General features: G+C 47.2%; 5 protein-coding genes across 6 annotated transcripts in view; 2 read left to right on the top strand and 3 right to left on the bottom strand.

The window, feature by feature from the left end:
- The window catches only part of LOC142245802 (C-X-C chemokine receptor type 2-like), a 24226-nt gene extending 2153 nt beyond the window's left edge, over positions 1-22073 (bottom strand). The window contains exon 1 of the mRNA XM_075318769.1: positions 22039-22073. The gene's annotated coding sequence lies outside the window, so the exon portion shown is untranslated. The remainder of the gene's footprint in view (positions 1-22038) is intronic.
- A 32155-nt stretch (positions 22074-54228) lies between these two features.
- Positions 54229-72352, top strand: ARPC2 (actin related protein 2/3 complex subunit 2). Its single transcript, XM_075317063.1, has 10 exons — positions 54229-54403; positions 57852-57886; positions 58679-58791; positions 62996-63041; positions 63319-63505; positions 65668-65761; positions 65943-66069; positions 66178-66278; positions 66496-66596; positions 72018-72352. Exons 1-10 carry the CDS (start codon positions 54330-54332, stop codon positions 72040-72042), a joined length of 903 nt encoding a protein of 300 aa, XP_075173178.1. The 5' UTR covers positions 54229-54329; the 3' UTR covers positions 72043-72352.
- A 1692-nt stretch (positions 72353-74044) lies between these two features.
- On the bottom strand, positions 74045-89682 carry LOC142244936 (keratin, type I cytoskeletal 18-like). 2 transcript variants are annotated; one of them, XM_075317061.1, is made up of 8 exons: positions 89305-89682; positions 87607-87689; positions 87114-87270; positions 80895-81059; positions 79332-79457; positions 76959-77179; positions 76603-76631; positions 74045-74385 (listed from the first exon to the last, which is right to left on the bottom strand). In XM_075317061.1, the coding sequence occupies exons 1-8, from the start codon at positions 89680-89682 to the stop codon at positions 74294-74296; spliced, it is 1251 nt and encodes a 416-aa protein (XP_075173176.1). In that variant the 3' UTR covers positions 74045-74293. The 2 variants fall into 2 exon arrangements, with proteins under 2 accessions (XP_075173176.1, XP_075173177.1); XM_075317062.1 differs by having other exon boundaries at positions 74300-74385; positions 76588-76631.
- A 3627-nt stretch (positions 89683-93309) lies between these two features.
- LOC142244938 (keratin, type II cytoskeletal 8-like) lies at positions 93310-115175 on the top strand. Its single transcript, XM_075317064.1, has 9 exons — positions 93310-93799; positions 107299-107507; positions 109010-109070; positions 109481-109576; positions 109731-109895; positions 110002-110127; positions 110484-110704; positions 111736-111785; positions 112346-115175. Exons 1-9 carry the CDS (start codon positions 93509-93511, stop codon positions 112486-112488), a joined length of 1362 nt encoding a protein of 453 aa, XP_075173179.1. The 5' UTR covers positions 93310-93508; the 3' UTR covers positions 112489-115175.
- A 24658-nt stretch (positions 115176-139833) lies between these two features.
- Positions 139834-144179, bottom strand: part of GPBAR1 (G protein-coupled bile acid receptor 1) — a 24790-nt gene continuing 20444 nt past the window's right edge. Inside the window, exon 2 of the mRNA XM_075318770.1 lies at positions 139834-143211. Within this exon, the coding sequence (XP_075174885.1) occupies positions 142094-143104 (1011 nt within the window). The 5' untranslated portion in view covers positions 143105-143211 and the 3' untranslated portion in view covers positions 139834-142093. The remainder of the gene's footprint in view (positions 143212-144179) is intronic.

The raw sequence follows: 144179 nt of genomic DNA on the forward strand, positions 1-144179 counted from the left end.
GACCATAGACTTGCATTGGATTGACTCGCATGAGAAACTCTAAAAATCGCAGCATGCTGCGATTTTTTTTCTCAGTCCGATTTGAGCTGAGAAAAAAAAAGCAGATGGGAGCCGCCTCATTGCTTAACATTGGTTCAAGTGCAATGCGAGATTTTCTCGCATTGCTCTCATGCGAGTCAATCGCAAGTGTGACGCCGGCCTCAGATCAGTTTAAGCCTAAATATTTAAAATTTCCTTGGACTTTGTTCACACACAGGTTTTTGAAGCTGATTGTCTCCAAAATCCTCATCAAAAACATTTAATGATGGAAAAATGGAATGAACTTCTATGAGAAATCCACTTTACTGTTGAGGCTTTCTTTAATTATTTTTTTCTAGAGAGATTTTGAAAAATGCCTGGAGGAAAAAGCAAATGCAGTGGATTCTGAAGGAGACCTTTCCAAACTCGGCACTGTCGTCCAATCATAAGGCTGCAAAAGAGCCCTTCAGAATAAAATCTTCCAAAACTCTTCAAACCTTTTCAGATCGAGCTTCACAAAAAAAAAAACTCTCTCAACAACTCCCTAAAGAAGAAGTGTTTCCAATAGAAAACTTGTGTAATGCGCCAAAAAACTGTTTGTGAGCAGATGACGATCAGTGACCGGGGAGCCTAAAGGCCGCTTTACACACTGCGATATCGGTACCCGCCCCCCATCTGTTGTGCGACACGGACAAATCGCTGCCCGTGCCGCACAACATCGCCCAGACCTGTCACACATACTTACCTGCCCGGCGACGTCGCTGTGACCGGCGAACCGCCTCCTTTCTAAGCGGGCGGTTCGTTCAGCGTCACAGCGACGTCACAGCAGCGTCACTGAACCGCCGCCCAATAGAAGCAGAGGGGCGGAGATGAGCGGGACGTAACATCCCGCCCACCTCCTTCCTTCCGCATAGTGGCCAGGATGCAGGTAAGGAGAGGTTCCTTGTTCCTGCGGTGTCACACGGAGCGATGTGTACTGCTGCAGTAACGATATTTGAGAATGGACCCCCATGTCACCGATGAGCGATTTTGCACGTTTTTGCAACGATGCAAAATCGTTCATAGGTGTCACACGCAACGGCATCGCTAATGCGGCCGGATGTGCGACACCAATTCCGTGACCCCAACGAGATCGCATTAGCGATGTCGTAGCGTGGAAAGCCCCCTTAAGGCTAAGTGCAGAGTTTCCACAAATATTTGTAGGCAGAAAATCTGCGGCGTAATACAGTAATAACTAAGATGAGATTTCTGCAGGCCTTATCTCTGCCCGGTGTGCCCCGGTACACTGCTGTGCTATAGGGCTGGGCCGGCAAGGTGGCGGCTCATACATCGGTCAGAACACTAAACGCCCGCCTATGTGCCGCTAGCTTGCTGGTTGAGTTCACACGTCCAGTAATCATCCGTTGGCAAAAAAGTTGTGCAAACATTTTTTTTTCTCTGTTTTTAAATAACTGATTTCAGCAGATCTGGGTTTTTTTTTTTGTTTTTTTTAACATTGGAGTCTATGGAGGCCAGATCCGTTAGCTGATTTCTATTTATCTTCCATTTGAAACTGATCCAGTAATCAAAAAACAAATAATTTACAAATAAAAGAAAAACGTATGGCTAATTAACGCATCCGTGTATTATAGACTTCAGTATTTAAAAAAAAAAATGGATCCAGCTGAAATCAGTTTGTTAAAAACAGATAAAAAAGTTTTTTCTCCACAACTTTTTTGCCAAAGTATTACTGCAGGATCCATTCTACACTCTGCAAATGACTTTCGACTAACATCCACACTAATCCGAACCTCCCACTCCCGGATCCAAGACTTCTCCCGAGCTGCACCAAACCTCTGGAACGCTCTACCCCAAGAAGCTAGGACGAATCACAACTTACTCAGCTTCAGACGCTCCCTAAAAACGCATCTTTTTAGGGCGGCCTATCACACTCCCTAGCCAAACTAATTTCACATAATCCCTCCACACCTTCTCACAATATAACCCCACGTCAAACTCCCTGGCACCCAAATACATCTCAAGGTTCTGGCCAACTGGTCCAGGAAGCCATTATCTACTGTATCCCCCATTACCTTGAGATAGCTGGATTGCCATTGTAAATAAGCACTTTTACCTTGTCCCCCCCCAAATGAAACCATAAGTTTTACCATATGGTGTACTGGAAAGCAGCAAAAAAATTCCAAGTGTGGAAAAATTGCAAAAAAAGTGTGATGGCACAATAGTTTTTGGGATGTTTTATTCACCGTGTTCACTATATGATAAAACTGATGTATCTATGTGATGCCTGAGGTCGGTGCGAGTTTGTAGACACCAAACATGTATAGATTTACTTGTATATAAGAGGTTAAAAAAAAAATCACAAGTTTGTCCAATAAAAGTGGCGCACGTTTTGCGCCATTTTCCGAAACACGTAGCATTCTTATTTTTTGGGATCTATGGCTCAGTGAAGGCTTATTTTTTGCGTCTCGAGCTGATGTTTCTAATGGTAGCATTTTTGCGCAGATGCTACGTTTTGATCGCCTGTTATTGCATTTTGCGTAAAACTTGCGGCGACCAAAAAACGTAATTTTGGCGTTTGGAATTTTTTTGCTGCTACGCCGTTTACCAATCAGAATAATTGATTTTATATTTTGATAGATCGGGCATTTCTGAACGCGGCGATACCAAATATGTGTATATTTATTTATTTTTTAACCCTTTAATTTTCAATGGGGGGAAAGGGGGTGATTTGAACTTTTAGGTTTTTTGGTTTTTTTTTAATTTTTTAAAACTTTTTTTTTACTTTTTTTATTTTATTTTACTAGTCCCCCTAGGGGGCTATAGCGATCAGCAATCCGATTGCTGATCGCTATCTGCTGATCACAGCTATACCGCTGTAAACAGCAGAAATAGTCACTTTCTTTTTTCCTCTGCTCCGTGCCGAGGAAGAATGAAAGTGAAACTTCGTACCAGCAGGCGTCCTCACATGACCCTGTGCTACGATGGCAACCACCGAACGTCACGTGATCACTCACGTGACGTCCGGAGGGGGCGGCGGTAAGTAAAAAACATGGCCGCGCGCATATAGATCTCGCTGCCAGACTTTGGCAGCCAGATCTAAGGGGTTAATGTTCCAGGTGGAATGCGATTCCACTCGGAACATGTAGGCACACATGTCAGCTGTTGAAAACAGCTGATATGTGTGCCGATCCACGCCGCCTGCCCGCGGCAGGGGGCGGGGCTTACCGGGACACGATCCATGACGGAAAGATCCGTCCATGGTCATGAAGGGGTTAATAGCATCGTGCGCACAAGAAATCCCAATTTCCCATAGACTTTGCTTGAAAATCAAAACGCATGCATTTTGCCATTAAAACGCTGCAGTTGAAAACGCTGTGGAAACGCAAAGTGCGGACATAGCCTAAAGGCCCTGTCACACACAGAGATAAATCTTTGGCAGATCTGTGGTTGCAGTGAAATCATGGACATTTGTTCCATTTGTACACAGCCACAAACCTGCCACTGATTGTCCACAATTTCACTGCAATCACAGATCTGCCACAGATTTATCTCTGTGTGTGACATAGCCTTAGACTTTGAGCTTGTTCACTGTTCATATACAAAGTCAAGGCTGAAAACGTAATTTAGGCTAGCGCCACACATCCGTGCTGCCGGCACGTGTTTGTCATTTTTTACACGTACCGGCGGCACGGAGACACTTTAACCAATGCTACCCTATTGTAGCAGGCACACACACGTAAAACCACATGGAACGTGTGTCCGTGTGCGTTTGTACGTGTGTGCTTTTTTGAAAGCGCTGACATGTCAGTGTTTTCTCCCGCAGCACGGGTGTCACACGGCCCGCACCCGCACCACACGGGTGTAGTGTGGATGCGGTCCCGTGTGACACGCACCGGAGAAACCACACATGTCAGTGAAAAATAAAAAAACATTAACTCACCTTCTCCAGCCCTCCTGTCTCTGCCGCTGCTGCCTCTTGCTGCCGACCGCCGCTCATTATTCTCATTGAATATTCACTTCACTGCCTGGCAGCAGCAGCAGCGGGGAGACGGGAGGGCTGGAGACCGAGGATCAGCACCACGGACAGCAGGAAGGACCAGGGGAGTATAATAATTACCGGTTCTACGTGTGCTATCGCGGATAGCACACGTAGAACACACGTGTCCCGCACGTACCAGAGACACGTACTTACCTGCACGCAACACGCAGGGAAAATACGTGTCTCTCGGCACGTGCGTGAATTTCACGTGAGTGTGGCAGAAGCCTTAGGGAGCATGAAAGAAGGAGGGAGAGGGCAGCTCGGAGATGTCAATCACACCTTTATGGACATGATATCAGCTTGCCGGGCTGGACTAGTCCACACTAAAGGGTGCTTTACACACTGCAACATCGTTAGTGATCTCATTAGCGATGTGACACACCAGATCGTGACACACCAGATCACAGATGCGATCTGCCGAGATCGCACATAGGTCGTTTTATAGCGCTGGTCACATGTGCGATCTCGGCAGATCGCATCAGTGATCTGGCATGTCACATCGCTAACGAGACCGCTAGCGATGTCGCAGCGTGTAAATAGTCAAGATAATTATAATATATTGTCTGCAATATAAAACGATGACTTTGCCTAAACATAATGGCTGCTAGAAATCATTATTAAATCCTTCTGTTGGGTTCCCTTTCAAGTGAACTTGTCAGGTGCAATATGCAGCCGGGACCACGAGCAGTTCTGTGCATATTGCTAATCCCTGCCTAACCGTCCCTGTATACACTAGAATAGATAAAGTATTTCTAAACATCTTTTATCTTACGCTAATGAGCGCGGGGACTAATCCCAAGGTTGTTATATCCCCCACCCTCTTAGCATAGCAGCATACTCACAGGGGTGTACTAACATGCTATTCAATTCAGCATCACCAGCGGTGCCGCGCGTACCTGTGTTCATTGTAACCGCGCTTCTGAATGCCCGACACTTCCGGAAGTTCCCGGTATTCAGAAGAGCGTTGACAGCGAGCACAGGTACGGTGTGCTGCCATGCTAAGACGGCGGCTAGTCGGGGGATATAACACCATTGGGACTAGTCCCTGTGCTAATTAGCATAAGATAAAAGATCTTTAGAAATACTTTTTGTAAAAATCTCTTTATCTATGCTAGATTATACAGGGAAGGTTAGGCAGGAATTAGCAATATGTACCCAAAACTGCTCATGGTCCGGGGTGCATATTGCACCTGACAGGTTCCGTTTAAATCCATATCATGTAACATTTTATTGCAAGCTTCACCTTTTGCAATGGAAAAGATTAAGGCTATGTGTGCACGTGTGCGTATTGCATGCAGTTACGCTGCGTTCTGTACCGCAGCGTAACTGCATGCGTCCTGCGTCCCCTGCACAGTCTATGGAGATTGTGCAGGGGCCGTGCGCACGTGGCATATTAGAACGCAGCGATTCGGCTGCTGCCCGAATCGCTGCGTTCTAAGAAGTGACATGTCACTTCTTCCGTGCGCTTTACATGCTGTCTATAGGGAGAGGCAGCATGCAGAGCGCACGAATCTGCCGGCACCATGTGCTTCAGAACGGAGCTTTTCAGCTGCGCTCTGAAGCGCATCTTTTAGGTGCGGTGCAGAGCGCACACGTGCGCACATAGCCTTAATGTGCACCAAATCCACAACACAATCTGCAGACAAAACCAGATGATAGGCTAAGACCCCACTTTGCGTTCTCCTACTTGCAGTTCTAAATGCACGTTTTGGGCTTAATTGATTTGACCAAAGTTGCCTTTTTCTGAACTTTAGCGCTGAAAACGCATGCGTATTTACCGCGTTTTAGATGCGTTTTCAGCGCTTTTTCAATGCTTTTTCACCTGCGTTTTGACAGATGCATTTTGAACATCAAGACACTGCTAAATAAAGTTTAATCTGTCAAACACAATGAAAAAAGAGAAAAAAAAGGAACACAGATTTTTAGAAATAATAAAGAAAATTGAAATATTGAATACAATTATAGTGGTAATATACTATTTATTGCAAAAATAGCAATAAATTATAATTTTTTTTGTAATTTAATTGTCGGATTATGTGTGTGTGTGTGTAAAGGGACATATGAAATCATTATTTTAATGTCCAAAAAGCATGTTTTCTGCACATAAAAAGCAGGTAAAACGCAGGAATTTGCTGGAATCTTGGTTTTTGCCATTTCTCATTGACTTCAATGTTAGTAAAACGCACCCAAAATGGCAAAAATAACTGACATGCTGCTTCTTTAAACGCATGGTTTTTGCCACAAAATATGCAAATTAAATGCAGTGTTTAGAAACGCAAAGTGCGATCTGAAAATCACCATTTTCCATTGACTTTGCTGTAAAATCAAAATGCATGCCTTTTGGCATGAAAAAGGCGCTTCTCAAAACGGACCTAAAATGCACCTAAAACGCAGGTGGAAACGCAAAGTGGGGTCCCAGCCTTACACCATGGATTTTGCTGCAGAAAAAATGCACATCGTATATGTGACATGGGAATTTGGTCTCAAAGCTCCATAAAATTGGGAGATGCAATGTTTCTCTTATTGAGGGCCTAAAAAAGGTGACATACCGTATATAATTAGTGGAGTTTTTTTGCACAAGATTTTGTTGGACTCCTGTCGGTATTACTTGACTTTTTTACCAGTGAGGTTATGTGGTCAGATTTGTATAGTTAAAAGCCGACCATGTGGCCTTCAGAAACAGTGAAAGCTGACTTTACCAGTGATAATTGTGATCACAGCATTCCTCTGCTATTACTCCTGGAAATGTATACATAAACTGACACTGGTTGTCCCCATTCTCTAGTGTGTCCCTTCTGACTGACACTGTCACAATGTGAAAAGATACACCTACTGACAAGGGGAATGGGTATATGCAGTTGGGAAATTTTTCATATATTTCCAGGAAACAGATTTTCTAATTTAAAAAAAAAAGAGACAGTGATTGCTCATGTAAAACAAAAAGTTCAGTTTTGCTATTAATATGATATCCTATAAACCCACATAACACTAATAAATGATGGTACGTGTGAATCTGGAGCAGACATTAGAGTGTCAGCACATTGTGTAAGTCACTAATACACAAATGTGAAGACTTCGTTACAACATGTTGGGTAAAACTGTTTCTTTTGTGCAATGTTTTTGCTTAAGGGAATTTCACAAATGCTAAAACACGGAGCATTGTTTCCATCCACCTCTGCTGCAGAATATGCATCTACACAATCAATAAGTGAATATCCACGTGGATCAGTGTTTATTTCTCCTTGGGGGTTTTTTTTTGCAACCAAAATCTTTGTGCACAGAGTTTTTTGAGGCGTTCATAAAAGACGCTTTGTGACGCTCGCCTTCTTTGTGGAGTTTCTTTTTTTAAAGTTTCCTGAAGTCGTTTTAAAAAGGTTTTCAAATGTTTTTGCTGAGTTTTTATGTCTTGGAGCCTCTTTTTACACTTTTTATCGGACAGTGCCTAGTTTGGAGCAGATTACATCGGGAGGCACTTTATACTGACATGCAATTTCTTTTCCCTGCCAGATGTTTTTTAAAACATTTAGGCTATGTGCGCACGTTGCGTCGGTGTACCTGCAGTTTATTCTGCACGTTTTCCTTCCCTTGGTTTTTGACCAAATGGCTTTTGACCATTTTTTAGCGCTAAAAACGCATGCGTTTTTACCGCGTTTTTAGTGCGTTTTTAGCGCTTTTTACCTGCGTTTTCACCTGCGTTTCTGCAGATGCGTTTTTGAGATCAAGACACTGAGAAATAAAGTTGAATTAGTCAAAAAGAATGAAAAAAGAGAAAAAAAGTATAAAATTAACTTTTAATAAAATTATATGGGAAATTATCAATTTTAATGTAATAATAGTGGTTATGCACATTTTAACAGAAAAATAGCTAAAGTTTATTATTTTTTTATATTTATATTTTCGGTTATTGTGTGTGTGTAAAGGAACATTAGAACCCATTTATTTTTGCCCAGAAAAGCATGCATTTTTGGAGCCAAAAACGCAGTTGAAAAGCAGGTAAAAAGCATGAAAAACGCAGGAATTGTGATTTTGGTTGCTTTTTGCCATTTCTCATTGACTCCAATGTTAAGGAAACGCTGCAGAAATGGCAAAAACAACTGACATGCTGCTTCTTTTTCAGCATGGTTTTTGACCACAAATATGCAAATTAAACGCTGCTGAACAAAAAGCAAAGTGCAGACAGGATTTCTGCTTTTCCCATAGACTTTGCTGGAAATCAAAAATGCATGCATTTTTGCCCAAAAACGCTGCTGCCAAAAACGCTGCAGAAACGCGGTAAAAAACGCAACGTGCGAACATAGCCTTAGGTCAAAAACCATGCTGAAAAAGAAGCAGCATGTCAGTTGTTTTTGCCATTTCTGCAGCGTTTCCTTAACATTGGAGTCAATGAGAAATGGCAAAAAGCAACCAAAATCACAATTCCTGCGTTTTTCATGCTTTTTACCTGCTTTTCAACTGCGTTTTTGGCTCCAAAAACGCATGCTTTTCTGGGCAAAAATAAATGGGTTCTAATGTTCCATTACACACACACAATAACCGAAAATGTAAATGTAAAAAAATAATAAACTTTAGCTATTTTTCTGTTAAAATGTGCATAACCACTATTATTACATTAAAATTGATAATTTCCCATATAATTTTATTAAAAGTTAATTTTATACTTTTTTTCTCTTTTTTCATTCTTTTTGACTAATTCAACTTTATTTCTCAGTGTCTTGATCTCAAAAACGCATCTGCAGAAACGCAGGTGAAAACGCAGGTAAAAAGCGCTAAAAACGCACTAAAAACGCGGTAAAAACGCATGCGTTTTTAGCGCTAAAAAATGGTCAAAAGCCATTTGGTCAAAAACCAAGGGAAGGAAAACGTGCAGAATAAACTGCAGGTACTCCGACGCAACGTGCGCACATAGCCTTAGGCTATGTGCCCACGGTGCGTTTTTTCATGCTTTTCTGCAGCATTTTCAGCTGCACCTGTTTAGTGCCCAAATGGCTGCATTTTGATTTCCCAGCAAAGTCTATGGAAAATAGGGTTTTCCTGAGCCCACCATGCAGTTCAAAATGCTGCGTTTAATTTGCATATTTTGTGGCAAAAACCATGCGTTTAAAAAAGCAGCATGTCAATTGTTTTTGCCATTTGAGGTGCGTTTAGATAACATAGAAGTCAATGAGAAGCAGGGAGTAACCAAGAAACATCAAAATTCCAGCGTTTTACCTGCTTTTTAGGTGCAGAAAACATGCGTTTTGGACTACTAAAACGCATGCTTTTTGCACATCAAAATAATGATTTCATATGTCCCTTTACACACACACATAATCCGACAATTTATTTAAAGAAAATTATCATTTTATTGCTATATTTCCGTTTTTTATTAAATAACCGCTATAATTCTATTAAATCTTGCTATTCTCTTTTTTTTCATACAAATATTTATGTGCCCCTTTTTTTTCTCTTTTTTCATTTGGTTTGACTGTTGTAACTTTATTTATCAGTGTCTTGATGTTCAAAACGCATGTGTCAAAAAGCATTTGAAAAAGCATCTAAAAAGCGCTAAAAACGCATCAAATACGCGGCAAATACGCATGCGTTTTCAGCGCTAAAGTTCAGCAAAAGGCAACTTTGGCTAATTCAATTAAGGACAAAACGTGCATTTAGAACTGCAAGTAGGGAAAAGCAACGTGGACACATAGCCTTAACATTATATGAACGGCAAAGTGTTGTAACAATAGAAATTAATAGGGAAAGTCTTTAAAGCATTTTTTGTGCATTTTTTTTTCTCCAATCTAAACAATACCAGAAAAATTGTTTGAAAAGCGCTTGAAAAATTCTTCCTACTAATTTGTATTGAAAAATTGAAAAAAACACTTTGCTGTTCTTATATAGATCACCACAGTATTAAGGCATTCTGTAATTACACCTTCCAGGTTCTAGGGAGGTTTCATCTTTTTTTAAACTGTGAAATGAAAACTGAATAGGACGCGTTGCCCCATAGATGCAGACGTTGCACAGAGCAGATGATTCCTGACACTTATGAGGAAACTGGCTGTTGCAAAATATAAGGGGTTAATTTCCTCGGAGGTGTTTTTGTCCAGAATTGTTTGCAATTTGCTTTGCTCATTTATAAAGTAAATTGTGACATAAATAATTTCACGTAAACGGTAAACTAAATATAGTGATTGCAAAAAAATGCTAAAATCTGCAAATGCATGATGTGATTCATTATGGCAACAGCAGATTAATACACATTTAAAACAAACAAACAAAATATATCGAGTTGGAAAAAAGCATTATATAAAATGTACCGTTTTGTGTATACAGCTCCTATGAAAACTGAAGTGTCACCATGGCTACAGACTACAATCAAATCCTGTGTGGTCAGATCCGGCAGTCATATAGGAATAGACCAGACAGGTGGTTTCTCATGCTGCTTACTGCACAACCCAAATCTCTGCCCCCCGTAGCTGTCAATGGGGGCACAATTTTGATTAACTATTGCATATATGGCCATTAACCCATGCATCTTGATTCTTTTATTGTGTATAGTTTATCAAGGAAAGAAGGGAGAGAGTTAGTTAGAGAGTTAGAGCAAGATGGAAAAATGAGTCCAAGTTCACACGTTCAGCATTTGGTGAGTTTTTTACATCAGTATTTGTAGCCAAAACCAGGAGTGGAGCAATCAGAGGAAAAGTATAATAGAAACACGGGCACCACTGCTGGATTTCTTACCCACCCTGGTTTTGGCTACAAATACTGCAGTAAAAAAAAATCATCAAATACTGAATGTGTGCACATGGCCTAAGGGTATGTGCGCACTTTGCGTCGTCCTAGTTGCAGTTCTAAACGCATGTTTTGGCAGAAATTGCTTTTGCCAAAGTTGCTTTTGACCATCAAAACGCGTTAAATACGCGTACGTATTTACCGCGTTTTAGCCGCGTTTTTAGTGCTTTTTACATGCTTTTTCCATTGCTTAAACTTAGATGCGTTTTGATTACAAAGACACTACTAAATAAAGTTTTAACATACAAACTATGAAAAAAAGGGGAAAAAAAGAATACACATATAATTTATTAAATCATAACGAAAAGAGCGAAATTTAATATAATTATAGAGGTTTTATACTATATATGGCTAAAATATCAATAAATTTTATAATTTTCATTAATTTAATTGTCGGACTATGTGTGTGTGTAAAGGGACATATAATTACATTATTTTGATGTCAGAAAAGCATGCATTTTGTTAGTCCAAAACGCATAGTTTCTGCAGCAAAAAAGCAGGTAAAACGCTGGAATTTTGATGTTTGTTGCTTTTTGCTACTTCTCATTGACTTCAATGTTAGCAAAACGCAGCCTAAGGGTATGTGCGCACGTTGCTTTTTACCTGCTTTTTACCTGCTTTTTTGCTGCTTTTTCTTCTGCGCTGTTTAATGCCAAAATGGATGTGTTCTTCTATTCAAGCAAAGTCTATGGGAATTTGGGTTTCTTGTTCACACTATGTTGTTGAAAATGCTGCCTTTTTGAGGCAGAACTTTGGTCAAAAACTCAGCTTTTCAAAGAAGCAACATGTCAATTGTTTTTGCCATTTGGGTTTTGCACTGCAAAGCTGAGTTTTTGACCAAAGTTCTGCCACAAAAAGGCAGCATTTTCAACAACATAGTGTGAACAAGAAACCCAAATTCCCATAGACTTTGCTTGAATAGAAGAACACATCCATTTTGGCATTAAACAGCGCAGAAGAAAAAGCAGCAAAAAAGCAGGTAAAAAGCAGGTAAAAAGCAACGTGCGCACATACCCTTAATGACAAAAACAATTGACATGCTGCTTCTTTGAACGCAGAGTTTTTGCCCAAAATTATGCAAATTAAACGGTGTTTAGAACTGCAAAGTGCGGACAAGAAATCCCCATTTTACATAGACTTTGCTGGAAAATCAAAACGCATGCATTTTGACATGAAAACGGTCCAGTTCAAAACGGACCTAAAAAGCAGCTGAAACGCAGGTGAAAACGCAAAGTGCGGACATAGCCTTAGACTACGCAGGATTTATGTATTAGTAGTCTGTATCCAAGTAAACTCATAAGTTCGCATAGTAGCTGTATACACAAAATGCTAAATTGATTCCTTTGTGTTATTATTGATATATTGTAGCAACAGAAATTTTGCTTGTAAAAGTTTCCAGAAGTATAAAGGTATGTGCACACACTACAGAAAATATCTGCACCTAAAAACTGCACCTTGTGAGAGAAAAATGCATTTTGTGGCCAAAAAAAATATTTGGCATTTTGGTGTGTTTTTGGTGCAGTTTTTGGTGCAGTTTTTGATGTGTATTCCATGGCTCGAAGGGCTAAAAATCGCAGAATAAAAAGACAGAAAGGCTATGTGCAGTTTTGTTTCTTCAGCAAAAAACGCACCCTCTGGCAGAAACGCGCACCCTTGGTCGAAAAACGCATCAAAAGAAGCATGCGTTTTTGGTGTGTTTCGGTGCGTTTTTGAGTACATTTTTGCTCATGCGTTTTTTCACTATATTAAATGGAAAAACGCAGATTTACACAGAAGATTCTCCATAAATCTAAATGTGGTTGTTTCTGCCATATGTGCGGGGATTTATGCAAGTGAGGACATTATGTTATGAATCCGCCATATCAAACTTTAAAATCAGGGGTTGAGAGTTTCTTAATTCTTAAAGGTAATTTTCACATCTGTAGAAACCGAGAACATTTCTAGACCAGAAGCCAATTGCTCCGTGCTTGAGGCGCTCTGTGCTGCTGAAATACTCCCCAGTGATGGAGAAAGCTCCTCTTCTCTTTTACAGAACTTGTTTATGACTTTTATATCCCAATGTACAAAAATCCCCTCATAACAAAGTGGGTGTTGGCCGTGTGATTCCTCGGAAAGTGAAAATTCCTCCTTCCTCCCCGTGGTGGGACATAAGCAAGTGGTAGATTGGGGTTCCCATGCGTCTTTACTAGATACTACATAGATCCCAGTAGCGAGACCCCCCCCCTGCCCCGTGACCAGCCAGTGTCAGGACCACCCATAAATCCCCTGATTACCATCAGTGATAAGGGTAGTTTGTGCGTTTTTTACTCCCCCCGTTCCACCAAATTGAACACAAAGTCAAAAAATGTTAAACCAGAATTGGGTCATGTGATCACTGACATCTTTATAAGCTTTGTCTTGGCCTTATGTCCTAAGATGTGATGGACCGGGGTATCCCCTACTCGGGACTACTACATCGCTCGACCTGTAATTTGCCATGGGCGACAGAAGCCAGACCTATGGCGATTAGATGACATCCATGGTGGCTCCAAACCAGTTAGGGTTCCCTTTAACCACCATACGGACACCTCAAAGACGCGCCTCATTACATCCACATATATACTTATGATTTTCACCACAGTTCTGCCCGGGGCACCCATATAATCCCCACTGCCCACCCACTTAGCGACTTATTCATTGGTCATTCCCACAAAACACCCCAGGACAATTGAGATTAAGACCAAAAGAGGAAGCAGAAACTAGTATTTAAGCTTTTTTGCCCTCTCGGTTACTACGGTATACATAATTGGTTGCTATGGGCAACAGGGCCTAGTCTAGACTAGAGATGGCGGAATGAGCCACAATTGGCTTCATGGATATTTTAGCATATAGAAATCTGTCACCAAGTCTTGTTTTCGCACAATATAAAGCTTGTGTTACACATTTGGCCCATATCAGCACCCATAGCTGAATGTAAACAGTGCATATATGGCAATATAACAGTATGGAGGTGACTTGTACAAGCGATTGCAGGTTCACGTTCTCTAGGGGCACAAAAAAAAAATGTAAAAAAAAGGAAAATATTTGAAGAAAATCTTTTTGCAGGAAGGTAAAAAGAATCTACAAATTATATATTTGTCATCGCCATGTGCGTAACTGTCTGCACTAATAATTTATCAGAATATTTATACGGTGAGCGCCGAAATTGAAAAAAAATATATATTACAGAATCGCTGCTTTTTGTTCACTTTGCCTCTCAAAAATGTTATAAAAATAAGATCGAAAAGTCGTGCGAACCCCAAAATGGTGATGATAAAAAAAAAATACTGTTTGCAATCCAAAAAGCAAGCCTTCTTCTACCTACCCAAAAATAAGTTCTAGTCATGAGTTACAGCTTTTGGAAAGTGAAAAGTATAAAATTGAAGGCTCAGTTCCACTTGTGCAGAGCTTGTGATGCGAGATCATGGGAAGTGATATGCTAATGACCCTCTGCTGCGAGAGTCATGGGACTGTGATGAGATCTTGTGATCAGATCACAGCTGCGGAGAAGAGGGAGGGAGCACTTTCTCCCCATCTCCTCCGTTGTTTGTCTCTGCGTATATCGCACTGCGGTTGGATGACATATTTGTGCAGTGCGATGTTTCACACGCTCCCATAGACTTGTATGGGTGTGAGTGAGCCAAGACTCACTGCCAAACACAGCATGCTGCAATTCATTGCTCAGGCCGATATGGCAGGAGAAATCATTCACAGATGGACACTGTCCCATAGTTTTACACTGGTGCAAGAGCAATCTGATGTTTTATCGGATTGTACTCATCCCTGCAAAACGCAAGTGGAACCGAGGCCTAAAGCTGCAAAAGTCCAGAGTGAATAAACTCGGAGCCGGCAATGTAAATATGGATCTGAGATATTAGTATATCTCTAGCGATAGCTTTTCTACTTGTTTTTTTTTTTTTGGAAGGTGACATCCTGAGTGGAACTTAAAATTTATCACAATTTGTTTTTCAAATGTTGGCATTGACGTGACGGGCGCCGTGGATGGAAAGTGTAATGGCGGATAGGAAATAGATAGAAATCAGAAGAAGCTAGAGATTGATCACGTGCAAGGCAGAATTATCAAGCTCTGCAAGCAAAACCCATATTTGTTGCTATGGTCCAGATTTACCCATAGCAACCAATCACATCGCAGCTTTCATTCTTCAAAAGTAGAATTCAAACTGAAAGCTGCGCTGTGATTGGTTGCTATGGGTAACACCAAACATGGTTCATAAATCTACCCCATAGTGCTGTCTGCAGATTTCCCTCATCACTAACAGTGGCATATACGTGTAAATGGTGCAATCCTGGTGGCTCACAGTCACACGCAATACCATTGCAGAATGTGAATTGATTGCCATGGCAGCCTGCTAAAGGCATCATTTGCCACCATCTTGATCTGGCAATGAAAGACGCTTGGGCTTCATAGGAGGCCATCATTGTTCCTACATCCTGAAATACCGAAGTCTGTCAAATTTATGAAAATCTAAACTTAATGAAACAAAAATAAATTAAAACATCAAAATCATAGTTATATCTCTACAAAAAAAATGGAACAGGAAGCGTCAAAATGTCATATAAAACCCAAAATGGCAGCAATAAAAACTACAGCCCTCAGACCGCTCCATCAGCGGAAGAATGGAGGAGCCAGGGCTCTCGAGAGACACGAACCACATCTGTTTGTCTAAATTTATTTCCACCAGTTAAATAAAAAACACCTCACAATTAATCACCGCAGTCACGCTGACCTGAGGAATCTTGTGCCCCAAGACATTATTACCGAAAATAATTGTCATAAAAACAATAGCAGAAGTGCGTTCAGATTTGCACATTTTTATTCAATTTTCATTTTATTATATAGTAAAGAGAATATTGTGACTCCAAACTACAGCTCATCCTGCAAAAAAATACTTCCTATGGGGACAGGAAAATAAAAAGGTTATGGCTCTTGGGAGAAGAGGAGTAAAAAATAGAAGAGAAAAATTGAAAATTGGCCACGGCAGAAAAGGGTTAATCCCGGCCATAACCCTTAGGGTGAGAACGCACTTTGCGTTCACCTACTTGCAGTTCAAAACGCACCTTTTGAGCTTAATTGATTTGACCAAAGTTGCCTATTTCTGAACTTTAGCGCTGAAAACGCATGCGTATTTACCGCGTTTTTGATGCATTTTCAGCGCTTTTTACCTGCTTTTTCATCTGAGTTTTGACAGATGCGTTTTGAACATCAAGACACTGCTAAATAAAGATTAAACAGTTAAAAAGAATGAAAAAAGAGAAAAAAAAAGGAAAAAATCTATATTAATGGGAAAAATAATGAAAATAGATATAATTCATAAAATTATAGCAGTAATATACAATTTATCGGAAATATAGCAATAAATGCATATTTTTCATAAATTTAATTGTCGGATTATGTGTGTGTGCAAAGGGACATATCAAATCAATATTTTGAAGTCCAAAACGCATGTTTTCTGCACAGAAAAAGCAGGTAAAGCGCAGAAATTTGCAGGAATCTTGGTTTTTGCCATTTCTCATTGACTTCAATGTTAGCAAAATGCACCCAAAATGGCAAAAACAATTGACATGCTGCTTGTTTGAACGCATGGTTTTTGCCACAAAATATGCAAATGAAACGCAGCGTTTAGAAACGCAAAGTGCGGTCTGAAAATCACCATTTTCCATTGACTTTGCTGGAAAATCAAAACGCATGCCTTTTGGCATGAAAAAGGTGCTTCTCAAAACGGACCAAAAAAGCACCTGAAACGCAGGTGGAAACGCAATGTGCGGTCTCACCCTTATCCTCTAAACTAGTCACCTCCAATTTATGGTATGCCAGCTGTTACAGAACTACAACTCCCAGCATGCCTTGACAGCTGCAGCATGGGGGACTAAATTAAAGAACATGAAATACACAAAAAAGCGTGTGAATGTTCTTTAGAGGTTTGTGTGGCGATGTGTAAGGGGAAATTGCTGCAGTCACTAATAATATACAAAGCAGAGGGTTCACCAAGGATAACCCTGCAGTCTGATAACTCCACCCCAGGAACATGTGTTAAGGCCGCTTTACACGCTACGATTTATCTGACTATATGTCGTCAGGGTCACGGTTTTCATGACGCAGTTCCGTCATTGTTAACGACGTCGTTGCATGTGACACCTACGTGTGACTCCGAATAATCGCGAATAGGGTGAAAATCGTTGATCGCTGACACGTCGTTCAGTTTCAAAATATTGTTCGTCGTTTTGGAACGCAGCAGACATATTGCTACGTTTGACACCTGCCAACGACGAACAACATCCAATATATATATATAACAATATATCGCTGAACGATGTAGCGTCGTTTGTGAGATGTGTACGTGTGACCGCTACAAAACGACCTATGAGCCTTTAAGGCTTTGCATTACAAACAATTTTGGTAAGTTTTGCAAAATTAATTGCGATAGTGATTGGCTGCAGCGGTCACATAGATGATGTATGGCACGTGATGCAGGATTGGGAGGACCGGCTAGCTGAGCAGTGGCGTTGGAGGTGGGTTCATTGGGTACATTAAAAAGTTATTTCTTTTATTTTCAAACAATAATTACAATTGGAAAAAAATGTTAAAATCCCAGGACACGCTTGAAGTGGCTTCGGGGTCGGACGAGCCCACCGAAATGTAAGAGGATAGTGGGCATAGGTCCTGCTACAAGAATGGGACTGAGACACTGAAGGACCGATCAATGTAACAGTTTACAGTGCAATTAACTGAGTTTTCATCATGGGGTCAAACGTTTTCGGCTATCCATTGGATAGAGGATAATTTACTGATTGCTGGGGTATTCCTCACCAAATTTATGAAAAGGGGTCTTTTGCACCAAGTGCAGCGGCGGTGCAATGTGTGACCTATGTTTATTCTTTCTGGAACAGCATGAGAGGGATAAGCGTAATGTTCCCTATTTTCACCCGTTTAATACACAATGAATGGAGCGGAGGTAGCGCATGTTACCGGGATCACTCCGGACAGACCTCCAATGACCAGTAAAATATAAGCTATCCAATAGATAGGGCATAAACTGTGATTCAGGGGTTACGTCTTAAGGCCATGTGCACTAGAAATTGACTTTTTCTCAAGGAAAATCTAGAACCTCTTAAAGAATCCTGCATCCGTGGTAAAAAAAACGCACCAAAACCGCAATGAAATCCGCATGCAGTTTTTTCCGCAGTTTGGTGCGGATTTGCCGCGGTTTTTCCGCAGGTTGGTCCCTGCGGATTTTTACCATTATCTATGGCAAAAAACGCAGGTACCTGCGGAAAAGAAGTGACTGCTCATTAATTCCGCAGCGGAAAATCTGCAGGTATAAAAAAAAAACCACAGTGTGCGCACAGCATTTTTTTATACCCATAGGTTTTGCTGGGGAATGACTGCAGAAATGTTAGACACATTTTCTGCAGCAAATCCGCAGTAAAATCCGTGGTAAATCCGCAGCGTGCGCATATAGCCTAAAAGATGAATTGCTTCTTTTCTGTGTAGGTGAGTGGTAGACCCTTAAGGGTACTTTAGACGCTGCGACATCGCTAGCGATATCACCCGCCCCCGTCGTGCGATATGTGGTGATCACTGCCGTAGCGAACATTATTGCTATGGCAGTGTCACACGCACATACCTTGTCAGCGACGTCGCTGTGACCGCCGAACAATCCCTCCTTGAAGGGGGAGGTGCGTTTGGCGTCATAGCGACGTCACTGCGGCTTCACTAAGCGGCCGGCCAATCAAAGTGGAGGGGCGGAGATCAGCGGGACATAACATCCCGCCCTCCTGCTTCCTTCCTCATTGGCGGTTGACGCATGTTCGTCGCTCCTGCGGTGTCACACGTAGCGATGTATGCTGCCGCAGGAACGAGGAATAACATCGCTACGCACGAGACAACGATTTTTGGTTTTAGGACGACGTCTCCAAAACCAACGATTTTTGTCTTTTTTTGCGATCGTTTAAGGTCGCTCGTACGCGTTACAAGCTGCGATGTCGCTACCGGCGCCGGATGTGCAGCACTAACACCGTGACCCCAACGATAAATTGTTAGCGATATCGCAGCATGTAAAGTACCCTATAGTATTGTTCCTTGGTTCACTCCTATCCCGTCCCTTATAAATGGGAATACAAAAAAATTCCAATTGTTTTTCATGTAATTTATCTGGCAAATGCGTATACACGTATATATAAGAATGCAACCAATGCTCTAAAAAAGCAGATACAAAATATCTAAAAAATTCTTCCTTTCTTAATGTTTCCTGCGATGTCTGTATTGCTCATCTTTCCTTCCCCCATTATATAATATAATGTAATAAATGGTGAGCGAGCACTACGATGCACGGGTGTTCTGTACTCGTAACGGGCAGCTGGATGCTCGGATGGGTGCAACTTGAATACCCGAATATAATGGAAGTCAAGGGAAAACTTGAGCATTTTCCCTAAAAATCTTCTGGAAAAATGCTCAAGTTCCCCATTGGTTTCCATAGTGTTCACTGATCACTAGTTACCAGTACTGAGCACCCAAGCATGGTAGTGCCCGCTCATCACTAGTTACCAGTACTGAGCACCTGAGCATGGTAGTGCCGCTCATCACTAGTTACCAGTACTGAACACCCGAGCATGGTAGTGCCCGCTCATCACTAGTTACCAGTACTGAGCACCCGAGCATGGTAGTGCCCGCTCATCACTAGTTACCAGTACTGAGCACCCAAGCATGGTAGTGCCCGCTCATCACTAGTTACCAGTACTGAGCACCCGAGCATGGTAGTGCCCGCTCATCACTAGTTACCAGTACTGAGCACCCGAGCATGGTAGTGCCCGCTCATCACTAGTTACCAGTACTGAGCCCCCGAGCATGGTAGTGCCTGCTCATCACTAGTTACCAGTACTGAGCACCCAAGCATGGTAGTGCCCGCTCATCACTAGTTACCAGTACTGAGCACCCGAGCATGGTAGTGCCCGCTCATCACTAGTTACCAGTACTGAGCACCCGGGCATGGTAGTGCCCGCTCATCACTAGTTACTAGTACTGAGCACCAGAGCATGGTAGTGCCCGCTCATCACTGGTTACCAGTACTGAGCACCTGAGCATGGTAGTGCCCGCTCATCACTAGTTACCAGTACTGAGCACCCGAGCATGGTAGTGTCCACTCATCACTAGTTACCAGTACTGAGCACCTGAGCATGGTAGTACCCGCTCATCACTAGTTACCAGTACTGAGCACCTGAGCATGGTAGTACCCGCTCATCACTAGTTACCAGTACTGAGCACCCGAGCATGGTAGTGCCCGCTCATCACTAGTTACCAGTACTGAGCACCTGAGCATGGTAGTACCCGCTCATCACTAGTTACCAGTACTGAGCACATGAGCATGGTAGTGCCCACTCATCACTAGTTACCAGTACTGAGCACCCGAGCATGGTAGTGCCCGCTCATCACTAGTTACCAGTACTGAGCACCTGAGCATGGTAGTGCCCACTTATCACTAGATATGAGTACTGAGCACCTGAGCATGGTAGTGCCTGCTCATCACTAGTTACCAGTACTGAGCACCCGAGCATGGTAGTGCCCGCTCATCACTAGATACCAGTACAGAGCACCCGAGCATGGTAGTGCCCGCTCATCACTAGATACCAGTACTGAGCACCCGAGCATGGTAGTGCCCGCTCATCACTAGTTGCCAGTACTGAACACCTGAGCATGGTAGTGCCTGCTCATCACTAGTTACCAGTACTGAGCATCCGAGCATGGTAGTGCCCGCTCATCACTAGTTACCAGTACTGAGCACCTGAGCATGGTAGTGCCTGCTCATCACTAGTTACCAGTACTGAGCACCTGAGCATGGTAGTGCCCGCTCATCACTAGATACCAGTACTGAGCACCCGAGCATGGTAGTGCCCGCTCATCACTAGTTGCCAGTACTGAACACCTGAGCATGGTAGTGTCCGCTCATCACTAGATACCAGTACTGAGCACCCGAGCATGGTAGTGCCCGCTCATCACTAGTTGCCAGTACTGAACACCTGAGCATGGTAGTGCCTGCTCATCACTAGTTACCAGTACTGAGCATCCGAGCATGGTAGTGCCCGCTCATCACTAGTTACCAGTACTGAGCACCCGAGCATGGTAGTGCCCGCTCATCACTAGATACCAGTACAGAGCACCCGAGCATGGTAGTGCCCGCTCATCACTAGATACCAGTACTGAGCACCCGAGCATGGTAGTGCCCGCTCATCACTAGTTGCCAGTACTGAACACCTGAGCATGGTAGTGCCTGCTCATCACTAGTTACCAGTACTGAGCATCCGAGTATGGTAGTGCCCGCTCATCACTAGTTACCAGTACTGAGCACCTGAGCATGGTAGTGCCTGCTCATCACTAGTTACCAGTACTGAGCACCTGAGCATGGTAGTGCCCGCTCATCACTAGTTACCAGTACTGAGCACCCGAGCATGGTAGTGCCCGCTCATCACTAGTTACCAGTACTGAGCACCCGAGCATGGTAGTGCCCGCTCATCACTAGTTACCAGTACTGAGCACCCGAGCATGGTAGTGCCCGCTCATCACTAGTTACCAGTACTGAGCACCCGAGCATGGTAGTGCCCGCTCATCACTAGATACCAGTACTGAGCACCCGAGCATGGTAGTGCCCGCTCATCACTAGATACCAGTACTGAGCACCCGAGCATGGTAGTGCCCGCTCATCACTAGTTACCAGTACTGAGCACCTGAGCATGGTAGTGCCCGCTCATCACTAGTTACCAGTACTGAGCACCCGAGCATGGTAGTGCCCGCTCATCACTAGTTACCAGTACAGAGCACCCGAGCATGGTAGTGCCTGCTCATCACTAGTTACCAGTACTGAGCATCCGAGCATGGTAGTGCCCGCTCATCACTAGTTACCAGTACTGAGCACCTGAGCATGGTAGTGCCCGCTCATTACTAGTTACCAGTACTGAGCACCCGAGCATGGTAGTGCCTGCTCATCACTAGTTACCAGTACTGAGCACCTGAGCATGGTAGTGCCCGCTCATCACTAGTTACCAGTACTGAGCACCCGAGCATGGTAGTGCCCGCTCATCACTAGTTACCAGTACTGAGCACCCGAGCATGGTAGTGCCCGCTCATCACTAAATATAATTAATACATAACAGTAATATAATATTTTGGTCCAAGTTACCTGATCGTTCCTCAACCTACAGATGCTGCTGATTCCACATGAGGCTCCGTAGAAGAAATGCGAAGAGGAACTGTCATTTCATCATATGGTGCTTATAAGGTGTGGGGGTGGAAGACGGAAACTTCCCAAATCGTGAGAGCAAGGTGCCATCTCTAAAATCTCGGTCTCTGTTTCCAGTGAAGTGGACCAAGGAGGGGGCTTATCACATCACATACAGAATGGAGCTTGCGTAACTGGTCACATCTGATATCTGGAGGTGCCGCAGGTTGTCACAATGTATCGGGAGATGTCAGATCTCTGACGGCGTCTAGACAGATTTCCTGTAAATTGCCCAATGCAGCCTAATAGTAAAGCAGCCATAGACTCCGGCACCAGGGCTCCTCTCATGCGAATAAACCATAGCTCTGTTCAGGATTTATTAATTATCTGGGAATAATAATATAATTATGTGATGTTTGGGGGGGACCAATATAAATCTTATTACAGCACACGTGAAATATTGGACCGGCCACTTCTGCAAATTTCTGATGTGACTGTGTCTGTGTGCTTGTCCCGTCATGGACTTTTTATTATGTGTAAGTCGGCAGATATGAAACTAATAATAAATGCAGAGACTTGTCCTTGCTGCAAATTCTTCACACGGATCAATGGGGTACGGTGCTGCTACAGAGAGCCAGGGCACGACGGGGTACGCGGACCCTAGGCTGTGAAGAAGCTTCATTCAGCCCAGTAATTCACCCAACGGGAACGGAATCTTCGGGAACCGTTCCCCACCTGCTCCAGAATCAGGGTACTAGCGCAACGAGGGGGATAGGACTTCCCACAACCGTCCAGAAAATCCCAAGCATGAACCCTGAGAGCAGGCTCACCTTGCTAGCCACGCAGGTGAGCGGGACCCGAGTAGTCTTAGGTCAGGGGTGGGGAACCTCCGGCCCGCGGGCCGTATGCGGCCCGCGACGACTTTTTCTGCGGCTCCCGGGCTGATTCCCGGGAACTGTAGTGCTGGAGCAGCAGCCGCATCTTACTGGCTGCTGGCCCTTTAAAACCCCACACAGCGCTTCAATGCTGAACGCTGCATTTCCTATACCTGAAAGAATACGTCCCCACGCTGGCACTGCCTACGTGAGGACGTACTTTGTAGGTGGGGTCGGCGTGAGGGGCGCTAAAATCAAAAGGAGAGGATTGACTGCCAATCATCCCCCAGGTCTTACTGTGCCGGCAGCGCTCTGTGCCCAGCGGCGGTGGCTCCCTGTGCCCGGCGGCGGTTCCCTGTGCCCGGTTGCAGCTCCCTGTGCCCGGCGGTTGCGGCGGCAGCTCCCTGTGCCCAATGGTTGCGGCGGCGGCTCCCTGTGACCGGCGGTGGCTCCCTGTGCCCGGCGGCTCCATGCCCGGCAGCTACCTGTGCCTGGCGGCTGCTCCTCTCTGTGCCCGGTGGCTCCCTGAGCCCGGCGGTTGCGGCGGCGGCTCCCTGTGCCAGGCGGCGGCTCCCTGTGCCCAGCGGCTCCCTGTGCCCGGTGGCGGCTGCTCCTCTCTGTGCCAGGCGGCTCCCTGTGCCCAGCAGTTGCGGCGGCGGCTCCCTGTGCCCGGCGGCTCCGTGGCCGGCGGCTCCCTGTGCCCAGCGGCGGCGGCGGCTGCTTCTCTCTGTGCCCGGCGGCAGAGCCCTCCATGCCCGCAACCATCTCCAGCGCTCTGTGATCCCAGCCTCCCCCAGTTCTCTAACTACCTCCAAGCTCATCCGAGTCTGCCTGTCCCACCAGCGCTCTGTACCTCCAGTGCTCTGTGCCCCTCTTTCTCCCCAGTGTTCTGTGCCTCCCCCTGTGTTCTGTGCCCCCCCAGTCTCCCTAGTGATCTATGCACCTCTAGTGATCTGTGTCCCCATCTCCACAGTGATCTGTGCCCCCCTAGTCTCCCCAGTGATCTGTGCCCCCCCCCAGTCTCCCCAGTGATCTGTGCCCCGCAGTCTCCCCAGTGATCTCTTTGCCCCGAGCCTCTCCCAGTTCTGTCTGTGCCTTCAGCCTCTCCCATTCTTCTCTGTGCCATCTGTGTCCCCAGCGTCCCCCTGATTTGTCTGTGCCTCCAGCCTCTCCCATCATTCTCTGTTCCCCCAGGGCTCTCTGTGTCCCTCCGGCATCCCCCAGGGCTGTTTGCCCCCGGCTATTTATATAACCCCAGCAATGTTTGTGCCCCCCAGCTATGTCTGTGTAACCCAGTGATGTGTATATACCCCCAGTGAAGTCTGTGCCGCCCAGTGATGTATGTACCCCCAGTGACGTCTATGCCCTGCTGCTTCCCTAGTGATGTATATTCCTCCCAGCCCTCCCCAGCAATGTTTATGCCCCCCCAGCTCTATGTTTGTGCTCCCCATCAATGATGTATGTATCCCCCAGTGATTTATGTACCCCCCAATGATATCTATGCCCCCAGCCTCCCCAGTGATCTATATTCCTCCCAACCCTCCCCTGTGATGTATATACAGCAGTCCCAGCCAACTCAAACCTGGAAAAGCACTTGTGAAAAGCAAAAAGATCAATATCGCCTAATATTACAGCTGCACCAAAGAGTACAAGCTCCAGCCGCCACAGTGAGTTAATTGTTTGACCAAATATATTAGGGTAATTTTCAAGTTGATAATTTTGTGCGGCCCCCGAAGGTTGGTAAAAATTTCCAAATGGCCCCCGGCAGAAAAAAGGTTCCCCACCCCTGTCTTAGGTGAAAGGGATCCACCAAGTTACACACAGTGCCAAGGGACAAGGCTTCAGACAACCAGCAACACCAAAGGGGCATGGACCCAGCGTGCTCAGCCAAGAGAAACAGAGCATACAAAAGTTTGGTTTACCTGGTGTCAGCGTCAGTGACTTTGGACCCGATATCCCCTTCACCCCCGACGGGTTCTCCACTCCATCCATCACCGGGCCCCGGGACACCAGGCCCCTACCCACGGAGGGGTTAAACATCCTGCTACTTCAACACCGTCACCGGGCTCCACAACAGCAGCGGTGGTCTCTCACATTACCACGCACCGTGGGTGGCGTCACGAACATTATCCCATTCACCACCCAAAGCAACAATCCCCCCTTTTTATTTCCGAGGTAGCCGCACGACCCCGCCTCAGATCCGGAGACCCCTCGAGCCACTGTGGATTCGGGTCCGAACAGCCCGTCGGCTGTCGCGGGGGCGGCACAATATATGTGGCCAATTTATTTATGTTGTGGATGAAAATCAAAGTGACAACAGCGGCTCAAAATATATTATAATCATTATTAATATTACTACAAAAAGAGACACATTGCAAATGTACTGACCTGTAAATGAGTGATGGCCACATTCATATTCAAGGCGGCACAACCAGGAGCGGACACATAGAAGCAGGGATGTACACCCCTCTGTTACTACCTCCTTGGTATTCACTCCCATAGATTCATAGGATGGCTTTGTAGCCCGTTCCAGCCTTTGCAGGTCTATGATCTTGTCCCTGACATCCTAAAGGCCACGTATCACTAAGCGACATCGCTGATGAGACGCGGTTTTTGTGACGCAACAGCGATCTTGCTAGCACTGTTGCTGTGTGTGACATCCAGCAGCGACCTGGCCCCTGCTGTGAGGTCGCCGGTCGTTGCTGAATGTCCTGGACCATTTTTTGATCGTTGCTCTCCCGCTGTGAAGCACAGATCGCTGTGTGTGACAGCGAGAGAGCAACGTTCTGAATGTGCAGGGAGCAGGGAGCTGGCTTCTGCGGACGCTGGTAACCAAGGTACACATCGGGTAACCAAGCAAAGGCTTTGCTTGGTTATCCAATATTTACCTTGGTTACCAGCATCCGCAGCTTCTAAAAGCCGGCCCCCTGCTCCCTGCACACGTAGCCAAGGTACACATCGGGTAACTATATGCAAAGCGCTTTGCTTAGTAACCCGATGTATACTATGGTTACCAAGCACAGCATCGTTACACGCGTCGCTGGTGGCTGGAGGCTGATCTCTGATCGCTGTGGAGATCTGCCTGATTGACAGCTCAACAGCGACCATGTAGCGACTCTCCAGCGATCCCTGCCAGGTCAGATCGCTTGGTGGGATCACTGGAGCGTCGCTTATTTAGTGTGACGGTATCTTTAGCTCTTTGGTCTTGCCCATGGTGTAGAGGATAGAGTCGGACGGATTAATGGAGTCTGTGGACAGCAGGCTTTATACAGGTGACAATGTGAGTCGTCTGTAATGCAGGTAACGAGGGGATTAGGAGCGTCCAAGTGTCTGTAGGAGCCAGAATGCTTAATGGTTGGTCGGGATCAAATACTTATTTATCTCTTCAAAATGCATATAAATTTGTATAATTTATACAATGTGATTTTCTGGATTTTATTTTGGATATTCAATCTCTCATTGTTAAAAATAACCTAAAATTATAGACTGTTCATGTCTTTGTTAGTGGGCAAATCAGCAAGGGATCAAATACTTATTTCCTTCACTGCACATATAGTCCCCTCTAGTACCGCCTATGGGCAAGATGAGACATTGATTAGTGGATCAATAACAGGTGATGTTCCTATAATGAAATGCAGGTCTCTGTATAGACAGAGACTTGGAAATTCCTAGCTATTTACCAAGCATTGTGTGTCCACCACTCGTCTCGCTCACTTTCCTATGGGTTGTGTAATCAATTTTATCTGAAATACCGTTCAGCCTGAGAACTTGGAACCATAGTCTTCTTAAAAAAACAAGAAAAAAACCTATGGTAAAAATTATGCGATATATACACACGTGTATCTCAATAAGTTAGAATATCATCAAAAAGTTAGTTTATTTCAGTAATTCAATACAAAAAGGAAACACAGATATTATATAGAGTCATTACACACAGAGGGATCTATTCCTATATATTATATAGAGTCATTACACACAGAGGGATCTATTCCTATATATTATATAGAGTCATTACACACAGAGGGATCTATTCCTATATATTCTATAGTCATTACACACAGAGGGATCTATTCCTATATATTCTATAGTCATTACACACAGAGGGATCTATTCCTATATATTATATAGAGTCATTACACACAGAGGGATCTATTCCTATATATTATATAGAGTCATTACACACAGAGGGATCTATTCCTATATATTATATAGAGTCATTACACACAGAGGGATCTATTCCTATATATTATATAGAGTCATTACACACAGAGAGATCTATTCCTATATATTATATAGAGTCATTACACACAGACGGATCTATTCCTATATATTATATAGAGCCATTACACACAGAGGGATCTATTCCTATATATTATATAGAGTCTTTACACACATAGGGATCTATTTCTATATATTACATAGAGTCATTGCACACAGAGGGATCTATTCCTATATATTATATAGAGTCATTACACACAGTGGGATCTATTCCTATATATTATATAGAGTCATTACACACAGAGGGATCTATTCCTATATATTATTACAGCCAATGAAAACCCAAAAGTCATTATCTCCTAGAATTACATGACGAAGGCGACAAAGCGCCGAAACGCGTAGTCTTTGCAATCAGCCATTTATATAGTTGGTATTGAATTGCCTGTGTATTAGTTTGTTTTTTTTAATTCAGGAATAAAAGTTAGTTTTTTTATTATATCTTGTGGATTCCTGGCTGGACTATTTTTCCTTTTTGTTTGGTCGATGCTGTGCGGTTTGCTTCTTTGAGTCCCTGCTTGGATCCTGGATGTCTATTTGTGAGCGGATCCTAAACTCTTTGTGTACTCTCCTAAAGATGATGACAAGAAAGTCACAAACCGTTTCCTGAAGACAGAATAAGGACATGGATTACTGGAACTGTCCTGGGGTCTGATGAGACCAAGATAAACTTATTTGGTTCAGATGGGAGGCAGACAAAGACAAGTGTGTCCTGCCTACAGTCAGGAATGGTGGTGGAGGGTCATGGTTTGGGGCTGCATGAGTGCTGCCAACTGTGAGGGCTACAGTTCATTAAGGGAACCATGAATGTCAACATGTCCTGTGAGATACTGAAGCAGAGCATGATCCCCCCTTCATATTCCACCATGATAACGACCTCAAACACCTCCAAGATCACCACTGCCTTGCTACAGAACCTGAGGGTGAAGGAGCTGGACCGGCCAAGCGTCTCCAGACCTAAACCCTATGGAGCATCTGTGGGGCCTCTGCACACGGATGGTGGAGGAACGCAAGGTCTGTAACATCCACCAGCTCCGGATGTCGTCATTTAACCACAGGACAAATGTACTGGCAAAAATACCACTTAGTCATTAGCCAGAAAAGATCCCAAGCTACAAAGCAAATATAAAGGTGACTTAAAAGAATCCCAGGAGACCGCATCCCCATTGAGTGGGCTGGTATAACTGAGAAAAAGGATATGTAAGGAGGCGAGATCTAATTAAAGACACCGCGCTCCACTCACAACCCAAAAAGGGCACAAATTTAGCGATGGGGGCTGTGCTGGCAGAGGTGGGGGCTGTGCTGGCAGAGGTGGGGGCTGTGCTGGCAGCGGTGGGGGCTGTGCTGGCAGAGGTGGGGGCTGTGCTGGCAGCGAAGGGGGCTGTACTGGCTGCGGTGGGGGCTGTGCTGGCAGAGATGGGGGCTGTGCTTTCAGCGACGGGGGCTGTGCTGGCTGCGGTGGGGGCTGTGCTGGCTGCGGTGGTGGCTGTGCTGGCAGCGGTGGGGGCTGTGCTGGCTGCGCTGGGGGCTGTGCTGGCTGCGCTGGGGGCTGTGCTGGCAGCGATGGGGGCTGTGCTGGCAGCGGTGGGGGCTGAGCTGGCTGCGGTGGTGGCTGTGCTGGCAGCGGTGGGCGCTGTGTTGGCAGCAATGGGGGCTGTGCTGGCTGCGTTGGGGGCTGTGCTGGTAGTGGTGGGGGCTGTGCTGGCTGCGCTGGGGGCTGTGCTGGCAGTGATGGGGGCTGTGCTGGCAGCGATGGGGGCTGTGCAGGCTGTGGTGAGGGCTGTGCTGGCAGCGATGGGGGCTGTGTTAGCTTCGGTGGGGGCTGTGCTGGCAGCGGTGGGGGCTGTGCTGGCAACGATGGGGGCTGTGCTGGCAGAGGTGGGGGCTGTGCTGGCAGCGGTGGGGGCTGTGCTGGCTGCGGTGGGGGCTGTGCTGGGGGCTGTGCTGGCAGCGATGGGGGCTGTGCTGGCAGTGATGGGGGCTGTGCTGGCAGTGATGGGGGCTGTGCATGCAGCGATGGGGGCTGTGCTGGCAGCGATTGGGGCTGTGCTGGCAGCGGTGGGGGCTGTGCTGGCTGCGGTGGGGGCTGTGCTGGCTGCTGTGGGGGCTGTGCTGGCAGCGGTGGGGGCTGTGCTGGCAGAGATGGGGGCTGTGCTGGCAACGATGGTGGCTGTGCTGGCAGCAAAGGGGGCTGTGCTGGCTGCGGTGGGGGCTGTGCTGGCAGCAATGGGGGCTGTACTGACAGAGGTGGGGGCTGTGCTGGCAGCGATGGGGGCTGTGCTGGCAGCGCTGGGGGCTGTGCTGGCAGCGATGGGGGCTGTACTGGCAGCGAAGGGGGCTCTGCTAGCAGCGGTGGGGGCTGTGCTGGCTGCGGTGGGGGCTGTGCTGGCTGCGGTGGGGGCTGTGCTGGGGGCTGTGATGACAGCGCTGGGGGCTGTGCTGGCAGCGATGGGGGCTGTGCTGGCAGCGGTGGGGGCTGAGCTGGCTGCGGTGGTGGCTGTGCTGGCAGCGGTGGGCGCTGTGTTGGCAGCGATGGGGGCTGTGCTGGCTGCGTTGGGGGCTGTGCTGGCTGCGTTGGGGGCTGTGCTGGCTGCGCTGGGGGCTGTGCTGGCAGCGATGGGGGCTGTGCTGGCAGCGATGGGGGCTGTGTTGGCTTCGGTGGGGGCTGTGCTGGCAGCGGTGGGGGCTCTGCTGGCAGCGGTGGGGGCTGTGCTGGCAGAGGTGGGGGCTGTGCTGGCAGGGGTGGGGGCTGTGCTGGCAGCGGTGGGGGCTCTGCTGGCAGCGGTGGGGGCTCTGCTGGTAGCGGTGGGGGCTGTGCTGGTAGCGGTGGGGGCTGTGCTGGCAGCGATGGGGGCTGTGCTGGCAGCGGTGGGGGCTGTGCTGGCAGAGGTGGGGGCTGTGCTGGCAGGGGTGGGGGCTGTGCTGGCAGCGGTGGGGGCTCTGCTGGTAGCGGTGGGGGCTGTGCTGGCTGCGGTGGGGGCTCTGCTGGTAGCGGTGGGGGCTGTGCTGGCAGCGGTGGGGGCTGTGCTAGCAGCAGAGGGGGCTGTGCTGGCAGCAGTGGAGGCTGTGCTGGCAGCGGTGGGGGCTCTGCTGGCAGCAGAGGGGGCTGTGCTGGCAGTGGTGGGGACTCTGCTGGCTGTGTAGAGCAGGGTGGTGCGGCAGATGTCCCAGATGCTCTGTTAGCAGTGTCGGCTTCAAAGAAATGGCATTAAATTCAAAACACTTCCTATAGGATAAATTATCCTGAAGAAAAAAATGACTTCAAAAACATATCACTTTTGTTAGAAAATATTTTTTTTATTTTTTAAAAAATATTTTTATTAACAATTTGATTAAAAATATATGCAAAAACACACACAAAGGCTACTGGGAGGGTATGCAGAATAATCACCCTAAAACACTCCTAAAAAGAGCGATACAGAAGAACTAGAATTAGCTGCCAGTAATCCCTAGTATTATATGGGTGACCAGGGTGTCAATACACTCGTAGTACAGTGAATTCATACACCAAATTACCCCACCAGAGACACTGCCTGCTAATAATCCATTTGTATCCAAATTCCTGCAATACCAATAACAATAATGCCCCAATTAATAGGTGAGTATAGACTGCATACCTGTTAGTAACTAGATGTAAATATACAGCACGCCACTAAAACCCGACGCGCATTTCGTACACATGACTTCCTCGGGGGAGGGGGGAGCACCTGAGGTGGTTAGCACTGTAAGGTGGCTCAGTGGTTGGCACTGTATGGGGGCTCAGTGGTTGGCACCATATGGTGGCTCAGTGGTCAGCACTGTATTGTGGCTCAGTGGTTAGCACTGCATGGCGGCTCAGTGGTTTGCACTGTATAGTGGCTCAGTGGTTAGCACTGTATGGTGGCTCGGTGCTTAGGACTGTATGGTGACTCGGTGGTTAGCACTGCACAGTGGCTCGGTGGTTAGCACTGTACGATTACCTGTAAATTTCAAGGTGAAGAGTGATAAAACCATATATTTATATCCTGGATCTCCCAGCTAATTGTGTGACGCCCTGGCAAAACCAGGTAGTCACAGATGACTGTACCCCCACCACGGGTACAGGAATCGCTTCCTCCTTGGGAATTAACACCACATCCCACACACAGGAACACCAGCTACAAAGCCTAGTCGCCCCCCCATGACAGCCAGGACACACCAGTGGGCGGGACCAGGCGGATGGAAACGCCCACCTAGGGGGTCTTGAGATGGCAAGGGGTGGGAACCAGTGAGTTGAGTTGAGGGAGAGTTGGAGTCAAGTCAGACAGAGTCAAACAGTGAGGAGTCTGACAGTGAGGAGCTAAAGTGCAGTGTGGTCAGGGCTGGAGCCCTTGGACCATGGGAGAACCGACTAGGTGGCAAACGGCAGCATAAGGCCACAGGCGACGGAGATCCGGCCGCGGGAGACCTGAAGTGGACCGGGGCAGGGTTGTAGCCCGCCGGTACCAACAACGGGAATCCGGTCCGGAGGCTGTGCACAGGTGGGGTACCTGGACCCTAGGACGAGGCAAGCTTCAAGCCCCTTGTTAATTGACCAGCAGGACAAGGTACCAGGCCTTGTTCCCGAAGAGAGCAGCCCAGAGAGAGCAAACCGGCAGCCCAACGCGGGGGATAGGGTGTCCGCCAATAACTCATTAAAATCCCATGGGTCAGAGTTTGCGGGCAATGGCTCCCTCTGCGTACAAAGCAGCAGGGGAGCTAATTTCTCCCGTTCCAAGCGGGTTTAATCAGCACACAGCAAGACACAAGTGCAGGAGGAAGGGTCCCTACCTTGGTAACCCGTGTGCGGGACCAGCACACCCCTCCAGAGGCAACCGGCATCCAGCCTTGGTTTACAGTACTGACTCTGTGTGGATTATTACTAATCGTGAGTACGCCGGGGCAAGCGGAGGCGGCCATGAAGGGTATACCTGCCCTCAACGTGCCGCTGTCATGTGTCGTAGTCATTGCTTCCGGGCCACCAGCGCTCTGTAATGTGCTGCAGCATGAGACTGATTCCATCTGAATCCATGAGACCTTTCTTGTGTCTCCGTTTGAGTCCATAGGTTTCTATGGGAGCCATATTTCAGATCTATAAATCACAAATGCAGAAAATAGTGCAATCATGAGACCTAACGTTAAGGGAGTCTATCAACGAATCTGATGGTCATTTCTGCTGCGTGAATCGAAAGTCTGTATTGGTGGTGCGATTCCTACGGAGCCTTAAAAATTGGCCTTTTGGTTTCCCTCTTTTGAGGGACAGAAGATGGTGGCTACCCCGATGTAAAAGATTATTAGTCTCTGTGGGTTTGCGATAAGTTTTCGTATTGATGGATCAAAACATCTAGAAAGGCTAGTAGGAACTCATTGATTTCCAAAGTGAATTTAAGGTCTAAAGAGTTGCGAATAAGATGGGTGATAAAGTTGGCAAAATCAACTAAAAGAACATTGTCAGTGTATCGGGTCCATGGGGTAATGTGGGTCTGCCAACCATGATCCTCCGCTGCAAATATATCCGTTTCCTCCTGCCAGCCAAGGAAGAGATCAGGGGCTCCCCATCGCTGCGCCCCTCAGCCGGTGCGGGTATTTGTGGTTGAATATGAAGGTGTTATGTGTAATTAGGAATTTCAACAATTCGACTGCAAAGTTTTCTAATGGTCATGCATAGGAGGAGTCCAGAGTACCCATGCCAAAAAGCCAAGGCAAACGTACACTCAAAGTTCTTTCACTTTTTGTCCCTTTTTTGGGCAGTGCTTAGTTTACGATTTACTTGACGAACCCAGAAAATGACTCGTCTGAGAAAAATAGAATCCTCTTACTTAGCCCATCACTGCCCCCTCTGTGCTCTATGCTTTCTCCATAGGGGTTCAGCTGGAGGCGGTGCAATCGCTGTCATGTAGGACCTATTTCACCCCAATGTGGAAATTATTATAGCAACATCCACATCTAAAGACACATCTGCTTCATGTGATGCTATATCTGCCCTGCAATGTCCAGTCTATCACCGCTCACTATTTGTTACATTTGTATCCAATCGTTGCAATCCTTTATGAGCGGAACACTCAATAGTAACAATCTTTTTTCCTTTCCTGACAGTTTGTTACATTTTACCTGCACTGATACATTGTATCAGCCTGAAGGGTCTTTGTAACTGGAGCATTTGCAAATATTAGCTGTTGATTATAAAATAATTTACACATTGCTAAGTATGTTTTGTCATTGCAGCAATTTATTGAAGTTGTGGTGGTTTTTCTGATTGTGAATGTTGCTAATTTGGAAAAGAACAAATGTGTAATCACCCTCTGGCGCAGCTCTGTTTATCTTCCACTAGGTGGAGACAAACACATGGCTCATCCATTTCTCTGTATTGTGTATTGTCCTCACTTGTAATCATCTTTCTAGACTGCAGATCAAAATTAGAGAACAATGTCTGATCAGCTGCTTTTTCACAAATAATGTAATCTCCATTGATGACCATGCTTCGGTTTTGTGTAAGGGGTGCACCATGCCACTAGAGCAGGGTAAGGGGCGCACCATGCCACTAGAGCAGGTTAGGGGGGCCCCATGCCACTAGAACAGGGTAAGGGGTGCCCCATGCCACTAGAACAGGGTAAGGGGGGCACCATGCCACTAGAACAGGATAAGAGGCGCACCATGCCACTAGAGCAGGGTAAGGGGCGCACCATGCCACTAGAGCAGGGTAAGGGGTGCACCATGCCACTAGAACAGGGTAAGGGGGGCACCATGCCACTAGAACAGGATAAGAGGCGCACCATGCCACTAGAGCAGGGTAAGGGGCGCACCATGCCACTGGAGCAGGGTAAGGGGCGCACCGTGCCACTAGAGCAGGATAAGAGGCGCACCATGCCACTAGAGCAGGGTAAGGGGCACACCATGCCACTAGAGCAGGGTAAGGGGCGCACCATGCCACTAGAGCAGGGTAAGGGGTGCACCATGCCACTAGAGCAGGATAAGAGGCGCACCATGCCACTAGAGCAGGGTAAGGGGCGCACCATGCCACTAGAACAGGGTAAGGGGTGCACCATGCCACTAGAACAGGGTAAGGGGTGCACCATGCCACTAGAGCAGGATAAGAGGCGCACCATGCCACTAGAGCAGGGTAAGGGGCGCACCATGCCACTAGAACAGGGTAAGGGGTGCACCATGCCACTAGAACAGGGTAAGGGGTGCACCATGCCACTAGAGCAGGGTAAGGGGTGCACCATGCCACTAGAGCAGGTTAGGGGGGCCCCATGCCACTAGAACAGGGTAAGGGGTGCACCATGCCACTAGAACAAGGTAAGGAGGCACCATGCCACTAGAGCAGGATAAGGGGCGCACCATGCCACTAGAACAGGGTAAGGGGGGCACCATGCCACTAGAGCAGGGTAAGGGGCGCACCATGCCACTAGAACAGGGTAAGGGGTGCACCATGCCACTAGAACAGGGTAAGGGGTGCACCATGCCACTAGAGCAGGGTAAGGGGTGCACCATGCCACTAGAGCAGGTTAGGGGGGCCCCATGCCACTAGAACAGGGTAAGGGGTGCACCATGCCACTAGAACAGGGTAAGGAGGCACCATGCCACTAGAGCAGGGTAAGGGGCGCACCATGCCACTAGAACAGGGTAAGGGGGGCACCATGCCACTAGAACAGGGTAAGGGGCGCACCATGCCACTAGAACAGGGTAAGGGGTGCACCATGCCACTAGAGCAGGGTAAGGGGTGCACCATGCCACTAGAGCAGGTTAGGGGGGCCCCATGCCACTAGAACAGGGTAAGGGGTGCACCATGCCACTAGAACAGGGTAAGGAGGCACCATGCCACTAGAGCAGGGTAAGGGGCACACCATGCCACTAGAACAGGGTAAGGGGCGCACCATGCCACTAGAACAGGGTAAGGGGCGCACCATGCCACTAGAACAGGGTAAGGGGTGCACCATGCCACTAGAACAGGGTAAGGGGTGCACCATGCCACTAGAGCAGGGTAAGGGGTGCACCATGCCACTAGAGCAGGTTAGGGGGGCCCCATGCCACTAGAACAGGGTAAGGGGTGCACCATGCCACTAGAACAGGGTAAGGAGGCACCATGCCACTAGAGCAGGGTAAGGGGCGCACCATGCCACTAGAACAGGGTAAGGGGGGCACCATGCCACTAGAGCAGGATAAGGGGCGCACCATGCCACTAGAGCAGGATAAGGGGCGCACCATGCCACTAGAGCAGGATAAGGGGCGCACCATGCCACTAGAGCAGGGTAAGGGGTGCAGCATGCCACTAGAACAGGGTAAGGGGTGCACCATGCCACTAGAGCAGGGTAAGGGGTGCACCATGCCACTAGAACAGGGTAAGTTGTGCACCATGCCACTAGAGCAGGGTAAGGGGCGCACCATGCCACTAGAACAGGGTAAGGGGGGCACCATGCCACTAGAGCAGGAAAAGGGGCGCACCATGCCACTAGAGCAGGGTAAGGGGCGCACCATGCCACTAGAACAGGGTAAGGGGCGCACCATGCCACTAGAGCAGGGTAAGGTGTGCACCATGCAACTAGAACAGGGTAAGGGGCGCACCATGCCACTAGAACAGGGTAAGGGGCACACCCTGCCACTAGAACAGGGTAAGGGGGGCACCATGCCACTAGAGCAGGGTAAGGGGCGCACCATGCCACTAGAGCAGGGTAAGGGGTGCACCATGCCACTAGAGCAGGGTAAGGTGTGCACTGTGCCACTAGAACAGGGTTTTACCAAAGATCCAAAGTTTATAAACATAAAATCTTTATTTTGTCCAGAACGTGATACTGATAATCAGAGAGCAGCAATGACTGTAGAGAGATGATAAGCAAATATTCCGCAGATGACAACAGTCACAATCAGTAGGACGTGCATCGGTCGTCGCTGTGAGTGACTCCAGCACATCTGCAGCCACAGGACATCACTAGTCTCTCACAATGCTCGGGTGGGATTTTGGCCCACTCTTCTTCCAGTCTCTTCCACAGGACATCACTAGTCTCTCACACTGCTCTGGGGGGATTTTGGCCCACTCTTCTTCCAGTCTCTTCCACAGTTCTTTGACTGTTGTCGGTTTCTTGGCCATAACTTTGTCACCAAGGATTTTCCAGAGGCTTTCTATTGGGTTTAGATCAGGACTCTGGGCTGTGGCCATTTCATTGTTTCCAGGAGCTGCTTCCCCCGTTTTGCTGTGTGACAGGGGGCATTGTCCTGCATGAGAATTGAGGCTGATTGAGTGATGGACACAAGGAGCCGCGTGTTGTGAAGAAGGTTCTGATCCACACTTGTGTCACTCTGCCATGTAGCTGTATGAGAGGTCCAACTCCTGCTGCAGAAAACATTCCCCAAACCATGACCCTTCCTCCACCGCCATCACTGACTTCTGAACACACTTTGTGTTCAGTCTTTCCCCCGTTTGATGATGAACATAATGTTTCCCATCAGACCCAAATAAATTAAACTTGCTTTCATCAGTAAAATGACCTGTGGACACTTCTCCTCTGTCCACACAACATGCTCCTCACCAAAGGGGAGTCTAGCCTCGTGATTCTTTCTGCTAATGTGAGGTTTGGTCACTGCAGAGTGGGCTTTCAGTCCAAATGCTATTACACGTTGTGACACTGTATGACGAGACAGATCCTTGCCCTGTCAGTGCTGAACTGGCAGCAATTCCAGCTGCAGTGTGGAAACGATTACCCATGGAGATTGTCTGCATTGTCCTGTCCTCGCTTGCATTTGTCTTTCGAGGGCAACCAGCCTTCTTGGGGGACGTGAAAGAGTTTGTGATGTTGTAAAGATGCAAAATTCTCTAAATCACAGACTTGTAAAGACCAACTTCTCTTGCTATGGCTGATAGGGTCACCCCTTTGGCCTTCATCTGGATAGCCTGCTGCCGGAGGCTTTCAGTCACTTTGTAATGGCAAAGTTAGTACAAACTGGAAAGTTCGGCGCCAGTTACATAGGGATTGTCAGATCATGAAGGAAATAGCTCTAGGTGCAGATTAACACCAATAACTTGCAGGGATCTGAGAGTGTTCTCTAATTGTGATCCGTGTTCTTTAGATTTATCTCATTTAAATTTTTATGATTTGCTTTACAATAAATTCAATTGATGAAATAAGTGGAAAATCCTGCGAGATTCCTCATGTTAGGATAGAATCACATAGGACGACACAATGAGTGCTGTTTAGTGATGAGCGAGCATGCTTGTAACTACTCGGTACTCGCACGAGTATCACTGTACTCGGGCTGCTCGGCGGGTACCGAGTAATTTTGCAATACTCGTGCTTTACTCGTGGTCGTCATCCCTGCATGTTGGCGCTCTTTTGAGAGCCAGCCCTCATGCAGGGATTGGCTGGCAGACCACTGCAATGCCACAGCCCTGTTAGTTGTGGAATTGCAGTGATTGGCCGGCCTGCACAGCGTGACCGAGCCTTTATACCGGCCGGCGCGCTGTGCTCTGTACACAGCCATCTCATATTCCCTGCTTTCCACGCCCACAGGCGCCTATGATTGGTTGCAGTTAGACACGCCCCCCACGCTGAGTGACAGGTGTCACACTGCACCCAATCACAGCAGCCGGTGGGCGTGTCTATACTGTGCAGTAAAATAAATAAATAAATAATTAAAAAAACCGGCGTGCGGTCCCCCCAATTTTAATACCAGCCAGATAAAGCCATACGGCTGAAGGCAGGTATTCTCAGGATGGGGAGCTCCACGTTATGGGGAGCCCCCCAGCCTAACAATATCAGTCAGCAGCCGCCCAGAATTGCCGCATACATTATATGCGACAGTTCTGGGACTGTACCCGGCTCTTCCCGATTTACCCTAGTGCGTTGGCAAATCGGGGTAATAAGGAGTTAATGGCAGCCCATAGCTGCCACTAAATCCTAGATTAATCATGTCAGGCGTCTCCCCGAGATTCCTTCCATGATTAATCTGTAAATTACAGTTAAAAAACACACACACACCCGAAAAATCATTTATTAGAAATAAAAAACACTAACAAAGTCCCTCATTACCAATTTATTAACCCCGACAAACCCTCCATGTCCGGCGTACTCCACAGTCCTCCAGCGTCGCGTCCAGCTCTGCTGCATGGAGGTGACAGGAGCTGCAGAAGACACCGCCGCTCCGGTCACCTCCACGCAGCTAATGAAGGGAATAGCGCGATCAGCTGCTGTCAGTCAGGTAACTCCCGGCCACCGCTGGATCCAGCGGTGGCCGCGATTAACCTCAGTGACAGCAGCTGATCGCTATACTCACCTCAGTTGGTGCATGGAGCTGACTGGAGCGGCGGTGAGTAGCGCGATCAGCTGAGCTGTCACTGAGGTTACCCGCGGCCACCGCTGCATCCACCGCTGGATCCAGGTAACCTCAGTGACAGCTCAGCTGATCGCGCTACTCACCTCAGTTGCTGCGTGGAGGTGACCGGAGCGGCGGTGTATTCTGCAGCTCCTGTCACCTGCATGCAGCAGAGCTGGACGCGACGCTGGAGGACTGTGGAGTACGCCGGACATGGAGGGTTTGTCGGGGTTAATAAATTGGTAATGAGGGACTTTGTTAGTGTTTTTTATTTCTAATAAAGGATTTTTCGGGTGTGTGTGTTTTTTAACTGTAATTTACAGATTAATCATGGAAGGAATCTCGGGGAGACGCCTGACATGATTAATCTAGGATTTAGTGGCAGCTATGGGCTGCCATTAACTCCTTATTACCCCGATTTGCCAACGCACTAGGGTAAATCGGGAAGAGCCGGGTACAGTCCCAGAACTGTCGCATATAATGTATGCGGCAATTCTGGGCAGCTGCTGACTGATATTGTTAGGGTGGGGGGCTCCCCATAACGTGGGGCTCCCCATCCTGAGAATACCAGCCTTCAGCTGTATGGCTTTATCTGGCTGGTATTAAAATTGGGGGGGACCGCACGCCGGTTTTTTTAATTATTTATTTATTTATTTTACTGCACAGTATACACACGCCCACCGGCTGCTGTGATTGGGTGCAGTGTGACACCTGTCACTCAGCGTGGGGGCGTGTCTCACTGCAACCAATCATAGGCGCAGGAAAGCAGGGAATACGAGATTGATTAATGAGCGGCCGGCTTTTTCAAAAGATTAAAAGCCGCCGGAACAGTGTGAACAGCCGTGCAGCGCCGCGCCGGAGATCGGGGAACGGTAAGTAAGAGAGAGGGGGGGGAATGACCGACAGACTGTCAGAGGGGGACAGACAAGACAGAGAGAGACAGACAGAGCGAGACCGACCGACGGGAGATAGAATGAAAAAAAAAATGACCGACATCGTTAGTAAAAAGCACAAAACGTGCGTTTTGGACATCGGAGTGCCACACAATGTTTTACGTAAAATCTTTCATGTATTAATCTCAAAAAGTAACATACACCAGCTCTATCCCACTATAGGGTATGTGCCCTTAACATTTCCGCCATGAAAAATCATTTTGGTGTCATTTTGGAAGGTTTTCTGGTGAGTCCGTAAAAATGGCGTAAAACCCGGACAAAATTGTTCACAGCTGTGACTTTTGAGTGATAAATGCTTCAAGGGGTCTTCCCCATGCTGATGCCATGTCATTTGAGCACTCTTCTGAGACTTTTGTGACATTTTTAGGGTTTCTACATGCTGCCGGGGGGTCATTTCACAAAAATACTCGGGTCTCCCATAGGATAACATTGGGCTCGTTGCTCGGGCCGAGTACACGAGTATCTTGGGAGGCTCGGCCCGAGCTTCGACCACCCGAGCTTTTTAGTACTCGCTCATCACTAGTGCTGTTCTCTAATTTTCATCTCCAGTGTATATTCAGCCTCTTGGTAACTTAGTTATTTCTTTTCTTCCCCTACCAAAAGCCCAAACAGTTTTATATTTTCTTCAGGGTTGTTTTTTTTTGTGGAACAATTTCTATCTTTTAATTACACCAAAAAAAAAAAAAAAAGTTCTGGGAAGAAATGAGAACAAAATCCCCACAAATTCCAAAATGGTTTTTTGGGGGGGGGTTTTGTGCAGTTTAACTTGCAAAGTGTTGTTTTTCTGTCGCCATATTCTGACACTTGTGGGTTTTTGTTGTTTCCAGGTTTTGGGGCACACAACTTTTTACATTTTTTTTCCGTTTTTCACAGTTTTTGGGCAGTAAATGTGATCGACGTTTCAATATGTTCTTGTGTTCATTGTGCCACATAATTTATGCGACAGACTGTAAAGAACACAACAATATCAAATAATTTATTTTTCTAAGTTTTATATCTTTTTCATAAACAAAAAAAAATCTGAAGGAGGGGCGTTTAAACTTTTTGGAATTCTTTTAAACTTTTTTTTACCCCATTAGGGAATTTGACAGCTGTGTATTGTTCCTTCATCAATTCCTCGGCTTCCATAACTACCCATCAGAGCCCCTCAATCATGCTGCTGGGAGGAGGGGCAATGTAAAGTGCCCACCCATGTCTAACTGCTTAGATGCCACAGTATTATTGGAATGCAGAATCTAAAGGGTTAAACGTCCAGGCTCTTAGGCTAAGACCCCACTTTGCGTTCTCCTACTTGCATTTCTAAATGCACGTTTTGGGATTAATTGATTTGACTAAAGTTGCCTTTTTCAGAAATTTAGCGCTGAAAACGCATGCGTATTTACCGCGTTTTAGATGCGTTTTCAGCGCTTTTTACATGCTTTTTCACCTGCGTTTTGACAGATGCATTTTGAACATCAAGACACTGCTAAATAAAGATTAATATGTCAAACACAATAAAAAAAAGAGAAAAAAAAAGAAAACAAATAGATTTTAGGAAATAATAAAGAAAATAGAAATATAGATTAAAATTATAGCGGTAATATATTATTTATTGCAAAAATAGCAATAAATTATTTTTTGTAAATTTAATTGTCGGACTATGTGTGTGTGTAAAGGGACATATGAAATCATTATTTTAATGTCCAAAACGCATGTTTTCTGCACTGAAAAAGCAGGTAAAACGCAGGAATTTGAAGGAATCTTGTTTTTTGCCATTTCTCATTGACTTCAATGTTAGCAAAACGCACCCAAAATGGCAAAAACAATTGACTGCTGCTTCTTTGAACGCATGGTTTTTGCCACAAAATATGCAAATTAAACGCAGCGTTTAGAAACGCAAAGTGCGGTCTAGAAATCCCCATTTTCCATAGACTTTGCTGGAAAAATCAAAACGCATGCCTTTTGGCATGAAAAAGGTGCATCTCAAAACGGACCTAAAAAGCAGCAGAAACGCAAAGTGCGGACACAGCCTTACAACAGAGGTTTTAGTCTGGACAGTGGCCGCTCCATATACTCCCTGCTGAAATATTGTTGAAGAGTTATTAAAGGGTGATTCCATCCAAAATAATAAGTTACTCTTTATCCATAGGATTAGAAATAAGTCGATAATTGCTGATTCCGAAGCCCCAATATCAGAGGGGGGGGGCGGGGGGGAGACATCCGGCCCACCACGATCATCTGCAGCTGTGGGAAATTGTAACAGCTGATTGGTGGGGACAATCCACGATTGGCAGCTACATGTGTGCGGCCATCTTTAAGGCCACTTCACACGCTACACTAAAGCGATGTCGTTGGGGTCACGGAATGTGTGACGCACATCCGGCCGTGTTAGCGATGTTGCTGCGTGTGACACCTATGAGCAATTTTAAATCGTCGCAAAAATGTGCAAAATCACTAATCGGTGACATCCCCCTATTCCCGATTATCGTTGCTGCTGCAGGTACACCGCCAATGAGGAAGAAAGGAGGTGGGCGGGATGTTACGTCCCCTCCGCTTTGATTGGGCGGCTGCTTAGTGATGCCGCTGTGACGCCGAACGAACCTCCCCCTTAGAAAGGAGGTGGTTCGCCGGTCACAGCGACGTCGCTAGGCAGGTAAGGCTGCTTTCACACATCAGTTTTTTTGCATCAGGCACAATCCGGCTCAAAAGCCTATGCAACGGATGCGGCGAAAAAACGGATCCGTTGCATAAGTTTTTCCATGCGGCCCGTCCGTTTTTTGATGGATCTGGTATGATACTGAGAATGCGCAGTTCAAAGAACCACATCCGTCGTCCATAGGCTTGCATTGTAAATCGCGCCGCATCGCGTCAGATCCGACGCGATGCGGTTTTTCGCCGCAGACAAAAAACGCTGCTAGCAATGTTCCATGCGGCAGCCGCATCGGCTACATATGCCGCATCCGGCAAAAAACTGATGCAACGCAAGGCCATGCGGTACAATCCGGCGCTAATGGAAGTCTATGAGGAAAAAACGCATCCGGCGGCAAAAAAAAAAACCGGATGCGTTTTTTCTGCAAAGCACCGTATTGTGCCGGATTGCAAAAAACTGATGTGTGAAAGCAGCCTAAGTCCGTGTGACGGGACCGTGCGATTTGGTGCGCCACGGGCAGCAATTTGCACGTGACGCACAAACGATGGGGGCGGGTACGCACGCTAGCAAGATCGCAGCGTGTAAAGCGGCCTTTACTCTGTACATATATAGCCGACCCGCTCTATACAGGCCCCGAGCTCTCACCAGCTCCGCACTTGTGTCTTTCTTCTCTGCATACAATTACAAGTATCCCCCCCCATATATATGGATCTTATAGGGCTGGCTGCACTCTGCTTCTTACGTATTTTATGACTTGCACAAATATTTACAGTGTAGATCCCGGCAGGTGATTGTGATCTGCTGTACACGCAGCTATTTCCTATATTCATCCATCACATTCCTCTGGTGAAAGGAACATTACCGTGGCTGGGTCTATGATGGCCGACTCTGGTATGGCTGCACCGTGGCTGGATCTATGATGGCCGACTCTGGTATGGCTGCACCGTGGCTGGGTCTATGGTGGCTGACTGATATAGATACACCGTGGCTGGGTCTATGATGGCCGACTCTGATATAGATGCACCGTGGCTAGGTCTATGGTGGCTGACTGATATAGATACACCGTGGCTGGGTCTATGATGGCCGACTCTGATATAGATGCACCGTGGCTAGGTCTATGGTGGCTGACTGATATAGATACACCGTGGCTGGGTCTATGGTGGCTGACTGATATATAGATGCACCGTGGCTGGGTCTATGTGGCGGATTCTTATATGGGTGCACTGTGGCTGGGTCTATGTGGCGGATTCTTATATGGGTGCACTGTGGCTGGGTCTATGTGGCGGATTCTTATATGGGTGCACTGTGGCTGGGTCTATAATGGCTGACTCTGATATAGATTCACCGTGGCTGGGTCTATGGTGGCTGACTGATATAGATACACTGTGGCTGGGTCTAAGGTGGCTGAATGTGATATAGATGCACTGTGGCTGGGTCTATGGTGGCTGACTCTGATATAGATGTACTGTGGCTGGGTCTATGGTGGCTGACTCTGATATGGGTGCACCGTGGCTGGGTCTATGGTGGCTGACTCTGATATGGGTGCACCGTGGCTGGGTCTATGGTGGCTGACTCTGATATGGGTGCACCGTGGCTGGGTCTATGATATGGGTGCACTGTGCTGGATCTATGGTGGCCGACTGATATAGATGCACCATACTGGGTCTATGGGGGCTGACTGATATAGATGCACCATACTGGGTCTATGGGGGCTGACTGATATAGATGCACCATACTGGGTCTATGGGGGCTGACTGATATAGATGCACCATACTGGGTCTATGGGGGCTGACTGATATAGATGCACCATACTGGGTCTATGGTGGCTGACTGATATAGATGCACCATACTGGTTCTATGGGGGCTGACTGATATAGATGCACCATACTGGGTCTATGGGGGCTGACTGATATAGATGCACCATACTGGGTCTATGGGGGCTGACTGATATAGATGCACCATACTGGGTCTATGGGGGCTAACTGATATAGATGCACCATACTGGGTCTATGGTGGCTGACTGATATAGATGCACCATACTGGGTCTATGGTGGCTAACTCTGATATGGGTGCACCGTGGCTGGGAACATGATGGATCAGATAGAAAGCCTTGGAAACTGACTCCATCCACCATGGCTTTATCTGAATTTGTGGTTGTGGGTTGTGTGTGACTCAGACATTGAAGCTCCATGTATTGATAATTGATATGTGCCTCCCTCTTGACACGGCTGTGACCAGCTCTAATCCGGGGACTCCTCGGCTGGCTCTGATATATGAGGCATGGTGGATGACTTGGACATCAGGCCACCATGACTGTCACGGGTATTTCAGGATGGGCAGGCAGCCCTGTGGTGTCCGGCTGCAGAAGGTCGCTGTGTTTGGCTGCACAAACTCCTCCTTGATATTCCATTCTTTCTTCCTTGGTGTGAATGGAGTCCTATGTATTTTCTCTATTAAGGGTAACTTTCTCCCTTTTGGACCCTGCGGCTATCCTGGCAGTTCAGCTGCAAGTCTTTATGTCCTCTCCCGGTGTCCATATATTTCTGCACCCCCCTTGGTTTATTGACGGTGATGGAGTTACCTCTAAGCTGTCCAGATTGCAAGTAGTCGGCTTGTAACCTCACGTTGTTGTATGTTGTGGGGTCACTGTTGTGGGGCTGTGATTTGTCTTGCGTGGGATGCCATCTGACCTCAGTCTCCTGACTTCACAGCACCCCCCCCCCCAACCCTTGGCCCTGATTTCTGTCCCCATTGGTCACATCCCTGTATACACAGAACCGGGGTGGAATCGCTCCTCGGGTCACACAAGGCAAATGTTAGCAGTAATTTATAGGTTCAATCCTTCCCTTCACCAAACAGTCCTCCCTCCATGGGAATGTAAACTCCACAGAGGCCATGGATTGGGAAGGCGAGGTTTCGGCTGAGCCCTGGGTTTTATTTGGGGTGTGCGGTGCGCTCGGTGCTAGCACAAGGCGAGGCTGCCGGATCCTCAGAACCCGGCTTATGTGCTGTATACCTGCCGCAGAGGTTTACATTACGGGCGTGAAGAGAGGTGAAGCCTGTTACCGGCCATTCATATCCTCTATCCCCTCAAATCAAAGCTCTGCACACACTGAGGTGGCATTTACTGTTTGTGTTCTTAGGCTTTGGCCCAAATACAGCCAAAAACTCATCACATCCCTGTAAAAAAAAACAAAGCACAAGTGGTTGTGCAACAGTTTCATATACTCTGTGCTTCAGTTCACCATTTACATGACCTCTGCTTGCTGTCAGTGACGGGAAACATTCTTACTAGAGCAGCTAAAAACTCATCATCCAGGCTACATCTGATACATTGTAGTTAGTGATGAGGGAGCACGGCCATGCGCAGGTGCTCGAAAAGATGGATGTTCGGACAACTCATTTACCAAGAACAATGGAAGTTCTTGCAGAAAAATGGTTGCATTCCTCATTGTCTTACATTATACTTGGGTACTCGAGTAGTGCCCATCCAAGCACCAACTGCTTGTTCCAATTACCAAGCCTCCGAGCATGATAGTGCTCACTCATCACTAGTTACCAGTACTGAGCACCTGAGCATGGTAGTGCCCGCTCATCACTAGTTACCAGTACTGAGCACCCGAGCATGATAGTGCTCACTCATCACTAGTTACCAGTACTGAGCACCCGAGCATGATAGTGCTCACTCATCACTAGTTACCAGTACAGAGCACCCGAGCATGGTAGTGCCCGCTCATCACTAGTTACCAGTACTGAGCACCCGAGCATGATAGTGCTCACTCATCACTAGTTACCAGTACTGAGCACCCGAGCATGATAGTGCTCACTCATCACTAGTTACCAGTACTGAGCACCCGAGCATGGTAGTGCCCGCTCATCACTAGTTACCAGTACTGAGCACCCGAGCATGGTAGTGCCCGCTCATCACTAGTTACAAGTACTGAGCACCCGAGCATGGTAGTGCCCGCTCATCACTAGTTACAAGTACTGAGCACCCGAGCATGGTAGTGCCCGCTCATCACTAGTTACCAGTACAGAGCACCTGAGCATGGTAGTGCCCGCTCATTACTAGTTACCAGTACTGAGCACCCGAGCATGGTAGTGCCCGCTCATCACTAGTTACAAGTACTGAGCACCCGAGCATGGTAGTGCCCGCTCATCACTAGTTACCAGTACTGAGCACCCGAGCATGGTAGTGCCCGCTCATCACTAGTTACCAGTACTGAGCACCCGAGCATGGTAGTGCCCGCTCATCACTAGTTACCAGTACTGAGCACCTGAGCATGGTAGTGCTCGCTCATCACTAGTTACCAGTACTGAGCACCTGAGCATGGTAGTGCTCGCTCATCACTAGTTACGAGTACTGAGCCCCCGAGCATGGTAGTGCCCGCTCATCACTAGTTACCAGTACTGAGCACCCGAGCACGGTAGTGCCCGCTCATCACTAGTTACCAGTACTGAGCACCCGAGCATGGTAGTGCCCACTCATCACTAGTTACCAGTACTGAGCACCCGAGCATGGTAGTGCTCGCTCATCACTAGTTACGAGTACTGAGCCCCCGAGCATGGTAGTGCCCACTCATCACTAGTTACCAGTACTGAGCACCCGAGCATGGTAGTGCCCGCTCATCACTAGTTACCAGTACTGAGCACCCGAGCATGGTAGTGCCCGCTCATCACTAGTTACCAATACTGAGCACCCGAGCATGGTAGTGCCCACTCATCACTAGTTACCAGTACTGAGCACCCGAGCATGGTAGTGCCCGCTCATCACTAGTTACCAGTACTGAGCACCCAAGCATGGTAGTGCCCACTCATCACTAGTTACCAGTACTGAGCACCCGAGCATGGTAGTGCCCACTCATCACTAATTACCAGTACTGAGCACCCGAGCATGGTAGTGCCCGCTCATCACTAGTTACCAGTACTGAGCACCCAAGCATGGTAGTGCCAGCTCATCACTAGTTACCAGTACTGAGCACCTGAGCATGGTAGTGCCCGCTCATCACTAGTTACCAGTACTGAGCACCCGAGCATGGTAGTGCCCGCTCATCACTAGTTACAAGTACTGAGCACCCGAGCATGGTAGTGCCCGCTCATCACTAGTTACCAGTACAGAGCACCTGAGCATGGTAGTGCCCGCTCATTACTAGTTACCAGTACTGAGCACCCGAGCATGGTAGTGCCCGCTCATCACTAGTTACAAGTACTGAGCACCCGAGCATGGTAGTGCCCGCTCATCACTAGTTACCAGTACTGAGCACCCGAGCATGGTAGTGCCCGCTCATCACTAGTTACCAGTACTGAGCACCCGAGCATGGTAGTGCCCGCTCATCACTAGTTACCAGTACTGAGCACCTGAGCATGGTAGTGCTCGCTCATCACTAGTTACCAGTACTGAGCACCTGAGCATGGTAGTGCCCGCTCATCACTAGTTACCAGTACTGAGCACCCGAGCATGGTAGTGCCCGCTCATCACTAGTTACCAGTACTGAGCACCCAAGCATGGTAGTGCCCACTCATCACTAGTTACCAGTACTGAGCACCCGAGCATGGTAGTGCCCGCTCATCACTAGTTACCAGTACTGAGCACCTGAGCATGGTAGTGCCCGCTCATCACTAGATACCAGTACTGAGCACCTGAGCATGGTAGTGCTCGCTCATCACTAGTTACCAGTACTGAGCACCCGAGCATGGTAGTGCCCGCTCATCACTAGTTACCAATACTGAGCACCCGAGCATGGTAGTGCCCGCTCATCACTAGTTACCAATACTGAGCACCTGAGCATGGTAGTGCCCACTCATCACTAGTTACCAGTACTGAGCACCCGAGCATGGTAGTGCCCACTCATCACTAGTTACCAGTACTGAGCACCCGAGCATGGTAGTGCCCACTCATCACTAGTTACCAGTACTGAGCACCCGAGCATGGTAGTGCCCACTCATCACTAGTTACCAGTACTGAGCACCCGAGCATGGTAGTGCCCACTCATCACTAGTTACCAGTACTAAGCACCTGAGCATGGTAGTGCCCGCTCATCACTAGTTACCAGTACTGAGCACCCGAGCATGGTAGTGCCCGCTCATCACTAGTTACCAGTACTGAGCACCTGAGCATGGTAGTGCCCGCTCATCACTAGTTACCAGTACTGAGCACCCGAGCATGGTAGTGCCCACTCATCACTAGTTACCAGTACTGAGCACCTGAGCATGGTAGTGCCCGCTCATCACTAGTTACCAGTACTGAGCACCCGAGCATGGTAGTGCCCACTCATCACTAGTTACCAGTACTTAGCACCCGAGCATGGTAGTGCCCACTCATCACTAGTTACCAGTACTGAGCACCTGAGCATGGTAGTGCCCGCTCATCACTAGTTACCAGTACTGAGCACCCGAGCATGGTAGTGCCCACTCATCACTAGTTACCAGTACAGAGCACCCGAGCATGGTAGTGCCCGCTCATCACTAGTTACCAGTACTGAGCACCCAAGCATGGTAGTGCCCACTCATCACTAGTTACCAGTACTGAGCACCCGAGCATGGTAGTGCCCGCTCATCACTAGTTACCAGTACTGAGCACCCGAGCATGGTAGTGCCCGCTCATCACTAGTTACCAGTACTGAGCACCCGAGCATGGTAGTGCCCGCTCATCACTAGTTACCAGTACTGAGCACCCGAGCATGGTAGTGCCCGCTCATCACTAGTTACCAGTACTGAGCACCCGAGCATGGTAGTGCCCACTCATCACTAGTTACCAGTACAGAGCACCCGAGCATGGTAGTGCCCGTTCATCACTAGTTACCAGTACTGAGCACCCGAGCATGGTAGTGCTCGCTCATCACTAGTTACCAGTACTGAGCACCTGAGCATGGTAGTGCCCGCTCATCACTAGTTACCAGTACTGAGCACCCGAGCATGGTAGTGCCCACTCATCACTAGTTACCAGTACTGAGCACCCGAGCATGGTAGTGCCCGCTCATCACTAGTTACCAGTACTGAGCACCCGAGCATGGTAGTGCTCGCTCATCACTAGTTACCAGTACAGAGCACCCGAGCATGGTAGTGCCCGCTCATCACTAGTTACCAGTACTGAGCACCCGAGCATGGTAGTGCCCAGTCATCACTAGTTACCAGTACTGAGCACCTGAGCATGGTAGTGCCCGCTCATCACTAGTTACCAGTACAGAGCACCTGAGCATGGTAGTGCCCGCTCATCACTAGTTACCAGTACAGAGCACCTGAGCATGGTAGTGCCCGCTCATCACTAGTTACCAGTACTGAGCACCCGAGCATGGTAGTGCCCACTCATCACTGCTGCTGCTGCTTTTCATTAGATACAAGGTAACACCCTGAGAGGAATTAGACATGTTTCCATTTACTGACATCAAGCAGAGGCCTTGAAAATGCTACAGAATTGAAACACAAAGAAAAGTATATTAAAACGTTACAGAACTTTCCGTTATAATTCCTGCCGTGAAATCTGGCATCAGTGGTCAGGTGGAGCGGGCGAGAGGCTCACGTGCAGGACATCCATTGCGTCTTAGGCCTATAACAAATGTGTTGCTTTCTTATGGGGGCCCCATTAGGGCCCATTCCCCAATCTGTACAGCTGCCCAGAAGCCAATATTTTTCCCTAGACTCTGTGCTGCCTTATCCGCATTTACCAAAAATGGCCAAATTTGCTCCAAATCTTCAGTGATTTCACCCCATCTCCTGCACTTTATATTTGCCAATATTTGGAGCAATTTTCCCCAGTGCAACCTTTTAATGTGTGGCAGCAGAATGCACAATTTTGTTAACGTTAAATTTTGTGTAATTTGAGACTTTTAATGCACGATCTGAACGACCTGTGACCGGAGCATCGAGCAGCAGCGGCCGGACGTATCCAACCGTTTAGATGCCGCTGTGAATATCTGACTGTAGCATCGGCCCTTCCCCCACAATGGCGCAATCCTTCAGTGTCTATGGGCAGCTCGGCTGTTAGATGAGCCGCGGTGGGTGACCTGGATATCGGCCGCCATGATGTTCTATGATATTTACTGTACGGTCATTTTTGTGGTTCCCTCATGGCCGCCGTCTTGGGACTCCTGTGGAGCCGGAGGCTGCTGCTTCTTATGTTCACTAGATCCTGAAATATTGCAGCGTCTCGCACAGACGGCCGCAGGGTCAATTCCCAGCGAGGCAAGAAGAAGAAGGAGAAAAAAGTAGTATAAAAAAATATTGAAATCCTCTTCTCCCTGAATTGCTCTTTTTTGGTCGCCACCTTTCATCCTCAGGCTGCTTTCACACCTCCGGTTTTAGCAGAGCCGGCCAATCCGGCTCTAAAACCTATGCAACGGATGCGGCCACAAAACCGCATCCTTTGCATACGTTTTTTACATGCGGCCCGTCTGGTTTTTGCCGCTTGCGGCAGGCTACTGAGCATGTGCAGTGGAAAAAAACGCATGCGGCGTCCATAGGCATGCATTGCAAATCGCACCGCATCAGCTGAATGCGGCGCGATGCGTTTTTTTTTGCCGGACAAAAAAACGTGCCAGGCAACGTTCCATCCGGCCGCCACATGGGCTAAATCTGCCGCATGCGGCAAAAACCGGACGGAACGCAAGCACATGCGGCACAATACGGCACTAATGTAAATCTATGCAAAAAACAGCAACCAGCGGCAAAAAAAAAAAACGGTTGCGGTTTTTCTGCAAAGCGCCGGATTGTGCCGCACAGGAAAAACCGGATGTGTGAAAACAGCCTAAAAAAGGCAATAAAAAGCGATAAAGAAACAGATGCACCCAAAAAGGGCATCAATAAAAAAGTCATCAACCCCAAAAATCATCCGAATATCCCGGCTCCACACAGGGGTGAGTAACAGCGTCTGCTGCATGCGGAAAGCGCCACTTATGAAAACCACACAATCTGCAATGTGATTTTTGTACTAATAGCGTTTCAGCAGCATCGGAGGTGCATTCTGCCCCCCCCGGGCTGTGGTTATGACGTCCCCCTCTCCCCCTGCTGTGGTTACAATGTCCCCCCCATCCCCCGCTCCGGTAATGTCCCCTCCGCTGTGGTTACGTCTCCCTCCCCCACTCTGGTTACAATGTCCCTCACCCCCCTCACTGTGGTTACAGTGTCCCCCCCCCACTCCCCGCTGTGGTTACCATGTCTCCCCTAGTCCTCGCTACAGTTATGATGTCCCTCCCACCCCCTGCTGTGGATACGATGCCCCCCCCCCACTCCCCGCTGTAGTTACAATGTCCCCCCACTCCCCGCTGTAGTTACAATGTCCCCCCCACTCCCCGCTGTGGTTACAATGTCCCCCCACCCCGCCGCTGTAGTTACAATGTCCCCCCACTCCCCGCTGTAGTTACAATGTCCCCCCACTCCCCACTGTACTTACGATGTTCCCCCAATCCCTGCTGTAGTTACATGTCCCCCCACCCCGCCACTGTAGTTACATGTCCCCCCACCCCGCCACTGTAGTTACATGTCCCCCCACCCTGCCGCTGTAGTTACATGTCCCCCCACCCCGCCACTGTAGTTACATGTCCCCCCCACCCCGCCACTGTAGTTACAAAGTCCCCCCACCCCGCCACTGTAGTTACAAAGTCCCCCCACTCCCCGCTGTAGTTACATGTCCCCCCACCCCGCCGCTGTAGTTACATGTCCCCCCACCCCGCCGCTGTAGTTACATGTCCCCCCACCCCGCCACTGTAGTTACATGTCCCCCCACCCCGCCACTGTAGTTACATGTCCCCCCACCCCGCCACTGTAGTTACAAAGTCCCCCCACTCCCTGCTGTAGTTACATGTCCCCCCCACCCCGCCACTGTAGTTACAATGTCCCCCCACCCCGCCACTGTAGTTACAAAGTCCCCCCACTCCCCGCTGTAGTTACAAAGTCCCCCCACTCCCCGCTGTAGTTACATGTCCCCCCACCCCGCCGCTGTAGTTACATGTCCCCCCACCCCGCCGCTGTAGTTACATGTCCCTCCACCCCCGCCGCTGTAGTTACATGTCCCCCCACCCCGCCGCTGTAGTTACATGTCCCTCCACCCCGCCGCTGTAGTTACATGTCCCTCCACCCCGCCGCTGTAGTTACATGTCCCCCCACCCCGCCGCTGTAGTTACATGTCCCTCCACCCCGCCGCTGTAGTTACATGTCCCTCCACCCCGCCACTGTAGTTACATGTCCCTCCACCCCGCCGCTGTAGTTACAATGTCCCCCCACCCCGCCGCTGTAGTTACAATGTCCCCCCACCCCGCCGCTGTAGTTACAAAGTCCCCCCACTCCCCGCTGTAGTTACATGTCCCCCCACCCCGCCGCTGTAGTTACATGTCCCCCCACCCCGCCGCTGTAGTTACATGTCCCCCCACCCCGCCGCTGTAGTTACATGTCCCTCCACCCCGCCGCTGTAGTTACATGTCCCTCCACCCCGCCGCTGTAGTTACATGTCCCCCCACCCCGCCGCTGTAGTTACATGTCCCTCCACCCCGCCGCTGTAGTTACATGTCCCCCCACCCCGCCACTGTAGTTACATGTCCCTCCACCCCGCCGCTGTAGTTACAATGTCCCCCCACCCCGCCGCTGTAGTTACAATGTCCCCCCACCCCGCCGCTGTAGTTACAATGTCCCGCCACCCCGCCGCTGTAGTTACAAAGTCCCCCCACTCCCCGCTGTAGTTACAATGTCCCCCCACCCCGCCGCTGTAGTTACAATGTCCCCCCCACCCCGCCGCTGTAGTTACAATGTCCCCCCACCCCGCCGCTGTAGTTACAATGTCCCCCCACCCCGCCGCTGTAGTTACAATGTCCCCCCACCCCGCCGCTGTAGTTACATGTCCCTCCACCCCGCCGCTGTAGTTACATGTCCCTCCACCCCGCCGCTGTAGTTACAATGTCCCCCCACTCCCCGCTGTAGTTACAATGTCCCTCCACCCCGCCGCTGTAGTTACAATGTCCCCCCACCCCGCCGCTGTAGTTACAATGTCCCCCCACCCCGCCGCTGTAGTTACAATGTCCCGCCACCCCGCCGCTGTAGTTACAAAGTCCCCCCACTCCCCGCTGTAGTTACAATGTCCCCCCACTCCCCGCTGTAGTTACAATGTCCCCCCACCCCGCCGCTGTAGTTACAATGTCCCCCCACCCCGCCGCTGTAGTTACAATGTCCCCCCACTCCCCGCTGTAGTTACAATGTCCCCCCACCCCGCCGCTGTAGTTACAATGTCCCCCCACTCCCCGCTGTAGTTACAATGTCCCCCCACCCCGCCGCTGTAGTTACAATGTCCCCCCACTCCCCGCTGTAGTTACAATGTCCCCCCACCCCGCCGCTGTAGTTACAATGTCCCCCCACTCCCCGCTGTAGTTACAATGTCCCCCCACTCCCCGCTGTAGTTACAATGTCCCCCCACCCCGCCGCTGTAGTTACAATGTCCCCCCACCCCGCCGCTGTAGTTACAATGTCCCCCCACCCCGCCGCTGTAGTTACAATGTCCCCCCACCCCGCCGCTGTAGTTACAATGTCCCCCCACTCCCCGCTGTAGTTACAATGTCCCCCCACTCCCCGCTGTAGTTACAATGTCCCCCCACTCCCCGCTGTAGTTACAATGTCCCCCCACCCCGCCGCTGTAGTTACAATGTCCCCCCCACCCCGCCGCTGTAGTTACAATGTCCCCCCACCCCGCCGCTGTAGTTACAATGTCCCCCCACCCCGCCGCTGTAGTTACAATGTCCCCCCCACTGCCTGCTGTGGTTACGTGTGTCCCCCCCCGCTGTAGTTATGATGTCCCCCCACTCCGGTTACGATGTACCCCCCCCACATGCCGCTGTGGTTACGACGCATTTCAATCAATGGGACCTGATCACACCCAGAGCACAGCTGGACAGGCAGTGCACAGGACAGCCCTGCTGACAGACCGCGGGGCCTTCAATCTCAGCCATGTTGTTGTACGGCGGAAATAAAACTTTTATAGCTAAACTATAATTAGAATCTGTTATTTGTTTCCTTCATAGTTGAGATAATGGTGATATCTTATTATTTTGCCAGTACCGAGCAATTTTGCTTATTTTCTCCGTACGGACGCCATGTTGTCGTACGGCGGAAGAGTGAGCGGGAGGCGCCATATTGCCTGTCTCGCTGTACGGGAAGCGGTGAGTGTGTGCGGGGAGCGGCCGCTGTCAGTGACGGACCCCGAGCAGCAGTGAGAAGACCCCACAGCCCGGAGCCGCCATGATCCTGCTGGAGGTGAACAACCGCATCATCGAGGAGACCCTCAGCCTGAAGTTCGAGAATGCCGCGGCCGGGTGAGTGCGGGGGAGGAGGGCGGAGGCCGCGGAGGGCCGGGACCACACAGTGTGCCGAACCCCCAGCTGTGAGCAGCCCCGGCCATTCACTGACAGCAAGCACAGCTCGGCGCCTCCTGTCTTCTTACAATGAGTAGGGCCCCACATCTCCGCCGCCCCCACATCTCTGCTGCCTGTCAGTGAATGGAAGCATTGTGCGGATCCTGACATGTCTGAGGGGTTGTTACATTATATCCAGTGAATGCCCCGGAGCATGCTGGGAGTTGTAGTCTTGTGACAGTTGTAGAGGCCTGCAGGAGCCCACACCACTGTAACAAACCCTCAGCTGTGACATCAGGGTGTGTAAATAGTGATGTTTCCATTCACTGACAGCTGACCATTGAGACACAGCAGTCTATAGAATGTAAGAGCTGTGAATGGCCACATCCATATATTGCAGCTCTGGCCTGAGGCTCCTCACAGCTGGGGGTTTGTTACAGTGGTAATCTGTCATCCGCAGGCTGTCGGGGCATGCTGGGAGTTGTAGTCATTCACAACTGTAAGGATAAGCCCGGCCGCTGCTGTACGATATCCTCTGTGGGATAAAACAGTCGACGTCAGACGTCTCAGATGAAATTGTACCAAACCCTCTGCTGTAGGAGGAGAAAGCCGGTACACTCTGCTAAAAGGGTCCGTCCGGGACTTTACCATGGAGGGTCCGTCCGGGACTTTACCATGGAGGGTCCGTCGTTGGGATAGGCCATCAATGTGTGATCGGTGGTGCGACACCCAGACCCCACTCCGCTGATCAACTAGTCAATACGCCAACGATGGAGCTGTGCAGCTCTGCACCTGAGCTGTTTTGGCTGGCCCCAGTTGATCAGATGAGGTGGGGGGCGGGTGTCGCACCCCCCAGTAATTATATATTGTTGACTATCTATCCTGACGATGGACCACCCATGGTAAAGTACCAGACATCCCCTTTAAGCACAGAGTATACCGGCTTTCTCCTTCTACAGCAGAGGGTCTGTTACAATTACATTGGCCCCGACAATCTGAGCTGATCAGCGGAGGGGGATCCGGGTGTCACCCCACCATCGATCACACATTGATGACATACAATTGATGGTCCGTCCTCATGTTAAAGGCCCAGACAACCCCTTTAAATAACTTTCCATTCACTGACAGCAAGCAGAGGTCCTAGGAATTGAAAGCCATAAAAGCCCAACCATCAAACGAAACTGTTTAAAATGTGGCAAGATTTTTGCGACCCTCCTGGTGGAGCCAAAATGTTCAAATGTTTGCTCCGCCTACAATTTAGGAAATGGGTGGAGCTTGTGAGGGGCGGAGTTCAGGGTATTTGTATTGTAATTTATGATACGAAAGTTTAAATTATGCCCGTAAAGTACGAGGGGCGGCGCTGCCTGCACTGGAGATGTAGGAGGGGCGGCGCTGCCTGCGCCGGAGATGTAGGAGGGGCGGCGCTGCCTGCGCCGGAGATGTAGGAGGGGCGGCGCTGCCTGCGCCGGAGATGTAGGAGGGGCGGCGCTGCCTGCGCCGGAGATGTAGGAGGGGCGGCGCTGCCTGCGCCGGAGATGTAGGAGGGGCGGCGCTGCCTGCGCCGGAGATGTAGGAGGGGCGGCGCTGCCTGCGCCGGAGATATAATAAAATAAGACCAACACTGAAAATAAACCCTAGCCTGATAGTACAACATTTTTTGGGGTATGTGTGAGATATACAGCAGCACAGGGATATGTGGAAGTGGTGAGCAGCGACGTTGTTACTTCCTCTTCTCTGCTGCAGTTCAGGACAAGCCCCATCGTGTCGGCAGCGAGCGCTTCCCCCGGAGTCATGCTGCTGCAAGCCCCAGTAATGTGCGCGGCCCCAGTAATGTGCGCGGCCCCAGTAATGTGCGCGGCCCCAGTAATGTGCGCGGCCCCAGTGCCACCAGTCATATCCTGGGGTTACTCTATGGAGCGCTCCCAGTGCAGCCTTGCTCGGTTGTCTGCTTCTGGGAAAGCTGGGTGATGAGGAAGGCTGGGGCTTACTGTATAAATAGGACGGTATTATCAGATGAGGGTCCAGCTCCACCCTCTGATCAGCGGTTTGTAGGGGCCGCATGTCTGTCCTGCGATCTGCGTCCTCTTTTGTGCGTCCGTCGCTCCGTCTACCTGCATGCTGCCAATTAAAGGGGTGTTCTGGTCAGAAAAACTATGCAATGTGCACAGCGTCTCCATTCATTCTCTGAGACAACCAGAAATTGCCCCTCCATTGTTTCATTTAGTGATCTGGAAACATTAGTAATTACCCGCAGATTCTGCCCTCCGCTCGGAGCATGGACCGACCACCAGTCCCATGTCACGCTGCAGCCAATCTCTCCATAGTTGGGCCCCTGGGGTCGGGACCTCATCCTTTTTGTCCTGGTAGTCCGGGGGGATTATGGCTTCTTTTTCCTTTATAATCACAGCTTCCCACTGTGAGGTCCTAAATAAGAGCCGAAAATCCCTTTAATTAGATTCCGCATAGGTAGATGGAGCAACGTAAACATGGAAGATGCCAGAGCATTCTCTCCGAGGCTTGCCGATGATCGGGGGCTGACTCCACTGATCTCATGTTATTACTATTCAAAACCCAGATTCCCCCCTCCCGAAACCATAGACATGGATGTATGGTCTGTGACATGTTGATCCTCCGACACCTTTACGTCTTCCTCATGACACATTAAGTGCTCTGGGCGTGGCCGGACACCTCCCGAGACTCCGCCTCCTGCAGTTGTTTCCCTTCCAAGCACCGGCCTCTTTAGCCTGATGGCTCAGGCAGTGAGACCCCTCTATAGGGCGCTGCCATGCTGTTTTTTTGGGTGGGTTTCACGCCTCAAGATGTAGTTTTTGTTGATAGATTCGAGGTGCTTGCAGTGTCTTCACCCATTTTATTGCGTTTTTGGGGGAAGTGTGGCAACCAAAAAATGGCAATTCTGGCGTTGCAATTTTTTTTTAACCTTTCAGGCTAAATCTTTCTGTATTAGTTTGGTACACTCTGCGCTCGGCTGCTCCGCGCTCGGCCATTCTTCTGGGTGCTGCTGGTTACGTCGCTCCGTGCGCTGCAGTGTAGCTGTAAAGTTCACCTGCCATTGTTGTATTTTCTATAAATCACACGTATGTGCTTGATTTTGGGGGACGCCTTCTCTTCATTTTCTTTCATCTGGGGTCCCCAACTCTCAATGTCCTAAAACCTTCTCAGGGGCCGACAGCTCAGCCTGGAGTTGCATAGCAAATAGGAGGGAGGGAGGGGGATGCAGCTGCAGGCGCTCTCCTGAGGCTGGTGTATAGTGACGATATAAAGATGGCGCAGTAGGACGTTTGCAGCCGTTGTCTTCTGCATCGGGCAGATGAGTGGACATCGGATTCCAGACTCCATTTTTTTTTTTTTTTTTTTTTTTATCTCACTAACGTTTGTTTTTTCCTTGTAGGAACAAGCCGGAGGCCGTGGAGGTGACATTCGCAGGTGACGCTTTTTCATTTTTTACATCCTAGCATGTATGAATGTATTGTGTCTCTAGTTCCCCCCGTTCTTAAAGGGCTATTTCCATCTTATAAAGTGGCGTCGTGTCGCTGGGATGAGCCGTCACTTTCTGATTGGTGGGGTCCGACCTCTGCGAGAATGGAGGAGATGCAGAGCTGATTTACAGCGATACGTCCTGCACCGCACCACGGCCGGCATCACCTCTGTGCAAGGAAAACAAGGACGCGGCATCAAACCTGCGCCCCCTCCAGTCTCCGGGCCAGTGGCACCCCAGTGTTCATAGTGATGGCCTGTCCTGGAGGAATGTCACCACTTTACTAGATGAGAACCTTAAATAATAAGACTGCCCAAACTGCAGCCTAAAAAAACAGTCCTGAACCGCTATTTTTGCAAATTGGATGGAATATTGTAGGCAGGCCTAGTCCTGCTCAGAGTTCGTTACAATGTGTCAACGTAGGAACATGCGTCTCCCTATGTTGGACTCTCCCATACTGATACATTGTAACAAGCTCCTCTGCAGCAGAATTAAGTGCAGCAGAATGAGGCCGCTATGGCCTCCCCGCCGCCGTCATGGCCTCCCCGTGGCCCTTATGGCCTCCCGCGGCTCATTCTTTAGACATGTGACGAGGCCCGACATAAAAAAGACCGTCAGAATATCAACATGATGGCACAGGCTAAACGTAGGATCTGTGCCCGTTTCACCGCTGCCATCATTACCCATCTTGTGAATGAAAAACCTAATTATGACTTTCTCTTTTTTCCCCCTATTTCTAGACTTCGATGGCGTCCTGTACCACATCTCCAACCCCAATGCTGACAAGGCGAAGCTGATGATCAGCATCTCTCTGAAATTCTACAAGGAGCTGCAGGATCATGGCGCTGATGAGGTTTGTGCCAAAAAGTATATTCCTGAGGGGCAGGGGCGATATATAGGCCAATGATTCTCTTCATTTCATCCCATATTACATTTGCTTTTATATTTCATGGAGGAACCCGTCACCTCCTTGAAGGGGAGTAGATTTTTTGCATTTGGATGCCCGACCGCTGCTCCATTCATTATTTATGGGGCTGCTGGACAATGAATGGAGCAGGTCGGGCCCGTGCACCACCGCTCATCCTGACCCGGATTACTGACCCCACTGATCAATATGAGATCACTCATGTTGTGGATGGATCCTAACTTACTTGTGGATTAAGGGGGTCTACGAAGAAAGTAAGTGAAGGGTTAGCGGCCTCTGTACTGCGCTCACATTTCGGCAGGTTCTCCTGGATGCGGTCTGCTCCCCATGCTCTCCTTCCTGTCTAATAAGGAGATGATGCTGTCATTTCTAGATCCCCCCCCCCCTTCTCCCCCACCACCATAGAACTTTTTTAGTGGGCTTCTGGCCGATCACCATGGACAAGGTTTCTGTATTTGAACAGAAATGAGCAGCAAGCAGAGGTAGTGCAGGTGAGAAGCCATGACGCTTGTTAGAAAGTTGCAGAACGTTTCTAGTGCAGGAAGATGATGACGCCAAAACCCAAAGTGTCAGACTCCAGGGGGCGTTACTGCACATCTATTTCCCCCCCCCTATATTCCTCCGTACATCTCATACACAGGGGTGATCTCCTGTCTGGGGGAGGGGGTTACATTAGTCACAGTATGCGGACCCTCTGGCCTCCAATGAGTGGGATTTCTGCTCTCGCTGCAGTTTTTTGTTTGTTTTTTTTCCCCTGTATTGCACAAAAGGAGACGGTTCTTCTGGGTTTATTTTGCTGCTGACATCTGCAGGACGCTTGTCTGGAGGAGGCCGGCGTCTGGAGGAGGCCACGTCTGTGCTTGATCTTTGGAGACAGTGCTGGCGTCCGGCAGGGTTTATACAGACCCCGCTCCGGAGCTCCATGTGACACTTGTGGGAAGTTTCCTCCTGTAAACGGGAGAGAAGGAACTGATCACATACAAGGGATTATCTGCAGTGGACGGTGCCTGCTATAGAGGTCCCCAACAAGACGCTGAAGGCAAAGTGCAAGGACCGCAAGTGATCCGCTGCCATCTGCAGGAAACGTGGACGTGTTCATTGTCCCTGCACTGCCCCCGCAGGAGACATGACGCATTACACGGCCTCTATGCTGCTCTTGGGTTGTTTCCTGAGCGAGGAGAGACTCACTATTAACATCCTCCAATTTGATGAGGATCCCCTCCATTAACCCCTTAATACCACCCCAAAAATCCGTGAATAGATTTTAAGCTGCTCCATCCAGTCACCACTTTTTTCTCACAGCAGCTTCACATTATTCACTCTCAACCGGATATATGAATATATAGATAGCTATATAGAGGCTGGAGCCGGGGGCAGCCCCCTATTCACACCAGATTATCGCTGGCGTCTGTGCATTACCTGCACCCACACTGAGTGCACGCTCCCTGCTGTGTGAGTGGGTGCTCATTGAGTGCATTGTTCCCACCGTATCACTTGTATAATGAGGGCAGTGGGGATTGTGCTGATTTCTTCTCAATTGAAGCAATTCTTATTTTTAACCCTTTACGGTGTCCTAATTACAAACTCATAAAAACAAATTACAATCGCACATTGTCCCTGCTCTGTGCACCTCGGCGGTGTCGGCAGCTTGCGGTGCGCCTCGGCGGTGTCGGCAGCTTGCGGTGCGCCTCGGCGGTGTCTGTAGCTTGCGGTGTGCCTCGGCGGTGTCTGTAGCTTGCACTGCGCCTCGGCGGTGTCTGTAGCTTGCACTGCGCCTCGGCGGTGTCTGTAGCTTGCACTGTGCCTCGGCGGTGTCTGTAGCTTGCACTGTGCCTCGGCTGTTTCTGTAGCTTGCACTGCGCCTCGGCTGTTTCTGTAGCTTGCGGTGCGCCTCGGCGGTGTCTGTAGCTTGCGGTGCGCCTCGGCGGTGTCTGTAGCTTGCACTGTGCCTCGGCGGTGTCTGTAGCTTGCACTGTGCCTCGGCTGTTTCTGTAGCTTGCACTGTGCCTCGGCTGTTTCTGTAGCTTGCAGTACGCCTCGGCGGTGTCTGTAGCTTGCGGTGCGCCTCGGCGGTGTCTGTAGCTTGCGGTGCGCCTCGGCGGTGTCTGTAGCTTGCGGTGCGCCTCGGCGGTGTCTGTAGCTTGCGGTGCGCCTCGGCGGTGTCTGCAGCTTGCGGCGCCTCTCGGCGGTGTCTGTAGCTTGCGGCGCCCCTCGGCGGTGTCTGCAGCTTGCGGTGCACCCTTGGTTTGCAGGTTTTCTTCTCCCCGGTATGCTACATGGCGCCGCTGATCTCCCATCTGTTAGTGCAGCGAGGAGCAGATCCTTTTATGGTAGAGGACGTCTTGTGAGACGCGGTCGGGGGAGGAAACGTGTCACTTCCTGAACTGCTCAGAGAACATCACTGCTAGAAGCCGAGGCCACGGCCGACATCTGTACAGTGATCCCAGCACTGCAGCGTACGGCGTATCATAGGGTGCACCGCTGCAGATGATTACACCGTGCACAGACCCCTGCGGGTGCACAGCTGCAGATGGTTACACCGTGCACAGACCCCTGCGGGTGCACGGCTGCAGATGGTTACATCGTGTACAGACCCCTGCGGGTGCACGGCTGCAGATGGTTACACCGTGCACAGACCCCTGCGGGTGCACCGCTGCAGATGGTTACACCGTGTACAGACCCCTGCGGGTGCACGGCTGCAGATGATTACACCAGGTACAGACCCCTGCGGGTGCACAGCTGCAGATGGTTACACCGTGCACAGACCCCTGCGGGTGCGCGGCTGCAGATGGTTACACCGTGCACAGACCCCTGCGGGTGCGCGGCTGCAGATGGTTACACCGTGTACAGACCCCTGCGGGTGCACGGCTGCAGATGGTTACACCGTGTACAGACCCCTGCGGGTGCACGGCTGCAGATGGTTACACCGTGTACAGACCCCTGCGGGTGCACCGCTGCAGATGGTTACACTGTGTACAGACCCCTGCGGGTGCACGGCTGCAGATGGTTACACCGTGTACAGACCCCTGCGGGTGCACGGCTGCAGATGGTTACACCGTGTACAGACCCCTGCGGGTGCACGGCTGCAGATGGTTACACCGGGTACAGACCCCTGCGGGTGCACCGCTGCAGATGGTTACACCGGGTACAGACCCCTGCGGGTGCACCGCTGCAGATGGTTACACCGGGTACAGACCCCTGCGGGTGCACCGCTGCAGATGATTACACCATGCACAGACCCCTGCGGGTGCACAGCTGCAGATGATTACACCGGGTACAGACCCCTGCGGGTGCACCGCTGCAGATGATTACACCATGCACAGACCCCTGCGGGTGCACAGCTGCAGATGATTACACCAGGTACAGACCCCTGCGGGTGCACGGCTGCAGATGGTTACACCGGGTACAGACCCCTGCGGGTGCACCGCTGCAGATGATTACACCATGCACAGACCCCTGCGGGTGCACGGCTGCAGATGGTTACACCAGGTACAGACCCCTGCGGGTGCACGGCTGCAGATGGTTACACCAGGTACAGACCCCTGCGGGTGCACGGCTGCAGATGGTTACACCGTGCACAGACCCCTGCGGGTGCACAGCTGCAGATGGTTACACCGTGTACAGACCCCTGCGGGTGCACGGCTGCAGATGGTTACACCGTGTACAGACCCCTGCGGGTGCACGGCTGCAGATGGTTACACCGGGTACAGACCCCTGCGGGTGCACGGCTGCAGATGGTTACACCGTGTACAGACCCCTGCGGGTGCACGGCTGCAGATGGTTACATCGTGTACAGACCCCTGCGGGTGCACGGCTGCAGATGGTTACACCGTGTACAGACCCCTGCGGGTGCACGGCTGCAGATGGTTACACCGGGTACAGACCCCTGCGGGTGCACGGCTGCAGATGGTTACACCGTGTACAGACCCCTGCGGGTGCACGGCTGCAGATGGTTACACCGTGTACAGACCCCTGCGGGTGCACGGCTGCAGATGGTTACACCGTGTACAGACCCCTGCGGGTGCACGGCTGCAGATGGTTACACCGTGTACAGACCCCTGCGGGTGCACCGCTGCAGATGGTTACACCGTTCCTTCTATAGTTGTTCTGATCCTTTCCTTTTTGCTCTCAGGTACTGAAGAATATCTATGGGAGTGTCCTGACCGCTACGGAGCCCGGTAAGATTTTGTCTATTTCCTTGTATGATGCTGTCCTGTAGGGTCCGGTTTACCCATCGGCCTCCTCGTCACTGCGTCCCTTTACAGGTTTCTCCTGTGGTTTTATGACATAGTGCCGCCATACCTATATATAATACAGCACTCACTTTTTCATTGCGATCTTTGAAAAGCGCTTATAACACCTATTCTACTGCCACAATGTGATGATCTATTCTACCGCCACAATGTGATGATCTATTCTACCGCCACAATGTGATGGTTGCTCCCTTCTCCTCAGGGTACAATGTATCTTTGCTTTTTGACCTGGAGAATCTTCCTGCCAACCGCGACTCCATGATCCACCAGGCCGGCATGCTGAAGAGGAACTGCTTTGCCTCCGTGTTTGAGAAATACTTCCGGTTCCAGGAAGAGGGAAAAGACGGCGAGCGGAGGGCGGTGATCCACTACCGGGAGGACGAGACCATGTGAGTGCGTCACAACGCGCCCCGAACTAGAAGAATACGGTCACAATGAATACTGCATACAAGGAGATAATAGGAGCACCGGCACTGACCCCGAAAAGTAGATAATAGGAACACCGGCCCCGATAAATAGATAATAGGAACACCGGCCCCGGAAAATAGATAATAGGAACACCGGCCCCGGAAAATAGATAATGGGAACACCGGCCCCGGAAAATAGATAATGGGAACACCGGCCCCGGAAAATAGATAATGGGAACACCGGCCCCGGAAAATAGATAATGGGAACACCGGCCCCGGAAAATAGATAATGGGAACACCGGCACTGACCCCGGAAAATAGATAATGGGAACACCGGCACTGACCCCGGAAAATAGATAATGGGAACACCGGCACTGACCCCGGAAAATAGATAATGGTAACACCGGCACTGACCCCGGAAAATAGATAATGGGAACACCGGCACTGACCCCGGAAAATAGATAATGGGAACACCGGCACTGACCCCGGAAAATAGATAATGGGAACACCGGCACTGACCCCGGAAAATAGATAATGGGAACACCGGCACTGACCCCGGAAAATAGATAATGGTAACACCGGCACTGACCCCGGAAAATAGATAATGGTAACACCGGCACTGACCCCGGAAAATAGATAATGGTAACACCGGCACTGACCCCGGAAAATAGATAATGGTAACACCGGCACTGACCCCGGAAAATAGATAATGGTAACACCGGCACTGACCCCGGAAAATAGATAATGGGAACACCGGCACTGACCCCGGAAAATAGATAATGGGAACACCGGCACTGACCCCGGAAAATAGATAATGGGAACACCGGCACTGACCCCGGAAAATAGATAATGGGAACACCGGCACTGACCCCGGAAAATAGATAATGGGAACACCGGCACTGACCCCGGAAAATAGATAATGGGAACACCGGCACTCACCCCGGAAAAATCGAAGGGCTGGTAGAAAGATAGAAATAATGAAAAACACAACCAATAAACTCAAAATCAAAGAGGCAAAGGGTGAAATGCAATGGATGCTGACTGCTAAGAATTTATTGGTGCAGCTTCACCCCTGGTACTTAACCGTAAGTATAGTAGGTTTCCTGTGGAGTGGTTAACCCCTTCACCACCCAACGGTTTTCGATTTTTTTTTTTTTTTTTTTTTTTTTTTTTTTTTTTTTTTTTTTTTTTTTTTTTTTGGTGCCTTTAGCTGACTTTTTTAATTATACCATTTTTGGGTAGATGTGATGTTTTGATCACCTCTTATTGCATTTTATTGCAATGTCGCGGCGAGGCAAAAAGTATTTGGGCATTTTCTTATATTTTTTTTTTTTTTTTGTTCTCGTTTCCCCATTTACCGATCAGATTAATTTTATTTTATATTTTCATTGGGGCAAAAAGGGGTAATTTGAACTACAATGAATAAGATCTAACTTCCGAAACATGTTTGATTTTAATTTTTATTTTGAACTTTTTATGGCCTTGACCAGCATTGCACCTTTTTTATTATTATTATTATTATTATTATTATTATTATTGCGCCATTTATTCCATGGCGCTTTACGAGTGAAATAGCGTATACGTACAACAATCATTAACAGTACAAAACAGACTGGTACAGGAGGAGAGAGGACCCTGCCCGCGAGGGCTCAGTCTACAGGGAATGGGTGATGGTACGATAGGTGAGGACAGAGCTGGTTGCGCAGTGGTCTACTGGACTGAGGGCTATTGTAGGTTGTAGGCTTGTTGGAAGAGATGGGTCTTGAGGTTCCTCTTGAAGCTTTCCACGGTTCTTATATACTATAATACAGCTTCCTATGTACGTATACTATATATATTGCCCCTATGTGCAAGAATATAACTGCTATAATACTGCTTCCTATGTACAAGAATATAACTACTATAATACTGCCCCTATGTACAAGACTATAACTACTATAATACTGCTCCTATGTACAAGAATATAACTACTATAATACTGCCCCCTATGTATAAGAATATAACTACTATAATACTGCCCCCTATGTACAAGAATATAACTACTACAATACTGCCCCTATGTACAAGAATATAACTACTATAATACTGCCCCATATGTACAAGAATATAACTGCTATAATAAGTTCACTTTTATTACTTTTTAGGTATGTGGAAGCTAAGAAGGATCGTGTGACCGTGGTGTTCAGCACGGTATTTAAGGACGATGATGACGTGGTTATAGGGAAGGTGTTCATGCAGGTCAGTAGCTCTGCTTGCTGTGTAGTAATATTATGCCGTTGGTTGTCAGCACTTTGGGCCATCACTGCACAGTGTAGGGTGGACTGTTTGGTGCTGACGCTCTGGGTATATTTTCCAGTCCCCCCAGTACAGATGAGCAGTGACTGGTGGGGAACGTCTTTCACCAGTCCTTTGTTTGCAGGAGTTTAAGGAGGGACGCCGCGCCAGTCACACAGCACCTCAGGTTCTCTTCAGCCATCGGGAGCCCCCCCTGGAGCTGAAGGACACGGACGCAGCGGTGGGAGATAACATTGGCTACATCACGTTTGGTGAGTGCGCACTGTGGATAATATCAGGACTGAGCAGAGGAATAGGGTCGTTTTTGGAAGCCCCTTTTAATTTTGTATTTTGGCTAATGTCTGCTTCTCTGTCCCCAGTGCTCTTCCCCCGTCACACCAACGCCAACGCACGGGACAACACCATCAATCTCATCCACACATTCCGGGACTACCTGCACTACCACATCAAGTGCTCCAAGGTGGGTCCTCAGCATATCTGTGCTCCGAGGGTCCTCGTGTGCGTCGCCGCTCCGGGGGTCATTGTGGGCGTCGCCGCTCCGGGGGTCATTGTGGGCGTCGCCGCTCCGGGGGTCCTTGTGGGCATCGCCACTCCGGGGGTCCTCGTAGACAGGGATAATATTGACTTAATTGAAAACCAAGTTTATTTAATGCTTTTTATTTGTCGTTTTCTTTAAGGCTTACATCCATACCCGCATGAGGGCAAAAACCTCAGACTTTCTCAAGGTCCTGAACCGAGCTCGTCCAGACGCGGAGAGGAAGGAGATGAAGACTATATCGTGAGTCCATCTGACCAGGACATTTAAAGGGATATTCTGTTTAGACGGATGGTGACAGCTGCTGGTGGGGAAGTAATTGCTGAGACCTCCCCAATCACTAGAACACGGTCTTCTGTCCCCTATGTGTGTCCTGGGGTGGTCCGGTGTTTGCCATTGTCCATTTATTATGTGCGGTGATGATGGAGGTAGCTGCGCAGGGTGGGCGGCTGTGTCCGATCTCAAGCAAAAACAACCCTTTAACTCCTTCATCCCCCAGCGATATATTTTATTTATTTTTTTTATTTGTCACCAACCCCCCCGCCCTCCCACTATCCTCCTACAATTTGTATGTTTGACACTATTCATTTTATCCTTTGGTGCACTGGAAAATGGGGAAAAAATTCCAAGTGCATTGAAACTGCTAAAAAAGTGCAATTCCACAATAGTATCGTTCTGTTTATTTTATTTTATTTACCACTATATGGTAAAACTGACCTGGCAGTGTGATTCTCAGTCAGTATGAGTACGTAGATACCATGAAATCTTTGGGATTTGGGGCTGTGATGGCTTTATTTTACCTTCAACTGATTTTTTATTTTTTTTAAAAAAAAGAAAAAAATATAATAAAAATATATATTATATATATATATATATATATAATATATATATAATTATAATAAAAGGAATATAATATATATATAATATATATAATTTTTATATATATTAAATATAATTTTATATATTAAATAAATATAATTTTATATATTAAATAAATATAATTTTATATATATTATATTTCTTTAATATATTTCTTTAATATATTTATACTTATTTAAAATATATAATATTTATTTAATATATTTATTATATTTATATATATATATAATATATATATATATATATATATATATTTATTACTATTCTGAGGAAGATACAATGTTTCGATCGCCTTTTATTACATTTTATTGCAATGTTGAGGCAACGAAAAACCTGTAATTCTGTCATTTTGATTCTTTTTCTCGTTATGCTGTTTACTTATCGGGTTTATTTCATTTTTTATACATTGTGATCGGAAATTTCTGAATGCAGCAATACCAAGTGTGTTAATTTTATTTTCTTTTTAATAGTTTTATTTTTTGAACTGCTTAAAAAGGGGGTGATTTTAGAAATGTTGTAACTTTTTACTATATTTATTAATAGTCACACTTAGGGGACCTGAATCTGCAATCATCAGATCACTTGTACTATACATAGCAGTGCACCAGCACCACTGTGTATAGTGAAAATCACAATATCCTGTAAACCCCAGCTGAATGCCAGTTTCATGGAAATATTGTAAAGACAAGCACGGGGGTCTCCAGCTGTCATAGCAATCCATTGGTGCCCCGTGATCATGTTAAGGGGGCTGATGGGTGGGTGGAATCAGATTGACAACAGCATTTAACAGGTTAACAGCCGCAGCAGATCGCCATCTCCACCCACAGCTGTTAAAGGGAATTGATGAATGTTTAAATAAGCCATTATCTGCTGGTAAAAATGCGGACTCAGCATGTGCGCCCGCATCAAAGGCAGGAACACAGACTTTTCATATACATCGTATGTCGTGAAAGGGTCACATTGGCCTGACGCCCCCCTTTCCAGTGTTGGATGACACTCACCAGTCGGAGCCCCAACACTCAACCTGTTCTCATATATCCTGAGGATTTATCTTCTAAACCAGAAAACTCCTTTAATCATTGCAGAATAACAAAAAAAAAAGTTCTGCAACTTTCTCATAACTTGTGTCCTCGTAGTTTTCAACACATCTGCTGACTGTCAGTGAACGGAACATTCTTGTCTATATCCAGCTGAGGGTTTGCTTCACTTGTATCCAGTCCAGATAATTCTCTCCAGCCTGACACTTGTATTAACACTTTATAGAAAATAACATACATTTGTGCAGTCACACAGGGTGACGGAGACTGAAGTGCAGCATCTCCCGGCTGTGAGAGGCATTAGTGTATAGGAAGGGCTTGTATCTACGCGGTCTTGTCTTATCACCTCCCTCCACTGATACATTGCAGCAAGCTCCCAGCTGTGAGAGGCATTAGTGTATAGGAAGGGCTTGTATCTGCGCGGTTTTGTCTTGTCACCTCCCTGCACTGATACATTGCAGCAAGCTCTTCAGCTGCGGCCGCAGAATTTCTTTTCAGCGCTTTATGGTAAGAAAATGTTTCCATTCAGTGACAGGAAGTAAAAAGCTTTAGGAATGGAGCGATCAGATGCAAAGTTGCAGAACTAAATTGTGCAACATTTTATCTTTCTTCCTTGTTCGGTGCTTGTGCCGGTGCCAGGTTTGTCTCATGGCGGCGATGCTATCTGCACATACCTGCGGTCAGTGACTTTATAAGCGGTAACGCCCGATATCAGATGCTCCCCTCTCCTGACCGAGCGTTGCGGTGTTTGCTGCTGTTAAGGTTATGTACGCACGTTTCTTTTGTTTTTTGCTGTTAAAAACGCACTCGCAGCAAAGACGCAGCTGTGTTTTGGCTGCATTTTGCTGCATTTTTCCAATGCATTGCATGGGTGGAAAACGCAGTAAACTGCAGAAAAGAATTGACGTGACCATTTTTTTTTTCCCAGCTCAAAAACGCACCTAAAAAAAAAAAAAAAATAATTGTGTATGGACAGCAAAAATGAAAACTCATGGCCTTTGCTGGGGAAGCAAATTCATGCAGTTTGGAGCCCAAAAACGCACCCAAAAAATGCCTAGTGCGCACATAGCCTAAGGCTATGTGCGCACGTTGCGTAAATACATGCAGTTACGCTGCGCTTTGCAGCGCAGCGTAACTGCATGCGTCCTGCGTCCCCTGCACAGTCTATGGAGATTGTGCAGGGGCCGTGCACACGTGGTGTTTAAGAGCGCAGTGCTTCGGCTACTGCCGAAGCGCTGCGTAAAAAGAAGTGACATGTCACTTCTTCTGTGCGCTTTGCCGGCAGCTCCTGCTCTGTCTATGGGAGGAGCTGCAGGCAGAGCGCATGGAATCGGCTTCACTACGGACATTTCTGCAGCGATTTAAAGCGCACATGTGCTCTTCAGATCGCTGCAGAAATTTCTGCAGTGACTGTACGCAACGTGCGCACATAGCCTAAGACTCCGCAGTGAGGGGAGGGTCACACGTTGCTTATTTTGTGTGGATTTTCCACATAAAAATCCACATAAAAAGCCACTGCTTTATCTAAAAATACACATAAAAAACACCAAAAAGAGGAATAAAAATCCTCCAGAAATTAAGCAAAAACTCACAGACTAATGGCAGAAGATGTAAACTGCCCAAGGCCAAAAAGACTAATGCCCTGCCAGGATGCAGCAAGACCCCCATTAAATGGAGACATCACAGGGGCAAGGGGAGATGGTAAAATTGCACACTTGTGGCTTGCATAGGTCACTGTTCACACACGCAGGCACACAGTATCTGTTATGCAGCCTATTGGTTACGCCCATCACAATCGATGCCAGCGGGCTGTGGCAGTACTATATATGTGCACCACCTTTTGGAGTATTTTTATTCCTCTTTTTGGTGTTTATGTATATACATATATGATATATTAGTGTAGGGACCCACAAACATGAGGGTCCGTGACGTGGATTGTGGCTTCCGCACTATGGCCATATTACCTACCAATACCTCATATATGTATTTATTCTTTTGCACAGAATATTGTATACAGGATGCAGCCTCTTAATGTGAGGCCTTGCATATTATACCCGCTGTCCCTGCATGGTGCACATATTTAGTACTGGCGCAGCCCGCTGGCATCGATTGTGATGGGCGTAACCAATAGGCTGCTTACCAGATACTGTGAACCTGCGTGTGTGAACAGTGCCCTATGCAAGCCACAAGTGTGCAGTTTTACTACCATCTCCCCTTGCCCCTGTGATGTCTCCATGTAATGGAGGTCTTGCTGCATCCTGGCAGGGCATTAGTCTTTTTGGCCTTGGGCAGTTTACATCTTCTGCCATCAGTCTGTGAGTTATTGCTATATATAAAACCAGCAAAATAGATGCGATGTGCACAGATCTCATCTACACACGGCTAAAAATCTGCAGAAATTGACCGTGGTGCTGAAATCTGCAGAAATTGACCGTGGTGCTGAAATCTGCAGAAATTGACCGTGGTGCTGAAATCTGCAGAGCGTCAATTCCTTGTGCTGAATTAGAAATCTGCACCTAATATACAAGGTGTGAACTTACCCCGGGGATGGATAAGGGACTCTACAGCGCCCCCTGGGGTGGGATCACACATTGTACATGGGGTGTGAATCCTCAGCGTTTGTTTTTACAATCTGCACCTATTTTCTGAACTTATTTGTGAGGTTTTTTGTTTTTCTCAAAGCTAAACAAAACAAAGGCAGCTCTGCATTACTCTATGGATGTAGGATCCCCATAGAAATGAATAAGTAACAATCGCACCCAAAAAAAAGAGTTTCCACAACAAAAGTTGTAGGTTTTAAAAATGGCGAATGTTCCTGCTGTTCACAGGGATCTCACCTCTTGCTATAAAAAGGGGAAACTGAGCCATGGGACTTTATACCATCAATGCCCATTAACAGATACGGATACCTATTGAGATACAATGTGTGTTTTTGACATTGGTTCCTATTATAAATTTTGCACCTTTTCCCTCCTTTGGCCTCTGAGTCGCCGTGTGTTTAACTGCAGTAGGAGTTAACTGAGAATCAGTCAGTGAGCTGGTTGTGACAGGAGCGTTTAACTCCTTTCTGCTCCTCTCAGCTGATTTATAACCACATGAAAGTTGAGCTGAATGTTTTCAGCTGATATAGGACCACATCAAACTCCCCATAGGAACGAGCTCACTGCCTGGTTCTTAGTTGGCTCATTCTGCTGCCAGCATTAGTTTAACAGAATATAGAAAGCAAAAATTTTCATGAAACAGAATTGAAAAAATATTTAGCCATGTTTATAAACAATAAAAAACTACGCCAAATGTGTCCATATCTTTTAATAGTGCATATAAGCAGAGGCGCTCCACATGAATGAATGTGAGGATCCTGAATTGGACGGCCCTGTCGGCTTTCTGGTCTTCATGTTTTATTATAATTCTACCTTGTCCCTCTGTTATTCCTCCTGGCAATGTGTGGCTTTATAGCGGGTGCTTTCCCTGTCCTGGGGAGCATTGTCACCCAGTTATCAAATTACTCATACGTTTCCAGAGTTGTTAGAAGCGATTACTATTCCGCTCCCCGCTCCTCTTATGGGGTCTTATTTGGGGCTGTGGGTTACGTCCTGTGACTCTGTGTTTGCAGACACCATAGAATAGGTTCCTGACTATTGTAGATCTTTGGAGCAATGTATACTCTTTCATCTGCTGGATTATCAGATGCCGGATAAAAGGAATTTAACAAACTTGTTTTTTTTTTTTTTTTTCCCCTCTATTTTAGGGGCAAGACCTTTGCCACTCGTTGACCGCGTGGCTGACGCCAAATCAATCCCGTTGATAAAGCACCAATCGCCCCGGGTGTCAGATTTCCAGGCGGAACGGTTTCAGTGCGACCCTCGGGGTAAAATTCAGTGACATCCAATCTATTTGAAGCCGTGCTTTGCCAAGACCGAAATCGGATAAACAAGCCGAGCGGGACGTCTTCTCGCCCCCCACCCCACCCCCGCGCCATGTTCTGCTTTCTGTACTCGTTTCTTACACAAAAAGATAAAAATCCTGGTGAAAATTCGTCGTGCAAATGTTTTTTGGAATTGTTAAATAAATCTTTCTATCCTACCGCGGTGTCTTCATGTAACGTGGGCACTACTTAGTTCTTAAAGGGGATGTTGGTCATGGTGGGGGGGGGGGTATAAAATTCATTAGGATGGGCAATCTTTATAATTTAGCCCAAGTGGCAGGAATCATTCACTGGAAGATCCAACAAGAAATGGGCAGAACATTGATCTCGGTGGGCGATGTGTAATGCCTCATTTCTCCTGCGGGGGTGCTGTATGGAGATTGCAGCACAGGGGGGTGTCTGCGGCAAGAAAGTCCCCCTATTGAGCCCATTGTGTACTTGTCCAATAGCTGTGGAGTAATTGCCAATGTTTCCCCAGATCAGGAGGAACGATCGGAGGCGTGGGTTATAATGGACTGTAGGTTATAATGGACTGTAGGTTATAATGGACTGTAGGGTGATGTCACATCTTTCTGCACAAGTGACTGTTCACACCCGCCCTCCAAACCTCATCCACTTTCCTCGCTACTTGTGAAAAGTCGCACATAATCCATGCTATGACGGAGTTAAAAGAAAAAGGTTTTGGTACAGTGTTAGCCTGTAAATTATTGATTGCTCTCAGTGAGAGAAACAAAATTAAAATTTGTAGTTGTGATACCTTTTAATGGCTAACTAAAATAAAATATATGATGATGTTATAAAGCAAGCTTTCGAGACATCTCAGGTCCCTTCATCAGGCATGGTATGACAAAATATCTGAAGAAACACAAATATACGCACAAACAGAGCAGAGGGATGCATAGTAAAATACATTTAAATAAAGTGAATCCTTAGCTTTGCTTAGTGGTGTGACCTGCGCTCATGTAGAGACCAAAGACCGGATACAGATCCCTAACACACAGAAGGACTATAAGATTCCTGGGACATTCACATGCTCCTCCTCCAATATGGTGTACTTAATCCTGTGCACTATATGTCCTATTGGGGGCCTCTATGCTGGAGAAACAGGACAGAGACAGAGCAAGGATGAGATCTCACCGCCACACAATTACAGACACAAAAATCCATTTACCTGCAAGGAGTTTGTATGTTCTCCCCGTGTTTGCGTGGGTTTCCTCCGGGTACTCCGGTTTCCTCCCACACTCCAAAGACATACAGATAGGGACTCTAGATTGTGAGCCCCAATGGGGACAGTGTTGCCAATGTATGTAAAGCGCTGTGGAATTAATAGCGCTATATAAATGAATAAAATTATTAATTATTATTATTATTTACCTGTGGCCAAACATTTCTGTGCTCCAGAACACAACATAAACCATATGAAAGTTGTCATTAAAAGGCAACTTCAGATCACACCGAGCCATCGCAGGGTCTGGCAATTCAACTTCATCACAATGTTTAACTCTGTGGACACAGGACTCAACCTGTCAGGAGGATTTATGACTCATTACAAAATCTGAGAGGTCAGCTCCAGAGACTGCTAGGGCACCAGACCTCTGATCCTACATGGATATTGGGACAATAAAACTCTCACCACTGATCAAAGCTAACTAAGGATTCACTTTCTAAGCTCAGTGTTTGTTTATTTAAATGTCTTTTATTATGCCATCCCTCTGCTCTGTTTGTGCGTATATTTGTGTTTCTTCAGATATTTTGTCATACCCTGCCTGATGAAGAGATCTGAGATGTCTCGAAACCTTGCTTTATAACATCATCATATATTTTATTTAGCCATTAAAAGGTATCACAACTACAAAATTTTAATTTTGTTTCTCTCACTGAGAGCAATCAATAAAATGACTGTCTGAATGACACTGGCCTAATGCCATTGATAAATTCTTCCCTTTGTGTCCAATAATCCATAATTTGATGGTCCAGAAATTCTTCTATTCCAGGACGGGATGTTATGAAGATACAGTAGAGAACCATCGTTACATTTACTAATAACACACAACTGGTTCTTATACTTTTATTAATAGATCCTGTTCACATTCGCAGTCTTATTTTATGGTGTCTTCTGATGACGTAGATACAACTTTTCCGTCCACGATCTCGTGCTGCGTCACCGTCACCTTCTGTATAGTCTTTGGAGCTGTGGAGGAGACGCAGAATTAATCAGTCATATTTACAATGAGTGGCTATAAAATTCCAGGGATCCAGGAATCTCTTCACAGCTGAGAGTTTGTTACAATTGTATCCTGTGATCTATTGTCTCAGACTGATACATAGTAACAAACTAACAGGATTTGTGCGGCCCATGGGTTTAGATTAGAGGATAGAATCATAGGATTGGTCTAACTTGTTGCAATTGTAAGAAATAATCAGCTGCAACAATGTTTCAAGTTACTGAAATAAGAGACTATATTACACAATCCCTATTCATCATTGTCTTCACCTTTTATTTTCTAGAATAACAATGGTTGTAAAAGTGATTTTATTTGCTCTTTGTTTAATTTACACATTTAATACCTTTTCTTGGATTCTGGCGGTGCTTTCCCTTAAGCCTCCTTCACGCGTCAGTGATTCTGGTACATATGTTACTGTTTTTATATGTACCAGAATCACGGACATACACATTAAAATCAACGGGTCTGTGCACAGTGATTTCTCTCTGACCGTGTTTCTGCGCAGCATATATGAGTGTCTGTTTGCTCCACACGTAGACAAGTCTGTTTTTGTTTTTTTTCTGGCATCACTGATGTCCCACGGACCACACTATGGTGCGATCCGTGAAACACGTACCAGAAAAAACATTTAAAATAAAAAAATGTTTTAAACTCGCCCGTCTCCAGCGACACTGTGTTCAGCTGCTGCTCTCTGCTGTTTCCAGACCGGCTAATTATGCTCATACATATGCATTTATGCACTGCACAGCCGACCCGGAAGTAGTTGCAGAAGGGGAGACAGCGGCAGCCAGAGACAGCATCACGGGAGACTTCTGCACTACGGACAGCAGCATTGTGGACAGGCGAGTATAAGTGCCTGATTTCCATGTATTATCACGGATAGCATGCATAGATCACACGTGTCAAAATCACGGCACATGGAGGGACATACGCACCTTTATCATCTGTGGAAAAACTTGTGTGTGTTTCACTGACGTATGAAAGAGGTCTTATTCAGAAGTTTTTACCTAATTCACCCTTTTTTTGGACTTCAAAATGTTGCAACGTGTTTGTGCACCAGTAACCTAGCGGAGATCACAATCTGTCATTTTCTTTTAGTGTAGCTAAAGTCTAATTTGGGTCTAAAAAGACAAAAAAAAACATGGAAAATGCAAAATAAAATTATTTTGCATAATATTTATTAACCTGCGTGCTCCATTATGTAGCATTTGGAGCAGAAAAAACTGCAATGAAAATACAATGAGAATCTCTTAAAAAATCTGCGACCAAAGAGGGAAAATTCACTAAAATTTTTTTTTTTTTTTTTGGGGGGGGAGGTGGTAAGATGCACCAAACTAAAGCGTGTCCTCTTAAATAATTTGGTGCATCTTGTGCCATGAGCTGCGGACTAAGATCTATGCAGCCTGATAGAATCACAATTATTGCACTTTATTGCATTAAACAGACGTGCTAAAATTTGCAACTTTTTATTGCCAAAAAACTGCTACAAATTCAACACTTTTTGGGTTTTTTTATATATTCTTAAATTACTTTTTTTTACTTTCCTGTTTTTCGTCGACTTATTTTTGTTCTCTAAATTCTTTGAAATGGTGCACGTTGTTCATGAATGTTTAGCAAAATCAATAATTCTCTTTGTTTTTATCCTTTTTTGCAACTTTGTGGAAAAAGTTGCATCCTGTGCTAAAGTGTAAAATTTGCAGATGTACATTTGTAAACAATTTTCAAATTAAATCAGCTGAACACATCTGGAGATCTCATCCATAATAGAAACAAAAAAAAACAATCAAATTAAAATTATCAAATCAACTTTAAAAGCGAGCAAAACAAAAAAAAAAAGGGAAAAATTAGGGAAAAGGAGGCGCAAATGTAATAATTTGGCCTCTATATGTAATCTCCATATATGAGAACATTTCATAGTTTTTCCATTTCTGCACTAGGGCATCATAATCATCCAGAGGTGTTTTTATTAGAGGCATTCACCATTATATTTTTGGGGTCTTGGGTTCAGAATACAATTAATTGAGGATTCGCTTTAGATGAGGCTGAAACTCCTCAGATACTCTAGACGTTGCGGAGGGAATAACGGCCTCACCGGTTACTATTGCTCCTACACTTAGGTCTTTAGACTTTATAATAAACTCAGAATTTAAAAATATTTTCCCTCTTACCTAATATTCACTTACCGCCTTTTGCCGAGGACTCGGGACCGTTCCTGAAACACAAAATCCAAATATTACTTTAAAAAAAAAAAAAAGAAATCTATTAATAACTAGAAGCCCATAATCTGTGTACTCGGGCCAAAATGTTGTGGATTTTAATGGCTGATTTGTGCAGATTAAATCCGCCATATAGTAACATGCTGCATGTGGATGAGATTGTCTGTTGTGGTTTTCATTGAAAAATCCGCAGAGAATCCACACGGGAAACGTGCAAATTTTATTGCTTATTTTATTAAAAATTATTTGTGTAGTGATATAATGTTGTATTGTGTAATATATAAAGTGAGTAGAGAGCCTTAATTCTGAGCTCTGTCTGTTACTTGTCTGCGGCCCCTTCCAGCAGGGTGCGGTAGGCGTGGATCTCGTTCTCCAGCTTGGATTTTAGGTTCAGGAGGGCGTCGTAGTCCCTGACTTGTCGCTCGATGTCGGAGCGAGTGGCGGCCAACTCGTCCTGGAGTCGGGTCAGGAGGCGATTCAGCTCCATCAGGTTGGATCCATAGTGATCTTCTGTGTCCTTTAGGACGTGATCTAAAGAGTCCACCTGTGAATGAAGCCAAAGGGGGAGGTCAGTAAGTGCTTCAGGGGGTGCTTTTTAGGGATGAGCGGGCACTACCATGCTCGGGTGCTCAGTAGTTGTAATTATTGATGAGCGGGCACTACCATGCTCGGGTGCTCAGTACTGGTAACTAGTGATGAGCGGGCACTACCATGCTCGGGTGCTCAGTACTGGTAACTAATGATGAGTGGGCACTACCATGCTCGGGTGCTCAGTACTGGTAACTAATGATGAGCGGGCACTACCATGCTCGGGTGCTCAGTACTGGTAACTAGTGATGAGCGGGCACTACCATGCTCGGGTGCTCAGTACTGGTAACTAATGATGAGCGGGCACTACCATGCTTGGGTGCTCAGTACTGGTAACTAGTGATGACCGGGCACTACCATGCTCGGGTGCTCAGTACTGGTAACTAGTGATGAGCGGGCACTACCATGCTCGGGGGCTCAGTACTCGTAACTAGTGATGAGCGTGCACTACCATGCTCGGGTGCTCAGTACTGGTAACTAGTGATGAGCGGGCACTACCATGCTCGGGTGATCAGTACTGGTAACTAGTGATGAGCGGGCACTACCATGCTCGGGTGCTCAATACTGGTAACTAGTGATGAGGGAGCACTACCATGCTCGGGGGCTCAGTACTGGTAACTAGTGATGAGCGGGCACTACCATGCTCGGGTGATCAGTACTGGTAACTAGTGATGAGCGTGCACTACCATGCTCGGGGGCTCAGTACTGGTAACTATTGATGAGCGGGCACTACCATGCTCAGGTGCTCAGTACTGGTAACTGGTGATGAGCGGGCACTACCATGCTCGGGTGCTCAGTACTGGTAACTAGTGATGAGCGTGCACTACCATGCTCGGGGGCTCAGTACTGGTAACTAGTGATGAGCGTGCACTACCATGCTCGGGGGCTCAGTACTGGTAACTAGTGATGAGCGGGCACTACCATGCTCGGGTGCTCAGTACTGGTAACTAGTGATGAGCGGGCACTACCATGCTCGGGTGCTCAGTACTCGTAACTAGTGATGAGCGGGCACTACCATGCTCAGGTACTCAGTACTCGTAACTAGTGATGAGCGGGCACTACCATGCTCGGGTGCTCAGTACTGGTAACTAGTGATGAGCGGGCACTACCATGCTCGGGTGCTCAGTACTGGTAACTAGTGATGAGCGTGCACTACCATGCTCGGGTGCTCAGTACTCGTAACTAGTGATGAGCGGGCACTACCATGCTCAGGTACTCAGTACTCGTAACTAGTGATGAGCGGGCACTACCATGCTCGTGTGCTCAGTACTGGTAACTAGTGATGAGCGGGCACTACCATGCTCGGGTGCTCATTAATGGTAACTAGTGATGAGCGTGCACTACCATGCTCGGGTGCTCAGTACTCGTAACTAGTGATGAGCGGGCACTACCATGCTTGGGTGCGCAGTACTGGTAACTAGTGATGAGCGGGCACTACCATGCTTGGGTGCGCAGTACTGGTAACTAGTGATGAGTGGGCACTACCATGCTCAGGTGCTCAGTACTGGTAACTAGTGATGAGTGGGCACTACCATGCTCGGGTGCTCAGTACTCGTAACTAGTGATGAGCGGGCACTACCATGCTCAGGTGCTCAGTACTGGTAACTAGTGATGAGCGGGCACTACCATGCTCGGGTGCTCAGTACTCGTAACTAGTGATGAGCGAGCACTACCATGCTCGGGTGCTCAGTACTGGTAACTAGTGATGAGTGGACACTACCATGCTCAGGTGCTCAGTACTGGTAACTAGTGATGAGTGGGCACTACCATGCTCGGGTGCTCAGTACTGGTAACTAGTGATGAGCGGGCACTACCATGCTCGGGTGCTCAGTACTGGTAACTAGTGATGAGTGGGCACTACCATGCTCGGGTGCTCAGTACTGGTAACTAGTGATGAGCGGGCACTACCATGCTCCGGTGCTTGGTACTTGTTTCGAGCATTGGTGCATGGTAGTGCTCACTCATCAATAGTGTTTTATAAACCAAAATGGCGCAGTTCATATGTGAATTTGATACCAAAGCTGACAATCAGTGACTGACCTAGAAAAAGTGGAATTTCTCACTTAGATCCGTGAATCCTAAATCTGTTAATGGAGGGTCCCACTCACCGTTTTCTGGAGGGTCTGACGTTCCATCTCTAACGCCTGCAGCTGGCGCCGGAGGTCGGCCACTTCGCTCTTCGTTTGTTCTAGCGCCTTCGTGTTCACAGTTGTTTCCTGAGAAAGGGAATCGAACTGCGGCAAATGGGGAAAAAAAAAACATAATGAAGAAGTCGTCCTCCAGTTTTATCATGATTAGCGCAGCCATGGAGGGAGTCTCCGAGTCCCCAGCACAGCAGAGGCGCAGCCAGGGAGGGAGTCTCCGAGTCCCCAGCACAGCAGAGGCGCAGCCAGGGAGGGAGTCTCCGAGTCCCCAGCACAGCAGAGGCGCAGCCAGGGAGGGAGTCTCCGAGTCCCCAGCACAGCAGAGGCGCAGCCAGGGAGGGAGTCTCCGAGTCCCCAGCACAGCAGAGGCGCAGCCAGGGAGGGAGTCTCCGAGTCCCCAGCACAGCAGAGGCGCAGCCAGGGAGGGAGTCTCCGAGTCCCCAGCACAGCAGAGGCGCAGCCAGGGAGGGAGTCTCCGAGTCCCCAGCACAGCAGAGGTGCAGCCAGGGAGGGAGTCTCCGAGTCCCCAGCACAGCAGAGGCGCAGCCAGGGAGGGAGTCTCCGAGTCCCCAGCACAGCAGAGGCGCAGCCAGGGAGGGAGTCTCCGAGTCCCCCAGCACAGCAGAGGCGCAGCCAGGGAGGGAGTCTCCGAGTCCCCAGCACAGCAGAGGCGCAGCCAGGGAGGGAGTCTCCGAGTCCCCAGCACAGCAGAGGCGCAGCCAGGGAGGGAGTCTCCGAGTCCCCAGCACAGCAGAGGCGCAGCCAGGGAGGGAGTCTCCGAGTCCCCAGCACAGCAGAGGCGCAGCCAGGGAGGGAGTCTCCGAGTCCCCAGCACAGCAGAGGCGCAGCCAGGGAGGGAGTCTCCGAGTCCCCAGCACAGCAGAGGCGCAGCCAGGGAGGGAGTCTCCGAGTCCCCAGCACAGCAGAGGCGCAGCCAGGGAGGGAGTCTCCGAGTCCCCAGCACAGCAGAGGTGCAGCCAGGGAGGGAGTCTCCGAGTCCCCAGCACAGCAGAGGCGCAGCCAGGGAGGGAGTCTCCGAGTCCCCAGCACAGCAGAGGCGCAGCCAGGGAGGGAGTCTCCGAGTCCCCCAGCACAGCAGAGGCGCAGCCAGGGAGGGAGTCTCCGAGTCCCCAGCACAGCAGAGGCGCAGCCAGGGAGGGAGTCTCCGAGTCCCCAGCACAGCAGAGGCGCAGCCAGGGAGGGAGTCTCCGAGTCCCCCAGCACAGCAGAGGCGCAGCCAGGGAGGGAGTCTCCGAGTCCCCAGCACAGCAGAGGCGCAGCCAGGGAGGGAGTCTCCGAGTCCCCAGCACAGCAGAGGCGCAGCTCCTCCCTCCGGACTAAGCTGTGACTACAATGTAGTGATTGCTTAAAAGGAACACAGCAAAACTGATACATTGTATATTGCTTAGTGTGATATTTTTGCATCGCCCCCAGTAACAATGAAAAGAGACCTCATTGTGAAATCCGTGATATTATGTAATGGCAAATGTGAGACAATTTGTGTGGGGGGGTGCGGGGTGGTCTTGCCTTGTTTTTGTACGCGTTTTCCGCATCCGCCCGGTTCTGCTCGGCCATTTTCTCGTACTGGCTGCGGATCTGAGCGATGCTTTCGTTCAGGTCGGGCTTTTTTGGTGCGTCCACTTCAATCTTTACATTATTATTGGCTATGAGAGCCTGCAGGGCCGCCACCTCCTGTGAAATAGAAAAACTATGGAAGTTATCACCGCTAGGGGGCGCAATTACCAGTGTCTCAGATAGGGGGAGGGGGTGTCAGCTCAATGGGGACAAATGTCTTAGGGCAGACAGCAGAATTCTGAATGCAGCTCTGGATGTGATTGGAGTGTAAGAGAAGATGTACAATGTATATAAAGGGCAAGAATTTATAAAGTTACACAAACTTCTGTATGTAAACACAAACATAGAATGTAGAAAACCGCAGAGTCACATGAACGAAAACCAAACACACAGAGTATACAGGGCCCATCCCGGATAAAGAGCACGCCCGCAAAATAAATATGGCTCCTCCACTACAAGGCACATTAACTGTTCTGAACCTGGACCGAAATAAATAATAAGGACGAGACAGGATCAGCTAAGAAAAGTATTATAGTAGTTATATTCCTGTACATAGGAGCAGTATTATAGTAGTTATATTCTTGCACAGAGGAGCAGTATTATAGTAGTTATATTCTTGTACATAGGGGCAGTATTATAGCAGTTATATTCTTGTATATAGGGGGCAGTATTATACAAGAATATAACTACTATAATACTGCCCCCTATATACAAGAATATAAGTTCTATAATACTACCCCTATGTACAAGAATATAACTGCTATAATACTGCCCCTATGTACAAGAATATAACTGCTATAATACTGCCCCTATGTTCAAGAATATAACTACTATAATACTGCCCCTATGTTCAAGAATATAACTACTATAATACTGCCCCCTATATGCAAGACTATAACTACTATAATACTGCCCCCTATGTACAAGAATATAACTACTATAATACTGCCCCTATATACAAGAATATAACTACTATAATACTGCCCCTATATACAAGAATATAGCTACTATAATACTGCTCCTATGTAGTAGAATATAACTACTATAATACTGCTCCTATGTAGTAGAATATAACTACTATAATACTGCCCCCTATGTACAAGAATATAACTACTATAATACTGCCCCTATGTACAAGAATATAACTACTATAATACTGCCCCCTATGTACAAGAATATAACTACTATAATATTGCCCCTTAGTACAAGAATATAACTACTATAATACTGCCCCCTATGTACAAGAATATAACTACTATAATACTGCCCCCTATGTACAAGAATATAACTACTATAATACTGCCCCCTATGTACAAGAATATAACTACTATAATACTGCCCCCTATGTACAAGAATATAACTACTATAATACTGCCCCCTATGTACAAGAATATAACTACTATAATACTGCCCCCTATATGCAAGACTATAACTACTATAATACTGCCCCCTATGTACAAGAATATAACTACTATAATACTGCCCGTATGTACAAGAATATAACTACTATAATACTGCCCCTATGTACAAGAATATAACTATTATAATACTGCCCCCTATGTACAAAAATATAACTACTATAATACTGCCCCCTATATACAAGACTGTAACTATTATAATACTGCCCCTATGTACAAGAATATAACTGCTATAATACTGCCCCTATGTACAAGAATATAACTACTATGATACTGCCCCTATGTACAGGAATATAACTACTATAATACTGCCCCCTATATACAAGACTATAACTACTATAATACTGCCCCCTATGTACAAGACTATAACTACTATAATACTGCCCCCTATATACAAGACTGTAACTATTATAATACTGCCGCTATGTACATGAATATAACTACTATAATACTGCCCCCTATATACAAGAATATAACTACTATAATACTGCTCCTATATACAAGAACATAACTACTATTATACTGCCCCCTATATACAAGAATATAACTACTATAATACTGCCCCTATGTACAGGAATATAACTACTATAATACTGCCCCTATGTACAAGAATATAACTACTATAATACTGCCCCCTATATGCAAGACTATAACTACTATAATACTGCTCCTATGTACAAGAATATAACTACTATAATACTGCCCCTATGTACAAGAATATAACTACTATAATTCTGCCCCTATGTACAAGAATATAACTACTATAATGCTGCTCCTCTGTACAAGAATATAACTACTATAATACTGCCCCCTATACACAAGACTGTAACTATTATAATACTGCCCCTATGTACAAGAATATAACTACTATAATACTGCCCCTATGTACAAGAATATAACTACTATAATACTGCCCCTATCTACAGGAATATAACTACTATAATACTGCCCCCTATATACAAGACTATAACTACTATAATACTGCCCCCTATATACAAGACTGTAACTATTATAATACTGCCGCTATGTACAAGAATATAACTGCTATAATACTGCCCCCTATATACAAGAATATAACTACTATATAGGGGGCAGTATTATAGCAGTTATATTCTTGTACATAGGGGCAGTATTATAGCAGTTATATTCTTGTACATAGGGTAGTATTATAGAAGTTATAGTCTTGTATATAGGGGCAGTATTATAGTAGTTATATTCTTGTACATAGGGGGCAGTATTATAGTAGTTATATTCTTGTATATAGGGGGCAGTATAATAGTAGTTATGTTCTTGTATATAGGGGGCAGTATTATAGTAGTTAAAGTCTTGTATATAGGGGGCAGTATTATAGTAATTATATTCCTGTACATAGCGGCAGTATTATAATAGTTACAGTCTTGTATATAGGGGGCAGTATTATAGTAGTTATATTCTTGTACATAGGGGCAGTATTATAGTAGTTATAGTCTTGTACATAGGGGGCAGTATTATAGTAGTTATAGTCTTGTATATAGGGGGCAGTATTATAGTAGTTATATTCCTGTACATAGGGGCAGTATTATAGTAGTTATATTCTTGTACATAGGGGCAGTATTATAGTAGTTATATTCTTGTACATAGGGGCAGTATTATAATAGTTACAGTCTTGTATATAGGGGGCAGTATTATAGTAGTTATATTCTTGTACAGAGGAGCAGCATTATAGTAGTTATATTCTTGTACATAGGGGCAGTATTATAGTAGTTATATTCTTGTACATAGAGGGCAGTATTATAGTAGTTATATTCTTGTACAGAGGAGCAGCATTATAGTAGTTATATTCTTGTACATAGGGGGCAGTATTATAGTAGTTACAGTCTTGCATATAGGGGGCAGTATTATAGTAGTTATATTCTTGTACAGAGGAGCAGCATTATAGTAGTTATATTCTTGTACATAGGGGGCAGTATTATAGTAGTTACAGTCTTGCATATAGGGGGCAGTATTATAGTAGTTATATTCTTGTACAGAGGAGCAGCATTATAGTAGTTATATTCTTGTACATAGGGGCAGTATTATATATAGGGGGCAGTATTATAGTAGTTATAGTCTTGTACATAGGGGGCAGTATTATAGTAGTTATATTCTTGTACATAGGGAGCAGTATTATAGTAGTTATATTCTTGTACATAAGGAGCAGTATTATAGTAGTTATATTCTGGTACATAGGGGCAGTATTATAGTAGTTATATTCTTGTACATAGGAGCAGTATTATAGTAGTTATATTCTGGTACATAGGGGCAGTATTATAGTAGTTATATTCTGGTACATAGAGGGCAGTATTATAGTAGTTATATTCTGGTACATAGGGGCAGTATTATAGTAGTTATATTCTGGTACATAGGGGCAGTATTATAGTAGTTATATTCTGGTACATAGAGGGCAGTATTATAGTAGTTATATTCTTGTACATAGGGGGCAGTATTATAGTAGTTATATTCTGGTACATAGGGGCAGTATTATAGTGGTTATATTCTTGTACATAGGGGCAGTATTATAGTAGTTATATTCTGGTACATAGGGGCAGTATTATAGTAGTTATATTCTGGTACATAGGGGCAGTATTATAGTAGTTATATTCTGGTACATAGAGGGCAGTATTATATATAGGGGGCAGTATTATAGTAGTTATAGTCTTGTACATAGGGGCAGTATTATAGTAGTTATATTCTTGTACATAGGGGGCAGTATTATAGTAGTTATATTCTTGTACATAGGGGGCAGTATTATAGTAGTTATATTCTTGTACATAGAGGGCAGTATTATAGTAGTTATATTCTGGTACATAGGGGCAGTATTATAGTGGTTATATTCTTGTACATAGGGGCAGTATTATAGTAGTTATATTCTGGTACATAGGGGCAGTATTATAGTAGTTATATTCTGGTACATAGAGGGCAGTATTATAGTAGTTATATTCTGGTACATAGGGGCAGTATTATAGTAGTTATATTCTGGTACATAGGGGCAGTATTATAGTAGTTATATTCTGGTACATAGAGGGCAGTATTATAGTAGTTATATTCTTGTACATAGGGGGCAGTATTATAGTAGTTATATTCTTGTACATAGAGGGCAGTATTATAGTAGTTATATTCTGGTACATAGGGGCAGTATTATAGTAGTTATATTCTTGTACATAGGGGGCAGTATTATAGTAGTCACAGTCTTGCATATAGGGGGCAGTATTATAGTAGTTATATTCTTGTACAGAGGAGCAGCATTATAGTAGTTATATTCTTGTACATAGGGGCAGTATTATATATAGGGGGCAGTATTATAGTAGTTATAGTCTTGTACATAGGAGCAGTATTATATATAGGGGGCAGTATTATAGTAGTTATATTCTTGTACATAGGAGCAGTATTATAGTAGTTATATTCTTGTACATAGGGGCAATATTATAGTAGTTATATTCTTGTACATAGGGGGCAGTATTATAGTAGTTATATTCTTGTACATAGAGGGCAGTATTATAGTAGTTATATTCTGGTACATAGAGGGCAGTATTATAGTAGTTATATTCTGGTACATAGGGGCAGTATTATAGTAGTTATATTCTTGTACATAGGAGCAGTATTATAGTAGTTATATTCTGGTACATAGGGGCAGTATTATAGTAGTTATATTCTGGTACATAGGGGCAGTATTATAGTAGTTATATTCTGGTACATAGGGGCAGTATTATAGTAGTTATATTCTGGTACATAGAGGGCAGTATTATAGTAGTTATATTCTTGTACATAGGGGGCAGTATTATAGTAGTTATATTCTGGTACATAGAGGGCAGTATTATAGTAGTTATATTCTTGTACATAGAGGGCAGTATTATAGTAGTTATATTCTGGTACATAGAGGGCAGTATTATAGTAGTTATATTCTGGTACATAGGGGCAGTATTATAGTAGTTATATTCTGGTACATAGGGGCAGTATTATAGTAGTTATATTCTGGTACATAGGGGCAGTATTATAGTAGTTATATTCTGGTACATAGAGGGCAGTATTATAGTAGTTATATTCTTGTACACAGGGGGCAGTTTTATAGTAGTTATATTCTTGTACATAGAGGGCAGTATTATAGTAGTTATATTCTTGTACATAGGGGGCAGTATTATAGTGGTTATATTCTTGCACATAGGGGCAGTATTATAGTAGTTACAGTGTATTCTTGTACATAGTGGCAGTATTATAGTAGTTACAGTCTTGCATATAGGGGGCAGTATTATAGTAGTTATATTCTTGTACAGAGGAGCAGCATTATAGTAGTTATATTCTTGTACATAGGGGCAGTATTATATATAGGGGGCAGTATTATAGTAGTTATAGTCTTGTACATAGGAGCAGTATTATATATAGGGGGCAGTATTATGGTAGTTATATTCTTGTACATAGGAGCAGTATTATAGTAGTTATATTCTTGTACATAGGGGGCAGTATTATAGTAGTTATATTCTTGTACATAGAGGGCAGTACTATAGTAGTTATATTCTGGTACATAGGGGCAGTATTATAGTGGTTATATTCTTGCACATAGGGGCAGTATTATAGTAGTTACAGTGTATTCTTGTACATAGTGGCAGTATTATAGCAGTTATATTCTTGGACATTGGGGCAGTATTATAGTATAGCAGTTATATTCTGGTACATAGGGGCAGTATTATAGTACAGTAGTTATATTCTGGTACATGGGGTGTATACGGCATGTGCTCACCTCCTTGTGGTCCTTATGTAGATGGGCCAGCTCTTCTCTCAGGTTTTCTACCTCCGCCTCGAGTTTCATCCTCAGGAAGTTGGTGTCATCTATCATTTTGCGCAGCCCCTGAGTGTCCTTGTGGACCCCGTCACAGATGACTTGTTCGGCTTCCAGTCTGCAGATATCATTATTAATGTGTATTTTTATGTATTATTAATATTGCATTTTATGTAGAAATGTTGTATTTTGGGGATTTCAGGCCTTTATAGCACACACTTTGTATTGCTGGGATCCCTGCACCTCCTGAAATGTAACTTACCGCCTGTGACTCCCTCACGGTGAGCACACTATTCTCCTGAAATACTCTGTGCTGCTGAGCGCTGTGCAAACAATCGGACCTTGTTACTATTATTTCTTAGCTTTTGTCTATTTCACTCATATGTAGATATGACTTATCCGCTCAGTGGTGATCTATGGGGATAGTGGCGGTCGGGCAGTAGCCGGTACTCACTTCACCTTGAAGTCGTCGGCTGCCAGCCGGGCGTTGTCGATCTGCAGCAGGAGTTTGGCGTTGTCCATGTTCAGATCTTCCACCTTCAAGAAGATCCCCAAAATGTAAGGAAATGGTGAATATAAGACGATATAAAATACTGAATATTCTGATTTTTTTACCCCTAGAAGCTGGCGTTATACGGGCACTGCGTAGCGCTATTATGGCATTGTTTGTACTGTGTACCCTGAATACCTTTGCACTATATGGCAGTATTATTTAGGCCAAGTTATTTGGAACAACATTGTCACTCTGAGCGCCGTGCGGTGCCATTATCTGGACTGTGATATGATTGTTCGGGCTCTTTATTATGACATTTGTGACTTTTATATCAATATTATTCTTTCACTTTATAGCAGTATTAATTGTGTCCCGTGTGACACTGTCGTTTGGTTTGTGTAGTGTCTTTATTTGGGTTCTTTAATGCACTATTATTTAAGTGTTGTATTGCGGTATTAATACTCTATATAACTAGTATATGGTGAGATCATTGATACTGCTTATCAATATGTGTTGGATCAGTATGATGACATTAATTGGGCATGTAATGGCGGTATAATGCATTTTATTACTAGTATTGCTACAGTATCTGATGTTACTTTTTCTCTGTATGGCAGTATTAATTCACTGTATTATTACTGTTTGTACACTGTATGGTGATATTACTTGTACAGTTCTATCACATTTTTTGCCACTTTGTGGTGGTATAAACACATTATATTAGTATTTGCAGTGTATGGTGCTATTATTTGGGCGGGCAGATGAAGCACAGACAGATGATCATATGATCCGGATCCTCTTACATTTAATCACTTGGATATTTTGCATTTTCTTCTGCTATCAGACAATGCACCTTGTGAACACACAAAGCTCAATGCCGGTAATGTCTGACCCCAGGCGGCAAAGCTGAGGATCAATGTGCAGAAGAGGAGAACAGGACGGGATCTTATAGGATCCCTCCGTGCAAATGATGGTGATTTCCATCGTTTATTAGACAAGGTTTGGACACAGAAGAGGCCCCTGTGCAAGATCAGTATATGGGCCCTGTACAATCCAACAGGTCAAGATAAAGCCCAAATCCACCTGCTTCGGAGGCATTAGGGCCCCTGACTTCTTGGGCCCCTGTCCGGCTTCCCAGTTTGCACTGGTTTGTCCCGTCAATGCCCTGATCACTGGTCTCACAAGGACATTAAAGAGAATCTGTCACCAGGTTTTTGCCACCTAATCTAAGAGCAGCATAATGTAGTGGCAGAGACCCTGATTCCAGTGACGTGTCACTTACTGGACTGCTTAGTGCAGTTTTGATAAAATCACTGTTTAATCAGCAGGAGATTATCATCACAGGACTACTTACTGTGCTGCATGTAGTCCATCATATTCATGAGCTCTGTATAACTGCTAGATCTGCAGCAGAGAAAACTGTGCTTTTATGAAAAGGAGCCAACAGCTCAGTAAGTGACACATTGCTGGAATCAGGGTCTCTGTCTCTACATTATGCTGCTCTCAGATGGATGAGCAAAAACCTGGTGACAGATTCCATTTAAGAGGACACTATGGTCCATGGAAATAAATATAGCGAAACCTCCTGATACATGACGCCATTGGCTGGCATTTGCTACCTGTCCGCTGCCTCCCCCTATATTTCATGAGGGGTCCCACCTGCTTCCGCAGTTGTTGCAGGGGGGCCTGGCAGGTCTCCCAGTCTCGAGGGGCCGGGTTCTTCCTGGCAGATATGTCCTCGATCTCGTCTTGCAGTTTTCGGTTTTCCTCCTCCAGACCCCGGACACGTTGGAGATAACCGGCGAGACGTTCGTTCAGCTCCTGCATCACCTCTTGGTGGTTGTTCTGCAGCAAAGATTCCAACCCGGAGCGAAGCGATGGAAGAGAAGAATCCATGGCCGACTTCATTGATTGCAGATCCAAACCAGAGCGCAATGACTGCAATCTGGAGGGCGACATCCTGAAATCCCCCGCGCCCACCTGGCTGGAGGAGCTGCTGCGCCAACTTGGGGCTGAAGAAGACACGTGGAAAGACATGAAGACGATAGGACGCAGGAGAGGATGGAGAGGGGAGGTCGAGTCACGGTCCTTCTAAAGGGTTCGGGGACCTTGGGGTCGTCTGATGAGACTTGAGGAGCTCAGGAGCCGGTGTCCAGGCTGTAGATGTGTCTGGAGACTTGAGGAGCTCAGGAGCCGGTGTCCAGGCTGTGGATGTGTATTGAGACTTGAGGAGCTCAGGAGCCGGCGTCCAGGCTGTGGATGTGTCTGGAGACTTGAGGAGCTCAGGAGCCGGCGTCCAGGCTGTGGATGTGTCTGGAGACTTGAGGAGCTCAGGAGCCGGCGTCCAGGCTGTGGATGTGTATTGAGACTTGAGGAGCTCAGGAACCGGCGTCCAGGCTGTAGATGTGTCTGGAGACTTGAGGAGCTCAGGAGCCGGCGTCCAGGCTGCGGATGTGTCTGGAGACTTGAGGAGCTCAGGAGCCGGTGTCCAGGCTGTAGATGTGTCTGGAGACTTGAGGAGCTCAGGAGCCGGCGTCCAGGCTGTAGATGTGTCTGGAGACTTGAGGAGCTCAGAAGCCGGCGTCCAGGCTGCGGATGTGTCTGGAGACTTGAGGAGCTCAGGAGCCGGTGTCCAGGCTGTAGATGTGTCTGGAGACTTGAGGAGCTCAGGAGCCGGCGTCCAGGCTGTGGATGTGTCTGGAGACTTGAGGAGCTCAGGAGCCGGTGTCCAGGCTGTGGATGTGTCTGGAGACTTGAGGAGCTCAGGAGTCGGTGTCCAGGCTATAGATGTGTCTGGAGACTTGAGGAGCTCAGGAGCCGGTGTCCAGGCTGTAGATGTGTCTGGAGACTTGAGGAGCTCAGGAGCCGGTGTCCAGGCTGTGGATGTGTCTGGAGACTTGAGGAGCTCAGGAGCCGGTGTCCAGGCTATAGATGTGTCTGGAGACTTGAGGAGCTCAGGAGTCGGTGTCCAGGCTATAGATGTGTCTGGAGACTTGAGGAGCTCAGGAGCCGGCGTCCAGGCTGTGGATGTGTCTGGAGACTTGAGGAGCTCAGGAGCCGGTGTCCAGGCTGTGGATGTGTCTGGAGACTTGAGGAGCTCAGGAGCCGGTGTCCAGGCTATAGATGTGTCTGGAGACTTGAGGAGCTCAGGAGCCGGTGTCCAGGCTATAGATGTGTCTGGAGACTTGAGGAGCTCAGGAGCCGGTGTCCAGGCTGTGGATGTGTCTGGAGACTTGAGGAGCTCAGGAGCCGGCGTCCAGGCTGTGGATGTGTCTGGAGACTTGAGGAGCTCAGGAGCCGGTGTCCAGGCTGTGGATGTGTCTGGAGACTTGAGGAGCTCAGGAGCCGGTGTCCAGGCTGTAGATGTGTCTGGAGACTTGAGGAGCTCAGGAGCCGGTGTCCAGGCTGTGGATGTGTCTGGAGACTTGAGGAGCTCAGGAGCCGGTGTCCAGGCTATAGATGTGTCTGGAGACTTGAGGAGCTCAGGAGCCGGTGTCCAGGCTGTGGATGTGTATAGAGACTCTGCAGGTGAGACTGATCGCAGGTGAGGCAGGTGAGACATATACAGGGATGGGGGCGGTAATATTAATGAGGGGGAGGCGCAGACTGTACATGGTGACACCCCCGGAGCTGGAATCCAAATGCATCTGCACATTAGAGCTCGGCGATCACTCAAGATCCTGTGTGCAGTCCCCAATTCCTAAACTTCACACCCCCACAGTTTATTGGAGATTTACACATTTTGTGTCAGATTTTGTCTTACATCTAAGTCACTAAAAATATCTGTCACCCCCCCCCTCCCCACCCCCCATCGCAGCAAGAAACAAGCAGCTTGTGTTTATTGTTGTCTGTTTGTTACTAAAATTTTGCTTTTCAACAACAAAAATTGGTCTTATAAGAACAAATCATATCGGAATTATCGGAATTATCGGAAGTATCGGAAGTATAAGATCGGTGCTTGTCGTTTTACAAAAGCTTTCTCTCTCCTATCCTCCTTCCCGTCTTCCCTCTTTTCCCCCTAATAAAAATGATTGTTTCCTTCCCTTACCCCCCATTTCGCTTTTCTATCCCGCCCCTTATTTTGTATTTGTTTTATGTGATTTTATATTTGTTTGAACTTTTTTTTTTGTTTTACTTTTTCTTTCTTGTAGATTTACCCCAAAAAACTTCAATAAAAACTATTGTAAAACAAAACATAAAAAAGGGTCTGTATGTAAAGGTTCCCCCTGTGAGACCCCCGGACCTGCTGCGGTGCAGGATGGGTCAGTTTTTGATGACTTTCCTGATTTCTCTTTCCTTTTTTATTTATTTCTTCTTCCTTCTTCTTCACACCCTATGTCATTTTTGGACAGGCGTTGGGTGGAATATTCATGATTTTTTTTTCCACAGCTGCAAAAAGGGAAAGATGAGGATTAAGTAACTTCTGTGACTGCGGAGAAGAACTACAAGTTTCAGCAAGTCCATGCCTGACGCTAATAGAACAGCAACACTTGTGCAGCTTTTGAGTAATAAAGTGAAACATTTTCCACTTTTTGCAAGTTAATTTTTTGGCCACTTTGCAACAGTTTTGTGAAAATTAAGCCACATATGTTGCAATCTGCTACAATGTTGCTGGTGCGCCCTCCAACCCGATAGTATAAGCTCACGGTGCGGCCCCTTGTCCCTCTGTGGTTGGGATTGATGGTGGTCTTCACGTGGTCTTCACGTGTCCTCCATCCTTCACGTGTCCGTCATTAGTGGTCTCAATATCAGGATGGCTTGGGCTGCTTTCACACATCAGTTTTTTGCCATCAGGCGCAATCCGGCAGAAACATGAAAAAACGCATCTGGCGTCTGTTGACGCCGGATGCGTTTTTTCCCCCATAGACTTCTAATAGCGCCGGTTCTGGCAAAATTTGCTTGTCCGGCGGCCGGATGGAACGTTGAGGTGAACGTTTTTTGTCTCCGTCGAAAAACCGTATTGCGCCGGATCTGGAGTGTTTTATAATGGAAGCTAATGGACGCCGGATCTGGCGTAATATGGCAAAAAACGGATTACATCCGCCGGATCCGTTTTTTTGAACTGAGCACGCTCAGTATCAAAATGGATCCGTCAAAAAACGGAAGAAACGGATGGAAAAAACTGATTTGACTGATCCGTTTTTTCGCCGGATCCGTTGCATCACTTTTTTCACCGGATTAGCCTGATGGCAAAAAACTGATGTGTGAAAGCAGCCTTAGAGGCCAGGATCAGAGAGGAACATCTGCGGCTAAGGAGGTGCAGGGGCGGACATATCATTGGTGCAACCACTGCAGCTGCACAGGGGCCCGAGAGGTCAGGGGGCAGCACGGTGGCTCAGTGGTTAGCACTACATCCTTGCAGCGCTGGGTTCCTGGGTTCAAATCCCACCAAGGATAACATCTGCAAGGAGTTTGTATGTTCTCCCTGTGTTTGCGTGGGTTTCCTCCGGGTTCTCCGGTTTCCTCCCACACTCCAAAGACATACAGATAGGGACTCTAGATTGTGAGCCCCAATGGGGACAGTGTTCCTGATGTCTGTAAAGTGCTGCGGAATATGTTAGCGCTATATCAAAATAAAGATTTGGTTTTTGATTTTGAGTTATTGGACTGAATAGGACCCCCATACACGATTGTTGCACGGGGCCCTTTTCTGTCTGTGTCTGCCGGCGAGGTGGTGCCATGGAGGGACGGGTCTGGACTGGAGCCACGATCCGCCCCGGTCTCCGGAGGAGGAAGGTTCATTCTAATAATGTGTCAATAAACCAAAAGGAAAAAACAGCCGGTCCCACGTGAAGCCGCTCAGTGTTATTTCCACTCCTCGCTGCCTGCACAATTCCGCCATTCCTCCCGGCCGCAGGGCACCATGAGTCTCTACAACAACCGCTACGCCACCACCCGGGGGTTCAGCAGTCGGTCCCATGGCTCGCTGTCTGGGCGGCCCACCGTCTTCCGGGCGAGCACCGGCGGCTACCAGCCTGGGATTCAGCGAGCCATGAGCGGCCTGAACCTCTCCAGGGTCACGCCGGGGTCCAGCACCTTCCTTCTTTCTTCTCTCCCCACCCTGGAGGTGGACCCCAAACTGCACCAGATGAGGACCGAGGAGAAGGAGCAGATCAAGGGGCTCAACAATCAGTTTGTCAACTTCATAGACAAGGTAAAGGGTTATGGGGCAGTCAGAATGACGTTAAAGGGAATCTGTCACCAGGTTTTTGCCACCTAATCTGAGAGCGGCATTATGTAGGGGCAGAGATCCTGATTCCAGCGATGTCAATTACTGGGCTGCTTAGTGTAGTTTTGATAATATCCTGCTGATTAAACAGTGATGTTATCATTACAGGACTACTTGGCGTGCTGCAGATAGTCCAGAATATTCATGAGCTCTGTATAACTGCTAGATCTGCAGCAGAGAAAACAGTGATTATATCAAAACGATAGCGAACAACTCAATAAGTGACACATCACTGGAATCTGTATCTATATTATGCTGCTCTCAGATGGAGAGCAAAAACCTGGTGACAGATTCCATTTAATGTGCAGTTGGGTGCTGTTGTTCCCTGTTATCAGCCGTTTTCCACTTGAGTACAGAGGGGATATATATCATGTGTTGGAGTCACTTTTTCTTTATGGATAGTCTGCAGATTTTCTGTCCATATTTGCGGGGGTGAAATCCACATTGTAATAAAGTAACAATGAAGTGAATGAACTGTGAAATAATGTGAGCGGTGGCACATGCGAAGAGGACTAGAAATCTGCTGCAACTAAATCCGCAGCAACTAAATCCGCAGCAACTAAATCCACAGCGTGTGAACGAAGCCCTAAATGTAACCTGAAAAAAAGTCCAGAAACCAGAAAAGACAGAGGCAAGATCATGTGCGTGCATCTCATCAGATGAGCAGTATCCAATCCTATCCTGTGATACTACCTGCTGAGCTGTGTATCTAATCCTATCCTGTGTGATACTGTCTACAGAGCTCTGTATCTAATCCTATCCTGTGTGATACTGTCTGCACAGCTGTGTATCTAATCCTCTCCTGTGTGATACTGTCTGCTGAGCCGTGTATGTAGTCCTATCCTGTGTGATACTGTCTGCACAGCTGTGTATCTAATCCTATCCTGTGTGATACTGTCTGCTGTGCCGTGTATCTAATCCTATCCTGTGTAATACTGTCTGCTGAGCTGTGTATCTAATCCTACCCTGTGTGATACTGTCTGCTGAGCTGTGTATCTAATCCTCTCCTGTGTGATACTGTCTGCTGAGCTGTGTATCTAATCCTATCCTGTGTAATACTGTCTGCTGAGCTGTGTATCTAATCCTATCCTGTGTGATACTGTCTGCTGAGCTGTGTATCTAATCCTCTCCTGTGTGATACTGTCTGCTGAGCTGTGTATCTAATCCTATTGTGTGTGATACTGTCTGCTGAGCTGTGTATCTCATCCTATCCTGTGATACTGTCTGCTGAGCTATGTAGCTAATCCTGTCCTGTGTGATACTGTCTGCTGAGCTGTGTATCTAATCCTATCCTGTGTGATACTGTCTGATGAGCTGTGTAGCTAATCCTGTCCTGTGTAATACTATCTGCTGAGCTGTGTATCTAATCCTCTCCTGTGTGATACTATCTGCTGAGCTGTGTATCTAATCCTCTCCTGTGTGATACTGCTGAGTTGTGTAACTAATCTTCTCCTGTGTGATACTGTCTGCTGAGCTGTGTATCTAATCTTCTCCTGTGTGATACTGTCTGCTGAGCTGTGTATCTAATCCTCTCCTGTGTGATACTGTCTGCTGAGCTGTGTATCTAGTCCTATCCTGTGTGATACTGTCTGCTGAGCTGTGTATCTAATCCTCTCCTGTGTGATACTGTCTGCTGAGCTGTGTATCTAATCCTATCCTGTGTGATACTGTCTCTTGAGCTGTGTATCTAATCCTATCCTGTGTGATACTGTCTGCTGAGCCGTGTATCTAATCCTATCCTGTGTGATACTGTCTGCTGAGCTGTGTATCTAGTCCTATCCTGTGTGATACTGTCTGCTGAGCTGTGTATCTAATCCTCTCCTGTGTGATACTGTCTGCTGAGCTGTGTATCTAGTCCTATCCTGTGTGATACGGTCTGCTGAGCTGTGTATCTAATCCTATCCTGTGTGATACTGTCTGCACAGCTGTGTATCTAATCCTCTCCTGTGTGATACTGTCTGCTGAGCCGTGTATCTAATCCTCTCCTGTGTGATACTGTCTGCTGAGCTGTGTATCTAATCCTCTCCTGTGTGATACTGTCTGCTGAGCTGTGTATCTAGTCCTATCCTGTGTGATACGGTCTGCTGAGCTGTGTATCTAATCCTATCCTGTGTGATACTGTCTGCACAGCTGTGTATCTAATCCTCTCCTGTGTGATACTGTCTGCTGAGCCGTGTATCTAATCCTCTCCTGTGTGATACTGTCTGCTGAGCTGTGTATCTAGTCCTATCCTGTGTGATACTGTCTGCTGAGCTGTGTATCTAATCCTATCCTGTGTGATACTGTCTGCTGAGCCGTGTATCTAGTCCTATCCTGTGTGATACTGTCTGCTGAGCTGTGTATCTAATCCTATCCTGTGTGATACTGTCTGCTGAGCTGTGTATCTAATCCTATCCTGTGTGATACTGTCTGCTGAGCTGTGTATCTAATCCTATCTTGTGTGATACTTTCAGCTGAGCTGTGTATCTAATCATTATCTGTGATACAGTATCTATCCTGCGTGATTTCATCCCCTCTGGTTTCTTGTTGCTCTCACATATAGTAATCCTGTACAGACATAAGACCCATCACAGCTGCGGATTTGTTACAATTGTATCTAATAGACTCTGAGAATCCTCTGGATCCCTGCGCGCACAGATCCCTCCGCACAGTCTCTGTCTCTTCTGCTGTCGGGATCCAGAGGGTTTTTGCTGTGTGTTCTTCTCACAGAGGATTGTCTGCGCTGATACATTGTGACGCTCGCTGTGAGCTTGTGCCTATTCACTGAATGGAAGCTAGAAAATAAGAATTCCATTCACTGCCAACAAGCGGAGGTCATGAGAATGGAGAGGAATGCAAACACTTTGCATTGTACTGACCATATTCCTGTTCTTTAGCGCGTTCTGGTGAGAGTTACTGTCTGCACAAGGTCGTGCGGCTGCTGTGGGGCTCCAGGAATAAGTGGGCTCAGTAATGGTGGGTGCCATCCCCTCTGCTACTCCCATTTTTGGAGGAGTGCCCTGTCAGCAGACATTGGGGTGGGGGATTGTCGCCTGCCCCATATTTAAGGAGCAGAAGTTTGCAGAGCAGCCCTAGAATTATTTCTAGAAATTAAAGGGCACATTTACTTTTGCAATCATTGAAGCTGACCTATCAGATGTGAGCAGCTCAATAGCCATGTAAGTCACAACTGCTACACATACAGAATATCTGTACATTCAGCGTCAGGGAACGCCGCGCCTCGTATCCTGGGTGCATTGTCTAACTCCTCATAACCATGTAATATATTCACACGCTATTAAAAATGTTATAGAAATAAGGGATCACTTGTTATTGCAATTCAATTTCATAGTAGCTACTTTTAGCAATCATTAGAGGGAGCTCACTGCATACAGATTTATACAGTCACCACTAGAGGGAGCTCACTACATACAGATTTATACAGCCACCACTAGAGGGAGGTCACTACATATAGATTTATACAGTCACCACTAGAGGGAGCTCACTACATACAGATTTATACAGTCACCACTAGAGGGAGCTCACTACATACAGATTTATACAGTCACCACTAGAGGGAGCTCACTACATACAGATTTATACAGCCTCCACTAGAGGGAGCTCACTACATACAGATTTATACAGTCACCACTAGAGGGAGCTCACTACATACAGATTTATACAGCCACCACTAGAGGGAGCTCACTACATACAGATTTATACAGTCACCACTAGAGGGAGCTCACTACATACAGATTTATACAGCCACCACTAGAGGGAGCTCACTACATACAGATTTATACAGTCACCACTAGAGGGAGCTCACTACATACAGATTTATACAGCCACCACTAGAGGGAGCTCACTACATACAGATTTATACAGTCACCACTAGAGGGAGCTCACTACATACAGATTTATACAGCCACCACTAGAGCGAGCTCACTACATACAGATTTATACAGTCAGCACTAGAGGGAGCTCACTACAAACAGATTTATACAGTCACCACTAGAGGGAGCTCACTACATACAGATTTATACAGCCACCACTAGAGGGAGCTCACTACATACAGATTTATACAGCCACCACTAGAGGGAGGTCACTACATATAGATTTATACAGTCACCACTAGAGGGAGCTCACTACATACAGATTTATACAGTCACCACTAGAGGGAGCTCACTACATACAGATTTATACAGCCTCCACTAGAGGGAGCTCACTACATACAGATTTATACAGTCACCACTAGAGGGAGCTCACTACATACAGATTTATACAGCCACCACTAGAGGGAGCTCACTACATACAGATTTATACAGTCACCACTAGAGGGAGCTCACTACATACAGATTTATACAGCCACCACTAGAGGGAGCTCACTACATACAGATTTATACAGTCACCACTAGAGGGAGCTCACTACATACAGATTTATACAGCCACCACTAGAGCGAGCTCACTACATACAGATTTATACAGTCAGCACTAGAGGGAGCTCACTACAAACAGATTTATACAGTCACCACTAGAGGGAGCTCACTACATACAGATTTATACAGCCACCACTAGAGGGAGCTCACTACATACAGATTTATACAGCCACCACTAGAGGGAGAATACTACATACAGATTTATACACTCACCACTAGAGGGAGCTCACTACATACAGATTTATACAGCCACCACTAGAGGGAGCTCACTGCATACAGATTTATACAGCCACCACTAGGGGGAGCTCACTATATACAGATTTATACAGCCACCACTAGGGGGAGCTCACTACATACAGATTTATACAGCCACCACTAGAGGGAGGTCACTACATACAGATTTATACAGCCACCACTAGAGGGAGCTCACTGCATACAGATTTATACAGCCACCACTAGAGGGAGCTCACTACATACAGATTTATACAACCACCACTAGAGGGAGCTCACTACATACAGATTTATACAGTCACCACTAGAGGGAGCTCACTACATACAGATTTATACAGTCACCACTAGAGGGAGCTCACTACATACAGATTTATACAGCCACCACTAGAGGGAGCTCACTGCATACAGATTTATACAGCCACCACTAGGGGGAGCTCACTATATACAGATTTATACAGCCACCACTAGGGGGAGCTCACTACATACAGATTTATACAGCTACCACTAGAGGGAGGTCACTACATACAGATTTATACAGCCACCACTAGAGGGAGCTCACTGCATACAGATTTATATAGCCACCACTAGAGGGAGCTCACTACATACAGATTTATACAGCCACCACTAGGGGGAGCTCACTACATACAGATTTATACAGCCACCACTAGAGGGAGGTCACTACATACAGATTTATACAGCCACCACTAGGGGGAGCTCACTATATACAGATTTATACAGCCACCACTAGAGGGAGCTCACTACATACAGATTTATACAGCAACCACTAGAGGGAGCTCACTACATACAGATTTATACAGCCACCACTAGAGGGAGCTCACTGCATACAGGATTTATATAGCCACCACTAGAGGGAGCTCACTACATACAGATTTATACAGCCACCACTAGGGGGAGCTCACTACATACAGATTTATACAGCCACCACTAGAGGGAGGTCACTACATACAGATTTATACAGCCACCACTAGGGGGAGCTCACTATATACAGATTTATACAGCCACCACTAGAGGGAGCTCACTACATACAGATTTATACTGCAACCACTAGAGGGAGCTCACTACATACAGATTTATACAGCCACCACTAGAGGGAGCTCACTGCATACAGATTTATATAGCCACCACTAGAGGGAGCTCACTACATACAGATTTATACAGCCACCACTAGGGGGAGCTCACTACATACAGATTTATACAGCCACCACTAGAGGGAGGTCACTACATACAGATTTATACAGCCACCATTAGGGGGAGCTCACTACATACAGATTTATACAGCCACCACTAGAGGGAGCTCACTACATACAGATTTATACATCCACCACTAGAGGGAGCTCACTACATACAGATTTATACCGCCACCACTAGAGGGAGGTCACTACATACTGATTTATACAGCCACCACTAGGGGAAGCTCACTACATACAGATTTATACAGCCACCACTAGAGGGAGCTCACTATATACAGATTTATACCGCCACCACTAGAGGGAGTTCACTATATACAGATTTATACCGCCACCACTAGAGGGAGCTCACTACATACAGATTTATACAATCACCACTAGAGAGAGCTCACTACATACAGATTTATACCGCCACCACTAGAGGGAGCTCACTACATACAGATTTATACAGCCTCCACTAGAGGGAGCTCACTACATACAGATTTATACAGCCACCACTAGAGGGAGCTCACTATATACAGATTTATACAGCCACCACTAGAGGGAGCTCACTACATACAGATTTATACAGCCACCAGTAGAGGGCGCTCACTATATACAGATTTATACCGCCACCACTAGAGGGAGCTCACTATATACAGATTTATACCGCCACCATTAGGGAATATCAGTACATTCAGATTTATTCAATAATGCAGCCAGAGTCTTGGTTCGGGCAACATGAATGTAATGACATCTTCCCTCTAAATCTGCAGTCAGGCTGCGGCTACAGAAGATTGATGCATTTGTAATGATCACACAGCAGAACAGTTTCCAGACTCTGGGAAGAACTAAGAATATTTCCCTTCAATGACAACAATCAGAGATCTTGATGCTGATGATTAATATGGGAGCCTTTCATTCTCCGGTGATTCAGCTTTATTGACATGAAGCCAGAGGTCTCCGGTCATTTCTCAGGGTCTGGAGCACGTCCATGTTATCTGATCCCATGTGACACGGTGACCACAGGACTCCTGTGATCCTGGGCAGGGGACACAGAATGGTGGGAAAATGATTGTTGGCATCAGTGGAATAATGGCCAGATCCTATTTCATTACTGGGTTATTGTGATTAATGCCCTCTGTAAACACAGGCTGCATAATCCTCATGGCAGGAGCCTCCCAGCTGCCATTGTGCTGCCAACCTCCCAGCTCAGGGCGCCGCACACCTGTGTGCCCAGTGTTTGGGTTTGTGGTATAATCTCAGTGCAGTTCTCATGGTGCAGACACAGGAGCGGGCGCAGTGCCATAAGCGCAGTGTACAGGACTCACTACACACACGCTGGGTTTTTATCGTGTTTTTATGCGTTCTTCAGTGCAAAGTTGTCACAAAACCAGAATAGTTTCCTGATGCCAAAGAAGTGACTGAGATTCCTGAAGCCTCGTGCACACGCTGCTGATTTTATTGCAGATTTGGTGCAGATTTAACGCTGCAGAATGTCAGTTCGTTCAGCGCCAATAATATCCTGAGTTTATGTGCTCATGTAAAGTATTTGGTTTACAAATGTCTGCGCCATTTCTACATCTCTTGGCAGGAAAAATGCAGCAGAAAAAAACAGCACCTTTTTGCCACATTGTGATGCGTTTTTGGTGCAGATTTTTCCCACTCATTAGTATGGGTGAAATCTGCAGCAAAAACGCTGAAAGGCCGGACTCGCACGAGTGCAATGCAAGAAATTCTCGTATTGCACTCGGACCAATGTTAATCAATGAGGCAGCTCCCATCTGCTATTTTTTTCTCAGTCCAAATTGGGCTGAGAAAAAAATTGCAGCCTGCTGTGTTTTGGTGAGTTTCTCGCACGAGTCTTTTCAATGAAAGTCTATGGGTGCGTGATAAAAAAAGGATGTCACACGGACGGCACACGGACCATCCTAGTGACATCCATTTTTCTCAATACATTTCACGCATGTAGCAGAGAACAATGTAAATGCTTCTGTACATAACATTACATGAGTAGCAGCTGCTGAGGGTAAAAACTGACAGCACACTGATAGCACACTGACAGCACACTGATGAAAAGTGAACTAAAATCGTCCGACTTTCTGGCATGAGAATCGGACCGATTTTACACTCGCAAGTGTGATTCCAGCCAAAGAATTGACATTCTGCAGATTTAAATCTGCACCAGATCTGCAAGGAGAAAATACTCACAGTGCGCAGGAGACTTCAGGATTCTCATACACTTTGTTGACATCAGGAGACCCTTCAGGTTTTGGGAGAAATCTGCACTGAGAGATGCATTAAAAACGTGACAAATCTGCAACATGTGCACACACTGCGTTTTTTTTGTATATTTTTAGTGCAGTTTTGTCACAAATCTGCATGTCTATCCTTATGCCAGCAAAGTCCATAAGAATTCTGAAGTGCTGAGCACACACTGCCTATTTTTTCCTTGCAGATTTGGTGCAGAAATTAATCTGCAGCTTGTCAATTCTTTATGCGTTTTGAGTGGGTTTTTGAGCCCTTCCACCTATAGACTATTAATGAAAACACATGAAAAATGCACCAAAAACGCAACTCATTTTTGGTGCATTTTTCTGCCAGAAAGTGCAGAATATTTCTGCAGCAGATACTCGGCATGTGCACATCGCCTAAGGCTATGTGCCCATGGGACTTTGTACCCGGGGATTTTTCCGCGAAAAACGTGTGGATTTATCTGGATTTTCTAGATAAATCCGCAGGTTTTAGCAAGTACAGACACCCCCCATGTTATCCTATGGGACATGGGGAGTGCTGCGTCCATGCTGCGGAATGTGCGGCTGCGGAACATGCTGCGGATGTCCTGCAGCAGCACGTAACTGCATGTCAATTATTCATGCGGAAATACCTGCGGAATTCCCGACCCTCCTCTATGGAGATAGAGGCCGGGACTTCCGCAGGTAAGCCGCATGAATGTCCGCAGGTTTACTGTAGCTATTTCGCTGGAATCCCGCAGCTATAAATAGCTGAGGTATCTGGGGAGCAGCTGCGGGAAACCTGCGGACATATCTGCGGATATATCCGCAGGTACAAAGTCTGATGGGCACATAAGCCTTAAGCTCCTAGACCCAATGCAGTTTTTGCAGGAGCACCTCCCATCTCCCTTGTTCTACAACAACCTTGGATTATCTGGAACCTTGGATTATGAGCATAATTGGTTCCGGGAGTGAGCTCTTAAACCAAGTTACTCTTATATCAAAGCGAATTTTCCCAGAGGAAATAATTGAAACAAGGACAATTCGTTCCACAACACAAAAATATTTACAGTATTTATACAAACTTATTACAGTAATATAAAATAATGTACAGTAACAACATATAAAACAAATTTGTGTCAAAAATTTGTGAAACAGGGACAAAGACGAAATAAAGAGCATTTTAGATTTTGCACCAAACTGATGAACCACATGAACCATTTTGAAGAATTTGTAGTAAAAAAAAAAAAAAGATAAAAAAAACACAAATGATGAATGGAGCCTTTAATTCACAGCACCATCTTATGGACATATGTAGTCACTACACTGAGGGAATTCTGCATTGGAAATTTAATCTTATGTTAGAATATTGGCTGATGAGCAAAAATCGCTAAAAACGCATGCAAATTTACTGTGTTTTAGATGCGTATTTAGCGCTTTTTACATGCTTTTTCCACCTGCGTTTTGACAGATGCGTTTTGAACATCAAGACACTGCTAAATAAAGATTAAATAGTCAAAAAATAAAAAAAGAGAAAAAAAAGCAAAACATATATAATTTTTGAATTAATAAAGAAAATAGTTTTATTAAATGAAAATATAGCGGTTTTATAATATTTATTGCTAAAATAGCAATAAAATCATAATTTAACTAATTTAATTGTCGGACTATGTGTGTGTGTAAAGGGACATATGATTCCATTATTTTAATGTCCAAAAAGCATGCATTTTTTAAGTAAAAAACGCAGTGTTTCTGCACCTAAAAAGCAGGTAAAACGCTGGAATTTTGATGTTTGTTGCTTTTTTGAACTTCTCATTGACTTCAATGTTAGCAAAACTCAGCAAAAAGACAGAGAATTGTGGTTTAAGGGATAACAATAAATATTTTATTAACTGGCAAATACCATATTATAACACTCGTAATTTGCATATGGAGAGCAGGGGTCAAAAAGGGTATCCAGGTATTCAGTATGTAGTTAATTAAATCACAATATTGCTACAAGGAAGTACATGTCCACAGAGGATACAGGGAATAAAGTGTCATGTGCAATACAATTACTATTACCACAGAAACAGGGGGATTACATAAACATTGCACAGTCCCATGTAAAGTGCTGTGCATATCCCAGTGGGTCAGACAAGAGTTTTAGCAGCACATACAGTTAGGTCCAGAAATATTTGGACAGTGACACAAGTTTTGTTATTTTAGCTGTTTACAAAAACATGTTCAGAAATACAATTCTATATATAATATGGGCTGAAAGTGCACACTCCCAGCTGCAATATGAGAGTTTTCACATCCAAATCGGAGAAAGGGTTTAGGAATCATAGCTCTGTAATGCATAGCCTCCTCTTTTTCAAGGGACCAAAAGTAATTGGACAAGGGACTCTAAGGGCTTCAATTAACTCTGAAGGCGTCTCCCTCATTAACATGTAATCAATGAAGTAGTTAAAAGGTCTGGGGTTGATTACAGGTGTGTGGTTTTGCATTTGGAAGCTGTTGCTGTGACCAGACAACATGCGGTCTAAGGAACTCTCAATTGAGGTGAAGCAGAACATCCTGAGGCTGAAAAAAAAGAAAAAATCCATCAGAGAGATAGCAGACATGCTTGGAGTAGCAAAATCAACAATCGGGTACATTCTGAGAAAAAAGGAATTGACTGGTGAGCTTGGGAACTCAAAAAGGCCTGGGCGTCCACGGATGACAACAGTGGTGGATGATCGCCACATACTTTCTTTGGTGAAGAAGAACCCGTTCACAACATCAACTGAAGTCCAGAACACTCTCAGTGAAGTAGGTGTATCTGTCTCTAAGTCACCAGTAAAGAGAAGACTCCATGAAAGTAAATACAAAGGGTTCACATCTAGATGCAAACCATTCATCAATTCCAAAAATAGACAGGCCAGAGTTACATTTGCTGAAAAACACCTCATGAAGCCAGCTCAGTTCTGGAAAAGTATTCTATGGACAGATGAGACAAAGATCAACCTGTACCAGAATGATGGGAAGAAAAAAGTTTGGAGAAGAAAGGGAACGGCACATGATCCAAGGCACACCACATCCTCTGTAAAACATGGTGGAGGCAACGTGATGGCATGGGCATGCATGGCTTTCAATGGCACTGGGTCACTTGTGTTTATTGATGGCATAACAGCAGACAAGAGTAGCCGGATGAATTCTGAAGTGTACCGGGATATACTTTCAGCCCAGATTCAGCCAAATGCCGCAAAGTTGATCAGACGGCGCTTCATAGTACAGATGGACAATGACCCCAAGCATACAGCCAAAGCTACCCAGGAGTTCATGAGTGCAAAAAAGTGGAACATTCTGCAATGGCCAAGTCAATCACCAGATCTTAACCCAATTGAGCATGCATTTCACTTGCTCAAATCCAGACTTAAGACGGAAAGACCCACAAACAAGCAAGACCTGAAAGCTGCGGCTGTAAAGGCCTGGCAAAGCATTAAGAAGGAGGAAACCCAGCGTTTGGTGATGTCCATGGGTTCCAGACTTAAGGCAGTGATTGCCTCCAAAGGATTCGCAACAAAATATTGAAAATAAAAATATTTTGTTTGGGTTTGGTTTATTTGTCCAATTACTTTTGACCTCCTAAAATGTGGAGTGTTTGTAAAGAAATGTGACAATTCCTACAATTTCTATCAGATATTTTTGTTCAAACCTTCAAATTAAACGTTACAATCTGCACTTGAATTCTGTTGTAGAGGTTTCATTTCAAATCCAATGTGGTGGCGTGCAGAGCCCAACTCGCCAAAATTGTGTCACTGTCCAAATATTTCTGGACCTAACTGTATATAACAAATCAAGTAACAGTCATATGTATACCAATACGCAGAGGTGGAGGGGATAATGTTAGCAAAACGCAGCCCAAATGGCAAAAATTGACATGTTGCTTCTTTGAACGCATGGTTTTTGCCACAAATTCTGCAAATTAAACGCAGCGTTTAGAAATGCAAAGTGCGGTCAGGAAATCTACATTTTCCATAGACTATTAGGCTAGGGACCCACTTTGCGTTTTTACCTGCGTTTCTGCAGCATTTTGAGAAGCACCTTTTTAATGCCAAATGGCCTGCGTTTTGCGTTTCCATGATATTCAATGGATAAATGTGATTTCTAGACCGCAGTTTGCGTTTTAAAACGCTGCGTTTAATTTGCATATTTTGTGGCAAAAAACATACGTTCAAAGAAGCAGCATGTCAATTGTTTTTGCCATTTTGGGTGCGTTTTGCTAACATTGAAGTCAATGAGAAATGGCAAAAACCAACATTACTACAAATTCCTGCGTTTTACCTGCTTTTTCTGTGCAGAAAACATGCGTTTTGGACTAACAAAACGCATGCTTTTTGCACATTAATTTAATGATTTCATATGTCCCTTTTCACACACACATAATCCGACAATTAAATGAAAGAAAATGTATAATGTATTGCTTTTTTTCTAATAAATACTATATTACCGCTATAATTTCATTATATATTTCTATTCTTTATAATTTATGAAATTATGTATTTATTCTTTTCTCTTTTTTCATTATTTTTGACCGATTTAACTTTATTTAACAGTGTCAAGATTTACAAAACGCATCTGGCAAAACGCAGGTGGAAAAGCATGTAAAAAGCGCTGAAAACGCATAAAAAACGCGGCAAATAGGCATGCGTTTTTAGCGCTAAAATTTTGAAAAAGGCAACTTTGGTCAAATCAATTAAGTCAAAAACGTGCGTTTAGAACTGCAAGTAGGAAAACGCAAAGTGGGGCCCTAGCCTTATGGAAAAGCAAAACGCATGCCTTTTGGCATGAAAACGCTGCAGTTCAAAACAGACCTAAAAAGCAGCTGAAACACAGGTGGAAACGCAAAGTGCGGTCATACCCATTTGTAAATTGCGCATTTTCGTCGACACATTGGATTTGTAATTTTGCTACAGATCTTATAGGGGGTTGTATTGTAATATTCTGTTGTTCTGCATTGACAATCAGATCTGATTGTTTCTATTTTCTCCAGTGATTGCAGCCATTACTCTGTGCTGAGAAGTTTTGTTATTGTTTTATTCAATCTCTTCTGCTGTAAGGAAACATTTTAGTTTTGCAGGTAAAATAATTCCCAATTTTATGGTAATTACTGTGCACCCATGTTACTAAAGAGCCCAAGGATGGAACTATATTGCTCAAATGTATTACTAATACTCTAACTTTGCGTCTCCCGTTTTGTGTATACAGCTCCCATGCAGAGTTGTGTGTCGCCATGGCACCAGATGAATCCGCTAGTCACGTGTCACCTGTTGCATAATAATATGATAATCGTATAACGCCATGTGATTGATGCTCCGGTAATTATATGACAGGTCCGGGACCTGGAGAGACAGAACAAGATCCTGAAGACCCAGCTGCGTCTCCTGAAGGAGAAGGACACGTATAAGTCTAACATCGATCAGATCACGTTGGCCTCCAGCAATCACCTGAAGCAGCAGATCGATGGCCTCCTGCATGAGAAGGACAAGCTGCAGGCCGAGCTGCAGAACATGCAGGTCGTGGTGGAGGAGCTGAAGGGCCGGTATGTCCTCCGCACGGGGCACAGGGGCTATGGGTGGAAGGGGCACTGCAGCCTCAGCTCTGACCGACAAGGGAAGGATGACAAAGGGGGTGTCATACTTGTTATGGGGGAATACCAGACAAGGGGGGGGGGGGGGGGAGGGAGGGAGACCCTTTCTCTAGGGAAGTGGGAAAAGCTACCCCTTGGCTCCCCTGATGTCCCTAGATCGGTTCACCAATGTGCTGATCAGGATGCCTAGGCCCTGGCTGACCCTGAAATAGGCCCTAGGTAGTGACCGGACAGGATGAGCGCTAGTCAACCCCACTAAGACCTATGAACACACAGGGAAAACAAACAGGAGAATGCAAATGGACAACTTATTTGCAAGATGATTTTGGGAGAATGACAGCAACATACAACAATGTAGCTGACTGCTCGCAATCTGGACAGCATAGAAGAAAACTATCACCAGCAACAAACTATATAAGGATAAGGCTGCACATCAAACTTAGATAATAGTATAATGCCTCAAGCATATGGAAAAATATTGGAAAATACAATGAAAAATGCTACTTGCTAACTTGAACATGTGAATAATGAATTGCATACCTGCCATGAATATTAGGAAAAAGGAGATATTTAGCAATCACATTGATCAATGTAACTGAGCCCCAAAACCTCGTCAAGGTATATCTCTATATTGGGGTCCCTAGCTCTGTGACCCTAACTGTGTGTCATCTCATTGCAATTAAAAACTGCTATGTGTGGAGAGGGGGAACCAAGGACTGTCTTATATAGGAGATGGAAAAAACATGGCCGAAAGGGGCGGAGCTGTGTTCACATTCAGAAAAAAAAAAAAAACTAAATATAACTGAACAGGATAACTGAAGTGAGCACTAATATATTCTGAGTGCAAGCCAAAAAAATACATACTATATAAGTAAAAAAAAAAAAACTATTACCAGCAACAAGCCAAGGGGAAATGCAGGTGTGTATATAGACACAGATAGTGGGGGTAAGGATTTGCAGCTGAACTGCCAAGATATCTGCAAATGGGAAAGAGTGAACCGTAACAGGGCATTTACATAAAACTCCATTCACACCAAGGAAGAAAGAATGGAATATCAGGGAGCAGTTTGTGCCGCCAACCGCAGCAACGTTCTGCAGCCAGACACCACAACCGTGACTTGTCACAGACAGGTATTTTATGACATGGCCAGTGAAGGGTCAAGGGCTATGGAGTCTCCTAGTCGATAATAATACTGCCTTATAGTAACTAAATAATACCACCATACAGTGCCAAATGACTACATAGCACAGCCCCTATAATTCTGCCATACAGTGGATAAGTGTTATAGACAGTGCCATAATAATATGGTTATACAATGCTCAAATAATATTAATAACAATACCCACACTGGCGGAGGCCCGGGAGGCTTTGGCTCTAATCGGGTCATCAGTATGTGCAGCACCTCCATATGACAAAATCGTTCCATTATCTGTTTCCTTTTCTGCTTCTGCAGCTACGAGGACGAAATCAACAAACGGAATCAATTAGAAAATGATTTTGTGCTGACAAAGAAGGTGCGTGCATAATCCACTAATACATTATCAATTGAGGTGGGGGCGCTATATCATTGATGTCTATGGCAGATGATGACTCACAGCAATGGTGAAGAGCGGTACTGCAAGTGACAAAGGGGGAAAAATGTATCAAAATTGTAATAACATTGCAACAAAAATATTTTCACAAAATGGTAAATATCCAATCATTACAGGGGGAATCTGCTTCTCTATATAAGTGAATTCTATGTAATATTTATGAACTAATCCAAAGTAAAGTATAAAGTCTCGGCCCCGGACCTCCCCCGCTTTAACAGTGGAAGTTGCGCAGTTCCCACAATTCACCCCTCAAATTAAGACTTATGGGTAAATATAAGGACCCTTATCATTAAGGTCTTCCCATTAAATACTGTTCTCTTTTAACCCCTTAGGACCTGGATGACACCTATCTGCATAAAGTGGACAACGAATCCAAGTTGGAAAGTCTGACCGACGAGATTGAGGTTCTGAAGCAGCTGTATAAGGAGGTAATGAGGTGACCGTGGCCACAGCTGAGGGTTTGTTACAATTGTATCCTGCCTAGACAATATTATAGGAGATAAACACACCAGCCTCCTGTTCTGATGGTTTGTTACAATGTATCGGTGCATTAATGATGTGCATTGGCTTCTTCTGCGGCAGGAGATCCAGGAGCTGCAGTCTCAGGTTCACAGTGACAAGGTGACGGTGGAGCTGGACAATAGCCGGGATCTGGAGATGAAGCACATCATGGACGAGGTGCGGGCGCAGTACCAGAGCATGGCGGAGAAGAGCCGGCAGGAGGCCGAGCACTGGTACAAGAGCAAGGTGGGTGCGATCTCTACCAGGGGGGCCCTTTTTCTTTACGTCCCCCCCCCCCATTATACAGGACCCTCTTATCGCTCAGCTCATTTATTGATGACTCCATCCGCAGATTGATGATTTGGTGAATCAGGGTAAACGGACGACTGATGAGCTAAAGGCTCTGAAGAATGAGATGGCGGAGCTTCATCGGATGATACAACGCGTCAACAGCGACAACGAGGCTCTAAAGAATCAGGTACGAGGGTCCTGAGTCCCCCAGAGACCCTTCATCAATATAGCACCTATACATTACGCCTTTATAGATGTCACCAGCAGACCCCATTGCTGCCCGCTGTGTGGAGAGGTGTAGACTGATGACATCACTCTCTAGGTGCGGTGATGTCATCACAGGTTCTCCGAGTATCAGGACGAACAGACATGGCGTCCTCTCTACTGTCAGCTATTGATTGAGGCCAACGTGGCACCATAACTTTATACTGCGTGCAGTGAACCCCAAATCTGCCCGTTTCTGGGGTGACCCCAGCCTTAGTGCACTGGATCTCCAGATTGTGGCATCAGATCCATGTCTCATCCCCGTTCCTTCATTTGTAGAGGACAAATCTGGAGAACAGCATCACCCAAACCGAGGACAATGGGGAGCAAGCCATCCAGAGCGCCAAGAGCCACGCGCAGGACCTGGAAGAGGCGCTGAGGAGGGCGAAGCAGGACATGGCGCGCAAGGCGATGGATTACCAGGATCTGATGAACACCAAGCTGGCGCTGGACATTGAGATCGCAACGTACCGGAAACTGCTGGAGGGCGAAGAGACCCGGTGAGTGCAAGAAGCAACGTGCACACTGCTCGATCCCAATAATGATCTACTACTGAAAAACTTTACTTTATCTTCAGCTTCATAAACTTGTTTTCTCCAGTCACATCCACAGCTGCAATCACAATTCTACCAACTACCCTGAGCTACTCGCATTGGACTGCAGTATGGAGCATGAGTTTATATGCCAGACGGCTCATTTTACAAGTACATCTGATGTAACCTGTATTATACTCCAGAGCTGCACTCACTATTCTGCTGGTGCAGTCACTGTGTACATACATTACTGATCCTGAGTTACCTCCTGTATTATACACCAGAGCTGCACTCACTATTCTGCTGGTGCAGTCACTGTGTACATACATTACTGATCCTGAGTTACCTCCTGTATTATACACCAGAGCTGCACTCACTATTCTGCTGGTGCAGTCACTGTGTACATACATTACATTACTGATCCTGAGTTACCTCCTGTATTATACTCCAGAGCTGCACTCACTATTCTGCTGGTGCAGTCATTGTATATATACATTACATTACTGATACTGAGTTACTTCCTGTTTTATACTCCAGAGCAGCGCTCACTATTCTGCTGGTGCAGTCATTGTATATATACATTACATTACTGATACTGAGTTACTTCGTGTTTTATACTCCAGAGCTGCACTCACTATTCTGCTGGTGCAGTCACTGTGTACATACATTACATTACTGATCCTGAGTTACCTCCTGTATTATACTCCAGAGCTGCACTCACTATTCTGCTGGTGCAGTTATTATGTACATACATTACATTACTGATCCTGAGTTACCTCCTGTATTATACTCCAGAGCTGCACTCACTATTCTGCTAGTGCAGTCATTGTATATATACATTGCATTACTGATACTGAGTTACATCCTGTATTATACTCCAGAGCAGCGCTCACTATTCTGCTGGTGTCGGGTGCCTCCTGTCAGTGTAGCTGCGCTCCTATCATAGGGGGGGGGGGTCACTTACTTTTCTTTGGTGTAAGGATGTCGTTTCTCTCCAGGTTGAAGGATCATCCCTCCAGTTCTCAGATGTCTGCGATGGATAAGTTGGGTGAGTTTTTTGTCTTTTCTTCGCTGTCTTTTTTGCGGTTGTTTCTGGGTTTGTGAAGGATCGTGGCCCCCGTTACAGCAGATTCCGGGGGGATGCAGCGGCTGATGTGTGATGTGGACACAAGTATCGATATAAAAGCTGTAACAGGTCGGGGTCACATCACCCAGAACTCTGCGCTGCTGCCCCGGTGTATCTAAATCCAGCTTGTGTGATACTTTGTATATGAGCTTATGTTCTATGATATTATCTACTGAGCTACGTATCTAAGACTATGAATGTGCGACTGTCCCCTGAGCTGATGTAGCAGAGCCAATTATGTGTGATACTCTTTACAGGGCTGCTGTATCTAATCCTATGTGATACCGTATCTAATCCTATCCTATATGATCTTGTCTGCTGAGCTGTGTGTGAAGCCTTTCCCGTGTGGCACTATCGGAGCGCTGTATGTTTATCATGTGTGATACTCTTTGCTGTGTATCTAATCCTCTGATGTAGTGTACCGTCTGCTGAGCCATGTATCTAATCCCATCATATGTGATACTGATATTCTCTTTCTGCAGCCGGCCTCCTGAATTATGATGGGAAATCTTCTTCTTCTTCAACACGAAATTCCCTGAACCCCAAGAAAGTTGTTTTGGTGAAGACGATTGAAACCACCAATGGCAAACAAGTGTCGGAGGCGAGTCACTATTCCCAGGACTGAGCCGGTACAGCAGAGCCGACTGCGCGGACCCCATCACTGCGCACTGCAGACCACCTGATCCCACCTGATGTCCCCCACACTGCCCTAATAAAGTGGGATGAAGCAGAGCTGAGTGCGCGTCCGGCACCTTCACCCACCAATAACTCCATAATACAACATTCACTCCTGCACTTCTCTAATGTGTCACAAAAAAAGCAGCTGCCCGACCCACACAGGGTGCCAATACTAATGCACTGTGGGTGCAGCTGCTCGACCCACACAAGGTGCTAATACTAATGCACTGTGGGGTGCAGCCGCCAGACCCACACAAGGTGCCAATACTAATGCACTGCGGGATGCAGCCACCAGACCCATACAAGGTGCCAATACTAATGCACTGCAGGGTGCAGCTGCTAGACCCACACATGGTGCCAATACTAATGCACTGTGGGGTGCAGCTGCCAGACCCACACAAGGTGCAAATATTAATGAACTACGGGGTTCAGTCACCACACCCACACAGAGTGCCAATACTAATGCACTGCGGGGTGTAGCCACCACATCCACACAAGGTGCCAATACTAATGCACTGCGGGATGCAGCCTCCAGACCCACAAAAGGTGCCAATACTAATGCACTGCGGGGTGTAGCCGCCAGACCCACAAAAGGTGCCAATACTAATGCACTGCGGGGTGCAGCCACCACACCCACACATAGTGCCAATACTAATGCCCTGCAGGGTGCAGCTGCCAGACCCACACAAGGTGCCAATACTAATGCCCTGCAGGGTGCAGCCGGCACTGTCCTGGCGGATGATGAGGGTAAGTGCGTGTGTCCCGGCGCCGGCGCCTCTGCGGTACATCGGTAATGTCGCCGGGTGTTGGTGCCGGCAGCCGCTTTATTTGTGATACTTTTTGATTTCTTGTTCAGAGCAAAATTTTCTAATGGATTTAATTTCTCTCTTTTTTATTCTCTGCGGCTTCTGGGACCGGTTTATTTACATCAGAAGTGTAAAGAGACTTAATGTTACTCACAGCTGAGGATTTGTCACAATTGCATCCAGTCTAGAAAGACTCCGCTGAGCAGGACCTCAGGCTGATGCGTTTCACCTGCACTGATACATTGAAACAAACCATACACAAGATTCCTGCTGCTGATGCACTGGATACAGTTGTAACAAACCCTCAGCTGCGAGAAGTATCAGGATTTCAGCAATAAATAATGTTCCTAATTACTGAGGTCTGGAGTTGATTGAGAGACCAAGGTCATGTGCACACGCTGCGGTTTTATGCATTTTTTTTTTACAAATCTGTACCAAAATCTGCATGCCTATCCTGAAGCCAGCAAAGTCTGAGATTTCTGATGTCCTGTGCATACGGTATGTGCTTTTTTTTCCTTGCAGATTTGGTGCAGGAAATAATCTGCAGCATCAATTCTTTGAGGTTTTTTTAGCCCTTCCACCCATAGACTTCATTAAAAAAACGCATGGCACATAAGTGCACCAAAACACAGGTGCTTTTAGGTGAGTTTTTTGGTGCGTTTTTCTGCGAGAAGATGCAGATTTCATGCAGAAAATGTCTGCACCAAATCTACAGCGTGCGCACATCGCCTTGAACACAACCACATCATTGCTTTTGCTTCTTTTTGTCCAGTTTTGCTTGTCTTGCGCCTGCTTTGTGCTTGCGTTATATTTATCTTTTTTAAAGGGACTTTTGGGTTTGGTTTTTGTCTTGTTTTAGGTTTTTTATGGGGGTTTTTAGGTTTTCCAGGTTTGTTCAGAGGATTTGCAAGATTTGCAACATTTTGTAAAAAAAAAAAAAAAAAAAAAAAAAAAAGGTTAAAACTTAATAAACAGTCAAATTTGGGCAGCAATCAAAATCCATAAATAGTGTGCACAAAGAGCAATGAACAGCATAAAACAAAAAAGAAACATAAATAAAGATGGGGGGATGCAAATAAAAAAAACTCACTGAAATCTACACACAAAAAAGGTGCAAATGCAATAATGAATGGGGCCCAAAGTTTGTTAGAAAGTTACAATAAAGCAGAGTGGACAGGTTATGTTTAAATTCTGACAGGTTGCACGGTTAATTATGGGGGATAAAAAGGACCAAAAACTCCTTACAATTTGTAAAGCGCCCCCCGCGAGGAGCGTTTCCTCTCCGAAATACTCATGTGATTTCTTCCTGTTTGGAGAATGCGGATTCTCATAGCCCCATCTAGTGGTCAGTGCATGTAAGTACAATAGATCAGCAGCAAACAGAAGGAAAAAGAAACAAAATAACCAAAATTCCAGAGCCGATATTTATACCTAACATGTAACTTGTAAACACATTCCAGGGATTTTGTGTAATTGGGGCATCAATCGCTCTCAACGTTTTCATTATCTAAATAATTGTTTTCAACGACACAAACTTCTACTGAGATTATTTTATTCTTTTTAGGGATAATTTGCTTTTCTTTTTCTATTTCTTTACTTTTAACAATATTTACATTAAACTTAAAGCTCTTAATTTTGTGTTAATGTTTCTAAATGATTAAACGTTCTATCTTCTTACCTTTTTACTGCAGCAGTGATGTAGGGGGCTATGATACGGGGTCGGCAACTTGACATTTTAGTTTTTCTGGATGACTTATCAAAAAATCACTGACAGACAATATTTTTTATGGACACATTGTAAAACCATAATAAATCATTGTGAATAGAAGTGATCGGTGTCTGCAGCCCATGATTCTGATGTGAGACGTCAGCTGCGGTCACTGCAAACTGAGAATCACAGTCACAATAATCTGTAGGGGTTTTTTTCAGCTTAAAAAAAAAAAATAATGGACACATTAACTTTTTTTTTCTTCATGGACCGGGCAAAAAAATGCCTTATTTTCACAGACTGTCCTGTAATTTCTAGACAGTTGGCAGCACTGCCCGGTGGTGGGCAAGGCGTGTGCACTATGGAGCAGCCAAGCGTATGTCCTAATACCCCCTGTCCCATCACAGCGCTAATAAAAGCCAGGACTTTCCGTGTGGTGGAGGTCAGGCTTGTAAATGAGGTGGAGGCCCAGGAGCAGGTATGTCGGATACGGCCAGCAGTGGGGTGCATGGCAAAGCAGAGTCTGAGCCGTGCACCCAACATCCAAAGGGACACGTCTGGATTTGGGCAACTTGTATCTTCGCCTTTTGGATGCAGCTAGAATTAGTTATAATGATGGAGACCCTCCGCTCCCGCTGAATCATTCACATGCGCCAACTAAGTTCCAGTACAGGAGACGCAAGGACGATGCTAGTCCAATCAACTCCCAGTCTTGTGCTCCAGCAGCTGCGGCAAATGATCATTGATTGTGCATACACTCACCACCAGTCACACGTCACCCTGCCATTCATCTCAGAATGCTCCAGTGCTGTCACATGGTTCCTGGAATGCACGCTTTCCATATGAGTGGAGCGCACGTTACTTCCGGTTTCCATGTTGGCTGCGGTCACGTGACTGGTTTCTCTGTCTAGACACGCCCCCAGTCATGTGAGCGCAAGGTGCAGGCCAAAACAAAGCTTGAGGTGCAGAATTCACATAGGCACGAGGTATCATATATGCCTATCTTCCTCATGGGTTAAAATGAGGAACTATCATGGTTCTGTTGCAACCGTTGCAACCGTCTCTGGTATTGTTGGTTGCAACGGCGACGTCCATGCTGCCAAAAAACAACGAGTCGATCGTGGAAAACATTACGAAGGATTTCGTTGAACTAAATGTAAGAAATTCAGATGTTCAAAAATGCGTTAGTTCAAGGAGAAATACGTATGCCAACGTTCCCGAAATGATGCTCCAGTGTTATGATTCAGGGACCGAGGAGGATCAAAAAATGCGGAAACCCAAAAAGTAACCAGAGTGGCTGAAACCTTAACAGACTGCAGACCTAATCCTGACACACAACTAACAGTAGCCGTGAGACGAGCCTACGATGACCTAGTTGCCATGACAAAGCCGGAGAACTAAATATTCTTACAGATAGAAATATAAAAAAAGCTAATCTGCCTCGGAGCAATCCCCAAAGATAGATAGATAGCCCCCCACATATAAAGGCTACGGTGATGTAGTAAAACACAATACAAAGCTAGAAAAACAGGTTCAGCAAAGGTGAGGCCCAAACTATCTTTGTAGAAAAGGATAGGAAGGAGTACTGTCTGCAACCGTAAAAACCCTAATAAATACCAGCACTTCTGATATGGAAAATCCATAACCAAACGGCCTCTCCCCCACTATATCAGCACTCTGATGTTACTGGCATCCAAAAACACCAATATAGATGAGGGACTGAATTAATACCAAGCATGACAAAACACAATACATTGCAGAATCATGGAGCTAAGTATACAGGCACTCCCAGCAGGGAATGATCTAATTCCACCAGGAACTCCACACAGACAAAATAGGAATCAAGCATTAGTTATCAAAGCAGAAAAGCAACAAAAAAGTGGAAACAGTAAGCAGAGGTACAAAGACCACTTATCTGAGAGGAGTTCTGGTAGAGAGCAGGGCTGGTTTCAGAATATCTTTAACACACAGGATATCCATTGAGTACCGGTGAGTAACAGGAGAAAACTACTCAGCTATATAGCCCAATCTGAGAGACCTGATTGCCAGTCCTCCACAGGTGTGTGGCTTTCATTCCACAAATCAACTGCACCGCCAGCACTGACCACAAGAGGGAGCCCCAAACTTGAAAATGTATTCACAACACTCCACCACCGGAGGCCTGGGAGAAATCGTTCAGATCGACGAAAGTTTGATGCGTGGTCATAGAAAATACAACAGGGGACGTCTTCTGCAGGGAAATCACCACCAGCGCGACACAATTATGGTAATGAGGTTGTTGGTCTGTGGATTTTCAGAATGGTGTGGAAAAAAACGGATGGGAAGCAAGACTTACTCATGTTCCATGTGCAGAACAAAGAAACGTTGCGACCGATAATTCAACGCCATATAGCACCCGGCACATTGATCAGATCCGACGAATGGGCGGCTTATCGGAACATTTCCACATGGCAAGGTTTCAATTACATGCACGAAACGGTGAATCATCAACATTTCATTGACCCTATCACGGGTGTAAACGCACAAAGGATCGAGTGCCACTGGGGTCACATTAAAAGCAAAATATTGCAAAAAAGGAAAGGTACATCGCCGAATTTATTGCCCGGTCACTTGGCTGAATATTGGTGGAAAAACAAACACAACGAAGCACCATTCAATGCCATCATAGATGAAATAGCTGCACAATTTCCGCTGATATAATCGCAATTTCTGGTAATTTTCCGACTGACCAAGGTCCTATGCATTTTTACTGTTTATTTACTTTGTTTCATTTTGTAGAGGTGGAAACATGCGACACTAAGACTGGTAGGCCCTGTATATGATCTATAATGTCCTGGAGTCAGGCACAGGAGCAGTCAGTGTGTGACGCTGTATGCTGGTGTCTTCTGTCCCTCACTGTGAGTTATTCAGGTGGCTCGGCCGTGCAACCTGATCTGTGCAACCTGATCTGTGCGACCTGATCTGTGCAACCCGATCTGTGCAACCTGATTTGTGCAACCTGATCTGTGCGACCTGATCTGTGCAACCCGATCTGTGCAACCCGATCTGTGCGACCTGATCTGTGCAACCCGATCTGTGCAACCTGATCTGTGCAACCCGATCTGTGCGACCCTATCTGTATGGCCCGATCTGTGCGACCTGATCTGTGCAACCCGATCTGTGCGACCCTATCTGTACAGCCCGATCTGTGCAGCCCGATCTGTGCGACCCGATCTGTGGGGCCCGATCTGTGGGACCCGATCTTTACACTGTACCCACCAGACACACCATTGGGGGGCCTGAAGGGAATAGGGCCGCCCATATGGGGGGTTGATGAGGGAAAGTGGAAAAATGACAGTTGAGCAGAGGAGAGTGTGGAGTAAGGGAGAGAGAAGGAGGTGAAGGTGACTCTCGGAGAGGGAGAGGTGGCAGACGTTGGTCTGGGCCTGGTAGGAGCTGGAACCCCGGTCGCAGGGGATTGTGTGAAGGGTCTCGGACTTGCCGAGGAGGGCAGCCGGCGGCCTTGAGCAGCCACCCGGCAGGGGCCAGGGCACGACGGGGTACGTGGACCCTAGGCCGGGAAGTAGCTTCGCGCTTCCCGGTAATTTACCGACGGGGGTGAAGACTTCAAGACTCATCCCCAACCCGCTCCAAAATCGGGGTACTAGCGCACCGATGGGATAGGACTTTCCCAGTACAGTCCAAAGAAATCCTATGTGTGAACCCTGAGAGCAAGCTCACTCCGTTAGCCATATGAGTGAGCAGGACCCGAAGAGTTTCAGACTTGAGGGTCCAAAGAGAAACACAGGTGCCAAGGCAAAGGCCACGGACTAACCGCAACACCAAGGGCACGGACCCAAGCGTGCTCCCTCCAAGCTGTAGTGGTGCTCAGAACTCTGGTCTACAAGCTGTCGGTGTTGTTATTACGGGACTGAGTGAGTACACCGAAAAGCCCTTTCCCTATCTCCAACGGCACCCCAAGCACCAACCATTCAACGGGCCCCGGGACACCAAACCCCCTACCCACGGAGGGGTTACACATCCTGCTGCTTCACCACCGTCACCGGGCTCCCCAACAGCAGCGGTGGTCTCCCAAATTACCACGCACCGTGGGTGGCGTCACAAACTTTTAACCCCCCTGTACATAGACCCCCCCCCCTTACATCGAGTGGCCGCACAACCCCCGGGTCCGGAGACCCCTCGAGCCACCGCGGATTCGTATCCAAGCAGCCCGGCTGCTGGCAAGGGGGCGGCACAGTCTACACACACAGGGTCCTCTCTGCGCAGGATCCCCCCCACACACACAGGGTCCTACACACGCACGCAGGGTCCTCCACACACACGCAGGGTCCTCCACACACACGCAGGGTCCTCCACACACACGCAGGGTCCTCCACACACACGCAGGGTCCTCCACACACACGCAGGGTCCTGCACACACACGCAGGGTCCTGCACACACACGCAGAGTCCTCCACACATGCAGGGTCCTTCACACACACGCAGGGTCCTCCACACACCCACACGGTCCTCCACACACACACACACACGCAGGGTCCTCTACACACACACACACACACACACAGGGTCCTCCACACACACGCAGAGTCCTCCACACACACGCAGGGTCCTCCACACACACGCAGGGTCCTCCACACACACTCAGAGTCCTGCACACACACGCAGAGTCCTACACACACACACACACGCAGGGTCCTCCACACACACGCAGAGTCCTGCACACACACACACACACACGCAGGGTCCCACACACACACACACACACACACGCAGGGTCCTCCACACACACGCAGAGTCCTGCACACACACGCAGGGTCCTACACACACACACACACACACACACACACACACACACACACACACACACACAGGGTCCTCCACACATACACAGGGTCCTCCACACACACAGGGTCCTCCACACACACAGGGTCCTCCACACACACACACAGGGTCCTCCACACACACACGCAGGTTCCTCCACACACACGCGCAGGTTCCTCCACACACACGCGCAGGTTCCTCCACACACACGCGCAGGTTCCTCCACACACACGCGCAGGTTCCTCCACACACACGCGCAGGGTCCTCCACACACACACGCAGGGTCCTCCACACACGCAGGTTCCTCCACACACACACGCAGGGTCCTCCACACACACACACAGGGTCCTCCACACACACACACAGGGTCCTCCACACACACGCAGGGTCCTCCACACACACGCAGGGTCCTCCACACACACACGCAGGGTCCTCCACACACACACGCAGGGTCCTACACACACACACACACACACACACAGGGTCCTCCACACACACACGCAGGTTCCTCCACACACACACGCAGGTTCCTCCACACACACACGCAGGGTCCTCCACACACACACGCAGGGTCCTCCACACACACACGCAGGGTCCTCCACACACACACACAGGGTCCTCCACACACACACACAGGGTCCTCCACACACACACACGCAGGGTCCTCCACACACACACACACACACACACGCAGGTTCCTCCACACACACACGCAGGGTCCTCCACACACACACGCAGGGTCCTCCACACACACACACGCAGGGTCCTCCACACACACACACAGGGTCCTCCACACACACACAGGGTCCTCCACACACACACAGGGTCCTCCACACACACACGCAGGTTCCTCCACACACACACACGCAGGTTCCTCCACACACACACGCAGGTTCCTCCACACACACACGCAGGGTCCTCCACACACACACACAGGGTCCTCCACACACACACACAGGGTCCTCCACACACACACACGCAGGGTCCTCCACACACACACACACACACACACACACAGGGTCCTCCACACACACACAGGGTCCTCCACACACACACAGGGTCCTCCACACACACACACACACACACAGGGTCCTCCACACACACACAGGGTCCTCCACACACACACAGGGTCCTCCACACACACACAGGGTCCTCCACACACACAGGGTCCTCCACACACACACAGGGTCCTCCACACACACAGGGTCCTCCACACACACACACAGGGTCCTCCACATACACACGCAGGGTCCTCCACACACACACACGCAGGTTCCTCCACACACACACGCAGGTTCCTCCACACACACAGGGTCCCCCACACACACACGCAGGTTCCTCCACACACACACGCAGGGTCCTCCACACACACACGCAGGTTCCTCCACACACACACGCAGGTTCCTCCACACACACACACAGGGTCCTCCACACACACACACAGGGTCCTCCACACACACACACAGGGTCCTCCACACACACGCACACAGGGTCCTCCACACACACACACAGGGTCCTCCACACACACACACAGGGTCCTCCACACACACACGCAGGGTCCTCCACACATACACAGGGTCCTCCACACACACACGCAGGTTCCTCCACACACACACACACACAGGGTCCTCCACACACACACGCAGGTTCCTCCACACACACACGCAGGTTCCTCCACACACACACGCAGGTTCCTCCACACACACACACACAGGGTCCTCCACACACACACGCAGGTTCCTCCACACACACACGCAGGTTCCTCCACACACACACACAGGGTCCTCCACACACACACACAGGGTCCTCCACACACACGCAGGGTCCTCCACACACACGCAGGGTCCTCCACACATACACAGGGTCCTCCACACACACACGCAGGTTCCTCCACACACACACACACACAGGGTCCTCCACACACACACACACACAGGGTCCTCCACACACACACGCAGGTTCCTCCACACACACACACAGGGTCCTCCACACACACACACACACAGGGTCCTCCACACACACACGCAGGTTCCTCCACACACACACGCAGGTTCCTCCACACACACACACACACACACAGGGTCCTCCACACACACACGCAGGTTCCTCCACACACACACACAGGGTCCTCCACACACACACACAGGGTCCTCCACACACACGCAGGGTCCTCCACACATACACAGGGTCCTCCACACACACGCAGAATCCTCCACACACACACACAGGGTCCTCCACACACACACGCAGGTTCCTCCACACACACACACACACAGGGTCCTGCACACACACACGCAGGTTCCTCCACACACACACACACACAGGGTCCTCCACACACACACGCAGGTTCCTCCACACACACACACGCAGGTTCCTCCACACACACACACACACACACACAGGGTCCTCCACACACACACGCAGGTTCCTCCACACACACACGCAGGTTCCTCCACACACACACACACACAGGGTCCTCCACACACACACGCAGGTTCCTCCACACACACACGCAGGTTCCTCCACACACACACGCAGGTTCCTCCACACACACACACAGGGTCCTCCACACACACACACAGGGTCCTCCACACACACGCAGGGTCCTCCACACATACACAGGGTCCTCCACACACACGCAGAATCCTCCACACACACACACAGGGTCCTCCACACACACACGCAGGTTCCTCCACACACACACACACACAGGGTCCTCCACACACACGCAGGGTCCTCCACACACACACAGGGTCCTCCACACACACACGCAGGTTCCTCCACACACACACGCAGGTTCCTCCACACACACACACACACAGGGTCCTCCACACACACACGCAGGTTCCTCCACACACACACGCAGGTTCCTCCACACACACACACACACAGGGTCCTCCACACACACACGCAGGTTCCTCCACACACACACGCAGGTTCCTCCACACACACACGCAGGTTCCTCCACACACACACACAGGTTCCTCCACACACACACACAGGGTCCTCCACACACACGCAGGGTCCTCCACACACACGCAGGGTCCTCCACACATACACAGGGTCCTCCACACACACGCAGAATCCTCCACACACACACACAGGGTCCTCCACACACACACACAGGGTCCTCCACACACACACACAGGGTCCTCCACACACACACACACAGGGTCCTCCACACACACACACAGGGTCCTCCACACACACGCAGAATCCTCCACACACACGCAGAATCCTCCACACACACGCAGGGTCCTCCACACACACACACAGGGTCCTCCACACACACACACAGGGTCCTCCACACACACACACAGGGTCCTCCACACACACACACACAGGGTCCTCCACACACACACACAGGGTCCTCCACACACACACACAGGGTCCTCCACACACACGCAGAATCCTCCACACACACGCAGAATCCTCCACACACACGCAGGGTCCTCCACACACACACACAGGGTCCTCCACACACACGCAGGGTCCTCCACACACACGCAGGGTCCTCCACACATACACAGGGTCCTCCACACACATGCAGAATCCTCCACACACACGCAGGGTCCTCCACACACACGCAGAATCCTCCACACACACGCAGGGTCCTCCACACACACGCAGGGTCCTCCACACACACACATGCAGGGTCCTCCACACACACGCAGGGTCCTCCACACACACACATGCAGGGTCCTCCACACACACGCAGGGTCCTCCACACACACACACATGTAGGGTCCTCCACACACAGAAGGAAGAGAGCTATACACTTCCGGTTGTCAGTATGGGTGTTGACCACACATGTAGCGATAAGGTCTGGCCACCAGGTGTCAGTAACACTCACTATTGGTCTGAATTCAGTGTTGAAACACAACGTTTGATTTTATATAAGCCGTGCTGTATTTAGCAGAAGAGCCGTGCAGTGAAAATGTAATTTAGGCCCTGTGCGCACGCTGCGGATTTTACCTTGAAATTGCCACGGATTTTGCTGAAGGAATGCTGCAGAAAATGTTTATAACCTTTCTGCAGTCCTTCTCCAGCAAACCCTATGCTGATTAATAAATGCTGTGCGCACGCTGCGTGTTTTGTCGCTATGGATTTTGCTGTGAAATTTCCACTGTGGAATTAATGTGCATGCCACTTCTTTTCCACAGGTACCTGCGTTTTTTGCCATAGATAATGGTAAAAACCCGCAGTGATCAACCTGCGGAAAAAACGCACCAAACTGCGGCAAATCTGCATGTGGATTTTGGTTCATTTTTTTACCGCAGATGCGGTATTCTTAATTAAATTCCATTTTCTAGTGTGCACAGGGCCTTAGTTTCGGGATGGGTAAAACACTTTTAATGCATCATCGCTGTGTCACTTAAGCTGATGTAAAGGAGCGGGTCAGTCGCCGCGGAGACGGAGCAGGGACTGAACGTGCGTTGCGTGAGCTCCTAAAGAGAAGAAAGGAGAGGAAGGGAAGGATCTGAGCTGGCGATTCTGGTCCCACACATACTGCAGATTCTGGTCCTCCACATACTGCAGATTCTGGTCCTCCACATACTGCAGATTCTGGTCCTCCACATACTGCAGATTCTGGTCCCCCACATACTGCAGATTCTGGTCCTCCACATACTGCAGATTCTGGTCCTCCACATACTGCAGATTCTGGTCCTCCACATACTGCAGATTCTGGTCCTCCACATACTGCAGATTCTGGTCCTCCACATACTGCAGATTCTGGTCCCCCACATACTGCAGATTCTGGTCCCCCACATACTGCAGATTCTGGTCCCCCACATACTGCAGATTCTGGTCCCCCACATACTGCAGATTCTGGTCCTCCACATACTGCAGATTCTGGTCCCCCACATACTGCAGATTCTGGTCCCCCACATACTGCAGATTCTGGTCCCCCACATACTGCAGCCAGTTTGTGCTCCTGTGAATGGTGACACCCGAAACAGTCAGTCTGTGGCCCGTTCAGTGGAGAGAGCGGAGAGGCCCACCAGCGGGTTAGCAACGGAAAAAGGCGGCCATCTTGTGAGGGTGAAGTACCTGTGCTACAACCCAGGATACGGCACCTTGTTCTCATCCACCTGTACTAAAGGCCATTTGACCGGTCCAACGAGCTAGTTAGGGGCAGAGAGGTATTTGGACTCATCTGAATGACTTTTCTTTAGCGGATCTGTGTCAGCAAAGACTGAACTGTGTTTTCACTGTTGACAACTGCGGATTGCACGGTGCGAGGATCCAAAAGACCCCAGCCCGTGGTGAAGACGTCGAGGCCCCAACTCTGCGGGCTGGATCCTCTGCAGAGACCGCAGGGAAACTAACAGTGTGAACAGACCCCTGAGATTGGAATGAAATGTACATGATATAGTTGTTATGAGAGGTTGATGTGTGTTTGCCGTCGCTGCGCAGCTGTGACCGCCGGTGACTCCGGGATCCCGGAGGGGTAGAATTAAGGCTGCGATCCAGGAGAAAGGACACTCATCACGGCTTCTATGTAGTAACGAGCCCTGTATAGGTCCGGTCACATTTAGGAGAGGGAGCGGCATTGTGGGCACAAGGGAGGACCCCTGTCACTAGGGCCAGAGATACGTGGGCGTCTCCTGGAAGGGAAAGACGTAGATTCCTCGTGGTGTATATGTAGATGGGGTTCGGTTCATTGTTTAGCCCATTTACTGTTAGGTTAGGTTATTTAATTTCTTCCTCCCCATAAAAACAGGGGCGAGGTTGTCTTGGAGGCTCGGCCTCCCCTGTCAGTGACACCATGTAATGAAATGGATCCGGGCCTCCGCAGACCTTTACAGTCTCCATACATATGGTCTCCACACACAGGGCATCCTGCGGACAGCCTCACATCTGCCCAGTATGGGGCCCTAATGTAAAAAATAAAACCTGTCCCCATTCCCGCGATGAGCAGAGGACATCTCTGTTCTGTGTCGTCTCTGTTCCTGTCCTGTAGTGATGTCATGGCGTCTCCTGGACCAAGCCTCCGGAGGCACACATGATGGCGGAGCTGACAATCTGCCTGTCTGCATGTAAGGATGTAACCATCAAGCCTGACACCTCCTTGAGAGGAAAATGCTTGATTTGTGTCCTCTGCTCGGCCGGATCCGTCTACAGCCTATAGTCAGGGGAGTAACTACAATGGGTGCAGGAGTTGCAATCCCACCCGGGCCCTGAAGCCTAAGGGGCCCCAATAGACCCTTTGACTTATAGCAAAAGATCAATGCTTTGAAAGACTTGCAATAATTGGGGGCCCCATTGGAGCCCATAGGCTTCAAGTTACACCACTGACTACCGTATATACACAGGGGCACCCCACCCTGTATGTATATATATATATATATATATATATATATATATATATATATATAGGCACCCCACTCGGTATATATAAAGGGGCACCCCATCCTATATATATATAGGGGTACCCCGCCCTGTATATATTTATATAGGGGCACCCCACCCTGTGTATATATATATATATAGGGGCACCCCACCCTGTGTATATATATATATATACATATATATATATATATATATATATATGGGCACCCCACTCGGTATATATATATATGGGCACCCCACTCAGTATATATATAGGGGCACCCCACCGTGTATCCCGCCAGCCCTCACACATCTCCTTTAGGATTGTGGCTCCGGGCTGATCTCTGCACTCAGACCCCGGGTCTGTTATGGAAAGTGAAGCCGCGGCGGTGACTGCGGCACATTCTCTGCCCTTCTATCTATAATGAGTCAATGTCATGGCGCGCCATCAGCAGCATCGCTGTGAACTCCCGGGGGGCCCGGACCCTGCGACATGTCATCTGGATGGGATTTACACTGAGATGAAGGCATCATTAGTAATCAGTATAAATAGCCTCATCCCACAGCGGCTCATTCCCGGCTTATCGGCAAATAACGACCCGAGGAAACAAGTCACTGCCTTATAAAGTAACGGCCAAAGCCTGAGAATCCAGAGGAGGCGAATGATAAGAAACAGCAAACGCCGAGACCAGACCCACAAACCCACCCCAATATTATAAGTAATTATACCGATAACGGCATTATTTATATTATTACTTTATATTTTATACGTTTTCTTACAAAAATTCACATCTGGGAAATGCAACAAATTCTAATAAACAAGAAGAAAACTCCAACATAAATGAATCTCTGACTTCAGGAAACAGGTCTCAGACCCATGAGTGGCAGTATTATAGCAGTTATATTCTTGTACATAGGGGCAGCATTATAGCAGTTATATTCCTGTACATAGGAGCAGTATTATAGTAGTTATATTCTTGTACATAGGGGCAGTATTATAGTAGTTATATTCTTGTACATAGGAGCAGTATTATAGTAGTTATATTCCTGTACATAGGAGCAGTATTATAGTAGTTATATTCTTGTACATAGGGGGCAGTATTATAGTAGTTATATTCTTGTACATAGGAGCAGTATTATAGTAGTTATATTCTTGTACATAGGGGCAGTATTATAGTAGTTATATTCTTGTACATAGGGGGCAGTATTATAGTAGTTATATTCTTGTACATAGGGGCAGTATTATAGTAGTTATATTCTTGTACATAGGGGGCAGTATTATAGTAGTCATATTCCTGTACATAGGGGCAGTATTAAAGTAGTTATATTCTTGTACATAGGGGCAGTATTATAGTAGTTATATTCCTGTACATAGGAGCAGTATTATAGTAGTTATATTCTTGTACATAGGAGCAGTATTATAGTAGTTATATTCTTGTACATAGGAGCAGTATTATAGCAGTTATATTCTTGTACATAGTGGCAGTATTATCGTAGTTATATTCTTGTACATAGGGGCAGTATTATAGTAGTTATATTCCTGTACATAGGAGCAGTATTATAGTAGTTATATTCTTGTACATAGGAGCAGTATTATAGTAGTTATATTCTTGTACATAGGGGCTGTATTATAGTAGTTATAGTCTTGTACATAGGGGGCAGTATTATAGCAGTTATATTCTTGTACATAGGGGGCAGTATTATAGTAGTTATATTCTTGTACATAGGGGCAGTATTATAGTAGTTATATTCTTGTACATAGGGGCAGTATTATAGTAGTTATATTCTTGTACATAGGGGCAGTATTATAGTAGTTATATTCTTGTACATAGGGGCAGTATTATAGTAGTTATATTCTTGTACATAGGGGCAGTATTATAGTAGATATATTCTTGTACATAGGAGCAGTATTATAGTAGTTATATTCTTGTACATAGGAGCAGTATTATAGTAGTTATATTCTTGTACATAGGGGGCAGTATTATAGTAGTTATATTATTGTACATAGGGGCAGGATTATCGTAGTTATATTCTTGTACATAGGGGGCAGTATTATAGCAGTTATATTTGTGTCCACTTGAGGGCAGTATTATAGTAGTTAATGTTGGAGGATACTGTGATCTGGTTACCAGGGCAGGAGTGCAATCTGCTGCATTGTTGAGTTGGGATCACCAGTTTATTCTTGAGTTGCATTAAGCTGATACTTTACCTTTTTCATTACTTTATTGTTTCTGGGATATTGTCCCTGTACTTTGTTATTTATTGTTATTATTTTACACTATATCCTTCTTATTATTGTTATCACATCTGTAGATGTCGGTGCTGTCAGAGTTTCTGATGTTGCTGGTTCTGGTAATTCGGTTACATTTCTGCAGTCTCCGGTCTCGTCTCCAGACGTCTTCTGCTCATCTCTTCATGTCTGGAAGGAGAGTGCTGCTCCAGAATCTGCGTATTCTGTTCTCTGAAGCTCCACATTTACAGTTTTTCCATTTTAATATCTGAATTCTCTATTTTTATTATTTTTTTTTTTAATTTCATTTTGGATAATGCGGAGAGACGGCCCCACGTCCCTGGGTTCACAGATTTGTTTCTAGCTGTCAGATCTCCATATTCTCAGCTCACCACATTTTATAGTTCTGGGAGCCTCCACTAGGGGGCGCTCCTGTCTGCGGGTTTATATGTGACACTGCGGTGTGTTCAGCGGTTTCTCACATTCGGGGACCCCCTCCAGCATCATTATCCAGTGGAATCCTACATTTGGGGTCCTCCCGCGTGTTCCTCTGTGTAATCCCCCGCCGTTCACCTTTGCCCTCTGCGATGTCACGACTTTCACTCGTCTTCAGGGTCGCGCCCCGGAGCGTTTCCACCGTCCTCATTTCACGGAAATTCATGGATTTCGCTGCCGAGTTCTGGAAATGATCCAGAGAAACATAAACACTGTCCTGTATGTAATAACAAAACAAATAGAGGAAGCACTCAACAAGCACAAAAAAAGACACAGAGGCCGGAGGGGAACGAGGACAGGAAAGTGGGGGGGATGCAATCACATTGTATGGAAGATCAGATCTGCGCAATGTGCGCAAGACACATACAGAGGAAAGCCAAAAACAAGGAGAGGAAAGAACACAGATCACACAGAAGATGGAAATAATATAAAAAGACCTCACTATGTACATATATTACATTACTGATCCTGTGTTACCTCCTATATTATACTCCAGAGCTGCACTCACTATTCTGCTGGTGCAGTCACTGTGTACATACATTACTGATCCTGAGTTACCTCCTGTATTATACTCCAGAGCTGCACTCACTATTCTGCTGGTGCAGTCACTGTGTACATACATTACTGATCCTGAGTTATCTCCTGTATTATACTCCAGAGCTGCACTCACTATTCTGCTGGTGCAGTCACTGTGTACATACATTACATTACTGATCCTGAGTTACCTCCTGTATTATACTCCAGAGCTGTACTCACTATTCTGCTGGTGCAGTCACTGTGTACATACATTACATTACTGATCCTGAGTTACCTCCTGTATTATACTCCAGAGCTGTACTCACTATTCTGCTGGTGCAGTCACTGTGAACATATATTACATTACTGATCCTGAGTTACCTCCTGTATTATCCTCCAGAGCTGCACTCACTATTCTGCTGGTGCTGTCCCTGTGTACATATATTACTGATCCTGAGCTACCTCCTGTATTATATTCCAGAGCTGCACTCACTATTCTGCTAGTGCAGTCACTATGTACATACATTACATTACTGATGCTGTATTGATCCTGAGTTACCTCCTGTATTATACTCCAGAGCTGCACTCTCTATTCTGCTGGTGCAGTCACTGTGTACATGTATTACATTACTGATCCTGAGTTACCTCCTGTATTATACTCCAGAGCTGCACTCACTATTCTGCTGGTGCAGTCACTGTGTACATACATTACATTACTGATCCTGAGTTACCTCCTGTATTATACTCCATAGCTGCACTCACTATTCTGCTGGTGCAGTCACTGTGTACATATATTACATTACTGATCCTGAGTTACCTCCTGTATTATACTCCAGAGCTGCACTCACTATTCTGCTGGTGCTGTCCCTGTTTACATATATTACTGATCCTGAGCTACCTCCTGTATTATATTCCAGAGCTGCACTCACTATTCTGCTAGTGCAGTCACTATGTACATACATTACATTACTGATGCTGTATTGATCCTGAGTTACCTCCTGTATTATACTCCAGAGCTGCACTCTCTATTCTGCTGGTGCAGTCACTGTGTACATATATTACATTACTGATCCTGAGTTACCTCCTGTATTATACTCCAGAGCTGCACTCACTATTCTGCTGGTGCAGTCACTGTGTACATACATTACATTACTAATCCTGAGTTACCTCCTAATACTGCAGAGCTGCACTCACTATTCTGTTGGTGAATGCAGCTCTGGAGCACAATGCAGAGATGTTCGGGTATGGACATGGCCTACACATTTCTAGAAGACATGAATATATCGGCAGTGTGACTGGGCTCCTAGAAGAAGCCTTTATCTCGCCCTTTCGCACCTGGCAGTTTTGCGGGGGCTCGGCCCATCCGGACATCTGCGCCCAGATACGCAGGGAGCGCTGAACAGGCTGCAGCGTAATGGGACTGTTTACCTGTATGAACAAGTCCCCACAGCAAACACATTAATCCACGCGTGTGTCAGGGCGAGATCCGGAGCTGGACATCTTTGTGTTTGCAGTCTTGAAATTTACGAGCTGAGAGCTCAGGTGCCGCAGACGCCATCTCTGGAGTCAAACATCGTAAAGTGCTCATTGTGCCCCGGCCCGGGCCACATTACTGCCGGGCCTGTGTTTCCATGACTGTATAATGGAGCTGAGGGGATAGACCGGAACAAAAACCCGAAATGACAGAACTCCACAAAAGAATGTATCTTTAGACTGTCATAGCCGCCATTTACTGGTACAAATCTCAAAGTGTCCTGTCTCTCTATATACAGAGAAGTGATAAAATCATGGCCACATTTTGATACCACTAGGTGGAGCTCACTGCCCATGGTTAAACTCAATTGGAGCCGTTTCTGAATCTGTACATAGTGAGGTCCCTCTAGTGGTGGCTGTATAAATATGTATGTAGTGAGCTCCCTCTAGTGGTGGCTGTATAAATCTGTACATAGTGAGCTCCCCCTAGTGGTGGCTGTATAAATCTGTATGTAGTGAGCACCCCCTAGTGGTGACTGTATAAATCTGTATGTAGTGAGCTCCCTCTAGTGGTGGCTGTATAAATCTGTATGTAGTGAGCTCCCTCTAGTGGTGGCTGTATAAATCTGTATGTAGTGAGCTCCCTCTAGTGGTGGCTGTATAAATCTGTATGTAGTGAGCTCTCTCTAGTGGTGACTGTATAAATCTGTATGTAGTGAGCTCCCTCTAGTGGTGGCTGTATAAATCTGTATGTAGTGAGCTCCCTCTAGTGGTGGCTGTATAAATCTGTATGTAGTGAGCTCCCCCTAGTGGTGGCTGTATAAATCTGTATGTAGTGAGCTCCCTCTAGTAATGGCTGTATAAATCTGTATGTAGTGAGCGCCCCCTAGTGGTGGCTGTATAAATCTGTATGTAGTGAGCTCCCTCTAGTGGTGGCTGTATAAATCTGTATGTAGTGAGCTCCCTCTAGTGGTGGCTGCATAAATCTGTATGTAGTGAGCTCCCTCTAGTGGCGGTTGTATAAATCTGTATGTAGTGAGCTCCCTCTAGTGGTGGCTGTATAAATCTGTATGTAGTGAGCTCCCTCTAGTGGTGACTGTATAAATCTGTATGTAGTGAGCTCCCTCTAGTGGTGAGTGTATAAATCTGTATGTAGTGAGCTCCCTCTAGTGTTGGCTGTATAAATCTGTATGTAGTGAGCTCCCTCTAGTGGTGGCTGTATAAATCTGTATGTAGTGAGCTCCCTCTAGTGGTGGCTGTATAAATCTGTATGTAGTGAGCTCCCTCTAGTGGTGACTGTATAAATCTGTATGTAGTGAGCTCCCTCTAGTGGTGGCTGTATAAATCTGTATGTAGTGAGCGCCCCCTAGTGGTGGCTGTATAAATCTGTATGTAGTGAGCTCCCCCTAGTGGTGGTTGTGTAATCTGTATGTAGTGAGCTCCCTCTAGTGGTGGCTGTATAAATCTGTATGTAGTGAGCTCCCCCTAGTGGTGGCTGAATAAATCTGTATGTAGTGAGCTCCCTCTAGTGGAGGCTGTATAAATCTGTATGTAGTGAGCTCCCTCTAGTGGTGGCTGTATAAATCTGTATGTAGTGAGCTCCCTCTAGTGGTGGTTGTGTAATCTGTATGTAGTGAGCTCCCTCTAGTGCTAGATGTATAAATCTGTCACATTATTTGATTAGATACACAGCTCAGCAGACAGTATCACACATGATAGGATTAGATACACAGCTCAGCAGACAGCATCACACAGGAGAGGATTAGATACACGGCTCAGCAGACAGTATCACACAGGAGAGGATTAGATACACGGCTCAGCAGACAGTATCACACAGGAGAGGATTAGATACACGGCTCAGCAGACAGTATCACACAGGAGAGGATTAGATACACAGCTCAGCAGACAGTATCACACAGGAGAGGATTAGATACACGGCTCAGCAGACAGTATCACACAGGAGAGGATTAGATACACGGCTCAGCAGACAGTATCACACAGGAGAGGATTAGATACACAGCTCAGCAGACAGTATCACACAGGCGAGGATTAGATACACGGCTCAGCAGACAGTATCACACAGGAGAGGATTAGATACACGGCTCAGCAGACAGTATCACACAGGAGAGGATTAGATACACGGCTCAGCAGACAGTATCACACAAGATAGGATTAGATACACGGCTCAGCAGACAGTATCACACAGGAGAGGATTAGATACACAGCTCAGCAGACAGCATCACACAGGAGAGGATTAGATACATGGCTCAGCAGACAGTATCACACAGGAGAGGATTAGATACATGGCTCAGCAGACAGTATCACACAGGAGAGGATTAGATACACAGCTCAGCAGACAGCATCACACAGGAGAGGATTAGATACATGGCTCAGCAGACAGTATCACACAGGAGAGGATTAGATACATGGCTCAGCAGACAGTATCACACAGGAGAGGATTAGATACACGGCTCAGCAGACAGCTTGTACTTTTTATCCCTCTTTTCGCTCCTTGCTCCGGGATCTGTTGGGATTTATGAAGTCTCCGGCTCGTCCTCATCTTACAGTAACATTGTCACATTAGAGGGATAAAAATAAAACGTTTCATTTACACGAATATACACAGAAGCGAAGAAAATGATTTCCAGTGAAATTTACTGAAAATAATAAATTACAGCAAGTCCCTTATTGTGGATGCAGGAGTCGTGGATATAAGGAGCTGTTTTCTAAGGTCTTCACATTAATATCCTGGAAGAATCTCACTTCTGAAGGCGCCATACAGCCAGCACCGCCTGCACCAGCAGCGATCAGAGGCGGCTCCGGTCACTGCTGATTATCCCTTTAAATGTCCGTATCAGCCTCTGACAGCCGCATTTATTTGGTGCATTAAAGGGAAGAAGGTAAATCACTCCACTAATGTCTCACAGTATAGAGCGCGAGGTTCATGTCCTCCAGGAGGAACTAACATCAAGTTTTAATACAGTTTTTTTTTAAACGCCTTTCTCTACTGATGGAAAAGGTCTTAGAGAATGGGGACTTTTTTTGTTTGTTTGGTCTTTGATTTACAAAGTTCAGATTTTTTCTAATTATTAAAATATAAAATATTGTAAAAAAAGTTTGGAATCGTCCAAACCGCACTCACCGGGAGAATCACATCGCCCGAACCGTACCGACCGGGAGAATCACATCGCCTGAACCGTACCGACCGGAAGAATCACATCGCCCGAACCGTACCGACCGGGAGAATCACATCGCCTGAACCGCACTGACCGGGAGAATCACATCGCCCGAACCGTACCGACCGGGAGAATCACATCGCCCGAACCGTACCGACCGGGAGAATCACATCGCCTGAACCGTACCGACCGGAAGAATCACATCGCCTGAACCGCACCGACTGGGAGAATCACATCGCCTGAACCGCACTGACCGGGAGAATCACATCGCCCGAACCGCACTGACCGGGAGAATCACATCGCCTGAACCGTACCGACCGGAAGAATCACATCGCCTGAACTTCACCGACCGGGAGAATCACATCGCCTGAACTTCACCGACCGGGAGAATCACATCGCCTGAACTTCACCGACCGGGAGAATCACATCGCCTGAACCGCACCGACCGGGAGAATCACATCGTCTGAACCGCACCGACCGGGAGAATCACATCGCCTGAACCGTACCGACCGGAAGAATCACATCACCTGAACTTCACCAACAGGGAGAATCACATCGCCTGAACCGCACCGACCGGGAGAATCACATCGTCTGAACCGCACCGACCGGGAGAATCACATCGCCTGAACCGCACCGACCGGAAGAATCACATCGCCTGAACTTCACCGACCGGGAGAATCACATCGCCTGAACCGCACCGACCGGGAGAATCACATCGCCTGAACCGCACCGACCGGGAGAATCACATCGCCTGAACCGTACCGACCGGAAGAATCACATCGCCTGAACTTCACCGACTGGGAGAATCACATCGCCTGAACCGCACCGACCGGGAGAATCACATCGTCTGAACCGCACCGACCGGGAGAATCACATCGCCTGAACCGCACCGACCGGGAGAATCACATCGCCTGAACCGCACCGACCGGGAGAATCACATCACCTGAACCGTACCGACCGGGAGAATCACATCGCCCAAACTGCACCGACCGGGAGAATCACATCGCCTGAACCGCACCGACCGGGAGAATCACATCGCCTGAACCGCACCGACCGGGAGAATCACATCGCCTGAACCGTGCCGACCGGAAGAATCACATCGCCCAAACTGCACTGACTGGGAGAATCACATCGTCTGAACCGAACTGACCAAAAGAATCACATCGCCTGAATTGCACTGACCAGGAGAATTGCATCGCCCGAACCGCACCGACCGGGAGAATCACATCGCCCGAACCGCACCGACCGGGAGAATCACATCGCCTGAACCGCACCAACTGGGAAAATCACATCGCCTGAACCGCACCGACCGGGAGAATCACATCTCCTGAACCGCACAAACCGGGAGAATCACATCGCCCAAACAGCACTGACTGGGAGAATCACATCGTCTGAACCGAACTGACCAAGAGAATCACATCGCCCAAACCGCACTGACTGGGAGAATCACATCGTCTGAACCGAACTGACCAAGAGAATCACATCGCCCGAACCGCACCGACCAGGAGAATCACCTCGCCTGAACCGCACCAACCGGGAGAATCACATCGCCTGAACCGCACCAACCGGGAGAATCACATCGCCTGAACCGCACTTACCGGGAGAATGACATTGCCTGAACCGCTCTGACTGGGAGAATGACATCGCCTGAACCGCACTGACCGGGAGAATCACATCGCCAGAACCGCACTGACCAGGAGAATCACATCGCCTGAACCGCACCGACCGGGAGAATCACATCGCCTGAACCGCACCGACCTGGAGAATCACATCGCCTGAACCGCACTGACCGGAAGAATCACATTGCCCGAACCGCACTGATCGGTAGAATCACATCGCCTGAACCGCACCGACCGGGAGAATCACATCGCCTGAACCGCACTGACCGGGAGAATCACATCGCCCGAACTGCACTGATCGGTAGAATCACATCGCCTGAACCGCACCGACCGGGAGAATCACATCGCCCGAACTGCACTGATCGGGAGAATCACATCGCCTGAACCGCACCGACCTGGAGAATCACATCGCCTGAACCGCACTGACCAGGAGAATCACATCGCCCGAACTGCACTGATCAGGAGAATCACATCGCCTGAACCGCACCGACCGGGAAAATCACATCGCCAGAACCGCAACGACCGGGAGAATCACATCGCCTGAACCGCACTGACCGGGAGAATCACATCACCCGAACCGCACTGACTGGGAGAATCACATCGCCCGAACCGCACTGACCGGGAGAATCACATCGCCCGAACCGCACTGACCGGGAGAATCACATCGCCCGAACCGCACTGACCGGGAGAATCACATCACCTGAACCGCACCGACCAGGAGAATCACATCGCCTGAACCGCACGGACCGGGAGAATCACATCGCCTGAATCGCACGGACCGGGAGAATTACATCACCTGAACAGCACTGACCGGGAAAATCACATTGCCTGAATCGCTCCGACCGGGAGAATCACAATGCCCGAACCGCACTGACCAGGAGAATCACATCGCCTGAATCGCACTGACCGGGAGAATCACATCGCCCGAACTGCACTGACTGGGAGAATCACATCGTCCGAACCGCATCGACTTGGAGAATCACATCGCCCGAACCGCATCGACCTGGAGAATCACATCGCATGAACCGCACTGACCGGGAGAATCACATCGCCCGAACCGCATCGACTTGGAGAATCACATCGCCCGAACCGCATCGACCGGGAGAATCACATCGCATGAACCGCACTGACCTGGAGAATCACATCACCCGAACCGCATCGACTTGGAGAATCACATCGCCTGAACCACACTGACCAGGAGAATCACATCGCCTGAACCACACTGACCAGGAGAATCACATCGCCTGGTTATTCTTACTGCAAGTCAATGCTGCATAAAAAAAGACCCAAAAATAATGGAGGAATGACATTTTTGTTTTAAGCTATTTCTCCTCGCATTAAATTTTTTTTCCCCAGTTTATTATGTGGCAAAATGATTGGATTTGTCTAAAAAACCTTGAGTACAAGTTGCTTTTTTGTTGCTTTTTTTCTGTGCAGATTTGTCTCAATGAAGAGTTTCCTGATGCAGCAAACGAATGAATACTGAAGTCTCTTGCACCCGGCCCTTATTTGCTCCTTGCAGATTTATTTCTGCAGAATGTCATTTCTTTCAGCGTTTTTGCTGCCGATTTCACACTTACTAATAAATGGAGAAAAATCTGCAACAAAAACAGAAGTAAAAAAGCAAGGCCAAAAAAGCAGTTATTTTATGCTGCGTTTTTCCTATCAAGAGATGCAGATGTTCTACAGCAAATAAGTAACATTGCACAGATGTAGACAGGGAACAAATAAAAGTGCAAAAACTAGAATTTGCTTCAACAGGAGGTTTAGTGCGGGAGGATTGTTCCGCGACCACTACCTGGGAGAGGGAGACTAGGCGAGGAGAATGAAGCTCCATATGCACAAAGCGTCTCTAGTGCCCCCGATATCTAGACTCCATCACCTGCAGCTTCAGCAACCGCTACTAAAAAATGCACAGAGAGTGGCAATGCGCAGGCGGCCACGATCCACAAACGGGGGCAGAGCAGGGGCCGTGGAGCTCTATGGAGCTGGGGTGACTCTGTGACAATATGGCCCCGTCATAGACCACCAGAGAGAGGACAGAAGCCTGGGTTTTGCCGGTCCAGTAATAGTGAATCTGAAGTTCATTGCCTGAGACTCTCTGTTGGCTGCAAAAGAGATGAATCAAAGCTTCTGACAAATGTGCATGAGAAAGACATCAGCGGCCGCACACAACATCTGCTCCCAGCAGCCGCGGGGCCTAATGGCGATCACCGATAACAGCGGAGAGATAAGATGTCAATCATTGATAAGATCGCAAAGATAAGGAGAAAATCATATATGCCTCATATCTGTAGGCGATCAGGACCAACCTGCCACCTCCGCCACCCCGTGCGCATCCGCCACCCCCCATCTCCACCAACCCGCGCTTACACCGCCAACACCCCGCACCTCCACCGCCAACACCCCGCATCTCCACTGACAACACCCCATACCTCCACCGCCAACACCCCGCACCTCCACCGCCAACACCCCGCACCTCCACCGCCAACACCCCGCACCTCCACCGCCAACACCCCGCACCTCCACCGCCAACACCCCGCACCTCCACCGCCAACACCCCGCACCTCCACCGCCAACACCCAGCACCTCCACCGCCAACACCCCGCACCTCCACCGCCAACACCCAGCACCTCCACCGCCAACACCCTGCACCTCCACCGCCAACACCCCTCACCTCCACCGCCAACACCCCGCACCTCCACCGCCAACACCCCGCACCTCCACCGCCAACACCCCGCACCTCCACCGCCAACACCCCGCACCTCCACCGCCAACACCCCGCACCTCCACCGCCAACACCCCGCACCTCCACCGCCAACACCCCACAATTCACCCGCCCTGCATTTGCGCCACACCCCATCTCCACTGCCACCCCACACCTCCATCACCTCGTGCCTCCCCCACCCCATCCATCTCCACCACCTCGCGCTTCCACTGCCCCGCACCTCAACTGCACCACACCTTCACCTTCCTGCACTTCCGCTGTCTCATACCTCCGCCGTCCCTCATCTTCACCGCTCCACACCGTACCGTCACTGCCCCCTGTCTCCACCACCCCACACCTCTGCCACCCCCCCATCTCCACTGCCCTGCGCTTCCACCCCTCATCTTCTCCACCACCTCTCTCCTCTACCACCCCCCCATTTCCACTGCCCCACACCTCCAGCATCCCCATTCTCCGCCACCTCACACTTCTACAGCTCCGCACCTCCACCACCCTGCACCTCCGCCACCCCCCATTTCCACAGCCACACACCTTCACCACCCCCATCTGCATCTACCCCCACCTCTGCCTTCCCCATATATCCACCACCCTGTTTCTCCTCTGCCCCGCACTTCCGCCACTCAGCTTCTCCACGACCCCACACCTTCACCACACCCTCATCTCCACCACCCTGCTACTCCACTGCTTCACACCTCCTCCACCTGCCATTTCCACTACCCCACACCTCCAGCACCCCCATCTCCACTGCCTTGCACTTCTACAGCTTTGCACCTCCACCACCCCACCTCTCCACTGCTCGCACCTCTGCCAACCCCCCATCTCCACCTTCCCACTCCTCCACTACCCAACACCTACGCCACCCCCACATCTCCACTGCCTGCACCTCGACCACCCCCCCTCTCCATTGGCCGCACCTCCGCCACCCTCTCATCTCCACCATCCCACTCCTCCACCACCCACACCTCCACCACCCCCTCTCCTCTACCACCCCACCCCTCCACCACTTCATCATTTCCACTGCCCCACACCTCCAGCATCCCCATTCTCCGCCACCTCACACTTGTACAGCTCTGCACCTCCGCCAGCCCCCCATCTCCACCACTCGCACCTACACCGCCTGCACCTCCGCCACCCCCCATCTCCCTTGTCCGCACCTCCGCCACCCTCTCATCTCCACCGTCCCACACCTCCACCACCCCCGATCTCCACCGCCCGCACCTTATCTCCACTGGTCTGCATTTTGCAGACAGATTCCCTTTAAATCTCAGATCTATCCTATTTATCTTACATAGACAGGAACCTGATCAAAAAGAAAAACCTGAAGAAACAAAACAAGAAGCCATTATAAAAGCTCTAACCCATCATTTATTAGAAATCAGGATGTTTCCTACAATCAGCTTCTAAGAACATTTTTAGAACAATTAGAATCTCACAAAGAAAATGAATTACTGTAAATAATGTAACAGAACAGGGGTTTAGAGACAAATTGGTTCTAATTTGAGTTAATTTGAGCAACAAGATTTGTCGTCCCTGGTCTATGGGACACTTTGGTGGAGCCCTGCGCACGTCCCCCTACCCTGCGTGACATCATGCGTGCGCCACACCACAATGATGACATCATCCTGCGTCTACAAGTCAGAGGAGGTGACGGGGATGCCATCAGGTGGGAAGGGGTTAAATGGCTCTGCTCCAGCGACTACTGGTCTGAGCACTGGACCGGGCTCCTGCAAATATTTTTTGCTCAGCTTTAGTTCTAATGGAAGTGAGAAAAAAATGGAAAATAATAACATCAAAATTGTATCTGGTAGATTGGTCTGAAACCAACGGATTTGTAATTGTTGTGAAACTACAACTCTGATGACGCAGTAAAACCCATGCTGGGAGTTGTAGTTCCACCACAGCTGGAGAGCCGCAGGTTGCAGATCTTTCATTGGACGTTAACAATGTATCAATAGTTTGAGAATGTATCAGTCTGTGACATCACAACTTCCCGAGTGACACAATACAATGGAGGGGGAGGGGCTTCCAGGAAAGTTCTGCGTATTCTTTGCAGATGATAGAACGCGGCTGCACGAATATCCGATGCTGAACCCCGGCACATTATACTACAATCTACTGCAGTGATCAAGGAAGGAAAACTTCTCAGAAAGCCTTGAACAAGACAATGCAGCACGGGGAAGTGATTCTCCAGAAGCGGAATTGTCTGGACCTCATTCCGGCACTAGATGTAATGATACGACTAAAGGACATTTATAGGTGTGCTGGCCCTTTAAATGAGTAGTCTGGTACTGGAGATGAGGTCCCCACATTGATAGGGACTCCACTCCTAATCATAGCACCTCCCCCAGCATGGACCTCCTCACTGGAGGACCACAGATTGTTTATGGTAAAGGTCAACATGAACGTCCTCTCTGGTGGCTTCAGCCTTTGTCTTCTTCAAGGATCACCTTGTGAATCCGGGTTCTGATTCCCCTGCAATATGTATTATCACATCCCGAATGAGCCGGGTCCGCAGGTACAAGAACCTCATAATTGCTATTTATGTCATCACAAGGCAAACTCCACTTAAAGGGATCCTTTTATTATTTTGGCCTATTATAAAAAGGGCGTCAGTATAATGCCTTAACTTAGTTATATTATTGGGCAACATCACTCCCTCTAAAAAGCCCCCATAAAATAACCAAATGAGCTGAAAAGAAACGCACTTCCTGTTTCGTGGAGGATCTGGGTCATAACAGTGATCATGTGATTCCTCTCAACCAATCAGCACTAGTGACATGCATCATGTGATACATCATGTGACTGCATAGAAGCAGGAAGTGCTTTTTCTCCAGCCCAGCTTGGCATTTTGGGGGTCTGATTGTTAGCACTGTAATAGATAGTAAGATTATTTTTATCAGGGGATCATATTGAGGTTGTAAGTTAAATATATTGGTCCTAGTAAGAGCCCCTTTAAATATGCAGATTGACTCTGTGCTGAATGTGGACTTTTCCAGTAATGACTTTGAGGGATTTTCCACTTTTAATTACTTTTTGATACATTTTTAAGCCATTTACCTTGGGTGGGGGAATTGACTGGGAGAAGGGACTCCTAATGGTTTCCAAAAGAAGGGAGCCCCTGACCCCTGACCCCAGGGCCTGAGGATGCCCAAAGGCCTCTCTGCCATATAAGACGCCAGCATTATGCATGGTATGTTGCAGGTTGGGGCTCTCTCACAGATTTTGCATTGGGGCCCAGAAACATCCCGCTACACCTCTACCTGCAGCTCAGTTCACCTGCACGGAGTTGATCTGCAGTGATGGGCACAGATGCACCTATGGACGCACCATTGTATCTCATTGGTTGTGTAAGGGGTTATGGCGCTAATTGGAGGACGTTGGTTGGTAGATGATTAGTCCCCACCAATAATCCATTTTTACCAAGTAAACCCCTTTCTTGGCGAACAGGGTAAGGAGCCACTGGGGTCATTGGTGCCAGTACCGAAGGAGTCCAGAAACCAGTGAATTACAAATCCTACAATTTGCAGTTGTCTTATAATAACTTAATATTGGGTGTAAGGGAATAGCGCCCCCTCTGGGACCTCAGTTCCTGGCACCGGACGGTGACCCAGCCGCCAGGTCCCATATCGCGCCATTATGGCGTCACCATCATTTAGCAGCCGTTAGTTCATCTTCCAGCGTCTCCTCCCGGCTCTTCATGTCATGGTGCTGACTTGCTGGGCTTCCTTTGGGTTTGCAGCAGGACTGGCAATATTTTTTGCACAGGTTCCTCCACAGTTCAGTGTATTGCCGGTGACTTAATCCTAGGATAACGGGGATGACGGCGGCGCTGCCGCTTCCTATACACGTGAGCGTCAGGACAATCCATAAACTGATTTCATAGTTCTCTATAACCAGCACCGAAACCTGGAGAAGAGCGATGTAAGGAACCCAACAAATGAGGAACGTCAAGGAGAAGATGGCGATACATTTGGCGTATCGCAGGTCCATCTGGCGCTCCATCTCCGTCACCACCTCCCGCTGCACCGACCGGTGAAGCTTCTTGATCTCCTTGAGTTGCCTTCTGGCCACTGAAAGGAGCTTGATGGTGATGAAGCTCATGGCCAAGATGGCCGGGATGACCACCCCATACGTCTCCAGGTATATATAGGAATTTGGGAACACCTGTTTATAGGAACAAGTGTAGTTGCTTTTCCAATTATTCCAGCCCACTAGCGGGAGGCAGGAGAACACCAGGGGCAACGTCCACACCAAGAACAGGGAGAGCGGGGCACAGCGGTGCACCCAAATATCCCGGTAATGCAAAGGATAAATGATGCACAAGTACTTCTCATAGTGCACCATCAACAAGTTGGCCAAAAACGAGAGGAAGAAGAAATTGGGAGATATGTAGGCAAGAAAACATCCGTAATATCCCAGGTCCTTGTTAAACTTCATCCGAGGGATACAAGGCAGGAGAACGCCGGTGAAGAAGTCGGCAAACAGCAGGCTGAGGAAGAAGTAATTGGCCGTATTGTGCAACTTCTTGTTGAAGACGATTCCAATGATGATGAAAAGGTTGGAGAGGATGATGAAGGCCGAGAGGGGGCTGGACAGCAGGATGATGAGCTTCTCCTGGTCTCTATGATCTGACCCATTCTGAGACACCTCCAACTCCATCCCTCGCACGCTCAGCGACTATGACGAGTCCTTAGCCGAGGGTCTGAGAACATCCTCCCCATGGGGCACGTAGGAGATGACGGCAGTGGAGGTTTCCAATGGAGGCGCTGAAAGGAAGGAGACAAAGGATAAGAAGCCAACATGCAACGGTGGAAGATGCTCGAAGAATGATATCTACTAGAAATGGGGGAATAGTAACTATTTGTGTTCAGATTATTTGTAACAAATCCCAAAGTTCTATTCCGGTATCGTCACGAGCAACGAACCTAATGCATTAAGGGGAACCCGAGCATTTATCTTGCCGTGCCGAATACTGGAGTAGTCCTCGGTATTCGGTAAGCATTGTTACTATTCGCCCACCTCTAATATGTATGGATACATTGTCTGTATGGGAAACTGTTACATTGTTACTAAATATCTCTTAAAGGGTCCAGAGAGCAATCATTAAGTGTTAGGTTTGTGCGGATGACATATTATACATGCACTGAATATTGTCCACTATATGGCAGTATTATGCGTTTTTGTGCAACTATACTTCTTGCACTGAATATTAGTCACTATATAGGAGCATTCTGCATTTTATACCACTAATGCCCTACATACTGTATAGCAGCATTAAGCATGCACTATATGGTGCTATTATTTATGGACATTGGCTATTATATGGCACTTTGTTACTATTCTTTTTGCACTGGATATTGAATACCTGTATTAAGCATTGTAGTATTATGCACTAGTATAACTTCTGTACAGGACATTGTATTGCAGTATTAAGCATGCGCTATATGGTGCTATTACTTATGGACATTAACCATTATATGGCAGTGTTATGCACTTTGTTACTATTCTTTTTGCACTGGATATTGCATACCTGTAGTAAGCATTGTAGTATTATGCACCAGTATAACTTCTGTACAGGACATTGTATTGCATTATTAAGCATGCACCATATGGTGCTATTATTTATGGACATTGTCTATTATATGGCACTTTGTTACTATTCTTTTTGGACTAGATATTGAGTTCCTGCATTGAGCATTGTTGTATTATGCACCAGTATAACTTCTGTACAGGA

This window comes from Anomaloglossus baeobatrachus, chromosome 7, assembly GCF_048569485.1.
Source record: "Anomaloglossus baeobatrachus isolate aAnoBae1 chromosome 7, aAnoBae1.hap1, whole genome shotgun sequence".
Lineage (NCBI taxonomy): Eukaryota > Metazoa > Chordata > Amphibia > Anura > Aromobatidae > Anomaloglossus > Anomaloglossus baeobatrachus.

Excerpts from the sequence above, each read along its gene's own strand:
- ARPC2 (XM_075317063.1), top strand. The coding sequence starts at position 54,330 with ATGATCCTGCTGGAGGTGAACAACCGCATCATCGAGGAGACCCTCAGC. Across the intron at positions 57,887-58,678 it reads CGTGGAGGTGACATTCGCAG|ACTTCGATGGCGTCCTGTAC; the intron begins GTGACGCTTTTT and ends CCCTATTTCTAG. Across the intron at positions 63,042-63,318 it reads CCTGACCGCTACGGAGCCCG|GGTACAATGTATCTTTGCTT; the intron begins GTAAGATTTTGT and ends CCTTCTCCTCAG.
- LOC142244936 (XM_075317061.1), bottom strand. The coding sequence starts at position 89,682 with ATGTCTTTCCACGTGTCTTCTTCAGCCCCAAGTTGGCGCAGCAGCTCC. Across the intron at positions 79,458-80,894 it reads AAAACGCGTACAAAAACAAG|TTCGATTCCCTTTCTCAGGA; the intron begins GCAAGACCACCC and ends CATTTGCCGCAG. Across the intron at positions 76,632-76,958 it reads CTGGAAGGGGCCGCAGACAA|GAACGGTCCCGAGTCCTCGG; the intron begins GTAACAGACAGA and ends TTTGTGTTTCAG.
- LOC142244938 (XM_075317064.1), top strand. The coding sequence starts at position 93,509 with ATGAGTCTCTACAACAACCGCTACGCCACCACCCGGGGGTTCAGCAGT. Across the intron at positions 109,577-109,730 it reads TGAAGCAGCTGTATAAGGAG|GAGATCCAGGAGCTGCAGTC; the intron begins GTAATGAGGTGA and ends CTTCTGCGGCAG. Across the intron at positions 109,896-110,001 it reads AGCACTGGTACAAGAGCAAG|ATTGATGATTTGGTGAATCA; the intron begins GTGGGTGCGATC and ends CTCCATCCGCAG.